At 40.4% G+C, this 136,190-nt stretch overlaps 1 protein-coding gene and 1 pseudogene across 1 annotated transcript; both read left to right on the forward strand.

The window, feature by feature from the left end:
* Positions 1 to 40,360: 40,360 nt before the first annotated feature.
* LOC132826596 (4-hydroxybenzoate polyprenyltransferase, mitochondrial-like) lies at positions 40,361 to 41,466 on the forward strand (annotated as a pseudogene).
* A 32,776-nt stretch (positions 41,467 to 74,242) lies between these two features.
* cd36 (CD36 molecule (thrombospondin receptor)) lies at positions 74,243 to 112,182 on the forward strand. Its single transcript, XM_060842554.1, has 14 exons — positions 74,243 to 74,443; positions 75,367 to 75,720; positions 80,403 to 80,563; positions 84,293 to 84,437; positions 91,216 to 91,389; positions 94,327 to 94,418; positions 97,564 to 97,613; positions 98,091 to 98,160; positions 102,613 to 102,800; positions 104,592 to 104,710; positions 105,811 to 105,884; positions 106,679 to 106,733; positions 110,026 to 110,184; positions 112,138 to 112,182. Exons 1-14 carry the CDS (start codon positions 74,243 to 74,245, stop codon positions 112,150 to 112,152), a joined length of 1,857 nt encoding a protein of 618 aa, XP_060698537.1. The 3' UTR covers positions 112,153 to 112,182.
* The last annotated feature ends 24,008 nt before the right edge of the window (positions 112,183 to 136,190 follow it).

Raw genomic sequence — 136,190 nt, forward strand, 5'->3', positions numbered from 1 at the left:
TGGCTGATGAAACCAATATGCGATAAACTGAAACAACCTGAAGCATAGTTAACATTTTATCAAAAACAGTCAACATGGTCAGATGTAAAGAATTCATTTTGACTTATGATAAGTTTCACATATTAGAGAAAAAAGATCCCCTGTAATTGTCAAATTGAGAAACAATTAAATATATAAAGATTGAAATAAATCAAAACTGAAAATGCTGGGTAAACTCAGCAGGTCTGACAAGATCTGTGGTGAGAGAGACAGAGTTACATTTCAAGTTCAATATGACATCTTTGGAACCAAAGAAGGTTGAAAAATTGATAGTTTTTATGCTTTTAACGAAGTGGGAGGAGGAGTAGGTGGAGCTGCCCAGAGTAAACTGCAAAGAAACTGCTTATGATAGTAGAGAAATGAGTGAGATGAAGAATGGATGATAATAGGAGGTGTTAGTAGTAGAAAATAGGTCAGTCCTACTAAGAGCAAATGCATCCAAACAAGAGCTGGGGATGAAATAACTCCACGTAAGCTGGTATTCTCTCACCAAGTCATCCTTTATTTATACATACATAGTTCATGGCACTGACCCAGCTAGCTCAGAACTGGCTCCTAGAGTGAACAGAACCCCCCGACCCGCCTTGTTACATCTGTCAGCTAGGACTCCCTGATTAGACCAAGCTAACAGGACCAATCATGGAAGTTATATTCTATGAGATCCACCTGGTTGACATTGTTCTAATCACTACAGGCGGAAGGGGATGTAATCAAAATACAGGGTATGGTCTGAGGTCCCTCATGGCAAGTGATAACTTATAAGAACAGATCAATCTTATCTACAAAAGTAACAGTCAATCATGAAAGAAAAAGCTTCCAAATTGCCTGCCTTGTATGTTATCTACCTGGACTTCAAGAAGGCCTTTGACAAGGTGCCGCACAGGAAGCTACTGAGTAAGGTAAGGGCCCATGGTGTCAAATGCAAGGTGCTAGCATGAATAGAAGCGTGGCTGTCTGGCAGAGAATGGGGATAAAAGGGTTCTTCTCAGGATGGTAGCTGGTGGCAAGTGATGATCTGTAAGGTTCAGTGTTGAGTCCACTTTTACTTTATACATTAACTGTCTAGATGAAGAAACTGAGGGAATTCTGGCTAAGTTTGCAGATGATACAAAGATGGGTAGCGGGACAAGTAGTTTTGAGGAGGCAGGGAGGCTGCAGAAGGATTTGGACAGATTAGGAGAGTGGGCAAATAAATGGCAGATGGAGTACAATGTGCATAAGTGTGAGGTCATGCATTTTGGTAGGACTATTTTCTAAATAGGGAGAAAATTGAAGTCTGAAGTGCAAAGAGACTGGGGCGTTCTAGTCCATGATTCTCTCAAGGTAAACTTGCAGGTTGAGTCAATAATAAGAAAGACAAATGCAGTGATGGCATTTATCTTGAGAGGGGAGGACTTGAATATAAATGTATGGATGTATTTCTGAGGCTCAGTAAGACACTGGTCAGACCACATTGGGAGTATTGTGCACTGTTTTTGGGCCCATGTCCCAGGAAGGATGTACTGGCCCTGGAGTGTGTTCAGAGGAGGTTCACAAGAATGATCCCAGGAAAGAAAAGCTTAATATATGAGGAACGTTTGAGGACTCTGGGTTTCTACTCAATGGAGTTTAGAAGGATGAGGGTGATCTAGTTGAAGTATTCAGGATACTGAATGGGCTGGACAGAGTAGATGTTGGGAAGACGTTTCCATTGGTAGGAGAGACTAGGATCCGCAGGCATAGCCTTAGAGTAAAAGGAAGAGTTTTTGGAATGGAGGTAAGGAGAAACTTCTTTAGCTAGAGAGTGGTAAATCCATGGAATTCATTGCCACCGAAGGTAATTGAGTATGTTTAAAACTGACACAGATAGGTTCTTGAGTATCAAGGGTTATGGGGAGAAAGTGGGAGAATGGCATTGAGAAACTTCTCAGCCATGATTAAATGGTGGAGCAGACTCGATGGGCTGGATGGCCTAATTTCTGCTCCTATGTCTTCTGGTCTCATGAATCTAAAATTATTTATATTTTGTTTTAAAAGCTCATATTATAATACGCAATATATATATAAACTTCCAATAATTCACTCTAAAGTTATAAGTACATAGTGTTAAGTATTTGCAATTTCTCCATTTTATGATTATTAATATTAATTAAAGGAAACTTAATGGCAAGCAGAAATAAAAGCAATCAGGCTAGACCAGTCTTTCTGATTTCTTTGATCATTATATCAAATGCATACTTGATATTCTGGGTAGTTGTGGGACAAATCATATGTAAATCAATCTCTATCATCTCTTAATGCAGGTTGAAACCCAGGAATTGAGTCTTAGAGTAACTTGTGACATCTACAAATGTGTTGGAGCCTGGTGAAAAAGATGTACAGACACAAAGGAGACATCCTGTCACAATGAGCAGCGGTAAAGAAGGTTTCTTTATTCCAACATTATTTGACATTTAAGCTTGCTGTAGGCTTGTATCTTGAGTGTAATCTTGCAAAAATAATACCCTTCAGAGATCAGAATAATACCAATATTGGCCCAGTAACTCTGGTCAGAGACCTGAGACAGATGATCCTGACATGCTGATCTCCATTGGCATTTTCCTGGTCAATTTGATTACCAACGGGCAAATCCCCATTCCCTGGGGCATTTTTGCTACATTCTCTAACTCTGAGCTACAGTTGTAGATTTCCAATAGTTCTCTGGTGCTATTCCAGATATTTACCCAGAATAACTGTCTGACAGTTTAGACAGTTTTAAATCTAATCTAATTCCTGGGTAATTACAGTCACTGCCACAGAACCCAATCTCACCTCCCTCACAGACTACATTCCTGACTCCCCAGGTAAACTCCCTGATCTCCTCAAGTACCTCTTTCAACCCCACCCCTAACCAGGACTTTGACTTGACCTGCCCCAATTACTCTTCTCTTGTAGGTTAACCATCTCTAACATTCTCTTGATGTCCTGGATACCCCTTCACCATACTGATACTGTGACCAAACTACCAATCTGACCTGAAGACCCTCCCCAAATGTCCACCTGACACCCAACCAATGCCCCTGACCTGATTACTCTCCTGATTATATTAAACCCTGAAAACACAATTACTCTTCTACAGAGATCTGTCTATTCCACCACCCGACTTCCTCCCTGATCAGTCTTGACTTGCACCCATGATCTGACTATCACTCCAACAAGACCTGACTATGCCTCACTGCCCAATTACCTCTGACCTGACCTAACATGCAATCTGACCTAATTGTACCTTTAACTAACTAACCCACTTATCATTGCAAAATAATGAATTTTCATATATCAGCTAAGGAAGGAGTCCCACACACATAATAAAATATTCTCTGCTCCATTTGCTATCTCTTTTTGCCAGTTTAATTAAGGATAGTCATCTCCTAATTTTCTGTGCACTTTATATTTGTCACAATGATCGCATGGCAGCATCTTGGATTCCAGGTTCAAAATTTCATAATTTAATGTGAACAGAAAGAAAGAAGTACAGTTTAAACATTAAAAACAACTTGCTCGTACAAAGACAATGATCTTCCTGATAAACTTTAAATAGTTAATGTTGTAAATAGGAATGACAAACATTATCTGTGGAGTGAATTTAGAGCAGTGAATTGATCTGAGGGTTTAGGTGACAGTTATAGACTAAGTGTAACTCATGTAGTTTATGATCTTTGAAAGCTTCTCTCTTAGCTAATAGCTTTGTGATCATTCCTGATAGCATAAAATGCAGAGAAAAGTAATAAATTGTCAGTGACTGATTCATCCAGGCCATTGGAGCAAGGATTACACTCTCCCTTTGCAGAAATTGCAAGTGTTGATGTTGAGTCTTTGGAAATTCTGAACTGGGTGATTGAAAGGAAATTGTTTTATTATACATTATTCTTGTGGTTCATAGGATTTCTGTAAATTTATGCAGCAGAACTCTGATATTATTTGCAGATTTCTCAAATGTTCCTCATGTGGAATCTACAGTCTTCTGTAAACTCCCTTCTGTCTGTCATCATGCTTCAACCCAACTCCTCGCCTTGTCATCACAAGAGGAATTAGTTATTTGTTTCTTTTATTTGATCACAGTATTAATTGCCCATCCCTAATTGCCCTGGAGAAGTGTGATGAGGAGCTGCCTTTTGAATTGCTGCAGTTCCTGGGATGGAAGAGCACCTATAGTGATGTTAGGAAGTGAATTCAATTGAGTGAGGCAAATTTAACTGAAGTAAGCAAAAGCCTGGTGAAGGCATTGGCTCCTTTGCTTCTTTGTCACACAGTTGTAATTACAGAGCATTAAAGGGTGACTTATTTTTTTCATTCATGAAGGTATCAAGCATTTTGGGGATAAGGCAGGAAAGTGGAGTTGAGGATTAACTATGAATGGTGGAGCAGATTCAATAAGCTGAATAGTTTAATGCTGCTCCTATATCTTTCGACCTTGATCAGGGATATACAGACAACCTCAGTTATCCGAAAATCAATTATCCGAATTTCAGATTATCTGAACAAGATCTCAAGATCCCGTGAAAACGTTACATCAAAGAGGTGTTACTGCCACTGGTGATATTGACACCTCCTCCAGTCCCCGTTAACAAAGGTTATCAACAGTTTTGCGTCTTTTCATGTAGTAGTATTAAGCAGGCGGTAAGGGCAGGTTGGGGCTTAGAGGAGTGACAGATATATAATAATACTAATAATATTCACTTCGGTTGCTGTTGTTGGTGGCTTGCAGTTGTCAGGACTTTGGCACTTTAGTCACAAGGCAACAGTTGCTATAACTGAAGCCGCCACTCACGCCCACTCGTGCGGGCACACCCTCACTCCCTCACTCCATCTGCGAAGCCCTCCAATTGCCTGATGGCAGGAAGCAGGCCGTCAGCATCATTACACACAGCACTGCGACTGCGCAACACTCTCTGATTACCTTTTGGTCCTTGCACGATTTGAGGAGTCCTCGTGTGTGAATCCTGCCTGGTGTCTGCTTTTGGTTTTGCTTCCTGACATTAATTATCCTGATCTGTGCACAACGTGTACCTCTCTTTTCTTGACCTTTCTATGTCCTCTATCTCTACCTTATCCAAACAATCAGTTATCTGAACAAAATACTCCCTACCCATTTTGTTCAGGTAATGGAGGTTGTTCTGTTGTTGTATCAGAATTTTAGAGGAAAGTTTTTCAGACGCTCTCAAGTCTATCCAAGAACTAATGTTGAATAAAGCAATACAATTGGCAAGCTCTGAAAATACCATTGAGTCTCAATCAAATAACTTTGCAAGCTTCATCGATTCAATTCCATGCTACAGAAAGGATCAAATTGAAGATAAAAAGGGAGTGAACTGCTGAAATACAAAGACAGAGAAATCTTTCAGATGCAATATATTATCAAAATTAAGAATTTGTTTTATTATGCAAAATAACATATGTAGATCTGAAATTAATTTACAAAGTGGACAAAATCAATGACAAGAACTAAACAATAAATTCAGAATTGAATTTCACAAATTATTCAAAGACCTGGGAAAGATAAATCTCTCGATGTTACTGACAAGTCAGTAGAAAATGTTGCTGGGCAGTGTAAGATCATGGCTGACTCTAAACAAAAATTGAATCGTCTGAGGTTAACAAAGTTGGAAGTAAATGTTTGTATCAGACGGTAGAAGTGATGGAAAGCTGTGACTGTGGTGGGAAATGTTTTTAACTGCTTCCAAAACTGAACAGATTCTGTGCTGCATCATAACTCAAGACATCACTTGGGAAGATGTATATTGGTAGACAGACAATGGGAACAGCTGCAAATAAATTAAGTCAGACACTGAAGCAGTTCCATGTTCAAATGCAGGCAGACTAGGACAATATTCAGATTGGGCATAAAAGTGATAGGTGAGATTCACACAAGTGCCAAGCACTGGCCATCTCTGAACCTCGTCATTGCCCTTTGATATTCCATGGTATTATCATAATTGAATTCCCAAGTATCAATGTTTTGGAGTTAGCACTAAACAGAAACTGAACTAGACTAGCCCTATGTAATTATAGGAGCAGGTCAGAGGTTAGGAATTCTGCAGTGATTAACTCACCTCCTGACTCCCCAAAGCCAGTCCATCATCAACATGGCACAAGTCAGACATTTGGTAGAATACTCCTCACTTGCCTGAATGGGTGCAGCTCCAACCACACTCAAGAAGTTTGACACAACCTAAAACAAAACAACCAGATTGATTGGCATTCATAAATATCCACTTCCTCCATCACCGATGCTTAGTAGCAACAATCTACACCACCTAAAATATTCACTGCAGAAATTTACCAAGATTTTTTAGATAGCAACTTCCAAACACATGACTACCACCATTGAGAAAGACAAGGGCATCAAAGAAATGCAAAGACCATCCCTGCAATTTCGCCTCCAATACATACACCATCCTGACTTGGAAATATATAATTGTTTCTTCAGTATCACTAGGTCAAAATCCTGGAGCTCCCTCCCTAACAGCATGTGGATAAACCTACATTAAATGGATATCAACAATTCAAGAAGACAGCTCACTACCACCTTTTCAATTAGGGATGAGCAATAAATGCTCGCCCAGCTAGTGATGCACGCAGTGTATGAATTTTTAGTTGAAAAATAGCGAATAATTACATTCTTAACTCAGGTAAACTATGAACTGTCAACATATAACTATAAAAATTAAAACTACATCCCCTTCTAAACTATCACCCCTCCCTGAACCCTACAGCTTAAAAAAACATTGGTGTTATGGGTGGAGGAAACATAAAATCGGGGAAATGTTTCAGTAGTACCAGTTCCCAAATTTTATGGCGTTTTCTTTTTGTTTCCTGAGCCCTTCAATTGTCTCATCTTTCTCTTCAAGTTCTCTCACTACTTCACAGGAGGCATGGTGCTACTGCTTCTTGAACTTTAATGTCTCTGACTTATTGGTTAAAGAAAGAGCTGATAACAGTGGTGAGAGAAAATAAACTGTCTTTCTTCAGGTTTTAGGTATTTTACTGGAGATAGATACACACCATCAACACTTTTAGCTGTCCAAAGTCTTCTGCCAGCATTGTTCACAAGCTATTTGGCTACCTAGGAACCAAGCAGACAGTTGTTATCAGCCTGATGGTCTTTGACATCCACAACTGGTCATGACTTCACAAACAGCCAGCCGAATCTCACTTCTCAACAGAGCTTGGCTATTTACAAATATCTTCCCTCACTGCTTGAATAAAGCAGAAGTTAAACACCAATGGCAATAACTTGCTTATCAAAAGCTCAACAAGCCTCATCCTTTTTTGTAAAGCAGCCCTTTTCCCAATTTAGTCTACAATCAAAATTAAAGTAAAATGAAAAGATTTTTTTACAGTCTTTATATAAATAATGTTTATCTTTTCAAAATATGGGACAAAGTAAAGAGGATATTATGTTGGAAAGGGCCAATAGTTCCTATTATCCAGAGTTTTCAGTATTATCACAAATGCTGAGTTGTGATTTCCCATAAACCTTAGGGCACAAAGGACACTGCACACATTTAGAGACCGACAGGTCACTTACAGATTTGCATCATACTACTTCTGAAAGAAAAAGTGCAGCTGAGCTGTACCATGCTTATCATTGTTACAACACAATAACATGCTTCCATTTCAGCTCAGGAACTGAACTTTAACAGCCTATGTTAAATTTACAGTTCTCTTTGTAACAGTGCTTTTCATTTGTACAAACTCGCCATGGTAAAATAAACATAGTCCTACCAGACCATAATGCTGCTATCTCATTGGAGAGAAACAATTGGGCGTGATTTAACCTGAGGGTCACCATGCCTCAGGTGAGAGGAAAGGTTGAGAAAAAGAGTCCTTCATGATAACCTCAACAAGTGTGGAAATTGAACCCACGCTGTTAGTATTATGGAATGAAGTAAAATCACTTCTGTCAGCGTGTTTTCTGTAATTTTCTGTCAAGGTAAAAAAAATACCCTCAATTCAGCTGTCACATCTTAAATTCACTGAAAATAATTTGATTCCCATTGAGCTTTTTGAAAATCATCTAATCTTTTGAAATTATTTGAGGTTTCTCATACTCTTTGAATCTCTTACATTTAACATTTTACCTGTATGTCTTTATTCCAGATGGCTCAGCAGTTGGAAATAGTTTCTCAATATTCTATCCTTTCAAACATTGGGAAATGTTTCCTCTAATTCTGTTTGTTGTAAAACATCTCCTTTGCAGGTCCAGCAGTATTTGCAAACCTGTATGATAGACAAACTCAGTAATTGTCTTTATTCTATTTAGTTTTCTTCCTTGACTTCCGAATAACACAATATATTGCAAACAAAATTTCACCACTACCTCTTGATTTATCTTACCTTTCTTGCACATTCAGTTCAAACTTTGGAGAGTCCTAAATTATAATCAAGTCAAAACCTGCCACTCTTATAGTAGGCCTATGTTTTGTGTTGTGTAATTAACATGCACTTCAAACTTGAGGGTTGATGATTAACGTAAATTATTCCATGGACCTCTTCAATATACTGTGAGATAAATGCCAGCATTAGCCTTACCTCCAGAAGCAGCTCACCTGACAGAAGAATGATAGCTCCATAAAATCAGCATCCTGGTGTTTAACATGGGCCAGAATTGAAACTGGATTAACTATATAAATACTGTGAGTAAAAAATGAGGTCTGCAGATGCTGGAGATCACAGCTGCAAATGTGTTGCTGGTCAAAGCACAGCAGGCCAGGCAGCATCTCAGGAATAGAGAATTCGACGTTTCGAGCATAAGCCCTTCATCAGGAATAAGAGAGAGAGAGCCAAGCAGGCTAAGATAAAAGGTAGGGAGGAGGGACTAGGGGGAGGGGCGATGGAGGTGGGTTGGTGGAAGGAGGTCAAGGTGAGGGTGATAGGCCGGAGTGGGGTGGGGGCGGAGAGGTCAGGAAGAGGATTGCAGGTTAGGAGGGCGGTGCTGAGTTGAGGGAACCGACTGAGACAAGGTGGGGGGAGGGGAAATGAGGAAGCTGGAGAAATCTGAATTCATACCTTGTGGTTGGAGGGTTCCCAGGCGGAAGATGAGGCGCTCCTCCTCCAGCCGTCGTGTAGTTGTGTTCTGCCGGTGGAGGAGTCCAAGGACCTGCATGTCCTCGGTGGAGTGGGAGGGAGAGTTAAAGTGTTGAGCCACGGGGTGATTGGGTTGGTTGGTTCGGGCGGCCCGGAGGTGTTCTCTGAAGCGTTCCGCAAGTAAGCGGCCTGTCTCACCAATATAGAGGAGGCCACATCGGGTGCAGCGGATGCAATAGATGATGTGTGTGGAGGTACAGGTGAACTTGTGGCGGATATGGAAGGATCCCTTGGGGCCTTGGAGGGAAGTGAGTGTGGAGGTGTGGGCGCAAGTTTTACATTTCCTGCGGTTGCAGGGGAAGGTGCCGGGGGTGGAGGTTGGGTTGGTGGGGGGTGTGGATCTGACGAGGGAGTCACGAAGGGAGTGGTCCTTGCGGAACGCTGATAGGGGAGGGGAGGGAAATATATCCTTGGTGGTGGGGTCCGTTTGGAGGTGGCGGAAATGGCGGCGGATGATACGTTGTATGCGGAGGTTGGTGGGGTGGTAGGTGAGAACCAGTGGGGTTCTGTCTTGGTGGCGGTTGGAGGAGCGGGGCTCAAGGGCGGAGGAGCGGGAAGTGGAGGAGATGCGGTGGAGGGCATCGTCGATCACGTCTGGGGGGAATCTGCGGTCCTTGAAGAAGGAGGCCATCTGGGCTGTGCGGTGTTGGAATTGGTCCTCCTGGGAGCAGATGCGGCGGAGACAAAGGAATTGGGAATATGGGATGGCGTTTTTACAGGGGGCAGGGTGGGAGGAGGTGTAGTCCAGGTAGCTGTGGGAGTCAGTCGGTTTATAATAGATGTCTGTGTTGAGTCGGTCGCCCGAGATAGAAATGGAAAGGTCTAGGAAGGGGAGGGAGGAGTCTGAGACAGTCCAGGTGAATTTCAGGTCGGGATGGAAGGTGTTAGTAAAGTTGATGAACTGTTCAACCTCCTCGTGGGAGCACGAGGCAGCGCCGATACAGTCATCGATGTAGCGGAGGAAAAGGTGGGGGGTGGTGCCAGTGTAGTTGCGGAAGATGGACTGTTCCACATATCCTACGAAGAGGCAGGCATAGCTGGGGCCCATGCGGGTGCCCATGGCAACTCCTTTAGTTTGGAGGAAGTGGGAGGATTGAAAAGAGAAGTTATTCAGGGTGAGGACCAGTTCAGTCAGTCGAAGGAGGGTGTCAGTGGAAGGGTACTGGTTGGTGCGGCGGGAAAGGAAGAAGCGGAGGGCTTTGAGTCCTTCGTGATGGGGGATGGAGGTGTACAGGGACTGGATGTCCATAGTGAAAATAAGGCGTTGGGGACCGGGGAAGCGAAAATCCTGGAGGAGGTGGAGGGCGTGGGTGGTGTCCCGAACGTAGGTGGGGAGTTCTTGGACTAAAGGGGACAGGACCGTGTCGAGGTATTGGGAGATGAGTTCGGTGGGGCAGGAGCAGGCTAAGACAATGGGTCGGCCGGGGCAGGCAGGTTTGTGGATTTTGGGCAGGAGGTAGAAACGGGCGGTGCGGGGTTGTGGGACTATGAGGTTGGAGGCGGTGGATGGGAGATCCCCTGAGGTGATGAGGTCCTGGATGGTCTGGGAGATGATGGTTTGGTGGTGGGAGGTGGGGTCGTGGTCAAGGGGGCGATAAGAGGAAGCGTCCGCGAGCTGGCGTTTGGCTTCAGCGGTATACAGGTCAGTGCGCCAAACTACCACCGCGCCTCCCTTGTCTGCAGGTTTGATGGTGAGGTTGGGATTGGAGCGGAGGGAGTGGAGGGCTGCACGTTCTGAGGGTGAGAGGTTGGAGTGGGTGAGAGGGGTGGACAGGTTGAGTCGGTTAATGTCACGGCGGCAGTTGGCTATGAAGAGGTCGAGGGCGGGTAGGAGGCCAGCACGGGGTGTCCAGGTGGATGGGGTGTGTTGGAGGCGGGAGAAGGGGTCGTCAGAGGGTGGGCGGGAGTCTTGGTTGTGAAAGTAGGCACGGAGGCGAAGGCGGCGGAAGAATTGTTCAATATCTCGCCGCGTGTTGAACTCATTAATCCGAGGGCGTAGGGGAATGAAGGTGAGGCCCCTGCTGAGGACTGATCTTTCATCCTCAGAGAGGGGGAGATCTGGAGGGATGGTGAAAATCCGGCAAGGCTGGGAGCTAGGACCTGGTGTGGGACTCCAGCTCCAGTCCCACACCAGGTCCTAGCTCCCAGCCTTGCCGGATTTTCACCATCCCATCAGATCTCCCCCTCTCTGAGGATGAAAGATCAGTCCTCAGCAGGGGCCTCACCTTCATTCCCCTACGCCCTCGGATTAATGAGTTCAACACGCGGCGAGATATTGAACAATTCTTCCGCCGCCTTCGCCTCCGTGCCTACTTTCACAACCAAGACTCCCGCCCACCCTCTGACGACCCCTTCTCCCGCCTCCAACACACCCCATCCACCTGGACACCCCGTGCTGGCCTCCTACCCGCCCTCGACCTCTTCATAGCCAACTGCCGCCGTGACATTAACCGACTCAACCTGTCCACCCCTCTCACCCACTCCAACCTCTCACCCTCAGAACGTGCAGCCCTCCACTCCCTCCGCTCCAATCCCAACCTCACCATCAAACCCGCAGACAAGGGAGGCGCGGTGGTAGTTTGGCGCACTGACCTGTATACCGCTGAAGCCAAACGCCAGCTCGCGGACGCCTCCTCTTATCGCCCCCTTGACCACGACCCCACCTCCCACCACCAAACCATCATCTCCCAGACCATTCAGGACCTCATCACCTCAGGGGATCTCCCATCCACCGCCTCCAACCTCATAGTCCCACAACCCCGCACCGCCCGTTTCTACCTCCTGCCCAAAATCCACAAACCTGCCTGCCCCGGCCGACCCATTGTCTCAGCCTGCTCCTGCCCCACCGAACTCATCTCCCAATACCTCGACACGGTCCTGTCCCCTTTAGTCCAAGAACTCCCCACCTACGTTCGGGACACCACCCACGCCCTCCACCTCCTCCAGGATTTTCGCTTCCCCGGTCCCCAACGCCTTATTTTCACTATGGACATCCAGTCCCTGTACACCTCCATCCCCCATCACGAAGGACTCAAAGCCCTCCGCTTCTTCCTTTCCCGCCGCACCAACCAGTACCCTTCCACTGACACCCTCCTTCGACTGACTGAACTGGTCCTCACCCTGAATAACTTCTCTTTTCAATCCTCCCACTTCCTCCAAACTAAAGGAGTTGCCATGGGCACCCGCATGGGCCCCAGCTATGCCTGCCTCTTCGTAGGATATGTGGAACAGTCCATCTTCCGCAACTACACTGGCACCACCCCCCACCTTTTCCTCCGCTACATCGATGACTGTATCGGCGCTGCCTCGTGCTCCCACGAGGAGGTTGAACAGTTCATCAACTTTACTAACACCTTCCATCCCGACCTGAAATTCACCTGGACTGTCTCAGACTCCTCCCTCCCCTTCCTAGACCTTTCCATTTCTATCTCGGGCGACCGACTCAACACAGACATCTATTATAAACCGACTGACTCCCACAGCTACCTGGACTACACCTCCTCCCACCCCGCCCCCTGTAAAAACGCCATCCCATATTCCCAATTCCTTTGTCTCCGCCGCATCTGCTCCCAGGAGGACCAATTCCAACACCGCACAGCCCAGATGGCCTCCTTCTTCAAGGACCGCAGATTCCCCCCAGACGTGATCGACGATGCCCTCCACCGCATCTCCTCCACTTCCCGCTCCTCCGCCCTTGAGCCCCGCTCCTCCAACCGCCACCAAGACAGAACCCCACTGGTTCTCACCTACCACCCCACCAACCTCCGCATACAACGTATCATCCGCCGCCATTTCCGCCACCTCCAAACGGACCCCACCACCAAGGATATATTTCCCTCCCCTCCCCTATCAGCGTTCCGCAAGGACCACTCCCTTCGTGACTCCCTCGTCAGATCCACCCCCCCCACCAACCCAACCTCCACCCCCGGCACCTTCCCCTGCAACCGCAGGAAATGTAAAACTTGCGCCCACACCTCCACACTCACTTCCCTCCAAGGCCCCAAGGGATCCTTCCATATCCACCACAAGTTCACCTGTACCTCCACACACATCATCTATTGCATCCGCTGCACCCGATGTGGCCTCCTCTATATTGGTGAGACAGGCCGCTTACTTGCGGAACGCTTCAGAGAACACCTCCGGGCCGCCCGAACCAACCAACCCAATCACCCCGTGGCTCAACACTTTAACTCTCCCTCCCACTCCACCGAGGACATGCAGGTCCTTGGACTCCTCCACCGGCAGAACACAACTACACGACGGCTGGAGGAGGAGCGCCTCATCTTCCGCCTGGGAACCCTCCAACCACAAGGTATGAATTCAGATTTCTCCAGCTTCCTCATTTCCCCTCCCCCCACCTTGTCTCAGTCGGTTCCCTCAACTCAGCACCGCCCTCCTAACCTGCAATCCTCTTCCTGACCTCTCCGCCCCCACCCCACTCCGGCCTATCACCCTCACCTTGACCTCCTTCCACCTATCCCACCTCCATCGCCCCTCCCCCTAGTCCCTCCTCCCTACCTTTTATCTTAGCCTGCTTGGCTCTCTCTCTCTTATTCCTGATGAAGGGCTTATGCTCGAAACGTCGAATTCTCTATTCCTGAGATGCTGCCTGGCCTGCTGTGCTTTGACCAGCAACACATTTGCAGCGTATATAAATACTGTGGCTACAAGACGGAATCAAAGGCTAAGAATCCTGTAGTAAGTAACTCACCTTCTGTCTTTCCAAAGCTTCACCACCATCTCTGATAGCACCATTCAAATCCACACTGCGTACCATCAGAATGGCTGCGGTACAGATGCATAGGAACACCACGGACTGCAAGTTCCCCTTGGTGAGTTACCCTTATGGATGGTTTACACCACTGTCACTGTGCACTTGTGGTGGAGGGACTGAATGCTGAAGTTGGTAAATGGGATGCGAATCAAGCAAGCTGCTTTGTTTTAGTTGTTGTTATTTTTCTTGAGTATTATTAAAGCTGCACTCATCCAGGCAAGTGCAAGGTAATCTATCACACTCTTGATCTATGCCTCACAGCTGGTAGACAGGCACTGGGGAGACGTGGTGAATTACTCACCACAGACTTCCTAGCGTCTGACATGCTCTTGTAGCCACAATATTTTTATGGCTGGTCCAATTCCATTTCCTAAGTCTTACTGTGATGGATGATCTGCTCGAAATATTATTAAAACAAATCATTGTTTCCATTTGGGCAACCTCGATTAAAATATTAATTTTGACTAATTGAATTTAAATTGTCCAGCTGCCTCTTGACAATTGGACCTGCCCTTTCAATTGCTTGTCCTGTAATTTAACCATTTTATTACCATGTTTCAAAACAGGATGTACTTCCACAGAAAACAATAAATAACTAAAGCCAAGTTCATGATATTATTTAACACAATATATAATATTGTTATACAGAACTCACTTTAAATGAAAATTGCAATGGTGTAAAATGTTTGGAAAGCATTATAGTCAGCGTACTTGCTTCAGAAGATCTGGAAACCAATATCAGGAGTGCACTGGTCGCCCACATATGTTACATTTGTCAATAGTTGCTGACTTAAGGTTCTGTAATGATGACTTTCAACTGCTCTTAATACTGTTTGCTTTGAAATGTGTAGCATCATACTTCATAACATATCGCACAACCTCTGAATAAGTATTCCAGTTTTATGAATGAATTTCATGTTTTAGAAGTTTGCTTCAAGTTATTCTTGAAACATTCCCTCAGACTCCCTAATGTCCTTTTTCCTGTTATTCACAGACTTTGGGAAGTCATTTGTCTGACATGCAAGTCACGCCCACTGCATCTGCAGCCAACTTAAGTGACCTTGAAGTAATAACTTTACAGGTGATTTTTTAGTGGTTCTCACTCAGTCTTGCAACTTCCTTTCAATGAGGGATGATGTATGTTTTGGTAAATATGTTTAGCTGCTTTATGTTCCAGTGACAAGCTATCTAATTTGTGGAGATAAATAGCAAGAGTTAGCAAGTACATGTGTATCACACACTCCTAGCATTGTTTTACATTCAGATTGTGTTGGCCCAAAACTGGCAGTATGAGAGGCTGTATGCAAACAATTAACAGACTGTACAAGGCTCCACAGGGCTTCCTGGAAAGAATGGCTTTCGTCATTCCTGATTCATTTATCACTCTTTCTCCCCAGTTAGGACTGTGCCTTCACATCATTTATGCAACTGAAGCTACGTCATTCTGCCTATTTATAACCACGTTTGGATTTTAATCAGGGTCTCCCCTGCTCACAGGCTGCTTTCTCAATTTTCAACTAGCAGCCTGTGTATAAAACCAGCCATGTTAATCAGCTGCCCTTCCTATGAAGGACATGATGTTGATTTCCAATGATGTGTACCTCTCATTTTATGCAAAGGCAGGAAGTTGGAAGGTTACCACAGTAACATTTGACTATTTTTCTTATATCCATTTAATGGGTGTTCAAGTTACTTTTTTATTCAGTACACTAGACTGCAAGAGGAGGAAATTAGCTCATTGCTAAAAACAAACTACACCACAAAGAATTGCAATCTGTGACTGCTGTTAATCAAGGTTAGCCAAATGGAAACAATTATTTGTTTTAACTATGTAAGGCTTAGGAAACGTTTTTGTAATATCCCAATCCTGATGTCCACTATCCAAGCTCATTGCATAAAACAGTATTCAATCTCTGAAGATAGCGTGGTCAGCTCTGTGTTAAACATTGCCTGGTGTGGCTCAAGAGTATCATTCTGGCATGGCAATTTCTGTGCATTTGCTGTAGAGGAAGACATTGAATTGAGAAGGTCCACCATTCGTTGGCCTCTTGTTCTCTTGGCCCTCTTCTCAGCAGCTGAGCTTTCTGGTTCAACTTGCCTTTTCCAAACCTCTCACCAACAGCCAGCCTCTAGTTGTCATGGCTGGTGACAACCCCATTATAATATTTGTACTCTCTCCACTGGTTACATTTCCCACTCTTGGCCATTGGATCAGGTTCAGTCAGAAAGTTTGCAACCTGTGAATTTTTAATCTTTGAGATGAACGTGTGACTCAATTTTGTCTCTGTCTACTTCTTTAGCATGACCTACTTTGCCTGAGCACTGACATATCTGCTGCATTTGTGTTTATAATTCAGAAGGCCCATCAGTTAATACAATCAAAAAAGTAGTGATTCTTCCTTGGGGACAGGAAAGGATACAATGGAGAAGAAGAGATCTAAGGTGAGTTGGAGATATTTTTGCTGCAGTCAGCCTGAGTATGACAGACATTGGTAGGGGGAGAATCATTTACAAGTAACAAATTGTTTACCAGGAAGAAAGATAGCTATTTTTGGGAAGCGCAAAGGAAATATGTAATTGATGCCCAAGCAGTTAATGTGCTTAGGATAATTAAAGTTCAATTTGTTGGCCAAAGAGGGGACTGGAAATAACTCTACTCTCTGGATTTCAGAGTTATGACTATATTTTAACAGTATTTTCCAACTTCGAACTGAACTCTTTCCATGTTACTGAAGATCAGTGGTAATACAGACACTACAGGACTCCGTGTAGTCGAAGCCATTCTGTTGATTCACTGCAACAGTTGGACGTGTGCAGGTTCACTCCAAACTAGATCTGTCAGTAACTGCACCAAGCCAGAAAGAAGCAGGAAGATACAACCTCTGATGGTCACCATACAAAGTTAACATTTTGTCTCCTCTTTTTTTCTCAGCAACGAAAAGAAATGAAAGATTTGCTTTCACGTAGCCTTGCTACAACAACTCAAATGTAGCTGTAGTAACTGTTGGCTATGTCAAAGCTGCATAGAAGTCTACTTCATGCATTGTCAATTTAATTTAAATGATTAAATAATATACTAAATATACAGTAGATGACAGTCAAATTTGAAGTTAAGTACAGACAGTACCCAGGCTGTGAATGGGTTCATTTTCTAAATTTAATCACAAGTTGATTTCACAAGTCAGAACACAATGCAGGACAATACAAACTAGCCACTTGTAAGCACAGAAAACTTGTGGATCATTAAAATTAAAACCCTGCATGGGATTGCATTTGTAAGTATAAGCATTTGTCTGACAGCCATTCCTAAACTGGGCACCTCCACGTACTTTTTGCTAGCTGACCAAGAAGTACATGGCTTCCGGCCTCAAATTAAAATTGATGAATGACACGGACAAATATTGAAAGTCTATGATGAAAGTTGTTTTCCAGAGATGGATCACATTGTAAATTATAATTGTAGCAAGAAATGATAGGACTCTTCTGATTCAATTCAGTGTGCAAGGACAGTGACATACAAATCCTTACCATTGTATTCTGGGAAGCAAATTCTGAGATGAACCTTTTCCACCTTTTCTTCAGAGGTATATTACTGAGATAAAGATGATAAAATATCTGTGGTTATGTATACTGTTGAAAAGTATTGGGCTTTCATGCATTTGCTTTTATAAAGGCAAAAGTGAGATTGTGGCAATGAAGCTCACAAGAAAGTAAAACATCTATTTCCCTTTGTTGCAGGAGAACATTCAAGTACTCAGTTCCACAACAATGGAACAAGAACAAGTCAGGACAGATTCCTTTATGGTGACAACATCATTTTTCCTTTATACCTCTACAAACCAAAGGTTGTTTACAATTTTGAACATTTTTAATCGATCCTCCCAAGTTTATCAGATTTTCCATGAACGTCAGTTTTGGGAAGTTCCAAGTTTTCTGGTCCTTGATCTTTACTAAATCTTGTTGTGCTCACTTCTGTATTGTCTCCATATTTTGTACCTTCTCAACATCCAGATCACATTTCTTAAAGCAGGGCATTCAAAACTGAACACAAATACACCAAAGTAGATTTTTTTTAGCATAGATTTAACATTACTTGCTGGCTTTTCTATAGTTTATTCCTATTTATAAAAACACAAAGATCCCATGTTCTACTGTTTAAAAATAGTTGTATCATCTTGTCTTCCCATTTTTAAAGACTTGTGTATCAATATCTCTGTTCTTCTGCTCCTTTCAATGTTTAAATACGTTGTGTACATTACCTCATTTACACTCCATTTCAGAATTAATTTAGTATCTATCTAGGGCAATCTTCTCAGGGCAATCTCCATATTTATCTCACATGCCTAATTTTTGTCAGCAACAATATTTTTATTTTTTATCGTGTGTCCTGTAAATTATTTTTTATATACCTAATTTTATACCTAATTATATACCTCACATACCTAATTTTTGTCAGCAACAACATTTTTATTTGTTATCATGTGTCCTGTAAACAAACCCTAACAATACAAAAAGTGGTAAGGCTAAACTCAAGGCATACCAATTTTCCAATCCAAAATATATCCATTGACCACTTTATGTTTTCTGCCCTTTTCTATCCTATTTTGTTGCCACATACCTTAGTTCTATATCTGGCACCCTATTGAAATACCTTTTCAAATTCTGTATCTGCAGTATTCTCTGTTCTTCTTCAATATATCATATTCATCATGAACTCTTTGACACAAGTAAATGGATATAAGCCCTTGACACATAACATTGTGAATAAAACTCTCATAGACTTAGAAATTCCTTCTTTATACACACACACACACACACACACACACAGAAAATAGATTATTAACTGTGGTGGAAAAAACTGGAAGGTTAGTTCAGTGGTTTATGCTCCCAGTTTTGATAATTGGATGATCCAATTCAAACAGCCTAGAACTTGGTGTTCAGTTGTATTTCTATGGAAGCTTCCACTGGCTTGTAATAAAGTATAGAGCATTGATTCACTTAAAAAATGTCTCTGACCTATCAAATCAAAACTTGCAGCCCGCAGCAGTTGTTGCTTAAAAGATAACTGGTTTGCTTCAAGTTTAAATTAAGCTTTTTACTGCAGAATACAGGCAGCTTCTGCCGGGGACCATAACAGGATACCCTTTTGTGTTTTTCTCTTTCTCTGTGTCTATGTCTCTGTAGCTTGTTTCCAACTCCCAATTGCTCAGTTAGCTGTAAATCAAACAGTTTCACTTCAAAACATTACAAGAGCCCTTAGCCACACAAAAAAACAGAATTCATAATGGGTATCAAATTCCTTGTTGTGAAATTATGTAGCCATCCTTATAAATCCTTGCTTTTCAAACAGATTTTTCTCCTTGCAGCTCACCATTTTTAAAGACACAAAAATAAAAAAAAATGCAATTCTTTCAATATCTAAAAGATAATTGAAAAATTCAATATCATAAAAGTTATGATATTTCCTCCCTGATGATCTCTCAACATTTTAGGATGCTTGCAAGCAAGAACCAGAGTTTATTTTCCACTTTCAGTTTCACCAATTTTCCAGATCAGCTCAGTTGTCTTGTCTTTGTCTCTTTCTCTTGCACCTCTCATAGTCTTCTGTGAAAACCAAGGCAAAGTATTCCATGTCTTTGCCATTCCTTCATTTTCCAATAGAGGAACCTTTTCTTTTCATCTCTAAATGAAGTGACTTTCTCTAACTAATCTCTACTGTTTTGTTTACCTCTATCTGTAACTCTAGTTTCATTTATGTCACTATGCCTTACCTAGTTCCTCTTAACTTTTATAAGCAGTTTTTGCTTCCACTGTACATCTTCTATACTTGAATTGATCCTTGTTTGTACTATTTCTCCTATTTTGGCATGACATAAGAAGAGAGTTTTAAAACACACAGCACAATGAATACAGCAGAAACAGAATTGTATATTTTACAGAATGTGCTTCTGTCAACAGTTGTAATCCAAGCACATATTTTTGTAATTTAAATTCATGTAAGCTTTACTCAGCAGTAGATAGTATCTAACATAAATATTTCACAGTGACTCAAATGAAAAGAGTCACTTTATATTTCAAATATTCAGTCACTCATATAATTCTCAGGACAGGTGACTGTTTAAAATGTAACACTATCACTAATAAAATATTCATCTTTGGAAGTACTCTAGTTGTTAAATGTAAGTTTAGTGCATATTATGACCATTCGTAACTTGTGTGGAATCTCTTTCCTTCAGACCCATTCTCCTTTTTTGTATTGTATATCTGTACTCTTTCCTTGTGTGAGCCATTTGGTTGCTGTAATTACTAAATATACAAATATATGATAAATATTATTGATTATTCTGCTTTTTGCTCATGTTACATATTATACTAATTGTATGTAAAAGTAAACATGAATACAACTCCTTATTTCCCTGTTTTGTCATTTGCTTCACAGGCACCAAATTAGTGAATGAAGGTAAACATAACCACATTTTGTATTACTTCAGAAAGATAAAATATTAAGCAGAATGTCTGACCATTATTCTTGTACCCTTTAATGACCATATTACATGACAAGGGCGCTCACATCCTGTACATCCTTAAAAATGGGAAGGCGTCCAAGGGAAACAATTCAGATACAGTGTCTAAACAATGTTAAGCCAATATTCACACCTTCCTTATTGTCAACTAACACTCCATTGGATCCACTCAAAGCAGCACAAAATAGAATATACACACCTTTGAAGCAGCGAATCCATTTTTTATTTCTCTGACCTTTGTCCCTCAACATTGGTTGTTTGGAGAAAATGTAAATAAAGAATAATGTATTAAAGAAATAAGACAATTGCTTCAGCTAATATCAATACTTGCAGAATGCAAATCAGAGCTGGTTATTATAACATAAGAAATAAGAGCAAGAGTCGACCAATCAGCCCCTCAAACCTGTCTCACATTTAAAAGGATCATGGCTGATCTACATCAGTCCTAATTGCACTTTCACACCAGCTCAGCATAACATCAATTTACTAATATTTCAGAAGTCTTCTTCCCTCCACCTTAAATACTTACAGATTACTGCATCACTCTTTGCAGTAGGGAATTCCAGACATTGACTACCCTCTGGGAGAAGGAATTTCTTTGCATTTCAGTTTTAAATTAGTGTCCCCTTATCCTGTAACTGTATGCCCTAGTAAAGATTCCCTCAGACGTGAAAATATCTTCTTAGCATCCACCCTGTCAAGCTCCTGTCAGAATCTTGTATCTGTCAATAAAATCTCCCTTATTCTTCAACATTCGAATGAATAAAGGCCTAACTGGTTTAATCATTTTTTTGATAAGTCAAACCCTACATTACAGGAATCAGCCTATCATTGTAGCATTTTTGAATGCTTTTGAGCCTCCAATGTCAGTATATCTTTTTTTTAAATATGGAGACCAAAACTGTATTCCAGGTATGGTGTCACCATCACATTGTACAGTTGTAACAAGACTTCTTTGCTTTTTTTAACTCTAATTCCCTAGCAATAATGGCCAAACTTCCATTTGCTTTCTTCATTACTACACCTGTAGGGTAACATTTTCTCCGAAATGTCCTACGTTTTCTCCCTTCACAATTGGCTCTTGTATTTTCCCAATGACAGGTGTTAAACTTAACAGGTCTATAGTTTCATGGTTTCTGCCTCTTTCCCTTCTTGAACAGGATATCACATTAGCAATTTTTCCAATCTGCTGGAACCCTACCCATTCAGGGGTGATTCTGGAATATTTTGACCAATGCCTCTACCGTCATTCCTTTAAACCCCTTGTTTGTAGGCCATCAGATTCCGGTGACTTGTCTATGATCAATTCCATTAGTTTGTCAAGTACTTTGCCCCTTGTGATACAGACTGCTACAAGATCTTTCGTCCCATGAGTATCTTGCATCTTAGGGATACTTATAATGTCCTCCACTCTGAAGGCTAATGCAAAAGATTGATTTATTAAATATAAAAATGCTCTTAACATCGAAGACTAACTACCTCAACATTTGAAATAACAGTATTAATATATTCATTTGATATATTTTAACTCACTGCTAACTTGCAATATGTGTCCAATTCCATTTTTTTTGTTGATTGTGATAGTAAAGCTGCTTTCCAACTCCATTTGGGACTATCAAAGTTGAACTCAGGCTTCATCTTATAAGCAGATGTGAGGAAGATAACAGTGCCACTGTATTTAACCAGTGGGTCAATTTGAAAGCCTTAACCCTCTTGCATGAAGGCACTGAGATCAGATATGTGTTTGCTGTGAGAGCAAGGTGAGAGAAAACAAGTAAAATGAGAGGGAATTGAAGATTATCATGAGACTAAGACCATCCTCTGAAAGTAATAAGATATAATTTGCATGTCAGTCTATATCCCTTTTCTTTGTAAAAACTCAACAGATTACAATATCAGTGCAAGGTAAGGACGGAGACTATCAGCAAGACGGAACATAGGGTTTCATGTATAATGATGTTTGAATTTATATGTAATCTTCCACGGTAACATAGTTGAAAGTGCTTTTGTACAAATTAATTTTTAAATTAAAATGATTGCAGTTGTGTGACCACTAGTGCACTATTATGCACCAGTGATGTCCCTCACACAGCCAGGGCTAAATGAGTAAATTAATGTGATTTTTAATATGCATTAACTGAGGACATAACTTTGGCCAAGCTACCAGCAGAAACTTGTGCTCCCCTCCCTCTTGAGTCATCAATGTTTTTGTGTTCAGCGGAAACATAAGAGAGGATGACAATGAAAATATTATTCACTCCAACATTGCAATACTCCCTCAATACTCATTTTGCTCAAATTGAGAACTGATTCATTTGGTTAAGGGCTCAAACACACAGTTTCTGTTCAAGAAGATGAGAGGCAGAATTTTCAGACCTATTGATTTTAGGAAAACACTGGAAGTGCTCAGTGTGTTGGCTTCTGAACGTTGTCTCTGATAGTGAGGGAGGGAAGTTCTAACTGCACCCATGAGGCATTAAGGTTCATTAGGAGCCTTGACAGGAGATTGACTGGGTCTCTGGTTTTACGGCCTGTTGGGTAGCAGCTCAACTTCTACCAGACCTTCCTACATCACTCCAACCACACACCCCCCAACCCGACACACACACACACACACACACACACACACACACACACACACACACACACACACACACACACACACACACACACACACACACACACACTCGCCACAGACAGCTCTAGCTTGGCTTTTTTGGATTTAATGTTTTAAAAGGTCAGTGAGATGGGATCTTTATATGTTGAAGTGCCCTCTCAGTGACATACCTGTTATTGCTAACAGCAACTAATGTCAGGCTAGAAAAGTTCTCTTTGGTCTGTCCGGCGTCAAGAGTCCACTTGCCACCCACAGTTGTACCGATCTGTGAGAAATGAAGTATTCCTCTGTGAAAATCACAATTTAGTGATGCCTAGAATCTGAAAATAGTCTCAGCTTCTGTTTCCCACCCTTTGAACAAACATAAGCCTGAAAGTTTCAATTGACTGTGTAAAACATATCAGCAATAAACTGCTTTTCACATTCAGCCCAAGCACAATCATTTGATAAATCTGAGGGTTGGAAGCAGGCTGGACTACGGTGTATACCTGTTCCTTGCCATGTGATAAAGTGTTTGCATAATGCTATGGCAACCATCTATCTAGATTCTGCAATCATATCTATGGCTATGCATGGATTTCTACAACTTGTAAGATAGGGCATAGTTTAAACAATTTTATAGCCCTAACAAAATAACAAGATAGAAGGGATACCACATGAACACATACCCATTAGTATTGCCAACAGTCAACATTACCTTCATATTAACCTCAAGCTAAAAGAGAAATAATGTGGGAAGTATGTCTCCATTAATATGACACTTTCTATGATTTCATGATATCTCAATGAGTTTTAGGGTAAATTAAATAGCTTATTTTAATCTATTCATGGTTGTGGTCAACGCTGGCTAGGCTAATATTTATTATCCATCCCTAACTGCCCTAGAGATAGTCGTGCTAGGCTGCTTCATTGAATTACAGCAATCCTTAAGGCATTAGTATGCCCACAGAATTGCTAGGAAGAAAGCTCCTGTCTTTTGACCTGACAACAGTGAAAGGAACAGCAATATGGTTCCAAGTCAGGATGGTGTGTAACCCAAAGGGAACTTGCAGGTGGCAGTGTTCATAAGTATCTGCTGCTTTTGTCCTTCTAGTGGTAGAAGTCATGGGTTTGGAAGTTGCTATCACTGGAGCCTTGGTAGATCGCTGCAGTGTGTCTTGTCGATGGTATGTCCTGCTACCACTTTGGTAAGGGGAGTGAATGTTAAATGTGCTGCTTGAGGTGTCAATCAACACTTTGCTTTGTCCTGAATGGTGTTGAGCTTCTTGAGTGTTGTTGATGCTGCATTCATTCATGCAAATAGAGTGTTTTACATCACGTTCTAGACGTATGCTTGTCTGTGTTCGACAGGCACTTGGGAGTGAGGAAATGATTACTCACTGAAGAATTCCCACCCTCTGACATGCTCTTATAATCACAGTATTTATATGGCTAATCCAGTTCAGTTTCTGGTCAATAGTAACCCCTGGGATGTTGATAGTAGGGGTTTCAGTGATGATGGTGATGCTTTAAAGTGTAGTCATTGTTGCAATGTTTGAAAAATTACATGTTACAATATGCTTTTAGCTGACTATTTTTGAATCTCTGAAGTTTACTTCCTAAATCTCTCTGACTAATCTCCCCCTTTAATACCTCTTAAAGCTACCTCTTTGATTAAGCTTTCGGTCTGTATCTCTGTACCTTCTCATGTGGCTTGGTATCAAATTATGTTTGATAATGCTTCTGGGAAGCACTTTGGGGTGTTTTGCTACATTAAAGATGGTACATAAATATGATTTTACATTGATGCTATTTGAAAAATGCTGCCCTTTTAACCTAGCTTTGACTTATCCTTGGAGTAATACTGCCAGCACTCACTATAGACACACTCGATGAAAATAGTTACTGAGGCTGAAACTTTAGCTGCCAGATGTAAATTGGCTGAATAAAAGGAAGGGGCCTTCACACCAGATATTTCTTCATTAACACTTTCTGTGCATTCCTGGGAACAACAGCCATTCAAGTTTCACATGGTAACTCTCAGCTGAGATTTCCTTTTATTAGTTCTTTTGCATATTACTGATTCTGTTGCAGAAATTTGAACTTGTCAACATGTGTCAAAATTTGGAAGTATGTGCAGGAAATGTGTATTCAATTTTTGCTGATGAGAATGTTATGGTCAAAAAACAGACATTAATTGTCAGTGATTAGAAGCTCATTGTTAACTACTAATAAATAAATTAGCAAATTTACTTTTGCAACTGCTTGGGAAGACATGTCTGCCAAGAATTGCTCTTTTGCATTCTCAGGTTGTTTAGGGTTTAAGCACTTCTCAGACAATTGAATGATTGAAACCGTGCAGTGGAGCTGATAACTAGCAACAAATTCCAGGAGCAAAAGTACTTATCATATTCCAATTTACATTCATTGGTACTGAATAGCTTTTAGTAGTGGAGTCAGGGACAGACATATTGGGCAGAATCTTCTGCTTCTGCTGGACGTGTACTAAGAGGCAGGAAGGGCATTTAATTAGGCGCAGTGGTAACAATCATAAACTTGCTGTCTTCTTACCTTCTCCTGAAGTAAGTCCTCAGCAAGAAATTCCATGTCTGGCATTCCTGCCCCACTGTCAACTAAGGGTCATTTAAACACCTGAACCTATTTCTGCTGGGACAATCAGATGGTTCAGACAGGCTGCTGCCCTTGGCAAAGGAGAGCAGACTCTCCAATTGAGGAACTAGATGTTGGATAGGAGATTGTTCCCCAATGGAAGCCATTGTAGTGTTTCACATGGTGAATCCCTGTAAAGTCATATCCTAGTTCATACCACTTCCACAAACCAGTGCGAAAAAAAAAGAATTACATATCAGCACAGTCAGAGACTAAAGCCAGATCCTGACCCTAGGTATCTGGGAATGTCTCTAACTAGGATATTCTTCTTCCAGGAGCATCCGTAGAAATTAGCAGCAAAAATCAAAACTAGACACAGCCTGGGTTTTTCCAATCTTGTTGGATCTGTGAAGGCCACTTCTGTGACAAGATTCTGACCTCAGCATTTACCTGATCATACTCTATAGCCGAATACTGTTTGGCATAGGGCACCACTCACATATGTCTTGTTGACACAAGGTGATTGCAACAATTCCATCATTACTGGAAGCTTCAGCTCAACAACTTGCCTTTGCCTTCCTGTCCTTGCAACAAATACTCCCCCAAAACATATCTGCACCAACTTATGAAAACCTTTGCCCTGGGAGAAACCATTTGGGCTGGACCTCACTCACCATTCCATAATGACCTGTTCAATCCACCCACTGCCCGTCATATACTTTGACGTCCCATATGGAGCAACAGCTATGAGAAAGATCTCCTAGCAACCATCCTCTGACTCAAGGAATGGGAAACAGGGGAAGTCAATAACAAACTCCATCTGTTGAATGGTAGGCTTCAATCCATCACAAAGAGAGTGATGCTTGCTAAATAGGTTTAGGACAAATTAGGATCCTCCACCACTGAGGCCTCAATAAAATCCCTTATGAATTTGTGGAGAGATGTAAACATGCAACAAATTACTGGGGAGTATCTACTCTAAATGGAGAACTCAACTTCAACCCACCAGATGAGGAGGTGATCGCCTGGTTCTGGGGGGTTGCATTTGTTAGACAATAAGAAGAATAAGAAAGTGACAGAAGCATCGGTAACCAGAGGACACAGATTTAAAGCCATTGAAAAATCAGTCAGAAATGGCACAAGGAAAAAATAATTTGCACAATAAACTCATGCCGTCTGATAATGTTGGTGGAACCAAATTCAACAACTTCAACAAAGGAATTGGATAAATAATTCAATGGCACAAAATTACTGTACAGGGGAGTGGAGCTAGTTGGGTAGCCAGTACAATGGGGTGTATGGCCTTTTTCAATGTTGAATCATTCCAATGATAATAATCATAAACAGCCAGAAAACAGGGCTGCAGACTCAGGAGTGCATTGCTCCTGCCCAGCACTGGGGTGGGCATGAAAGAGACGTATGACGCACAATGGCAGCAGTGTATCCTCTCTAAAAGGTACACTGCAACAATTCACCAAACTTCCTTCAATCTCATCCTGTAAACCCATGGACCTTGAACAAGGACAAGAACCGCAGATACATTAGAAGTCATAGAAGCAGATACATGGAAACACCACCTCTATTTCATCTCCGAACCACATACCATCCCTCTTGGAATTATATCACTGCTCCTTCACCATCACTGAATCAAAATACTGGAAATCCAGTATATCCAGAAACACAGCATCCCAAATTCTCTGTAAGGACTGCAATAGTTCATGAAGGCAGCTCATCACATCAGGTTAATGATAAAAGGTCTAATGATCAATACCTTGTCAGGAATTGCTTAGCTCCATGGGTTAGTTTATTTAAAACAAGTAAAACACACAACAATTTATGAAGCAGACACTGGCAACATTGCACACACATGGAACCCTCAAAGGTAACCTCTCTTAAAAGCAAGGTACTCAACCAGAAATAAAATCTTCTCTAGGGCAATTTGAGATGGGCAATGAATGCTGGTCTAACTAGAAGTATCTATGCCTATGAATGATTAAAAATAAACTTGGTTTATGGCTTTTAATGCAGAGCAATAAAATTCTCCTTTTTTCTGCAAAAAGAAATTTGAACTGGTTTTCATTTGCATTCTGTCTCACATATCAACTGCTCCATGAGGTGTAGGAAACAATCCAATCCATGACTATAAATCAAATATTCAAATTATTTTATGCTTTGAGGAACAGGATTCAAAGAATAAATGAATGATAACTTCTACATGAATTTGTTTTGTATGCTTCAGGCATTCTTGTTTTTTCTACAGAGCTGAACACCGCCATCATGTGGAATTAGAGTCCATTAGCAGGTTTTAGGAAGCACAGTCTGACCAGTGGTACTGGGCTGAATCTTACTTTCTTTGACTAAATCCAAGTAACACGGAGTTTTTGGTAGATTTCTCATCACGCATCTTTCTCACCATAATTTACCAAACTCATCTCATTAATTACTTACCCCACTCCTGTGTTGTCTCTCACATCCAAATTCCACCTCAGCTTACCACATGCCGAGTGTGGAACAGTTCGGCATTTAGCAGATATCCCGGAATTCACTGCCTTCCCTTGAGCTGCACCATCTTTAAAAGGTTCTTATGCACTTGGACAAACATGGTTGGACAGAACTGTCCAGGCATTTGCCCCAAACATGGCAGTATAGGAAAAATTGGCACCCCACTTTTCAGGCATAGACCTGGAGATCCAAGTGGATGGGATGGTGCATTCGGGGCTTCCTCTTTCCTGGGATCAGCAGAGAAGGCCATGATACCAGTCCATGGCAACCTGTTCTGAAGTTGCCACCTGGATCAGTTGCAATAACTGTAATGGTCGTTTCTACTCTGTTAGCTTAAATGCCCCAGACAACTCAGATTGTCTCTATCTCTGCTACTGTACTCTCCTCCTCCCAAGGAGTATGCACTACCACACTCACTTCTACCTGCAACATCTTCCCCACTCTTAACACCACCAGTACATACTCTGTGCTATCTGTTCACTCATCTGTGACCTCACCACCTGCACCAACAATTATAACTTTGTCATCCAGTTTTTCTTCCATAATATCTTTGTTTTTCCCACACTAAAACAGCCCACACTAGGGCAGAAACAGTCAAGATGGGTGATGTATGTATGTATGTCCATTATACAGCTTACCACACCTGTTGAGGAGAGTTTCCCGACTGTGATCATCCTTAGCAGGGCTTGGACTGGTATCAAGGACTGCTCTTGACTTACTATGCCAACACACCCAGAGTGAAGGCTATTCCTTGACTTGATTGAGGTTTGCTGACCACCATAATGTGCTTCCTGGTTTTATCCAGGCTTTGGCTCTGGGATACATGACACAATAAGACAGTTGTAATATGAGCCTGGTATCTCTGGCTGAGAGGCACAGCACAAAGAGGTAAGGTAAGGCAATGTGAATGCTATGAAAGTGAGCAAAGATTCCAGCAATACAGCCTGGTCTGGTCAATGAGCTGCATGTGTGTTCCTGAGTGCACAGTGTCCTCACTGCAGCATTACAATGCTAGGTGCCAGTACAGCCCAAGGTACAGCATTAAAGGGCAGAAGCTTGGTATAAATGGAACTGAGATATGCCATGAGAGCTCTTAGAGGCTGGCATATATTGGATGCCAAGATCCTTGTACATGGGCGACTTGTGGCTGGTGTCAATGGAGTATGTCCTGAAATGGTGATGCCTGATTTCCAGCATGGAGGTAGTTTGGAATAAGTGATGAGCTGAATCTGTTAAGTGCTCACTGGTTGAAAATAGATATAAAATAGCCTGCTTCCAGTTCATTCCACACTGTTCTAGAAAACCATCTTGTACACATTCCAGAATTGATACAGTCTGGGAGTTATTGATGTGCAGTCACTCAAATTTTCTTTCCTTATACTCCGAAGCTCATGGTTGTGGGACCAATCCTTATTTTAGGGGCTCTTACTTTTCACTCTCTTTCCTAGCTCTCTAAACTCTGCTTTTAGCTTGTTCAACTTATGTTGAACCTCTGACCGCTTACTCTCTCACATAAGAATGCCCTGCAGCCACTCAATAACACCTTTGACCTTGCCACCAGGGAGGCAATATATTATCCTGGAATCATGTCTACAGACAGAGATAGGCTTGATTGTCCCTTGTTTGTTGGAAAACTAGTTAGTAAGTGAGATAGACTCAGGGGACTCTTGCGTGATATTCCGAGAATGTTTGGTAACCACCATTCCTCTCAGCCTGTATTCTCCTCACCTTTGTGTGACCACCTCCTTAAGTACACTACTAATATAATTCTCAGCTTCACAGATACACTGCAACATTTCCATACATAACTTGATCCTTGAAACCCAGAACTCAGGTTTTTTGCATTTTTATAGAATCCCTACAGTGTGGAAACAGGCCCATCACCCCACCAGGCCCACACCGACCCTCCTAAGAGTATCATACCCAAACCCATTACTGTACATTTACCTAACCTACATTATGGGTAATTTAGCATGGTCAATTCACCTAACCTGCACATCTTTGGATTGTGGGAGCAAACTGGAGCACCTAGAGGAAACCCACGCAGACACAGGCAGAGTGTGCAAACTCTACACAGACTGTCACTCGAGGCTGGATTCAAATCCAGGTCCCTGGCGCTGTGAGGCAGCAGTGCTAACCACTGAGCCACCATGCCGCAGTCGGTGTCATTTCTTGCACAAGTGATTATTTAGGGCATATGAAGTGTCCACAACTCCTTACATGTCATAGGATGAATCTTCCACTCAGCCAAGCTGCCCTGCTATGCACCAAGCTTATTTTTGGGTGATTTGTTAGTAAATTACATATGTTTTTGGCAGATAAACAAGCAAAATACTGAGCTGTTCACTTGACTGTACTCTGTAGAACATCAGAGGCAAAATGCTGATGTCACCCTGATGTTCTACAACCTGGTTTTTGGACCAACCTATTGGGCCTCTTCTCACTATTTTAACCTATAAAACTCCCAGCCATCCTTCCACTGTTCCAAACTGGCAAATATATTTAAATTCACTAATATCATAGTTAATTAATATCTCACCAACATCAAAAGCTCATCACAGAAAATGTACCTCCAGTGACGAATGAGGGTTGACGAGTTATATTGAGGTGATCAAAGATGCTGACAATGTTCTAATACGGCTTTGGAAAGGAGGGGAGCAATGTCATGAGGTAGAGACCTTTAGGCAGACAGTTCTGGAGTTTCGATATTGTTGCACAAGTGGAGGAATAATGGAAGAACAAAGACTGCATGCCCACAAATTAAGTTGAATTGTGGCAGACTTTGTGGATAAGGTCAAGAAATTCTGAAAGGATTTTTGGGGAATTTCTAACCTGTGCATGTCGAGTTGGGATAGGTGACAGGAAAAGAAGTGTTGAGGTGGCCAGAATGTGTTTGGGAGAATTTTGAATCTGTGACAACTTATATAAGGTGCAAGCAAAGAGGCAGGTAAGGAAAGCAACTGACATAAATGACCGGTTGCATTTTGGAGTTGGTTGAAGGAGAAATGTAGAATAGGAAACCAAAAAAAGTAATTGCTTTTCTTCAAAGAACGTGATAAGATCTTTTTGTTATCCACCAGAGAAGGGATAAGTTTCACACTTCATCAAAAAGTTGACACATCTGACATTTCTCTCAATATTACACTGAAATGTTAGACTAATAAGTGGAGAAGAATTTTCTCTGTGATTCATCCAACCATCTGCCATCACTGCCAGATGATATTTAGTCCATACGCTGGACAAACAGTATATTGGATCAGAACCCCCCATTGAAATTCACTCCACACGTGCCCAGGATCCTAAGATGAACTTTCATCACAGTCTTTGGTCTTAGAATCAAGGAGTCGTTTTAACCTAAACTGTACAAAGGGAAAGCAATCAGGATTGATCAAGTACCTGCTTTAATATCACCATCCAATTTTACTTTGTGTTGCTTTTCAAGGGGCAACCAATTTGCTCCTGTCGGATTTATGCCAGAGTGTTTATCTGGAAAGTATCCACAATTACGTCACCATCTGAACCAATCTGCTCAAGTTGAGGATGAAATATTGCTACATCTTTAAAATATAAAATTCCCAGATGGAACTTTTCAAGGGTTCTGTCGCAGTTAAGTTTTTTTTACGCATTGGCAGGATGCAGTGTTGCAGTAATAGTCTGTTCTAACAACTCAGTTTTCCACTATGTCAGACACTCATCCCTCTGCGTCCTCACATTACTTTGCTGCCTGCAGCATGGGTTACAGAATTTTCAGTGGCTAATGGCAGCAGTTCTGTTTTTCTGTTCAGTTAAGCCAAGTTATGTGAAAGAAGGTTGATAAATGAAGTGTTGACTGACTTTACCCCTTTCCCAAGCAAATCTCCAGGGAGTTAGTCAGTTAACAACTCGAAATCTATCCCTTCTCCTCTTCATTATTTGGCTAATCTAAATTTCAGGCACAACTGAGTTTCAAGTCAATAACAATTGCTGTGATGTGATTGACTAGCTATTGTGGTAGTTAGTGCAAAGCTACAATTATTTTAAGATCAAACTGACAATAATGAAGAATCCCTGCTCTTCCTTTATTCAAGACACTTCCAACATCTGCATCAATCAGTCTGACATCTTATGGTAGAAAACGTTTGTGGGTAACATGATTGCAAGCTGCTCAATGCTGAATCAATCCACATCTGTGGTTTCCACAGAAAATGAATACTTTATGTCTGTCAACATTGCAAGTTGCTTCATCTCAAAATGGCTCAGAAATTATTTGTACATAAGTAACAACTTCATAAATCCATGGAACCTGGAGTGCATCTAATTAAACTAGACGCTGTTATGTAAAACTTGGATCAATCTAGCAATGGATCGCCCAAGTAATTCACTTTATCACATTGATGAATGACTTGAACTGTAAATCCTTAAATGTAAACTGAGTCACAATGATTCTTTTTGGTTTTACTCTTGATCATAGGACACCTTGTTCTGATCAAGCATGGATGTAGTGGATCTCTCCAATTAAGATAGGTGTTGTGATACAAAGAGGGACTAATTGTAGTAATGCTGTTTATTCTTAATTAACATATTTCTCACTAAGCCATGCAACTGTTAAAAAAAACTTTAAATTACAGGGCTACAGTATATACGCACTATATAGATTAGATTAGATTCCCTACAGTATGGAAATAGGCCCTTCAGCCCAAGTCCACACCGATCCTCCGAAGAGTAAACCACTCACATCCATTCCCCTACTCAATATTTACCCCTGACTAACGCACCTAACACCATGGGCAATTGAGCATGGCCAATTCACCTGACCTGTATATCTTTGGACTGTGGGAGGAAACCGGAGCACCCAGAGAAAGCCCATGCAGACATGGGGGGAATGTACAAACTCCACGTGGACAGTCACTTGAAGTTGGAATTGAACGTGGGTCCCTAGCACTGTGAGGCTACAGTGCTAACCACTGAGCCACCATGCTGCCACATATACCATATAATGGTATTTTGTTAATTTATGAAAATAAGTAAAAGCAGATTCGTTCTGCAATAATAATCTGCATTTATATTATTTATTTGTTTGAAGTTATTTACTTTAAACTGGCAATCTGAAGATAGAAGATATGCTAATTTCATACAAATGTTCAAAAGTTCTGATTTCAAATGAGTGTCTCATAATTGTTTAGTTCTTTATAGAGATAATAACATGAGTATATTTTCATGTGATGTGTCTTGACTGAAGAAGGTAAGTGTCACTTACTAGGAGGCAGAATCATTGAATCTGGAGAGTCTCTAAAAACAGGCTTAAAGTCTTTGGATTATTCCAAAACTGACCAATTATTTCTAAAAGTTCTGTTGGCATACTCTCTTCATCTATGGAGTCAGTCAAATTAAACAGGTTCTGTGAATCAGTTTTTAAGGAAAAATAAATGTGATAAACATATTAAACACATTCAAACTTCAGCAGTTTGACAAAGCCAGGTGTGGAATATTCAATGTCCTGTAACAATATGAGTGAAAATAAATATTACTTGGCTGCCAACTATTACATTTCGCACAAATAATCTTCACACATCTGTGAATTCCCTTTAAAATGAATATTTTATGAATATGGAAAGCTGATTCACAACAAGATGGCTCAGAAATGGTTTGTTCACATGTAATAACTTCTGGAAATCCATGGAATGTGGACAGTAAATACAGTAAGGTTATGACTCCTATATTTGTCTATCTCTCACTCTTTACATAACTATTACAAAACCTAAAATGATACCCTTTATTAGCCTGACTAGGAATGCTTGAAGATTAACAACACTGCTTTAATATTATGTGATGATTTCTACATCCTAACGTTATCTGAGGTAACCTCCTTCACTGTCCACTACACCTCCTATTTTGCTGTCAACTACAAACTTACTAACTATACCTCTTATGGTCATATCCAAATCATTTATATAAATGACGAAAAATAGTGCACACAGCACTAATCCTTGTGGCATTCCGCTGGTCACAGGACTCCAGTCTAAAAAACAACCCTCCACCATCATCCTCTGTCTTCTACCTTTGAGTCAGTTCTGTATCCAAATGGCTAGTTCTCCTTGTATTCCATGAGATCTAACCTTGCTAATTAGTCTGCCATGGGGAGCCATGTCGAATGCCTTACTGAAGCCCATGTAGGTCACATCTACCGCTCTGCCCTCAATCCTCTTTGTTACTGCTCCAAAAAACTTAATCAAGTTTGTGAGACATGATTTCCCATGCACAAAGCCATGTTGACTATCCCTAATCTGTTCTTGCCTTTCCAAATACATGTACATCCTGTCCCTCAGGATTCCCTCCAATAACTTGCCCACCACCGACATCAGGCTCACTGGTCTATAGTTCCCTGGTTTGTCCTTCCCCCTTTTCTTAAACAGTGGCACCATATTCATCTTCCAGCACCTCACCTGTGACTATTGATGATACAAATATCCCAGCAAGAGGCCCAGCAATCACTTCCCTAACTTCCCACAGTGTTCTAGGGTATATTTGATCAGGTCCTAGAGATTTATCCAATTTTATGCATTTCAAGACATCCAGCACTTCCTTCTCTGTAATCTGGACATTTTTCAAGATGTCACCATCTATTCCATACATTCTATATTCTATATTTTCCACAGTAAATACTGAACCAAAATACTTGTTTGGTATCTCCCCCATATTCCGCGGCTCCACACAAAGGCCACCTTGCTGATTTTTGAGGGGCCCCGTTGTCTCCCTAGTTATCTTTTTGTCCTTAATGTATTTATAAAAACCCATTGGATTCTCCTTAGTTCTATTTGCCAAAGCTATCTCATGTTCCCTTTTTGCCCTCCTGGTTTCCCTCTTAAGTATACTCCTACTGCCTTTATTCTCTTCTAAGGATTTACTTGATCTCTCCTGTCTATACCTGACATATGCTTCCTTCTTGTTCTTAACCAAACTCTCAATTTCTTTAGTCATCCAGCATTCCCTATACCTACCAGCCTTCCCTTTCACCCTAATAGGAATAGACTGTCTCTGGATTCTTGTTATCTCATTTCTGAAGGCTTCCCATTTTCCAGCCGTCTCTTTACCTGTGAACATCTGCCCCCAATCAGCTTTTGAAAGTTCTTGCCTAATACCATCAAAATTGGCCTTCCTCCAATTTCGAATTTCAACTTTTAGATCTGGTCTATCTTTTTCCATCACTATTTTAAATCTAATAGAATTATGGTTGCTGGTCCCAAAGTGCTCCCCCACTGACACCTCAGTCACCTGCCCTGCCTTATTTCCCAAGAGTAGGTCAAGTTTTGCACCTTCTCTAGTAGGTACATCCACATACTGAATCAGAAAATTGTCTTGAACACACTTAACAAATTCCTCTCTATCTAAACCCTTAACACTATGGCAATCCCAGTTTATGTTTAAAAAGTTAAAACCCCCTACCATAACTACCCTATTATTTTTACAGATAACTGAGATCTCCTTACAAATCTGTTTCTCAATTTCCCGCTGACTATTAGGGGGTCTATAATACAATCCCAATAAGGTGATCATCTATTTCTTATTTCTCAGTTCCACCCAAATAACTTCTCTGGATGTATTTCTGGGAATATCCTCCCTCAGCACAGCTGTAATGCTATCCCTTATCAAAAATGCTACTCCCCCTCCTCTCTTGCCTCCTTTTCTAACCTTCCTGTAGCATTTGTATCCTGGAACATGAAGCTGCCAGTCCTGTTTGTCCCTGAGCCATGTTTCTGTAATTGCTATGATATCCCAGTCCCACATTCCTAACCATGCCCCGAGTTCATCTGCCTCCCCTGTTAGGCCCCTTGCATTGAAATAAATGCAGTTTAATTTTTTAGTCCTACCTTGTCCCTGTCTGCTCTGACTGTTTGACTCACTTCTGTTCTCAACTGTACCAGTCTCAGATTGATATCTTTCCTCACTATTTCCCGGCGTCCCACCACCCCGCCGACCCAACCCCCACCCCCCCACCCACCCACCTTACTAGTTTAAATCCTCCCGAGCAGCTCGAGCAAATTTCCCTGCTAATATATTAGTCCCTTTCCAATTTAAGTGCAATTCGTCCTTCTTGTACAGGTCACTTCTCCCCCAGAAGAGATTCCAATGATCCAAAAATATGAATCCTTCTCCCATACACCAGCTCCTCAGCCATGCATTAATCTGCTCTATCCTCCTATTCTTGCCCTCACTTGCTCATAGCACCAGGAGTAATCCAGATAGTACTACTCTCAAGGACCTCCTTTTTAAATTCCTGCCTAACTCTCTGTAATCACCCTTCAGAATCTCAACTTTTTCCCTTCCTATATCGTTGGTTCCAATGTGAACAATGACCTCTTGCTGGCCCCTCTCCCCGTGAGAACATTCTGCACCCTCTCTGAGACATCCTTGATCCTGGCACCAGGGAAGCAGCATACCTTTCTGATGTTTTGCTGCTGGCCACAGAAACATCTGTCAATACCCCGGACTAGAGAGTCCCCTAACACAATTGATCTCTTGGAACGCAACTTACCCCTCATTACATTAGAGCCACTCTCAATACCAGAAACTTGGCTGTTCGTGCCAAGGTCCCCTGTGAATTGATCACACCCTACATTTTCCAAGACAGCTTACTTGTTTGAAATGGGAATAGCCACAGATGACTCCTGCACTTACTACCTACCTCTCTTATGTTCCCTGGAGTTAACCCATCTATGTGACTGTATCTGTGACTTTACCCCCTTCCTATAACTGCCATCCATCACATAGCATTACTGTTGCAAATTCCTCATTGCCTTTAACTGTCTCTCCAACAGATCCATTCGATCTGATAGGATTTGCAAGCAACAGTATTTATTGCAAGTATAATCACGGTAACCCGTAAACTCTCCTTAAACTCCCACATCTGATAAGAAACGCATATCACTCTACTAAAGGCCATTTTTGCTCCTTCATAATCTACAGACTCAGAAAATAACACTGTCTTATTCCTCTACAAAACACTGCTCCAGGTTAAATTAATAGTTATGGCTTATATTTTAAGTTTAATCAAACGGCATATCTCAAAAGAATATAATCAAGAAAGAATCCACTTTAATCACTACTGCAGCTTTCTGTCGGCCACACGTAAAACTATTCACTTATCTGACTCTGTGCTGTGAACTTTGCACAAACAGTTCCTCCAATATCAGCTGTGAATTTCACTGTTTGTTAATTTTCCCAGACACACTCTGATGTCCAGCAATACATGAATTCAACAGCAAAGGCAGTAACTGTGCAGGATCGCTGAGGTGTCAATTTGTTTCTTCTCTCTCTCTCCCCTCCTGCACTGACCTCACCATGTGCTTCCTTTGTCTGTACTTCTCCCTTTTTAAAACTGCTGTTGTTTTGACTTTTTTTTTCCAAAGTTCCAAAACAATGCAACAGCATATAAAACAGTGACTGCTACTCCTGGAATTCGAGGAAATCACCTCCAGTACTTAAAATGCCTCAAAGAAGGAGCAGTTGTCATAGCCAGAAATTTTTCCCGTCCACCATCTTGAATTACCCAGAATCCTCCAAGAGAAAAACAAAAACAGAGTACATTTAGCCTTTATGTTCAACTTCTATTTTATTTTCATATTTCACATATTTTGATTCCAGGATTCTATACATAAAAAGGTATTAGAAATTCTATCTGCTTTTAACACTATGCATAATTGTAAGATTTTCTTTTGAGAAAGGAAGTAACTCTAATGTTACCTGGGAGAAAGTGAAGACCGCAGATACTGGAGATCAGAGTTCAGAGTGTGTTGCTAGGAAAGCAAGCAGGTCAGGCAGCATCCGAGGAGCAGGAGAATCGACATTTTGGGCAGAATCCCTTCATCAGGAATGTCCTGATAAAGGGCTTATGCCTGAAACGCCGATTCTCCTGCTCCTCGGATGTTGCTTGACCTGCTGTGCTTTCCCAGCAACACACTCTCAGCTATATGTAACCTGTTTGTCATTTTGCTACTTCTGACATCTGGCAAGCTGCCAAGGTAATAAGCAGCTTGATTTGATTTCATTTGATTTATTACTGTGACATATACCAAGGTACAATGAAAGGATAAAGTTTTCAAATGCATTAGAACACACCACCCACTATTATTCATTCTTGGGTTGTTAGTATCATTGGCTAGGCCAACATTTATTGGCCACTCTTAATTGTCTTGACACACTGGTGGTGAGACATCTTCTTCCAATGCAGTCCATAGATGTGAAGTTGGTTGGATATACCACAAGGCTGTTAGAAAGAAGTCTCCAGGATTTTGATCCAGTGATGGAGAAGGAATGGCAATACTTTCAAGTCAGGACAGTGTGTGACTTGAATGGGAACACGCAAATGCTGGTGTCCCATAGATCTGCTCCCTTTGTTCTTCTAGGCAATAAAGATCACATGTTTGGGAAGTGCTGTTGAAGAAGGCTTGGTCACTTGTGCTGGCACTGTTTACTAATGGTGGAGGGGGTGAGTGTTTAAGGCTTTAATGCCAGTCAAGTGGGCTCCTTTGTCTGGAAAGTATCAAGTTTATTGAATATCATTTGAGCTGCACACATTCAGGCAAGTGAAGAGTGTTCCATTACACTTCTGTTTTACACCTTATAGATGGTGCAATTTGGGGAGTTCGGAGACACCTTCGTCTCCAACCTGCTCTTGTAGCCACAGCATTCATATTGGCTAGTCCAGTTCAATAGTGACATTCAAATTTCACTGGCAAAATTCCCCCATTGCTTTCATAAATTCATTGCCTTTCAGCTCAGCTAATTATTTACCTGCTATCCTTCTCCATTCTTTGTGGTACCATGGAATATTCCCTTTGTCCCAGTAAGACTGTAGGCAATGACTCCCTAAGTGCAGTCACCCTTTCCTAGGACCAGCTTCAATTACAACAAGTAGTCTGACCATATGAGATACTTTAGCATAATCTAATAATATAAGCACTTTGCCTGATTCATGAACCCTCAAATTATATTTTGCCATTTTCTAAATATAATTCCTGGATGGAACACCAAATATTTTAAAATTTATTAAAAGTTGCCAATTTTTCATAACAGTTAACTGATCCCCTTCTTTGTAAATTTCATCCTTAATTTATAATAGAATGTTAAAAGTTTCATAACCATCCATCACAAAATTTTTCACTCCTGATTTGAGGAGGCTACAACACCAAGGCCATTTATTGTTTCTTCATTAGTAGCGGGTAACCTGTATCTAGAAATCCACTTCATTCTTCCATTGGTAAGATGGTTTCTGCGCCCAGATCATCAGAGTCGAAACATACCCTGAGAATTTAGATCTGATTTTTCCCATTTTAATACGATCCTAATTTTCTTGGATTTTTATTTTCTTCGCTTCTCACCTTTACCTTTAGGCAACCATTCCCTTCTTCCATGCTCTATTCAGACAGCCAGTGGCTGAAGGGAAGAACTCAGGCAGATGTGCATATGTGTGCATATATATGTATAGAGACACACATGTTAAGAATGCACCTTCTAAGCCAAAAGTCAAATGAATTCCCATGTGAAAAAAAAGTAAAATTAAAATTAAATTGTGATATTGATAGGTTGTATATGCAGGAAAATTATTGGCAAATACAGCACATTGAGGGAAAATACAGACTTGCCCAGGTTGGTTGGAAAAATAGAAACTGAGCGTATCATAGGGATTTCAAAACTTTGTGATGTAGAGGGAGAAGCCTGCTATTTGAGTCACAAAATGTTAGTTTGCAGGTACAGCAAGTAATTTGGAAGGAAAATGGAACTTTATAATTTAATATGAAGGGAATAGATATGAAGTTAAGATGTTTTATTGCAGTTATATTAGACATTATCAAGACCACATCTGAAGTCCTGTGTACTGTGCTGCATAATAATTTGGGTAGTTTCCTGCCAACAACCATCCTGAGAAACAGCAGAAAATAAACCACTAGTGAGTCTTAGCTCATGGGTGAAGTAAAAATCAGTGTTTTCCCAATTAACAGAGTAATTCTGTCAAAGACTTGATGTTCTGTGGAAGTCTCTTCCCTAAAGAACAGTGCTGATTCCTTGAATCGTTTTAAGATTGAATTAGATGCACTGTTGATAGACAAGGAAATCAAGGGCATAAAGAAACGTAGAGTTAAAATTAAATCAGATTAGTAGTGATTTTATTAAATATTGGTACAGTTTTGAGGGACCAAATGGTCTACTTCTGCTCCTAATTTGGACGTCCGTATGTTTGCTGTAATAAACTGCTGCTTTTGGAATACAATCTGTTGGTCTCAGAATGAAACTTGGTTGGACATCAGACATAGCAGCAGCCTATCGGCACCTGGCCTGGTCGGATCGACAGCCCTAACGCTGCAGCCTCATGTGAAACTGATGACATTTACAAAGCCTTTGGAACTTGGTTGTGATAATTACCATGTACTGGAGTATCAGTTTAGGAACAGAAACAGGTTGTCTTCCAGATCTGCCCATATTTGCACTTTTTGGAACAGGGGCCTCTCTGATGTTAGGAGCTGGATGTACAATCAGTAATGTGGGATAAAGAACTGGAAATCGGCTTAAAGCTGCTCCAGATGTCAATCATTTATAGGCCCTCATCTTTTTAGGCAGTCAGCTGAGTTTGCACTTGCTGTTCTCCTGTGCTTAAGTGATTTCAGCATTGTGCTTGGAACTGCATAACTGGGACTAGTGGTCACTTACTCACTAACGAAAAGATTAATGTATTGGCCTCAATCAATTCCAGGTCTTGCAATCAACTGGGGAACACTCTGCTGTGAAGGGCTCCTGTCAGTCTGAAGAAGGGCTTATGCCCGAAACGTCGAATCTCCTGTTCCTTGGATGCTGTCTGACCTGCTGCGCTTTTCCAGCAACACATTTTCAGCTCCTGTCAGTCTGCCTATTACTTTATATTTCTGGTATCATGTGGATGTTGATATATGATACTATTTATGCACATCAGGCTAAAACAGATTATGTTCTAGTTGGAGTGAAATCAAGCACGTTAAAGTTTCAAGAACAGAGCAAACAATGGCTAATTGGATTGAGCACGCACGCAGACAGGATTGACAGTGGTAGGACTAAACAGTGAACAGACATTACCCTACTTCGCTGCTGTGGTGACTGTTGGAGCTCACTTGGCTCATCAATCATATTCATTGGATATTAATAATCCTCAAGGCTGTAGGAAGAAATGTTTGAATCACACATTAGGATTTATACTGCCTTCTGGAATTGTACTTCAGAACATGTGGAACAGAAAGAGACAACTCATAAAACTGAAAAGCTGTAGCATGGGCTGTAGTTATCAACAACTTCTAAACCAGAAATCATAATAATGCAGTAATTCTGATAACGATATTATTGTCTATAGATTCTTCCTTCATCGCTACTGAACAATCTTTTGTATTTTCCTCTAAGAGAACTAAATGATTTTAAGCACAATTTTGAATCATTTAGCTATTCATTAAAAAGACAAAATTGATTAAAAAAGAAAACTGTCAGCCTATTCTCATTTCTGATTTCAGCTTTCTGATCAGTCTGCATCATCATCACGTAATCCAAAGCATCCAGCAGGATACACACATGTAAGGAGTGCCATTGAAAATACTGACTGTTGTATCATTTGTTGAGATGTAAAAGAAAGATGACAGAAGTGATCATCCCACCATAGATCTCTAATGAACATTTGAAAAGAGTAAATATAATTCAAAATTAGGTGTGCAACATGTGAATCGACTACTTGTATAATGAGGAAAATATTTAGGATCGTTCAGAACCAGACAGAGACCTTAAAGTATTTCAGTGCAGTTGAAAAATAAATATGCAATTATTTAATTTTTGAAAGGAAGAATGAAATCTGTTTTCATTTTGAGTTTTACCTTCCTTTACCTTTTTCACCTTCTCTTTTGATATATCTTCCAAACGGGACAAGTGATGAAAAACGAAGCAAAGGTCATGTGAGAAAAAAATACATGGAGTGCTCTGCTTGGAAATGTGGTGTGGCCATGTTCAGTTGAGGCATTCAAGACGGCAATGGATCATTATTTGGATAGAAATGGTGTGCAGAGATGTCAGGAAATGGCAGTAGAGAATAGAACTGCTGTAGGCAAGATGGGCTGAAAAGTCGCTTTCTACTTTGTAACAACTCTGTGAATAGTGACAATTGCATAAAAGAAGTAACCAGCTCTATTAATTTTGGGATTTACATTATCACTTTCTACTTTTTTTTTGATTGGGTTGATTGTGTTAACTGGGAAAATTGATCCTTAGACTCAATTGGGTAGCTTTTGTAGTAGAGCTGCCAAGTTGCCTAAAGATCTAGTATTGCAGAATATGGTACTTTATAAAATCCAGGCAACAGTCTGCAATACATAAGCTTTCAACCTTTGAATACTTTAAAGGTTTCTTCTTCACATGCTATTTAATAAATGACAAATCCAACTGCCTGAGGTAAATATTCAATAAGCAGAGTTTCCTAATAGTATCTTGTCACTACCAATAAAACATGGGGGCTCCCCCATGTTAGAAACAGCATTTGGTTCAACGCAACTTAGTTGTTCAATCATCCTCAAGGAACACATACACTCAACATCAGTAGCTGCAATTTCTGTTGCCTAGCAATAAACAGCTTCAAAATGCTGTCTTCACAATCAGTCTCGAGCTGCATTGTTTTGATATGCAACCAATATTAGGAAACATTTCACAATGATATTAAATAACATTCAAAACTGAATATAGTCACTGGACTGAGGAACTCCCCATCAATAAACAAGTCTCTAAGTATATTTTTAAAGATTGATTGAATGAGTTCCATTATTTACAAATTATGTTCCTCATATTTCCATATTTTAAGAAAGACTTAGCTCACGTTTTGTAATTGCAAGGGGTAGGAATGATTTGTGGCTACTTTCAAGCAGTAAATTAGACTGCCAAAACATAATATAATGTTGTACAAACAATCACTTAACAATTAGAAATAATGTTAAAAAAACAGTCTATTACACAAAAAGATTATAGCATTCTAAACACTAACAAATTTATATACAAATAGATACTTATGCAAATACATTTTTATTTCTTTATAGTATAGAGAGCTGTAGGGAGAGGTTGAATAAGCTAAGGCTGTTTTCCCTGCAGGATCGAAGGCTGACCTTATAGAGGTCTATAAAATTATGAGGGGCATGGATAGGATAAAAAGACAAAGTCTCTTCCCTGGGGTGGGGGAATGCAGAACTAGAGGGCATAGGTTTAGGATGAGAGGGGAAAGATAAAAAAGAGACCTATGGGGCATCTTTTTCATGCAGAGGGTGGTGTGTATGGAATGAGCTGTCAGAAGAAGTGGTGGAGGCTAGTACAATTGCAAAATTTAAAATGCATTGGATGATTATATGAATAGGAAGGGTTTGGAGGGATATGGGCTAGGTGTTGGCAGGTGGGACTTGATTGGGTTGGGATATCTAGTCTGCATGGATGAGTTGGATCGAAGGGTCTGTTTCCATGTGGTACATCTCTATGACTCTAAGTTGTTGTGGCTATCCCAGTGTTAGAACCACAGTGTTGAAGTACAGCAGCAATTGTCTGTTGTCCACAGGTTATCATGGTTGTGGGAAAACCACAAATTTTCATCATCTGATTTTAATAACTTGGACATTCATGAGGTAAAATGGTTTTAAAACAAAAACCCTGACTTAAAATGGCCTCAGCAATCAGCTGACCACAGTTAACATGGTTTTCTGAAACCAATGAAAGGTCAGTTAAAACAGTCTAAGATGAAATTGACATTTTCAAAAGATATTGAGACTCATAACAGTGTGTTCTGTTTAATTTACACCTTTGTGGATATGGTCAAATATTAGAGATAGGAGATTTACATATAAGATACCCTCTTATTAAATGCCCAGCTTTAAAACCAGTGAGCCCAGAAATCGAAATGCACAGTTGAGCTGCCTTTCTGGTGGAAGAAAAGAAGTGAACCTGTAACTGGAAAAGGTGAAGGGTTGCTATTTCCTGTTTACTCAAAGCATGCAATCCATTGAAAAGCAGCAAATTGGAGAAACATTCATTCACCAAGAACTCAAAGATTTGAATATGTCAAGCATAAACAGAAATTAACCATTTGACCCCTTGATTTTTTTGTAATTATCTTTCTGCCTTTATTAAGCAGACCTTAGGTCACCCCTTCACTTGCTATTCACTTTACTCACACTGCTTGACAATTTTGATCACCTGCAAAGACTTGTTTATTCAAACCACTGACATTCCACTTCCACCATTTGTACTATTTTTTAACACTTAATTACCTGGAATTGTTTTGCAATGGTCTCTCTGCCTATAAATTCTGTGCCTATGCACTTCCCTCCACTTCACCTGATGAAGGGGCAGTACTCTGAAAGCTTGTGATATCAAATAAACCTGCTGGACCATAACCTAGTATCATGTGATTTCTGACTTTGTCCACCCCATTCCAATACTGGCACCTCCATATCATGACTTATTGTGCATGGGAGGAAATTACAGGCCAGTCAGTGTAACCTCAGTGGGGGGGGGGGGTTGGGGGTGGGGGGAGAGGGGGGGGAAGTTATTGGAAGGAATTCTGAGGGACAGAAAATATCTGAACTTGGAGAGACATAGGTTAATCAGGGACGGTCATAATGGATTTTTTTGAGGGTAGGTCAGGTTTGTTTAGATTAGATTACTTTTAGATTACTTACAGTGTGGAAACAGGCCCTTCGGCCCAACAAGTCCACACCGACCCGCCGAAGCGCAACCCACTCATACCCCTACATTTACCCCTTACCTAACACTACGGGCAATTTAGCATGGCCAATTCACCTGACCCGCACATCTTTGGACTGTGGGAGGAAACCGGAGCACCCGGAGGAAACCCACGCAGACACGGGGAGAACGTGCAAACTCCACACAGTCAGTCGCCTGAGTCGGGAATTGAACCCGGGTCTCAGGCGCTGTGAGGCAGCAGTGCTAACCACTGTGCCACCGTGCCGCCCATAATTTGATTTGATTGAACTTTTTGCAGAAGTAACTAGAAGTGTTGATGAGAATATAATGCATTGAAATGGTGTCCATGGGTAATAGCAAGACTTTTGATAGGTCATCTCATGGCAAACTGGTCACGAAAGTAAGAGCCCATGGGATCCAAGGCAAAGTGACATTTGAATCTAAAATTGGTTGAGAGGAAGGAAGCAGAGGGAGATGGTTGAAAGACATTTCTGTGACTGGACATTTGTTTCCAGTGGGTTTCCATAGCACTCAGTGCTGGAGCTGTTGCTGTTGCTGTTAGTGGTATACATTGAACTTAAATGTATGTTCAAGACATTTTTAGAAGACCTTAAATTTGGTCAGATGGTAAATAAGAAGGAGGATAGACACAAACTGCATGGGGATATGAACAGACTGGTTGGCTGGGCAGAATAGTTGCAAATGGTATGCAACCGGTAAAAGTGTGAGGATAATGCACTTAGAGTGAGCTAACAGGGTAAGAGATTACACTACGAATAGTAGGACCCTGGAAAGTACCAAAACTCATAGTAACCTTGGTGTACATATCCATAGATCCCTGAAGACTGCAAAGCAGGTAGATAAGATAGTTAAGAGGCATATTGGCCAAAGCATAGAATACAAGGTAATGCTGGAATTGGATAAAATTTACTATGTCCATATGAAAGGAGGTTGACCCTGATGCTGCCTGACCTAGAGGGTCTGAGCTATGGAGAATGATTAGATAGGCTAGCAATGAAGGTTGAGAGTGCCCCTGATAGATATGTATAAGATTATGAGGGACCTAATAAGGTGGCTAGGAAGGCATTTTCTTTCATTAGTAGAGGGGTCAATTACTAGGGGGCATAGATTTAAGAAAAGAGATAAAAGGCTAAGAGGACAGTTGGGGAGAATTCTTTTCACACAGAGGGTGGTGGGAGTACAGAATTCATAGCTTGAAAAAAGTCTTGAAACATTTAGGTAGAATTTAAATGTTCACTACCATTACCAAAGCCTCTAGAGGTGTGGGCCAAGAGCTGGACCACGTGATAGTTGTAGGTAGGTCACGACGGACCAAATGGTTTCCATCTTTCGGGTAAATGTCTATGAGGTACAATGGAACATTTGCAACCTGAAGCACCCTTTGAAGAGAACTGCCTTTTTTCAAAAAATAAACTGTGCCCTGTACCAAACTACTCAGGAAGACCTGAGACTGCAACTGCAGCCCACATATACCAAGGCTATGGTGGAAGAGGTTCAAAAAGAAGATCAAGTTCCTGTGCCCCTTTTGCCTTCAAATGGATGTCTGAGGTGCTGGTCTGACACCAGGAAGATTCTGACAGCATCTCCAATTTTCACCCAATTGGGCACAAACATATGTAAAAGAATGTTTATCATTTTTGAACAAATATCACCAACATCAACCACCCTGACTACCAACTCAAGTCCCCTCCCTCCTTCATGGCTGCATTCTTCAGATCAGGAAGATTCCAGTCTGAAAAACAAACAAGTCCATTTATAGATTTAGTAATAAGGCAATCAATGACCAAGCTTCATTTTCTCTTCAGTAAAGTCAGATAGATCTGTCATTTTCTTAACTTAATAAATGGATGCATTTCAAAACATTTTTAGTCTATTATATTTCAAGTGGGAGGGATGTTTTGGCCCTGGTAATCTTGATTCTCCTTCAAAATGTCCTGCCTTTTCTAAAAATAAACTGAACTTTAAAAATGACTCATGAAGTGAACTGATCAAAGAACTACATTACCAAAGGTTAGCTATTTACACGATGAAAAGCTGCCTTGCACTTGCAGTGTAACCTGACAAGTCTTCCATTTAAGAGGTGGTTCAACGGCATTCTGGAGAGAACTACAGGAAGTTTCACCATTATATAGCATTGCACATCACTTCAATTGATAATGTGTTGTTTGACGTCTTCAAGACCCTGGAGCAATCTTTCAATTACATCACGGAGCTGTACATCATTGAGCATTAATTTCACAGTATGGATGGAGTAAAAATACTTTAGAATGAGAGGTAATCTTGAAAGCACATGGACATGAACACATAAATAAGATAGATTATTTTTAAGTCACATAACTATAATCAGAGCCTAATATATCTATGATCACCATGTCAAAAATCACCCAACATCAGGTTATCGTCCAACACGCTTATTTGGAAGTACAAGGAGGCACCTCCACATTATGATTACCATGCATTGCAAAGTTTGTGTTACTATAAGACAATTCTTGACTTTGCCTTCTCCTCGATCAGTCTGTCTTGAGTCCAGACTCATAATGTAGTGACCTTGCAATAAATAAAAATGTAAAATGACTGTGGTGAGGTTTTTCCCATTTAAAGAATGGCAGTGAATGAATTGTATGGCATCACATACTCCATTACCTAACCCAAGTTTCTTGTATGATCACATACGCTTCTCAGCTCATTATTTATATGAGTGAAATGCTGTGCAAGTTACTTGGTAAGTCATTTGGGCAGGGAGGGATGAAATGTTTTACTGCTGTCTGGACCTCACAGCTTCCAAGGCTCTGGTGCCATACTTACAGACCAACGAGACACTGCTTTAAATGCTAAATCCAGGAACTGTCTCCCACACAGTGCTGCTTGCCCGTAAAATCTCACAGAAGTGAATCAAGCTCGCTCCCACTGAACAGAAAAAGCTACTGAGGCACTGGTGAACAGGGTAATGGACAGAAAATCAGTCCTCTTCCCTATGGACAGCGATAGGAGGCTAACCCATGAGACCAATCCAGCCAGGCTAAAGAGAACAGCAGGAATCAGCAGTCTTCACTATTAAAAGGGACAGCCAGTTACACAAAAAGGACAATGACCTCCTGATTTCGGCATGGGTAAGTGACTCAGGTCTTCTTTATGCTGCCTTACAGTCACAGGGTCAATGTTCACTCTAATATGCCACTGCACTCACACCTCACCAAGACCAATTGACTACAACCCTTATCTATGGAATTCGCTACACCAAAGTGCAGTGGATGCTTGGACAGTGAGTAAATTTAAAGAGTTAGACAGATTTTTAATTGGGAATGGGTTGAAGGGATAAGGAGAGTGGGCAGGAAAATGGAGGTGAGGAGCATATCAGCCAAGATCGAATGGCAGAGCTGACTTGATGGGCTGACTGGCCCAATTCTGCTCCTATATCATATGAACTGATAATGTATCATGTTCATCAAAGGCCCACATCCACCTCAACCTGTATAACGAATAACCCTTTTTGTCCCTCTGCTTCTCACTCACTCACTGGAAATGCCTCACTATCTCTCATAGTCATGCACGGTCACTGACTGATGGTGACTCCAAATCATTGTACCCAATTCTGTTTCTCTCATTTCAGTAAAAATCAATTCATAACTGGGCTGAGAGGTCCAAAACAGATTGGGAAGGCATTTGGGAGGAATGGGGTGTTCACGGACTTCAGGCTCCTCATGCTTTTTGAGGAGCAAATCATTCATTTGGTTAGGGAAGACTATGACACTCATAGTGGTCAACCAACCTAGTAAACTCCATTGTGCTGTTCTCCTCTCAGTTATCACCAGTGCTAACACATGCGTATTCTGCATAAGCTTTTATCCATCTTCTCCAACTAATTCACTTTCTTCTCCAATGCAGACAGTGGCACCCAGGAAACCTCCAGAAGGAAAGGGCCACATCCTGAACCCCTCAGTGACTGTTCCATCTCTGAGAACGAAGCCTGTGAAATCTCAAAGGATGAACTGACAAGGCATTGAATTAAACCTTCTACCACCTCAGAGAACTAGGGGGCACTATCTGGTGAGGACATCATTGGCATTTCTCCACAAACAGAGGAGGAAGGCACACGAGAGGTGTCTAGTGCTCAGAGGATTGTCAGCATCAGACCTGCCTCTGTAGTCAGCCATGTCTAACCTGTGAGAGGCTATAAGGTTGTCTCTGGCTTCTTGGTCTTTCTGAAACATTGCTCTCTTCTCCTCTCAGGGATGGCCCTCCTAAACATGTCCTTGACGCTCAGCCTCAGAGGATTGTTCTCAATCCCCAGTTCTCCCACTCCAGACATGACTGCTTTTGTCAGCTTCAGTTATGAAGGGGCACTTCTTGCCACAGTGATGAGGGGCATCCTTTCTGGGCTATATTGCAGAGCTTCACTACATCAATCCAAGAACACCACCACCCTCTAACAAAATAGGTGGAAGCTGAGGTTCAATAGGGTCTAGAAATAAAAACACAAAAGGGAACATGAAGGATGGGAGGATTGGCACAGTTGGAGTATGCAAGTCATTCGTATAAACAGAAAGTTAGAATGTCACTGTAAAGATCAACTGTGTAATAAGTTCAGAAACTGGCTGGGACCACATTCAAATTGGGCTGAGTCCCAATTAAATCTTGGAATATCTGAGAAAAAATTCCTTTTTTTTCTATCAATCCAGCACACATCCAGAGCTGTTGTATGCTTAGGGAAACTTATGTTAGTCTCTTGATTTTGATTCCCTGCTATGAGTTGTGTTTTTTACTCTTCTTGTTGCTGTAATAAACAAAGACATTGAGGATTGTCTTGTGCATTTTAGTGTGAGTTACGTCTGTTAGCATGTGTTTCTCTGCAGAATAACTTGCTTGCTGATTGCCCAAGCATGACAGACCTCATGTTTTCCATAATAGCTCACCATCAAATGACTTTCCATACACATCATCGGCTTGGACTTTAAAACGTGCAAGTTATGAATGTTTTATCTAATCGCAAAATTATTTCCATCCTACATAGTCCTGGCTGCCTTAAAATTTGCCAATTGTGGATAAAGCATTAGAAATCCTGATTCAGGTGCAACACTGCAAAACATAACACAGTGATTTATGTCACTTAGTTATTATTAATGTTATCAATGTTAAATATTCATTTTACAGTCATTTGATTCAAACATATTATTATTTAATGGAACCAACTCAAACAACTGGTGCTACACAGAAAACTGTAGGGTATATAAACCCAAAACACAGTATAGGGAATGCAAATATTGATTTGTATATACAAACAATTAATAATTGGAATATGTTGTTATGCTTATAAATGCATTTAAACTTATTAAAATACTAATATGTGCTGAAATAGATTAAAGTACATACTGTATTTTGTTTCAAAAAGCTTAATGAATCACTTGTTCTCACATATCTTACCACATACCAGGTGGCACAATGGCTCAGTGGTTAGCACTGCTGTCTCATAGCACCAGGGACCTACATTCAATTCTACCCTTGGATGACTGCCCGTCTAGAACTTGCGCATTCTCCCTGTGTTTGTGTTGGTTTCCTCTGGGTGCCCCAGTTTCCTCCCACAGTCCAAAGATGTGTGGGTTAACCATGGGGAATGCAGGGATAGGGTAGGGGTAGGTCTGGGTGGAATACAGTTCAGAGGGTCAGTGTAGACTCAATGGGTCAAATGGCCTGCATCTAACTGTAGGGATTCTATAAAAATCCTTCCCAATGGCTTAAGTGTTGCCCTACTTGTTTCTTCATATCATTCAAACCAAAAAAAAAGTTAATTACCAAAAGAACACTTCTACAGCATTTATACAGTTCCTCTTCAATTGATGCCACCACTCCTCAAGCAGTAGAAGCTTCACCACCAGAGCTGTCGTTTGCCCTTCCTGCTGCAGTAGTTTGTCAATAGTTTTCAATTTTCTGCCGGCTATGATCTTCTGCTACTGCAGTTGCTGCATGCGGTTTAGCAGGCACTGAAGGATAGCAACACATGCAGTACTTAGTGAAAAGCTAAAATAGATTGTGTGGAGGCTTCCTCCAGGATTGACTGAAAACATAATTATAGCAGAGCAGAGGTGCTTATATTGCAAATTAAGGAAAACTATAATCATCACTGAGATAATGGCACTTAATTTTATCATCCATATGCTAGTCAGATGAATTTTAAATTATAAGAAACAAATCACTTTCCACTTAATCTTATTATTTTAACAGCTGATTGTGGAATGTAAACCACTAAAATTTTTTAAAAATCAGTGTGAGGTATCGGTCATATTTGGACAAATTTAATGTAAATGTAGTATTGGAAATTACTTTAGTCAGACATTTTTATAAATATCTGAAAAGAAAATGTCAGGTATGTTGAAACATGTCATCATGCCACTGAAGAATGTCTTCTTAAATATAGAACTCCTTCCACTTTATTAGTAGTTTAAAAATAGCTGTTGCAAATGTAGAAATAGCATATGAATGCATGTGAAATTTAATGGAAAATAGATCATATTGTGTAAACATTGCAGGGCCAAGCTAATGTTGGAATAAAAATTTACTCAGGAAGTTATTTTTGGTATTGAAGTTTCTAGATATCCAAAACAGAGTTTACCCCAAACACTCTATTAAGTGTCTATGGCACACTTAGAAACATAAATAGGAGCACGTCCCAATGCAAAGTCGTGTTCCTAATTTGGTCAACAGCATTCACTTTGCACAAAACAATCAAAGCATAGATAGAAAGTTATGTGACAATAGTACTGAACGCTGTATGAAACCTTGAGGTGTATGTTTTAGTCAGAAAATAAATTACGTATTTTGCCAGCATTATTTCCTGCTCCTTGTGACATGTACTGCCATTGCATTATAGTGAAACTGTAGAAAATGTCACATGTATTCAATTACTTGACTACTCAGTGATTATCCTATAACAAAATGACAATAAGAAATGAAACATATTATCTGTTGACGCTTAATCTTTAAAACTTTGAGTTCAAAACTTTAAATATTGATGTACCATCATTGTTTTGCTCTTTATTGCCTCATATGATGGAGATCTTGTCCAAGAATGTGCCAGAATCATATAGATATTTGATGTCATGTATTAAAGGCACAATGTCAATAATCATGATTTCCTACAGAATAACTATTACTTTTCTAATGTTTCTCTGAAATTGTGCCATTTGAAAAGTGGTTTATAGACTGTACAGTCTGCTAATGACTCTCAACACTAAGTGTGATTACACAGAGGATGGCATCATTAAATAAAATGTTGTATATTTACTTGGGCAAATTAATCAAACACCACGCTATTTGATAATAATTATCCTACCAAACAGAATGAGTGTTTAATTAGATTCAGCATTCAGAGGGAAAATTATGTTCAGCAGTGACCATTATAATTAATAAAACACACAAAAACTTCAAAGGGTTCAAGATGAACTGCAGTTAAGAAATAATTCACTTAATTGTCTCATTACAGTGAAGGACAACAGGTGAATAGAACAGCCTGATTCAAGTTTTCAAAATGATATCATAAATAAAAACAATGTTTATAAGAATACAAGGGAAACAACATTTCAAGCATAGGCATTCACCATTTCCTGTTGTGTATTTCCAGGCCTTTCTTGTTTGCTTATGGTTTACAATATTTACAGCATGTTTCCTTATAATCTCAAAAAAGTCCAACTACATATGAAGAAACTGTTAATTCTGAATTGGAAAGCAAATAAGAATATTGAAAATAGGAGCAAGAACAGGCCATTCAGCCCATTGAACTTGCTTTACCATTCAATCAGATAATTGTCAACCTGATTATGGCCTCAACTCTACTTTCTTGCTTGCCCCCTATAACTTTTGAACCCCTTTGCAAATGCCTGTCTAACTCAGCTTTGACTATATTCAATGACCCAGCTTCCACTGCTCTCTGGTGGAGCAAATTCCAAAGATTAAGGATTTCCTGAAGGAAGAAATACCTGCTCTTCTCCATCTTAAATGGGAGATCCTTTTCTTTGAAACTGTTGCCCTTGTTCTACATCATCCCACTAGGGTAAACATCCTCTAAGCACCTTCTTTTTCAGTCTCTCAGAACTTTATACATTTTAATAAGATCACCCTGCATTCTTCTAGACACTATTGTGTGTTGACCCAAATTGCTCAACCTTAATTCATTAAACAATCTTCTTCCCATGATTGAACCTAGTTAATCTTCACTGACCAGCCTCCAATGCAAGTATAGCTCTCTAATGTCCTATTCTAAACAAGCATGATTATAATCAAAAGTAGCAACTAGTTAAGGAAACTGGCAAAATAGGCTTCTCCATTCCATAATGAATCTGGTTGTGCAGTTTTGAGAATTATAACTAAATAAAGTGAAACTCGTTTCAAATGTAATGGTACTATGGCATTAAGAGGTGTATTTGGTCCTGGGTTTTTATTTTATGAAGAAAGATTGAGGAAGACTGCTTCAGAGCCTATAAGGAAAACTGTTTGGGAGGGCTTGGATTTTTTTTTAAGTTGGAATGAAAGAAGCAACCCGAATAGAAGGGGCTAGCTCCCACAAAACCAGGATTGTTAAAAATTTTACAATTGTAGCAGTTGCTTGGTCTTGAATCTAGGTGGAAGCTGCAATACATCCCTCTCTGCTACTCTCTCTCAGAGATTTTTCTTGATGTTTTTCTTCCCGGACTGGAGAATTGCCTTCAAGACAATCTATTTTACTGAATTTGTCTTTGCCAAAGGTGTGTTTTTTTTTTGGATGTTACTATAATGGAACAGTTACTGCTTAGTAGTTAAAAAAATCAAGTTTTCTGATAAAGTTATTCCAGTTTCTTCTTTCTTTTGTTGCATTTTAACTATAATGTATGAAAAGTGAGTTTTGCTTCAAGCCTGGTAGTTTGACCTATTGAATTGCATTCAGAATGCAACACCTCGCACTTGCCTTTAAAACAAGAAGCTGGGCTATCTGGAGATTTGGTCTAGTCCATAACACAAAGTATCAGGTTTAATAATAATACCACAGGAATATTATGCTGCTTTTAACAACAGAACCCCAGTACATATTTCCAACATGCATTCTCCACAAATTTTGAATAGTTAAGAAAATGGATGGACAACAAAATGCAATTTAATGGAGTAAAAGGTGATTCATCTTTATGTAATCCCAAAAAAGTTGTCCTGTACATTCAACAGAATATCTGACAAATCTAATAATGGAACCATAGAGGGAAATATAAAAACAATTGACCAAAGATTTGTTGAAGAGGTATATTTTAGAAGTGCCTTAATGGAGGAGTGAGTGTCAGAGAGATTTAGGGAAGTAAATTACAGAACTTTAAGATAGTTGAAGGCATAGTTATTAACACTAGAAAAAAATCAAGATGTATAAGAGACCACAACTGGAGGAAAGCAGAATGCTCAAAGAGTTGTAAAGTGAGGTAGATGGCAAAGATAAGGAGGGATCTGCAAAAAATAATCTTGATTTTAAATTTAAGATGTTGCTGGACAAGGAGCCAAACATGTTCAGTGAGTGCAGGCTGGAGAATGATGTCACGTGAATAAATAACAAATGTGAGTTTCTTTCTAAGCCATGAGAAAACTATAACCATCATAAAACATTTTGGATCACCATTTGACAGTAACATGCAATGGTTAAATGTTTGCAGTTTTTCACCTCACTTAGTATTTAATCACTTCCCTGGCATGGAGGACATGTAAAATTAATGGGGCAATACCATTAAGTTGTCTTCATGGAGCTTTCAGAGATGTTCAGACAGGCATTGGTGAAGGTGAAGTAGTAGGTCACCATTTCCCACCTCATCTCAGTGGTGAAACCAGAGGAAGGAAGAGAAAATAACTCAGGAAATTGCACTTAAATAACATTTGTTACTTGCTTGGATTCATCATTTCACATTGCAAACTAACATAATGACAAAGATCAGATAAATAACACCTTGCAGCCTTGATCCTTTCTTTTTTTTAGACTAATTCTGACAAAGCAATGTCCTATTTTTTGAGTAAGATGTAAACCTGAACCCTTTGTTCTGTCCAGAAGCAACTGATTCCATGCACTATTTCATTGAAAAACAAAAGAGTTCTTTACCAGTGTCATGGCCAACATTTATTCCCTTGCCAGCATTACCAGAATAGTTTTGACGACATCTGTAGTTAAAAAAACTGCAAGTGAAAAACCGCAATTGCAACCGCTATTGTATACGACTGCAAAATGGTGCTCCAAAATGTTTTATGATAATTTTAATTTTTCTCATGGCTTAGAACCAAATCCTCATTTATTGTTTATTCAAATGGCATCACTTTTCACCCTGTTCTCGCTGACCTTCATTGGATCCTGGTCCAGCATTATCTCAAATGGAAGCACTGATGGTCTGCTACCAATGCAGCATTCCTGAATGAGATCTATGTGGAAAGCCATGTGATTCATACAGATAATGCTCATGGTTCCATGGATCTGTGTAAAATAATGTAGCTCCGCAGGAAGCATTCCTAGAAGCTAGCAAGACTGCAATGACAAATTTCCTCCCATCGTCTGATTATTACATTGTTAATATTTTTGGCACACTTTCTACATTCCAATAGTGACCACATTCCAAGAACAATTTCATTAGTAGTAAATTACTATGGGACATCTTCCAGTCATGAAAGGCACAAAATAAATACAAATTGTTTTCCTGTAGCACTTTCTATCCACTAACCAACTCCAGTCAACAGTTAAACACCCAGTAAAGCCAAGATCTAAAAGCAAATAATATTAAAAACTATCTGCATTTCTTCAATATGCTCATTGCACATACTTTAAGTAAACTCACAATGATTGTATTATTTATAAACATAAATTATGCACAAGTGTATATTATGCACAAGTGTAATGTTCCCCTGTTCAATTGTCTTTCACTGGGTAGTAAAGAAAATTGAGAGCAGCCAATATACTAAATAATTCAAGAACAATTAAACACCTGAAACTATTGTCCTGTCAGGTTAATTTATGATTTCTTTGTGTAGGAACAAAATGTGCTGTTCACTTTCAAATTCTAATATATTTCTGCCTTGTCTTTTTTCTTTTAATGATTTGCATGCCACTAATTTTAAGAAGTGTAAACCATGGCAACTGCTTTTCCATCATCATCAAACAGGAATTTGATGGACATTAAATGCATGTTGAGGCTTTTACAGTAAAATACTTGATTTGGCTTATGGGCTTGTCCTTTGTGATATGCAGAGTAGATCTATGAAACCTCAAGCTTCTCGAAAGTTAATTTATGTATCCCGTGGCAGGCTATTTAGGATGAACAAGTTGTCTAATCTGTCAAGTATTAGCAGTGTGAAAACTTTGAAGTGAGAAAAAAGACAATGATTCAAGATTTAAATGACCGCAAAATATAACAGATGAAACATGTGATCAGTTTTTAAATCTGCCCACTAATAAACATTCAGAAGGTCAGCAGGAATGGGATTCAGGGGAACATAGCTGTCTGGATACAGAATTGGCTGGCCAACAGAAGACAGCGAGTGATAGTAGAAGGAAAATATTCTGCCTGGAAGTCTGTGGTGAGTGGTGTTCCACAGGGCTCTGTCCTTGGGCCTCTATTGTTTGTAATTTTTATTAATGACTTGGATGAGGGGATTGAAGGATAGGTCAGCAAGTTTGCAGACGACACAAAGGTTGGAGGTGTCGTTGGCAGTATAGAGGGCTGTTGTAGTCTGCAGCGGGACATTGACAGGATGCAGAGATGGGCTGAGAGGTGGCAGATGGAGTTCAACTTGGATAAATGCGAGATGTTGCATTTTGGAAGGTCAAATTTGAAAGCTGAGTACAGGATTAAGGATAGGATTCTTGGCAGTGTGGAGGAACAGAGGGATCTTGGGGTGCAGGTACATAGATCCCTTAAAATGGCCACCCAAGTGGACAAGGTTGTTAAGAAAGCAAATGATGTTTTGGCTTTCATTAACAGGGGTATTGAGTTTAAGAGTAGTGAGATCTTGTTGCAGCTCTATAAAACTTTGGTTAGACCACACTTGGAATACTGCATCCAGTTCTGGTCACCCTATTATAGGAAAGATGTGGATGCTTTGGAGATGGTTCAGAGGAGGTTTACCAGGATGCTGCCTGGACTGGAGGGTTTATCCTATGAGGAGAGGTTGACTGAGTTCGGACTTTTTTCATTGGAGAAAAGGAGGAGGAGAGGGGCCTAGTTGAGGTATACAAGATAATGAGAGGCATAGATAGAGTTTTTGATAGCCAGAGACTATTTCCCAGGGCAGAAATGACTAACACGAGGGGTCATAGTTTTAAGCTAGTTGGAGGAAAGTATAGAGGAGATGTTAGAGGTGGGTTCTTTACACAGAGAGTTGTGAGAGCATGGAATGCATTGCCAGCAGCGGTTGTGGAGGCAGGGTCATTGGGGACATTTAAGAGACTCCTGGACATGCATATGGTCACAGAAATTTGAGGGTGCCTACATGAGGATCAGTGGTCAGCACAACAATGTGGGCTGAAGGGCCTGATCTGTGCTGTAATGTTCTATGTTCTAAAACCAAAATCTCTAACAAGTCAGAGATAATAAATGCTCTCTACTTGGATAAGTGCAGTCCCCACAACACTCAAGAAGTTCAACATCAATTATGACAAAGTAGTTGCCATAATTGGTATTTTACCCATTAAGCTTCCAGGCCATCTTCCCTGTAAGTATTTGATAGCTACAGTCCCAATTATTTACCTGATGCACTGTAGCAGTTACCAAGGCTTCTTTAGCAACCCTTCCCATATCCACAGTCTCCACAACCTCGGAGGAAAAGGGCAGCAGATAAACTGAAATATCATCAAATTTTCTACCGTTTCTATTTAGACAAACATTCCTATTCCTTCATTGCCACCACACCTTGGAATTCCCCACCTGATTGAATTGTAGAAGCATCATCACCAAACCAACTACAGTGGTTCAAGAAGGGGCTCACAACTATATTCTTAAGGACAACTATGGATGGGCAATAAATGTGGTATCGGTTCATGATTCCCACTCCAAGAAGGAATTATTTGAATAGGGGGTATTTGTCTCATGAGAATTAAATTGGTATTCAGAATTAGTAGCACAAACCTGTTTTTGAATAACCTGGGAGTGAATAAGTTAACAGCAAATTAACACAATCAAGGATATGCCATTTTATTTCTCTTATAGAATAGGAAGGTGACTGCAGGAATTGTCTGCTGGCTTGTATTGGCAATACAATTTGAAAGTTTAACAATTAGCTTTCTAAAGCTGTAGCTTTGATAGCCTTGTGGCTGACCTTCAATTCACATGGATGGTAAATTGATTTGGTTAATGCCTTTTGGTGCATAGTAGTATGTGTAATATATGCAGCACATTCCTTTCTGTTATGCTGTAATTAAGTTACAAGGATACACAATTATGAGGAGTTGAATCTGTCTACATCTAAATGGAAACATGTGGAAGAAATCAATACCTGCCCACCCCAGTATCCAGAAGCAATTTTCACTGTTTTGTGAATGAAGCAACTCTTCAGCTATTGTTGTTTATAATTGCACACATTGTTGGTAGAATGGAATATTTTCTTGCCCAGCAAAAAGTAACTTATTTTTTTTAAATTATAAATCATCTATGCTCTGAAATAGAAAATGCTGCAAATGCACAATAGATTCTGGCAGCATCTTTGGAGCAAGTTAACAACTGAATTTTATGATGCAGGCTAGCAGACAGTGGAAATCACAAAATGGGGATGGAGGGACAGGCAGGGGTGCCGGTTGGCCTATTGCCATCATGGTGGGGATCATGGAAATGTCCCTGCCAACCAGAGGTCAACAGGTATATTCATACTTTAAAATATTGCAAAAGTCACTTTGCACAACCATGGTCTCTGCACAATTGATGTTTTTGTATGAACATGATGTTGTTATGATTCCAGCTGATGGTAATACTGAACAAGCTGGAATCCAGAGTGAAACTTGGTTTGATATTTTGTAATTATACAATTTAGCCACATGGCAGTCAGTCACTTAACATTCGTATTAAGTTGCCAATGTATATTTTGCAAAAGAACATAAATTTATCACATAAAAGAATTTTTAAAAAATCAGAAACAGCAAAGAGATTCAACCCTTTTTCTATTAATATTCATTCTAGGTCACTTAACCTCAGTGAGGTATTACTCTTGTTTGAACTGTAATATTTCTTAGTGAACTGACAAGGTGGTCTTTTGGCAATTTTCTGTACATGCAACAGATCATCAAAAGTTATTGTTCTACCATCAAAAGGAAGGGTGCCTGATCCTGCTTAAGATGTTGCAACAGTAACTTCTCCATGGTCCAGTAGCATAATTCCACACATTACAAAAGTGATTGATCTTTAAAAATACTCCATTAGTTGTGAAATGATTTGGAATGATCATAAGTAGTAAAAATAACAGTATAACTGCAGGTTATTTCTCACTTTTAATTTAATACATTCCCCTGGTATTTGATTCGGTCCCCTAATGAATAAGAGCAATTTTGTCAAATCTTAGAACCTGTATCTGCTTGGACTAATTTTGCATGAATTCATTTCAGCAAAGTTCTCTCTAGAATCTTGAAAAAATCAATTAGAGAACACAGTCACTTGATCAAAGAAAACAGGCTGAAAGAAATTCCTCAGTATAGGAATAATCTCCTGGAGATGGCTGTGAGCATTTTATGTATATAGGTTTAAAATGTTATTGTGATTTTCGTTCTCTGTTGTTTATGCCAAGGTGGTAAATGTAGCACAACTCTTTGTGTTAATCCATTCTTGGTAGCACAATGGACTTTACCAGACACATGCCCTTATACATGTGCTGCTTTAATGAAGAGGAGGATAAGCAGAAGTATGCCAGGTCAATACAGGCCTGGATTCAATTGCAATATATCCCGAATACTAGACCAGATCTTTCCTAAAATATCAATAGGATCCTAATTTGATTCATGAAAGTGACAATAAATTTAATTCCTGGGGCAGGACTTTTCAGATCGTGGTGTTATGACCAGGGATAGTAAACAAACCAAGTCGACCTTACTATCATTGGATTTGTGACTTGTGAAAACAAAATATTCAATGACCATTAAAGTTTGCCTAATTGATCCTAACAAAACTCTATGAATAGCAGATTTTGGACTTAAGCAAAAATTAGCACTTTATTAGTCTTACTGTAACTTTAGCTGGACAAAACTAAACAACATGTTAATCTAATTAATATCCATGATTTAAACTCACAACCCATTTGCACACAGGCAGACAGACAGATCCAATTAAGGGATAAATTAAAAAGAACAATAAAAGAATTGCAATTTACTATTTATCAGGGATGCGAAGGCCCAGTGGTATTATTACTGAACTGTTAATCTAGAGACTCAGGTAATGTTCTGGAAGTGCTGAAAATGTGTTGCTGGTTAAAGCACAGCAGGTTAGGCAGCAGGTTATGCCCGAAACATCGAATTTCCTGTTCCTTGGATGCTGCCTAACCTGCTGTGCTTTAACCAGCAACACATTTTCAGCTGTGATCTCCAGCATCTGCAGACCTCATTTTTTACCCTAATGTTCTGGGGGCTCAGTTTTGAACCCTACCATGCCAAATGGTGGAATTTGAATTCAATGTAAACCTGGAATTAAGAGTAGAATAATGACGATGAACCTATTATTGATTGTCAGAAAAGCCCATCTGGTTCACTATTGTTCTTTAAGGAAGAAAACTACCATCCTTATCTGGTCTGGCCTACATGTGACTTCAGACCCATAGCAATTGGTTGACTCTAAACTGCCCTCTGGGCAATTAGGGATGGGTATTAAATGCTAGTCTAAGCAGTGACACTCCTATCCCGTGAATGAATTAAAAAAGGGAACCATTTCAAATAATGGATGCCAAGTCTTCATGCAATCCTTGGCTAATGAATTAATCACAGGCACAATTCAAAGTCCTTTAGATTAGATTCCCTACAGTGTGGAAGCAGGCCCTTTGGCCCAACCAGTCCACACTGACCCTCCAAAGAGTAACCCACCCAGACCCTTTTCCCTCTGATTAATGCACCTAACGCTATGGGAAATTTAGCATGGCCAATTCACCCAACCTGCACATCTTTGGACTGCGGGAGGAAACAGGAGGAACCCAGAGGAAACCCATGCAGACACGAGGAAAGTGTGCAAACTCCACACAGATAGTCACTCAAGGCTGGAATAAAATCTAGGACCCTGGTGCTGTGAGGCAGCAGTGCTAACCACTGAGCTACCGTGCCACCCCAAATGAGGTGACATTATGTAATAATGAGATGCTAAAGAATGAAAATAGGCCATTAACGAGGTTCTCATCCAGATGTTAAAACCTTATGCAGAAAATTGGACATTTTCCTCAAAGCCAAAACACAACTTTCTATTCCCACCATATCTTCCCAGTATCATTCCTTAAGTTTGGTGCCCAGAATGGGTGACTCCAGCGGAGGCCTAATCATTGGCTGTGGAATGTTTTTAAATTCTATGTCTCTTGATCTAACATATTTTTAACATTGTTCTCAATGTGTCCTATCACTCTTGAATATATATATACACATATTCTCTCTGTTCATGTTTACAGCTAAAAAAATTGTAATATAGAGTTCATATTGCCCTGCCTCAAGCTGCCTGCCAAACTATTAAGCTTCACCATTCTGTGTTATATTTTATGCATCTATTGTGCAAGTCTGCAGATGTCCTGCTGATTCTTGTTACAGTTTATCTCTTTGCTTAGTACAGGGATATATTCAAATTTCCCTGATTTGAAAATTCCAAAGATCTCTTCATTATAACAGATTAGACATCCTAGATGTTGGAGCATATTGTCCTTTGGCCATCATTAAATTGGTTATCACCATTCCAGCTTTGCATATCTTTGAAAGTAGGTTAGCTTATTGTTAGATGAATATTTGCATTGCAATTCATTGATTGGTTATGACTTCTGTTTAGGATCCAGAGTTCAGAGACCAGTGCATTTTGCCTTGAAACTAATCACACATGGCTCAATCTTGTTCAGTTAGATATGCGCCTTAAAGTTATGTCGATAAATGATTTTTTAAAAGGTTATATCTGTATCTAAAAACATGGGAAAATAAAGCTCACTGTTACTATCACAATTATTGACAGTCCAGATGATAATCTATGCTTTCCAAATAACTAGCTTGTGCAGCTAAACATTTCCAAGGTGTTAATGTCTGCCATACTTTAATGGTTAATGCTTAAGGTTTAAGTGTTAATGTCTACCATGACATTAGATGTTAATGTCTACTGTACTTTGCAGCAAATAGCATGGAATACTTTGAAATATAGGAGTACATTTTTCTCTCATGAGCCTACCACATAAGCACTTCAGTTAAGACAAGAAAACAATTACCAGAAAGAATTCTGAAAGTAATAACCAACTTTTAGCACAAGCACTGCTGAACAATCAGTTATCCTCATATTACCTGCAAATATTATTCTAGATCTCATGCTGAATGCAATGTGGAAAGCCTTTATTAGCCTATATTAGGCAGTCAGAGCATGTGCATTATTGCTTGCCAACATGATACCAGTTGCTATGAGGTTTGCCACTGAATTTCAATTAAGTACAGCACACTTTCTTCTGGTTAAAAAATCTCACCAAGCAACAAGTCTCCTCCATAATCATTACAGGCAGAATATTCCTCTGGTTTTCCAATAGTTTAGGCCTGACTTTCAACCTATAAATGTGTGGAGAAGAAAAGCCAACAATCATAGGGTGAGCAAGCTAATGTGATCTGAGAGATTAAAAGATGTGAAAGACTAGGACCCAGCTGCGAACTTTAGAAAGGCTAAATGTAACATCTAGATTACCTCGAGAGAGATATTTCAACAACATTTCCACGCAAGATCAGTACACACTCTTTTTAATGTATAGCATAACAAAACTTAAGTGTCTACAAATTTAGAAAAATAAAACAAAAGTAATCCTAAATTTTTAAACAAATACATTAAAATACATTAACAAGGAGAAACACACTCTTAAAAAAGAGAAAAGCAGGAATGGAATGGGGTAATTTTGACAAATAAAACACACTTACATTAAAATAAGTTACTGGAAAAATGAGACTCGTCTACTGCTCTCATCTGTTTCCATTTCCTACTCAAGTACAGGAGATCCTGCTCTCATCTGTTTCCATTTCCTTCCCAAGTACAGGAGATCCTTGGGCCGCAGATTTGAGCTACAAGAGGCAGGAACAGTCTGAAGAATCTCAAATAAACTTTCATAATCAATAGTCCACTTCTGCTAATTATCTAGTAGTTCGAATTCAATAATTTCCACAAAGGACTGTGTTGGTTGTAATCAAAATTTGAATAGTTGTAATGAATTCAGCATGTTTTTAAATTTTGTAATGAAATATTTAACATATTTATGTTCATTTTATTTTCTTTCTTTATGTTGTTCCTGAACTAAAATTTAAAATGCTCAACTTTCTTTGAAAAGATATGCTGTACCCCTACCAGTATAGTCGTAGTATTTTTTTTGTAGCAAAGAATAATTGAGTAAATAATTATATGGCAAAAAATTTTCTGCAATTAGTTGACAGGTTTAATTGGGCATTTCCTAATGTATAGATAATGGAACAGCATTTATGCTATGAATGTAAGCCTTGACTTGAATGGTTGCAGTATGCCTCTGCCTCTGGGTTCGAGTTCAATTCAGAAGCTAGTTACACGAGTGAAATATTGAGTAGTGCTGCAGTGTGGGAGGTATGATCTTTTGGATGAGACATTAAACAAGTCCTGCCTACTGCCTTCAATGAACAATCTCTGTGTTTTTACTCAGACACCAATTATATCTCTACAACATCATTCAAATCGCCCTACCTCAGCTCCACTGCTGCTAAAACCATCATCGGTGCCTTCAGTACTTTTAGACTTGACTATTCTATTACACAGAAGAAAGTGAGGACTGCAGATGCTGGAGATCAGAGCTGAAAATGTGTTGCTGGAAAAAAGCAGCAGGTCAGGCAGCATCCAAGGAGCTGGAGAATCGACATTTTGGGCATGAGCCCTTCTTCAGGAATGAGGAAGGTGTGCCAAGCAGGCTAAGATAAAAGGTAGGGAAGAGGGACTTGGGAGAGGGGCGTTGGAAATGCGATAGGTGGAAGGAGGTAAAGGTGAGGGTGATAGGCCAGAGTGGGGGTGGGGGCGGAGAGGTCAGGAAAAAGATTGCAGGTTAGGAAGATGGTGCTGAGTTCGAGGGTTGGGACTAAGACAAGGTGGGTGGAGGGGAAATGAGGAAACTGGAGAAATCTGAGTTCATCCCTTGTGGTTGGAGGGTTTCTAGGCGGAAGATGAGGTGCTCTTCCTCCAGCCGACGTGTTGCTATGGTCTGATGATGGAGGAGTCCAAAGACCTGCATGTCTTTGATAGAGTGGGAGGGGGAGTTGAAGTGTTGAGCCACGGAGTGGTTGGGTTGATTGGTCCGGGTGTCCCAGAGGTGTTCTCTGAAACGTTCTGCAAGTAGGCGGCCTGTTTCCCCAATATAGAGGAGGCCACATCGGGTGCAGTGGATGCAGTAAATGCAAGTAAACCACAAGAAATGCAAAACTTGCACCCACACCTCCCCCCTTACTTCCCTCCAAGGCCCCAAGGGATCCTTCCATATTCGCCACAAATTTACCTGCACCTCCACACATATCATTGAAGTCACCCAAGAGTCTCTCCCAGTTTCTCACACCAACTCTGATACATTCATCAGCCCTAGCTCCTAGGTAGACAAAGCCTCAACTTTAATATGCTACTTTTATTTTCAAATCTCTCCATTGTTTCACAGCTCCTTATCCTTGTCATCAACTTCAGCCATAAAATCCTCCACGATATCTGCACTTCCCACATTTTGGCCTCTTCAGCATCCCCAATTTTAATCGGTCAATGCCCTTAAGTCCAGACTTCCTTTCATAAACTTCTCCACCTTTAAGTAAACCTACCTCTGACCTGCCTTGATGTCGCATGTGGTTCACTGTCAGATTTGTTTCCTAAAATTCCTGTGAAACACAAAGGGATATTTTGTCAAAGGTGTTATATGATGCAAGCTGTTGTTGATGTGAGGATTCAGGGGAACATAGAAGTCTCTCATTGATCTGGCCAACAATTAACTACCCAAACAATATCACCAAAAATACTTTATTTGGGCACTTAACTTAGTGTTGTACACTGGGACTTTGCCGCACATAAATTGGTTGCCATATTGTAGAAATGCAAGGTTCTTTATTTTTGTCTTGCCGGAGAAGGATGAAAAATTAATATTAAATCTACACACTGACACATTTGTCACCCATACTCTGAAAACAAAGCTGAAACACAAAAAATTGCAGTGTCAAATGCAAAATGACTGTGGTGTACCAACAAACCATTTCAAAACTTAATTTGCTGCTGATGATTTTAAGAACAAAGTGCAAATCTTGTAGCAATCTAAAAAGCAATTTGTGACACTTTGAGAAACTAACCTGTGTGGATAATATCAGACATTTAGAAGGTGAACATGAGAAGGTGGTAGTATATTATGAGATATAATGGTGTCACTGAGGTGTCAGCTGCATGTCATATCACTGCAGCTTAAGTTGTACTGTAGATGCGGAAACCCGGTAAATAATTGACCAAAAATATTTACATTGTAGTGACCGACAATTTATTGTAATGTGTTTTGAAAAATGTAAATATTTGAAACAAAAACAAAGAACGAAAAGAATTACCGCACAGGAAAAGCCCTTCGGCCCTCCAAACCTGCACTGATCCAGATTCTCTATCTGAACGCTCTATTTTGTAAGGATCTGTATCCCTCTGTTCCATGCCCACACATGTAGCTGTCTAGATACATCTCAAATGCTGCTATCATGCCTGACTCTACCACCTCCACTGGCAATGCGTTCCAGGCACCCACCACTCTCTGCATAAAGAACTTACTATGTGTATCTCCCTTGAAGTTTTCCCTCTCACCCGAACTCGTGGCCCCTAGTAATTGAGACCCCCACTATGGGAAAAATATTTTTGCTATCCACCCTGTCTATATTCTCATGATTTTGTAGACTTCAATCAGGTTCACCCTCAAACTTTGTCTTTGTTATCTTAGCTAGGGTGTTTGTTTAACCAGGATGATTAGATTTGCCAAGCTCTGGGTGTCCCGAGTTAATACAGATATATGTGCAAAGCTCCAATTCCTTTGATTGGGAGCTTTATGTCGAGCATAGCTGTTCTGTATTTTGTGTTTTTTTGGGTTTTTTTTGCTTTACTTTCTTTTTTTTTGGTGTTGCTTTGCACAGTGTTAGGGTTTGCTTTGTATTATAGGGTAGGTTAGTAGTTAGTAGATAGTAGTTGTATTGTAATTTGTGTTTTTCTTTCTTTTTATTATACTGATATTTGTTATTGATTGTTTTTTCAATAATTTTATATATTTGTAAAGTTAAAAAAATTTGCTAATAAATATATTTACAAAAAAAAAAGCTTTGTCATTCCACTGAAAATAAACCTAAATACTCAACCTCTCATCATAGCTAGCACCCTCCACATCAGGCAACATGCTGGTGAACCTCCTCTGCACCCTCTCCAAAGCATCCACATCCTTTTGGTAATGTGGCTGAACCAAAGTCCTATACCAATGTAACATGACCTGCCAATTCTTGTGCTCAATACCCCGTCTGATGAAGGAAAGCATGCCGTATGCATTCTTGACCGCTCTATTGACCTGTGTTGCCAATGGACCTGAGCACCCAGACCACTGTTATCTCTGGTTTGTTACCCATGCCATGTGCTAGTGAAGTGAGGAATAGGGAGAGAGAGCAGTTAAACATGTGGCTACAGGGATGGTGCAGGAGAGAGGGATTTAGATACCTGGATAATTGGGGCTGATTTTGGAGCAGGTGGGACTTCTATAAACAAGATGGTCTACATCTGAACCAGAGGGGTACCAATATCGTGTGTGTGTGCGTTGGGGAGGGGAGGGGGTTGGAGAGGTGAATTTGCTAATGCTCTTAGAGAGGGTTTAAACTAATTCAGCAGGGGGATGGGAACCTGAATTGTAGCCCCTGTATACAGGAGGTTGAGACAAGTGAGGCCATAAATAAGGTTTCAAGGTCGCAATAGTGTACCAGCAACCAGGAATGTGGTTGGAAGTGTGTGCTTCGACTTCAGGAGCATCTGGAATAAGATGGGTGAACTTGCAGCATGGGTTGGTACCTGGGACTTTGATGTTGTGGCCATTTCAGAGACATGGATAGGGCAGGGACAGGAATGGTTGTTGCAGTTTCTGGGGTTCAAATGTTTCAGTAAGAACAGGGAAGGTGGTAAAAGAGGGGGAGGTTTGGCATTGTTAGTCAAGGACAGTATTACGGTGGCTGAAAGGACGTTTGATGAGGACTTGCCTGCTGAAGTATAATGGGCTGAGGTTAGAAACAGGAAAGATCACCCTGTTGGGAGTTTTCTATAGGTCTCCGAAAAGTTCCAGGGAGTTGGAGGAAAGAATTGCAAAGATGATTCTGGATAGGAATGAAAGTAACAGGGAAGTTGTTATGAGGGTCTTTAACTTTCCAAATATTGACTGGAAATACTGTAGTTTGAGTACTTTCGATGGGTCAGTTTTTGTCCAATGCGTGCAGGAAGGTTTCTGACACAGTCGGTAGACAGTCCAACAAGAGATGAGGCCCGTTGGATTTGGTACTGGGTAATGAACTAGACCAGGTGTTAGACTTTGGAGGTAAGTGAGCACTTTGGTGATAGTGACCCCAATTTGGTTACGTTTATTTTAGTGTTGGAAAGGGATTGATATATACCACAGGGCAAAAATTATAAGGGGGCGAAAGGCAATTATGATGTAATTAGGCAAGATTTAGGATGCATAGGATGGGGAAAGAAATTGCAGGGATGGGTACACTTGAAGTGTGGAGTTTGTTCAAGGAATACACACTAAGTGTTCTTGGTAGGTATGTACCTGTTAGGCAGGGTGGAAGTGATCGATCGAGGGAGCTGTGGTTAACTAAAAAAGTTGAATGTCTTGTCAAGAGGAAGAAGGAGGCTTATGTAAAGGTGAGACATGAAACTCAGTTAGGGTACTTGAGAGTTATGAGTTAGCCAGGAAGGACCTAAAGAGAGAGCTAAGAAGAGCCAGGAGACATGAGAAGTCTTTAGCCGGTAGGATCAAGGAAAACCCTAATGCTTTTTATAGGTATGTCAGGAATAAAAGAATTACTAGAGTAAGATTAGGGCCATTAAAGGATAGAAGTGGGAAGATGTGTGCAGGTACCAAGGAGATAGGAGAGGTGCTAAATGAATATTTTTCATCAGTATTCACACAGGAAAAAGACAATATTGTCAAGGAGAATACTGAGATACAGGCTATTAGACTAGACGGGATTGAGGCTCATAAGGAGGAGGTGTTAGCAATCCTGGAAAGTGTAAAAATAGCTAAGTCCCCTGGGCCAGATGGGACTTATGCTAGTATTCTCTGGGAAGCTAGGGAGGAGATTGCAGAGGCTTTGGCTTTGATTTTTATGTCGTCATTGTCTACAGAAATAGAGCCAGAAGACTGGAGGATAGTAAATGTCCCCTTGTTCAAGAAGGGGAGTAGAGAGAACCCTGGTAATTATAGACCAGTGAACTTTTCTTCGGTTGTGGGTAAAGTATTGGAAAGGATGATAAGAAAGAGGATTTATAATCATCTAGAAAGGAATAAGTTGATTAGGGACATCAACATGGTTTTGTGAAAGGTAGGTCATGCCTCACAAAACTTATTCAATTCTTTGAGAAAGTGACAAAATAGGTGGATGAGGGCTAAAAGGTTGATGTGGTGCATGTGGATATCAGCAAAGCATTTAATAAGTTTCCCCATGGTAGGCTATTGCAGAAAATACAGAGGCATGGGGTTGAGGGTAATTTAGTGGTTTAGATCAGAAATTGGCTAGTGTTAAGACAGAGGGTGGTGATTGATGGGAAATGTTCATCCTGGTGTTCAGGTACTAGTGGTGTACCGCAAGGATCTGTTTTGGGGCCACTACTGATGAGCGTCAAGAAGGATGGGATAGTAAATTTGCAGATGACGCTAAAGTCGGTGTAGTTTTGGATAATGTGGAAGGATGTTGCAGGTGACAAAGGGACAGCGATAAGCTGCAGAGCTGGGCTGAGAGGTGGCAAATGGAGTTTAAGGTGATTCACTTTGGAAGAAGTAACAGCAATACTGAGTACTGGGCTCATGGTAAGATTCTTGGTAGTATGAATGAGCAGAGAGATCTCAGTAGCCATGTGCATAGATTCCAGAAAGTTGCCACTCAGGTTGATAGGATTGTTAAGAAGGCATACAGTATGTTAGCCTTTATTGGTTGAGGGTTTGAGTTTTGACGCCGAGTCTCCTTTCAGTTGTACAAAACCTTGGTGCGGCCGTACTTGGAGTATTGCGTAGAGTTCTGGTCATCACATTATAGGAAGGATGTGGAAGCATTGAAAAGGGTGCAGAGATTTACTAGGATGTTGCCTGGTATGGAGGGAAGGTCTTATGAGGAAAGGCTGAGGGACTTGATGCTGTTTTCGTTAGAGAGAAGGTTGAGAGGTGACTTAATAGAGACATGCACGACAACCAGAGGATTAGATAAGGTGGACAGTTTATCTATTCCTCTGATCATCTTGTATGTCTCTATTACAAAAGTCATTTTCCTTGGATGGTGATGGCTAGCATGAGGGGACAAAGCTTTAAACTGAGGGGTGATAGATATAGGACAGGTGTCAGAGGTAGGTTCTTTACTCAGTAGTCAGGGCATGGAATGGCCTTCCTGCAACAGCAGCAGACTTAAATTAGATTAAATTACTTACAGTGTGGAAACAGGCCCTTTGGGGCCAAGTCCACACCGACCTGCCGAAGCGTAACCCACCCATACCCCTTACCTAACACTATGGGCAATTTAGCGTGGCCAATTCACCTGACCCGCACATCTTTGGACTGTGGGAGGAAACCGGAGCACACGGAGGAAACCCACGCAGACACGGGGAGAACATGCAAACTCCACACAGTCAGTCGCCTGAGGCGGGAATTAAACCCGGGTCTCTGGTGCTGTGAGGCAGCAGTGCTAACCACTGTGCCACCGTGCTGCCCACAAACTTGCCAACTTTAAGGGCAGTTAAATGGTCATTGGATAAACATATGGATGATAATGGAATAGTATAGGTTAGATGGGCTTCACATTGGTTTCACAGGTCAGCACATTACTGCGCTGTAATGTTCTATGTTCTCTCTGCACATCAATTTTCCCCAGGGCTTTTACATTTACCATACGGGTAACTCTTGAATTGAATCTTCCAAAATGCCTCATCTTGCATTTGTCCCGAATGAACTCCATCTGCCATTTCTTCTCCCATCTAACTATATTCTGCTGTAATCTCTGACAGTCCCCTTCACTATTTGCTACTCCACCAATCTTAGTGTCAACTGCAGAGTTGCTAATCAGACCACCAATACCTTCCTCCAGATCATTTATGTACATCACAAACAACAGTGGTCCCAACATGGAATCCTGTGGAAGATCACTGGTCACAGGTCTCCATTTGGACAAACTCCCTTCTATTACTACTCTCTGACTTCTCTTGCCCAGGCAGTTCTCTATCCACAGTTCTCTAGTTTACCATTTGTACTTATTAGGAAGAACATGATAGATGTAAATGCAGGTGCAGGGCTCAAAAACAGCAACACATTGTCCAGGTTTTATTCATAATTTAAAAGATCATATGAACTTAAGACATATTCCTGTTTTGCAACATAACCTTTGCAGTAAAACAGAACAAAATGGATGGAAGAGTGCAGGACAACTGGATTTTTCTCAGCAAATTTCAGGGCATTGAGTATCATTTAATTTGGCACTTTTATTTAAATACTAGATGTACAATGCTACCTGCACAATATTCCTGTACTGGTCTTGAGATAATGGATTACAAGGAAATACATTCAATGCCACTAAACAAACTGTTTTTGTAAATGGAGAATGTCAATTTTATTAGCAGCCAGTAAGGATTGCAGATGCTGGAAGTCATGTCAATTCTATTGTTGTCTTTTTATTATATTTAAATATTTCCATGTCCATGTTACAGTCTGTAGTGTGGATACCACTGCTAAGTGTTGACCTATGCAACGTGAGAGACTGCTGAAACACACTGAGAATCAGGGAAAACATAAAGCCAAAAGATACTTAGTATAATGAAATAAAAATATTTCACAGGCCAGTCACCTGCCAGCCATGGGTCTGTACTGAAGTTCTCGCTCAAACTGCTCTGCTGTCAAACTACCTTCAATAGCCTTACAGCCAGGATTGAACACAGAGTATGCGCTAACTTCACCTTGCTTCTTCTTGGATGGGTCTCGGGTCCCAACATAAATCCAATAAAACATTGACAGTACGAAATATGCCAGGCCAAACTCCAGCTCAATGAAGAGACCAAGTAGGACCAGCCAGAGCAGGAATTTCAGGATTGTCACGGCTGTGAAGATAGAGTGATCAGATTCAACAGGTTCTGCTAGAGATCTCTCATTGGACCAACTGTGGTCAATTTCTTCCTTTACCTGAAAGTAAAACAAATTCCTGTTTTAAGCTGAGGATCAATAATGCTAGTCCAGTTTCTTATTTGCTGGAGAAAACCTGTGTGTTTTACTTTACATTCACTTCACTGATAACTCACTGCTGTAGTTGCAACGATGGCAATAGCGAAAGCAGTCAAGATCAAACCAAAATGAGTGCTAAATAATGTCAAACAAGTCAAGCCATGATACACGAAATAAGAGCAAGTGCTGGAAGAACTCAGCAGGTTTGACAGCATCAGTAGGGGGTTGGGGGGGGTGGGAAGAGAGAGAGAGAGAGAGAGTGTTAATATTGTGACATAACTCTTCTTCCGAAGAACAGTCATGCTGGAGTTGAAGCATTGGCTCTTTTTCTCTTCACAGATGCTGCTAGCCCTGCTGAGTTTCTCCAAAACTTTGTTTCTATTTCAGGTTTCCACAATCCATAGTAGTTAGTTTATATTTAAGCTGTGATACATCATTGTTCCTGAGAAAAATAGATAAATCAATCTGGCATAAGAATGGTGGGAAGACACACTCTGATAATGGGTAGAAGGGGGTTGAATAAATATTTGAAAAGTAAAAGTTTGTAATATTATGGAGAAAGAGTGGGGAATGGATCTCATTGAATAACTCAATGAACTATTACAATCTCAAGAGGCTGAAAGGCCTCGTTCTGTGCAGTAATATTCTATGCATCACCCATCCTCATTCTAGACTGCCTCTCCGTCAGCCACTTCCAACCATGTGGAATCTCAGTATAAATCTTTTAAATAACTGAATAGATTCTGTCAGAATGCAGCGACTAGATATTTAATCATCAGCAGCATTCACAGCAGGTCACACACTTAAACCAATGTAAGTAATGCATTTTGAACACAAAGTTCACAAATTTCTCAGCTTCCTTATTTTATAATACTACCATTCTGTAGAAATTTTCTTGGGGGAAAAAAAAACCCTCAGTTAAGTTCCCCTGAATAGACTTTCTTTGGCAGGGATTATTGTGCTTTCAACAGCCCACATGCAGGCAAGCAAAGTCATGTGGATACTAGACAAGATACTCATGTTGTGCTACAAGAGGCCAGATAATTTTTCTTGCACAGGAAGGTTGCTTCAGAAGCAAGAATTACTTAGATTGAGAACAAGCCCCTTCAGTTCCTATGTTCTATTGCTGCAACACAAGTACTGCAAAACCTGCAGCAATTCCAAGAGGCCCCTGATCACCCCATTTCTCAAAATACTTAGGGTCAGGCAACAGCATCTTGCCAGTTGCATCTGCACCTCAAAGGCAAAAAACAGCTCAGAAATCAAGAGATCATTTAAAAGGAAAACAAGTGAATAAATGTTGACAGAACATTGAAGTGTTGGTTAGATGTGAATTATTCAGAGCTGACTCATACATGATAAACAGTCTTTTATCATTCTGTTACATCATGGAAGATAAGGGTCTGTTTCCACCTCGCGTTCTGGAAGCTGTTCAGTTCCATCCTGTGAAATTCAATTTTCACTTACACAAACAGTGCTAATAAGATAATCCAGAAATTAGAAGCAAAATGAACTGCCGTCAGTATCACTCAAAAAAAAGCAAAAACCTTATAGGAAAACAGTGAATTCATGTTGTTTGGGAGTTTTGCAATTAACTTTCATTAATTACTTATTATTGTTCTTGGGATATTTCAACCACAGAAACACAAAAGGCATTTTCAAGGTTCTCAACCCACCCTAGAAAGATCTCTCTCTTATATCATTCATCCAATTAAATTCACTGAAACAAAAAAAATCTCAACAGAAACTCTGCAATGTCACCTTTAAACGATAAGGCTGAACTACTACCAATCTTGGGTGATCACAACATCTATCAGGATCAAGTTGATCAGAATGTAACTGTGATTTGGCTGTAAAATGTTAAGCCCCAATCTACACGTGAAATATGGAAGAGATTTCATTGATAACACTTATCTTTTAAATGACATTTCAAGTACTCAAGTAAAGTGAGTGTAGAGCGTGGAGCAAAGAAAGTGAAACAGATCACTTATTATGAAAAGCTTGGTCAGATTTCTAAGCAAAATGTTTATATTTTCCAATTTAAAGTCATAAAATGCAAGATTGAGGAGTCCCACACACAACAATGTGACTGCAGTTGCACAGCAATGAGCAAATTAGACATCAGTAGAAAGTGTAATGTCATTGTACTGTTGGAGCAGGTTCAGTTTGTAGCACTGACAACAGATCGTGCCAAACAATCTTTTGTACGTTGTATAATCTGTTGAGTCTTGTGACTGCAGCTTGGTCCCTCTATTCCAATACTCTCAGGCTAGCAATTCCATCCTGCACCAGCTCATCCAAATGCCAGTGTCAGGGTTCTACCTTGATCAAGTCCTAATCAACAAACACACCTTAATTTCACCAAAACTGGTACCTGCCCAGCCAACATCTCTAATTTAAAGTTCACATCTTTAGAAGAAGAAGGGAAATCCTCACTGCTATCCCCGAGCAGCTAGAGGAGCATGAAAGAAATCTACAAAAGGAGTTGGCATTCCTTCTGCAACAGAGAGAGGCAGCTTAAAATGGAAAGAGCGAATCTGAAAAACAAGTCAAGAAAACCAAAATGGGACATCCCAACACCAAGAGATTGACTGGGTATTATTTACAGCTTGGTATTTACTGGTAGATTAATGGTGGTTGCTTGTGGTTGTTAATAACTGTGGGTACATTTTGTAGTGCATATCACTTTAGTCAGATTACCTGAAGAAATAGATTATTTGGGGGGGAAATAACATGGTCGGGTATCTGGAACTGGGTGCCCTGGAAAACTATAGCTGCAGAAAATACCAACTGCTTACGCTAAGAGCTTCTGTGTTTGAGTATGTACATTCAGATAAGATCTTTGTGGGTGGCATATTTCAGGAAGCTGTCATCCCACAACTCCAGATTCTTCACGGAAGACATTGGGGACCAGCACGAAAAAAATTAGGCAGTGTAGGAGGCATATCATGGCTGTGCAATAGCTGAGGAGAATGGAATCACAACCACAACACTGTGCTGGGTTTGGTTGGGGCAGCATACAAAATATTGCAGAACTGGAATTGCTATAAATTATTTTAACTGTTGGGAATTGCTACAATCAAAAACACCAGTCAGACATGACGTGTTGGTCTGGCTGCTGACATCATAAAAGAAATGGTTACATGATTGTAGGGTATTCCACGAAGGGAAAACCAGAAGTTATAATCCATACTGGAGGCAGTACATTCAATGGGGAAAGTGTTATGTTTCTATAGATAAGTTCCCAAAGCTGGGAAAAGATTAAAGGACAGGGCCTCCATGGTGATAAACTCTGGATTACCAACGACCATAGAAAAAGGAACATAAAATGACAGCAAAGCTGAGGTTCCACATTAGAGCTATCTAGTGGCTAGATCCTGCAATCATTTTAGTGATAGTGACATACCCAAAATGGAATCAGAAATGTTGACTAACGATCAACACTGGTAAATTACAGGTAAATGTTGCAGAAACAGGGAGTAAATCAGAAAATGCACATCCTTCACCAAGCTTTAATTTATAAAGGGCGCTGCTTTTAAATGTGTTTTTTTATAAGCTATAGCCACTTGCAGAATGTTACTGAACAGACTCAGGAGACCAGGGCAGTCAGGCGGAGCAGAGTGAGGACGTGTGAGCAGGAGACCCTCCAGACAAGGCTACATGGAGTGTGAGGGAGCTGGAGATGCTCTCGGCTGTGCTGCTGGGAGTGTGGGGCAGCTGGGAGTGTGGGGCAGCTGGGAGTGTGGGGCAGCTGGGAGTGTGGGGCTGCTGGGAGTGTGGGGCAGCTGGGAGTGTGGGGCTGCTGGGTCAGTGGGAGCTGCTGACCCTCCAGGCGGTGATGCTGACGCGGGCTGGAGGCCGCAGTTTCTGGGGGAAAGAGGGTTGGTGACACAGGGAGAATATTGTCCCTGGCTCCACTCACACTGCTCTCGGGGGACTGCTGCCGGGACTCTGCCTCATCCCTCGGGTACCGGAACCACTCCAACAAGGCGCTGAAAACTCCGCGATCTCCCCAAAACGCCCTGTCCTTCCGCGGCCTCGACAACATCTGCCTGGCACGCCATTCTGCCAACTTCCGCTCCATCCTGCGGGGCGGAAGTGTCTGGCACCAGAGACTGTTCAACACCAAAAACGGTCCGACCCATCCAGCGGGGCGGAAGTGTCCGACACTAGGATTGTGCCCCCATTCTGAGGGGCGGACGGGTCCGACGGTAAAGACTGTCCGAATGGAAGTGAAATAAAATGCTGGGGACGATGACAGTTAAAAATCACACAACACCAGGCTATAGTCCAACAGGTTTAATAGCTTTGGGATATTGTGTGGGTTTGCGAGTCCGTGCGGACAGAGGAATAGAATTAATGGGTCGATCGTTCTTCGGAAAGCGCTGACAAACCTGATCTTCTGTTTCTGACACCTTTATCTGATTAAAGGAACTGTCAGGGAGCCACAGTTTAAAGTTCACATTTATTATGGAACATTTCCTCATGTATTTCTGATGAAGTGCTTTTGCCCGAAATGTCGATTTTACTGCTCCTTGGATGCTGCCTGAACTGCTGTGCTTTTCCAGCACCAATCAAATCTAAACTACCTGATGAAGGAGCAGTGCTCTGAAAGCTAGTGCTTCCAATTAAACCTGTTGGACTATAACCTGGTGTGGTGTGATTTTTAACTCTGTACACCCCAGTCCAACACCGGCATCTCCAAATTAAGGATGACACGCCATTTGCATTCCTATATGTAGGCTACAGCTGTGTTTATATGACAGGATCAAAAGTGCTCAGAGTATTTTTTTACCCAAAATAACAGATCATGTTTGGATTGTATTCTCGCTTGGTGATCTGTGTCAGTTCCACAAGCTTATATCTTTCTCGTGATATGTTGCTTTGTCCCCTATTTTGTTGTGATGTTTCAAGTTACTCTGATTGCATTAACTCCTTGAGGAAAATAGCCACAAATTTCATTTCGTAAATAACAAAGCAAAGCAACTTTTATAAAACTGTTGAGCATGCATCCAATCATCAGCATATATTTCTTATCATGTGAACATTGTGGTTTGGACTTTGTTTCATGTAAGTAGAAAGTTTGGTTGGTAGGACTCAACAGCAATCAAGTTCCTTCTTATCAGTTCTTCCCTCTTGATTTGATCTCAAGTGTTATTTCGTGCTTTGACGAAAAGCTGGGCTTTTAACTGACTCCTTGGTTCTCAGGCTCTCTTTTTGCACTGACTGTTAGCTGCACACTACAGAAGAATTAGTCTGTTCTTAAACTAATTGGCAATAATGTTCTGTAACAAAATTGTTCTCCTTAGTATTGGATTTGCTATTGGTCTGGTTTTGTTGTTAATTGGAGGTATACTGATCCCAATTGGCGATACGATTATCCAAGATACTATAAATAAGGTAAAGTTTTATTTTATTCAAGAATGTTGTTACTTTATCCTTAAAGATCTTATAAATGTGTACTGGATATTTTCTTTACATTTACATTTTTGCAGCATTATAATGTTGATACTGGTGGTAGTCATGTGCTGCATTTATACTGATAGATTCCTGTTATGTTAATAGCTAATGCTGAATGGGTTATGCACTTGGCTAGTACCACTACCTTCATTTTTGGTATTAGGGTTTGAAACTAGATTAAAGTTTGCTTCCTTCCTGCTGACTTAGAGTCATAGAGTCATTGAGATATACAGCACAGAAACATTCCTTTCGGTCCAACTCGTCCATGCTGACCAAAAGAAATTAAGCTTCAGTGAACCTGACATGATTTGCAAATAAGTTCCTGAAAAAAAGAGAGATTTTAGATCTAGCATAGTTCAAATATGCAAATCTCTAAGTCAAACTTTTAAGCATCCCATGATTTTGGTAATCCAATCACAAATATACATAGCCCCTGACAGGAGAGAATGGCGTATACAGAATACAGTAAGAACGGCAGGAACCAGGAAGTATCAGACCTTCATTCCATTTTGAGATGCATACCTTGATATTGTTGTGGAAGGGAGCAGCGCTGAGATAGATATGGAGGAAATGGTATTACTGAATTAAAAATGAAGAACTGTAGATGCTGGAATCTGAAAGAAAAACAGGAAGTACTGAAAAAGTTCAGCAAGTCTGGCAGCATCTGTGGAGAGAGAAAAACAATTAGTATTTTGAGTCCAGTGACCTCCTGGTCAGAACTTAAAAATAACTGGAAAAGGTGGTATTTATGTTGATGATGGAATAGGTTTGGGGGTGATGAATAAAAGCCCTGGAGATTTTGCCCACAGAGCAGGAGAGAGGAAAAACAGGGATGGGCAAACAAAGAGATTAGCAATGAGAAACTGACAAAGAAAAGGAAATGCTGGATAGGGTGCTAATGAGAAATGTAAATGATTGAAAATGTGTTGGTTGTGCCGGGAGCAAAGTTGAGAGTGTGGTGCTGGAAAAGCACAGCAGGTCAGGCAGCATCCGAGGAGCAGGAGAATCGACATTTCGGGCATAAGCCCTTCATCAGGAATTGCTGGGAGCAACCCATACAAAGCAGGAGGGTAAAGAGCATAAGGAGGGTGTTCACATTCTGAAATTGTTAAACTGGGTGTTGAATCCTGATGACTGTAAAGTGCTGAAGTAGAATATTTGGTTGTATTCTTGCTTGCATTGGGCTTCACTGAAACACCACAACAGGCCTGGGAGAACACGGTGGTGTTTTGAAGTACCAAACCACTGGAAGTTCAGGATCATTTTTATGGACATCTCTGCTTCAGGCCACTGAAACAGTACTTTAACGAAACTGATCCTATTTTCAATTCTGCCAAACGCTCACTGAACCTGAAATTTTAGTTCTGTGTTTCTCTCCAGGTGCTGCCAGGCCTGCTGAATTTCTTCAGCACTTTCTATTTTTGTTCAAGTGTTACTGTCAGGTGTTATTCTCAATTCCACCTTAGTGCTTCTAACCTGGAGTATTTTGTAGATGATGGAATTGGACTCACAACCCATGACAGTTTGTCACAAGGCTGGTGTGATGAAAGAAGTCTTTAAGACCTAAAGAAATAGGAACAGGAGCTGGCCATTTGTCCCCTTGAGACTGCTTCACCATTCAATAAGATCATGGCAGATTCAAAATTTCTCACATCCACTTTCATGTCTTTTTTCCATAACCCTTCATTTTGATCAAGAATCTATTTATCCCCAGTGTTAAGTATACACAATGGTTCTGCTCCCACAGTTCTCTCTGGCAGTGTTCCAAAGATTCTTGCCCTCTGAGAGAAGAAATTCCTTCTTGTCTGTTATGGAGTAGACCAGACCCCCTCAAAGTATATTAGGAAGGTAGCCCAGACCTTATCTTTTTCTTATTTAAAAGGTAAATGTGAGATGCTATATTCCAGTTGCAATTCAATTTGTCAAACTACTCAATGTTAAGCAAAATATAATTTATTCAACACTGTAGTTAAAATACACCAAAAGAAAGAGGAACTTGGAATAACTTAACTCTATTGAAAAACTAAACAGAATAACAGATTACTTTACTACTAAACAGTAACTTACACAATATTGTAATATCCCATAAACATACATTTGACAAAAGGCAAATTCAGAACACAGCTTGTCTCACATGCAACTCCTGTAGCAGGCAGAAACTCCCCAACTTTTTGCTGTAACCAATAGAGAGAAGGAATAGTTTTTACTTTTTCAAGACCCCAACAGCAACTGCTGAAAGTTAAACCTAAAATCCTTGTTTCTGTGGAAGCTTGGTAACACCCATTCAAAAGAACACCCAAGGTTTCACAAGTTGTTTATCTCCTCATAGATTGCTCGGCATGTGTCTTCCATCCCCCCCACACCACCCCCCCCCCCAATCTCTTTGTAAAATAAATCAGGATAAAACACACCACTTAAAGCCACAGTATCATTACAGCCTCAATCATAAATTGTAACCTCTTTATTCTGAGATTATACCATTTCAGGATTCTCCTATGAGGGGAAACATTCTGTCCACATTTCCCCTGTCAAGCCCCTTGAAAATATGTTTTAATGAGATCACCCCATATTCTTCTAAACTTCAGTGAATAGAGTCCCAACCTGTTTAGCCTTTGTTCAATAGGCAATGCCTTCATACCAGAGATCATCCTAGTGAACCTTCTCTGAACTGCCTTCAATGAAATGATATCTTTCCTTAAGGGGAACAAAATTGCTCATAGTAGTCCAGAGACTATGGACTCACCAGTACCTTAGTCCATTGTCGTAAGACTTCCCTGCTCTTATACTCCAACCCCCTTGAAATAAGCGCCAGTATTCCATTCACCTTCCTGATTATCTGCCGTGCATATGTCCTAGATTTGTATGTTTCTTGCAATAGTTTTCCCTTCCAATATGAACAACTACACACATTTTCCCACTTTATACTCATTTGCCAACTTCTTGCCCACAATTTAACTTTATATATATTGTAAACAGTTGTAGCCCCTGAACTGATCCCTGTCGAACCCCACTGGTCATGGGTTGCCAACCTGAAAAAGAAACCCTTACCACACTCACTGTTTCCTGCCCATGAGCCAATTTTCTAACCAAGCCAATACTTTACCACCATTGACTCTTAAGACTTAATCTTATGTGAAGTAGTTTGTTGAATGCCTTCTGGAAGTCCAAGTCCAATACATTTATTGGTTGTCCTCTATCCACTCTGCTATGACTTCAGCCAGACTCACCAATACTGCTGCTGACCAGTGCCACAACTTACAGCTTTCTCTGAAGTTTTATGCAAGTCAATGGCACACCTTGGAAAATTGAGAGTGTTGAGTTCTGTTATGATGATGAAGTAGTTTATTATTTCAGAACTAACAGAGTTTATTTCTGGATATTGTGGTATTTTACATTATTATATTAATAAAAGCATTTCTTTTCAATCACGTAGGAAGGTGTTCTTGAAGAAGGCACCCTTGCATACGAAAACTGGATACAAACTGGAAGTCCTGTCTACAGGCAGTTCTGGCTTTTCAATGTGAAGAATCCATCAGAAATTATGAACCATGGAGCTAAACCTGTGGTTGAACAAAAAGGACCCTATACCTACAGGTACAGCTCATCTAAATTAGGCATTGTCAATTTGTTCCAGTAAAGGTAAACCCGCCATTCATTGAGATGCCCAACTGTGCATGCATGCTCTCTCTCTCTCTCTGTCTCTGTCTCTCTCTCTCTCTCTCTCCCTCTTTCTCTGTCTCTCCCTCTCTCTCTCAGTGACTTGAGATGTTTAAATGGTGACACAGAAGGCCCTCACTTTTACCTGTGCCATGTCCTGAATTGTGATTGTAGTACGATAAAAGAATTGATGCCATCATGGCAGTGGACAAATTGGATGGAGTTCCTAATGCTAATTGTTTTCCAAGCATCCCTTGTGATAACATCTGGTTTCACTGTGATGCCCTATATTGACAAACTGTTTAGTCACAAGGTTTCATACATGAACAATGAGACCCTTGACATTCAGGGATTCTGCAAATAGGATTCAGGAGATGAAGGGAGGAAAAATGATGATGATTATATAGATAAACATCTTGTGTTCATTGAAACTAAAAACAATGCAGGATTACATTTTAAGGACATGACAGTATTTTGGGATTCAGATTTCGTAAGTGTTCTTATGGTATCCGGTTACTACCTAACCCTCTAGTTTGGTTACATCAATGTAACACATACATATGTTACATTTGTAAAAGTTCTGTGAATCATTTCATGTACTTCTGATAATTCAATAAGTTATAAAAAATAAACAAGGTCTGATAAATCAGTATTTTACAAGGTGAAACTGGTCAAACATTAAAAGCAGTTAATATCCTGTAATAATGTACATTCATAAGGTTTAATACAGAGTCACAGTAATGTAAATTAAAAGCATGAGATTTACCTGAAGCCAAATTAGGCAAAACCCAATGTCCATAATACTGTAAGAAATAGGAACGTGAGTAGGCTGTTCGATCCCTGGAGCTTGCTCTGCCACTCAATTGGATCAAGGCTGATCAGACATTCTTCGTGTCTACTTTCCCCAACTGAACAAGAATCTATATATCTCAGCCTTAAACATAGCACAGGGATTCTTCCTTCTCAGCTCTGTGTGGCAAAGAGTTCCAAAGATTCAGGATCCTCTGAGAAAAGAAATTCCTCCTCGTATCAGTCTCAAATTCACAACTCTTCCTTCTGAGACCAAACCGTCAGGTCCTCGGCTCTCCCATGAGGGGAAACATCCCCTCAGCCTTTATCCTGACAAGCCTCTTAAGAATCATATATGTTTTGATGCGATCACCTCTCATTCTTCTAAACTCTAGTAATTAGCCAACTGTTTAGCCTTTGCTCATAAGGCAATATCTCCATACCAGCAATCATTCTAGGGAATCTTCTCTGAGCTGCCTCCAATGAAAAATTATCTTTCCTGAAGTAAGGTAACTTAAATTAGTACAGCTCACAGTGGTCTCACTGGTACCTTGTATTGTTGCAGTAAGTCTTCCCGATTGTTAGTTGCTCCTTTTTAAAAAAATATTGACCAATAGTTGTTTTTGTAAATGCCATTAAATGATTATTTATTTTGCAAATGTCAGATCAGTTTATGTGATTGCATTAAGTATGAGCAGTAGACATTCAGCAATGCCAGGGTGAATATCTGTACTTTTCATAAAGCTGCTTTCTTTCATCAGATTTTAGTGATTCATATTCCCATGTCAACATGTACCTTTCAAACTATCTCTTCCTGAACTGTAAAAACACCTGACCACACAATTATATATTTTCTTCTTCCAAACATGTAGTTTGTGTGCAGATTTATACAGTACTATTGTGAAGAACTGGGATAGTTGACAAAAAGTTAAGGCCTAAGTGTCACTCAAAAGGAAGGTTTGCCATTTTAAAATTGTGTATTGGTAGTAATTAAATAAATAACCCCCTGTGACGTCACTGTGAACAGAACAAAAGTTTCTGAGATCAACTGAAAGGATTTTATTGCAATTGAGACTCCACTCTTTAGTTAGATTGTAATGGATTTAGGTCACAACATAGACCTTCTAACATTCAGAAAACTGATAATCCCACTCAGGTTAAAGGTCTTGCAAGCTGTTTAATTTATGGAGTTTAGTAGACATTTTGGCATCTCTGACCTAAAACCTTAAATAACTAGGACAAAATACACTTCTTAAAGCCATCATATCACCACAGTTGGCTAAGGCAAAGCAAGTTCTCTAGCACAGTGGTAATTTTTCAAATCTAGCTGTTTGATTATTCATGTAGGGATGCATATGCAGCTTTTGATGTGGAATAATCTCATCTCATTCTGTATCAGAGAATAGGCTAAGTTTAATATGCTCATTCCAGCAGCAAGCAATTCTATATGGTTATGGAGTTTATTGCTAGGATTTTGTATATTGGTGGGGATGGAAAGCCATTGAATGCATTTCATGCAAATGACCTCTGGCGTGACATCTAACAGACCGGGTCGTCAAACATACTTCATTATTTGGTATTTCGGCCGTTCTCACGATGAGGAAGTAACATTTGGGCTGTAATTTCTTATGCTTCCATTGTGAAATCCATGATCATACCTCCAAAGTAGAATCCTGTGATTGTGAAATCTGGGTCACAAATTAGGTAAATGCAGTCTGCTTTAGCGATGTTAACTTGGGGAGGGAGGGGAAAGAATTTAATCTTTGATGATTAAAATTACAGAACTAATAAGTATAAAAGAATGGACCTCAGCCTCCTACTTAATGGAATAGTGAATCAGCTTTAACATGGAATGGAAGTGGGAATAAAATTAAGTAGGGGTAGGGTTGCGGGGAGATCAAAGATCTTTTTGAGTGTCATATTCTGAGATTGCTGTTATAATTATAGGTGGCCTCTGGACCTAAGTGAAATTCCATATGATCCATCAGAGGTCAACTGAATTACTAAAGAGTAAAACTAACACTTACCCATAATAGTTTAAGATTTAAACCAATAGAAGTTTGTGATTCTTATAACAAACCAATTATTTTATCCGTTTGATGCTGAATTTATGAGAAAGTGGAGTGGATATAACTGAGCTCACTTTTACTTAAAATTGTGAGAGTGCACAAGTCTTTGACATTTAGATATACATGTGCCTCAAGAGGCACAATTTTGTTAGTTAGCTCAAATTTATAAACCCGACAGAAAAACCATTGAACAGTGTGCATCCTCACAAAGGCACATCAAAATCTTATGAAAAACAAATATAGAACCTATAGAACTCCATTTACATCTGACCACCAGATTCTTCACTTGCCTATGTTAATAATAACTCTTTTTCCTTTACAGCTTCACTCCAAAGATAATTCTTGAAGTTTATGGATACTCTTATGATTCCTTTTCATTTTGGGAATTTGCCACTTATCACGTTCAGGCTTCTCCAACTATTTTGTCTCTCTATGCTACCTTTAAAATATTGTTCAACATATATCTTTGCTACTGTACTTCTACTTATTTACTCTAACTTTTCTGTTTTTATCTGGTCCATCTCCCCTCCAAGAAGCACTTTCAAATATTCACTATTAATGCAACTATATAAGCATAAATTGTTTTATTTCCCAAAACAAATATACTTTCCTTATTACGTTTAAGTGCATATTCTGTACTGTCATTACACAAAGTGGAATACAGTTTGATTTTTTTTGTAGTGTTCTGAGATATCTGAGTAATCTTGCATTAAGACGGCTTTATAAATGTAAATTGTTATCATTCTACATCTCATTGTTCAAAGCAAAGTTAACTGTTTTACCTGATCTTTTTAATTTACATTTTCAGGGTACGGCAGCTCCCAAAGGACAACATTACTATAAATGATAATCATACAATATCATACCAACAGCCTTTTTCAGCCGTATTTCAGCCTCACATGTCTGCTGGCTCAGAAGAGGACAGAATCATAGCCCTCAACCTTGTTGCTGCAGTAAGCAACCTATTGAAAATATTTATTCAAGTCAATCAGTCTAAAAGGACAGAATAAATTTGTGTGACAAAGTACAAGCACTGACCTATGCTTAATCTGTGGCCGTTGTGATATTCATGTGTATTAAACAGTTCAGGCATTTTGCCTTTTTGGAAGCCTCCACTGAAAAGAGAGAAAATTTCCGTTAGATGGATAAGTAAGGCAATGGCATAAAGACTTAGAATAGACTGAAAACTTATATCACTAAATTTAAGTGTTGAAAATCTGATCTATTAACTTTTCAAACTTTTTATATCTTGTTTTTGCTGTAATGCCACACATCTGATTAATCATCCAGCAATTTAACCCCAGGATGATGTTCATGTTGTTTTGTCCATGTTAGTCACATGGTATTTCTAGGAGCTGATGGTATCTTGAAATATTGAAAGAAATATATTTGATTTGCATTTTGTAGTACGCATTTATTAGGGTAATACGAAGTTTAAGATCCATATAGAGCTGTCTTTTAAATATGTTTTAAGAGACAATAATTAAACAATAACATTAATTTGTATATATAGTTATATTTTAGCACAATTAATGTGTCCTACGCTTCATAGGAATATTATAAAAGAAAGAACACCACCACATGACATAAGGAAATATTAACTTAGATGAACAAAGGTTTGGTTAGAAGGACAAATTTCAAAGTGTGTCTCAAAGAAGGAAAGCAAGCTAGCGAGATGGAGAGGTGTAGGGCTGGAATTCCAGAGCTTGGAGCCTGGCCCATTGAAGGTGTATCCATCAGTTAATTTGGAAATGCATACAATGCCAGATTTGGAGGAGTATAGGTATCTAGTGGTGGAGCTGAGGGAGATGACAGAGGTAGAACAGGAAAGGCTTTGAAAACAATGATAGACAATTAGAAATCAAAACATTGAATGACCAGAAACTAATTTAAGTCAGTGAGCTCAGGGGTCAACAAATGAACAGATATGCTGAGTACCTCAGATTCATAGCAAAATGATTCTTATCCTTGAATGGATATAAAGGTGATCAACAATGAAGAGTGTAGGTTTCTGGAATATAAATCATTAAGGAGGTTATAAGGGGAATTGTTGAGTTTGGATGATAGTGTAAAATAGATGGATTCAACTCCCCATTAAGCATCTTTCCCTCTTCTTATTTTTATTCATGTCACTGGGAATTGAGAAATCAAAGAACTACAGATGCTGGAAATCAGAACCAAAATCAGAAATTGCAGGAAAATCCCAGCAGACCTGTCAGCATCTGTGGAGAGAATGAGAGTTAATGTTTTGGGTCCAGTGACCCTTCTTCAGAATTGATTGTAGTGAGGAAAAGGTTGGTATATATATGCTTGAGAAGTGATGGGGAGAGGAAAACAGTTTGCCAGAAAAAGAAGTGGGGAAAGATCAGCCTGGGAGAATGAATAGCTTCTAATGGGGACAATTAGTGGCTGACAATGGGTTGTTTGTGGTAGCAGCCCATATGATGACAAGCCCTGGTGTGTGGAGGTTGGGATAAGGAGAGAGAAGCAGGTATTCAGCCCTAAAATTGTTGAACTCTATGTTGAGTCCAGAAGGCTGCAGGATTCCCAAGTAGAAAATGAGGTATTTTCCCAGCTTGCACTGAACTTGGCTGGAGCACTGCAGCAAGCCTGAGACAGAGATGTTGGCCAGGGAACATGGTGGTGTGTTGAAGTGGCAGGCAACTGGAACTGGAAAAATAACTCCGAGCTTCTAATTTTGTCACTAGGAATTGAAGTGATTGAAGAAAATCAGTAAAAATGAATACTGTGAGGAAGGCATAACACGTAGTTGAATCAATATTGTCTGCTTTACACTTAATGCTGAAGTCAAAATTACTCCCTTGCTTTAAAAAGAAAAACTTAAGATGATCTCTTAAAATTTTCAAGACTCGGCTAGTGTATGACCAATTCCCAGGCATGGTTTCACAAGTTATTACAGTTGCAGTCAGAATACCCTAATTTGTCAAGCTCCTGTGTGAGCAAAGATGAACTGAGCCCTGTTTTTTTATTTAGATTAGATTAGATTAGACTTACAGTGTGGAAACAGGCCCTTCGGCCCAACAAGTCCACACCGACCCGCAACCCACCCATACCCCTACATTTACCCCTTACCTAACACTACGGGCAATTTAGCATGGCCAATTCACCTGACCCGCACATCTTTGGACTGTGGGAGGAAACCGGAGCACCCGGAGGAAACCCACGCAGACACGGGGAGAACGTGCAAACTCCACACAGTCTGTCGCCTGAGTCGGGAATTGAACCCGGGTCTCAGGCGCTGTGAGGCAGCAGTGCTAACCACTGTGCCACCGTGCCGCCCACAAATTTACCCCCTCCCCTTCAGCTGGTCGCACCAAGGTTAATTTTCCCTCCTTTGTGAATACTTTTCTCTCACGTCAAATGAGTTTATGTTTCAAAAGGAGTCAATTTAACCAGACCTGTTAGAGTAAATGAAAGAATTAGTTTATTAGTTACAAAATACGAGAAGAAATCAGAACTGAATCCAAAAACTCCCTACGACCTTACCATTAAGTGTATAAGTCCTGCTAAGATTTGCTTTCCCAAAATGCAGCACCTTGCATTTATCTGAATTAAACTCCATCTGAAACTTCTCAGCCCATTGGCCCATCTGGTCCAGATCCTGTTGTAATTTGAGGTAACCCTCTTCGCTGTCCACTGCACGTCCAATTTTGGTGTCATCTGCAAACTTACTAACTGTACCTCTTATGCTTGCTTCCAAATCATTTATGTAAATGACAAGAAGTAGAGGACCCAGCACTGATCCTTGTGGCACTCCACAGGTCACATGCCTCCAGTCTGAAAAACAACCCACCACCACCACCCTCTGTCTTCTACCTTTGAATCAATTCTGTATCCAAATAGCTAGTTTTTCTGTATTCCATGAGATCTAACCTTGCTAATCAATCTCCCATGTTGAACGCCTTACTGAAGTCCATAAAGACCACATCTATTGCTCTGCCCTCATCAATCGTCTTTGTTACTTCTTTAAAATCTTAATCAAGTTTGTGAAACACACCACCCATGCCCTCCACCTCCTCCAAGACTTCCGTTTCCCCGGCCCCCAATGCCTGGTCTTCACCATGGATATCCAATCCCTCTACATCTCCATCCGCCATGACCAGGGCCTCCAAGTCCTCTGTTTTTTCCTCTCCAGACATCCCCAACAGTACCCTTCGATCGACATTCTCATTCGTTTAGCCGAACTGGTCCTCACCCTTAACAATTTCTCCTTTGAATCCTCCCACTTCCTCCAGACCAAAGGGGTAGCCATGGGCACACGTATGGGCCCCAGCTATGCCTGTCTCTTTGTTGGCTACATAGAACAGTTAATCTTCCGTAATTACACTCCCCACCTCTTCCTCCGCTACATTGATGACTGCATTGGCGCCACCTCGTGCTCCCGCGAGGAGGTTGAGCAATTCATCAACTTCACCAACACATTCCACCCTGACCTTAAATTTACCTAGACCATCTCTGACACATCCCTCCCCTCCCTGGACCCCTCCATCTCCATTAATGACGACCGACTTGACACTGACATTTTTTAACAAACCCACCGACTCCCACAGCTACCTGGATTACACCTCTTCCCACCCTATCTCTTGCAAAAATGCCACCTCGTATTCCCAATTCCTCCGCCTCCGCTGTATCTGCTCCCAGGAACACCAGTTCCACCATAGAACACACCAGATGGCCTCCTTCTTTAGAGACTGCAATTTCCCTTCCCACATGGTTAAAGATGCCCTCCAACGCATCTCGTCCACATCCTGCACCTCTGCCCTCAGACCCCACCCCTCCAACCGTAACAAGGACTGAACGCCCCTGGTGCTCACCTTCCACCCTACAAACCTTCGCATAAACCAAATCATCTGCCGACATTTCCGCCACCTCCAAAAAGACCCCACCACCAGGGATATCTTTCCCTCCCCACCCCTTTCTGCCTTCCACAAAGACCTTCCCTCCGTGACTACCTGGTCAGGTCCACGCCCCCCCACCCACTCTCCCATCCTGGCACTTTCCCCTGCCACCACAGGAACTGTAAAACCTGTGCCCACACCCCCTCCCTCACCTCTATCCAAGGCCCTAAAGGAGCCTTACACATCCATTAAGGTTTTACCTGCACTTCCACTAATATCATCTTTTGTATCTGTTGCTCCCAATGTAGTCTCCTCTACATTGGGGAGACTGGACGCCTCCTAGCAGAGCGCTTTAGGGAACATCTCCGAAACACCCACACCAATCAACCACACCGCCCCGTGGCCCAACATTTCAACACCCCCTCCCACTCTGCCGAGGACATGGAGGTCCTGGGCCTCCTTCACCGCCGCTCCCTCACCACCAGACGCCTGGAGGAAGAACGCCTCATCTTCCGCCTCGGAACACTTCAACCTCAGGGCATCAATGAGGACTTCAACAGCTTCCTCATTTCCCCTTCCCCCACCTCATCCTAGTTTCAAACTTCCAGCTCAGCACTGTCCCCATGACTTGTCCGGACTTGTCCGACCTGCCTAGCTCCTTTTCCACCTATCCACTCTACCCTCTCCTCCCTGACCTATCACCTTCATCTCCTCCCCCACTCACCCATTGTACTCTATGCTACTCTCTCCCCACCCCCACCATCCCCAAACTTATCTCTCCACGCTTCAGTCTCTCTGCCTTTATTCCTGATGAAGGGCTTTTGCCCGAAATGTCGATTTCACTGCTCGTTGGATGCTGCCTGAACTGCTGTGCTCTTTCAGCACCACTGATCCAGAACAAAGCCATGTTGACTATCCTGAATCAGTCCTTGCCTTTCCAAATACATGTGCATCCTGTCCCTCAGGATTCCCTCCAACAACTTGTCACCACCGATGTCAGGCTCACTGGTCTATAGTTCCTTGGTTTGTCCTTACCTCCTTTCTTAAACAGTGGCACCACGTTAGCCAACCTCCAGTCTTCCGGCACCTCACCTGTGACTATTGATGATACGGATATCTCAGCAAGAGGCCCAGCAATCACTTCTCTAGCTTCCCACAGAGTTCTCGGGTATACCTAATCAGGTCCTGGGGATTTATCCACCTTTAACCATTTCAAGACATCCAGCACTCCCTCCTCTGTAATCTGGACATTTTGCAAGATGTCACCATCTATTTCCCTACAGTCTATATCTTCCATATCCTTTTCCACACTAAATGCTGATGCAAAATACTAATTTAGTATCCACCCCCATTTTCCGTGGCTCCACACAAAGGCCACCTTGCTGATCTTTGAGGGGCCCTATTCTCTCCCTAGTTACCCTTTTGTCCTTAATGTATTTGTAAAAACTCTTTGGATTCTCCTCAATTCTATTTGCCAAAGCTGTCTCATGTTCCCTTTTTGCCCTCCTGATTTCCCTCTTAAGTATACTCCTACTTTCTTTATACTCTTCTGAGGATTCAGGATTCTTAGATTGTGATGTTTGTTGAAAATCTTTTGTTGCCTTTCCTTTTGACTGGCATAGTGGCTTATTGGCTTCCAGCATGGAGGGTGAAAGTGTGTCTTCCCTTTCTTTGCTTATATTGCAAGGGTATTTAGAAGATATTTTCAAAGCTGTGACCTTCACAGCATGTTTGTTTGCATACTGGAATAATAGATCACAAACACGTACCAAGCAGTTTAAAGCTCAGTTTTAACTCTTGTCCCTGTCGAAAGGAGCAAGTGCAATTAGGGTGGTGTGGTGGCTTAGTGGTTAGCATTGCTGCCTCACAGTGCCAGGGACCCAGGTTTGATTCCTGCCTCAGGCGACTGTGGAGTTTGCAGGATTTCCTCCCACAATTCAAAGATGTGCAAGTGAGGCCATGCTAAATTGCCCATAGTGTTAGGTGCATTAGTCAGGGGTAAATATAGGGTCGGGGAATGGGTCTGGATGGGTTACTCTTTGGAGGGTTGATATGGACTTGTTGGGCTGAAGGGTGCATTTCCATACTATAGTGAATCTAATCTGAAATGTGTGATATTTTAAAAAATATCATTTTCACAGTCTGAGATAATGAAAGGAGTTACAGTTAATTTATCATTATTTTCTTCCATGGAAGCTTCTTTGATACCTGAAGGTATGTTATTCCAGTGTGTGTGTGTATCTCCAGACACTCACTGAATTTATATCAACAGTCATTTGTATGGCATTAGTAATCCTCTTTTATTTAAAAAAAAACCTTTTGGAATTAAAATTTGATTTGGCCTTAATTGTTCTAAGGTTGAGGTCTGCCTCCGTGACATTAGGAATTGGTGTAATTGCTCCGAACAAATTCTAAAAATCAAAGTGATGAAAATAAGAACAAGAAGGATAGACAAGTTTTTTTCTTAATTCAAAGAATAATAGAATAGTACAAATAGTTGACAATTTGTATGTTCAACTACATACAAAGGGTGAGCCACTGGGCTTGTGTGCGAAGATCATGGGCACTGCTAGGCAAGCAGTCTCATCAAGTTTCAAATGGGGACAAAGATCAGAGTCAGACCCCAGAAATAACAGAGGAAAATTGATGAAGAAAAAGAGTTAATTGGTGAAGGAAATGTCCTGTGACATGGAAACTTTTACAGACTAGACCAGAAGACAGAAGAAGTGGGTGACAAATATCAGATAGTTTCCTTCTTTCTTTCTAAAGCACTGTAATTGTATTTGATGGATGAGAGTAAATAGAACTATAAGTATAATATCAATTCCATGGATTGGAGTTCTGAGCACTAAAATATTGCTATTTTTTGCAGGCTGTACAATCCTTTCTTCCTGAGCAAATTCATGGTCTCGTCAATAGCCTCTTGAAAATGGCAAAGGCCTCTTTGTTCCAGAATAGAACAGTGGCTGAATTACTTTGGGGATATGAAGATCCAATACTGAAACTGGCAAGTTACAAAGACACGACTACTGGTATATTTTACCCAGTAAGTATTATCCTTTAGCTTTGATGTTCGCAGTGATCTTGCCTCAGTGCTCAGAAAATCATCATGTCATAAAAAATGACTTTTTTGGCTAATTTAAATACTATTCTGAAAATCACATGGAACAGTGTAGACAGGCAAAGCTCATTGCTGAGAAAAAGGCAGAACATTTATCTAACATTACTTTGAGAATATTAAGTCTTTTTCTACCTCATTTTGATTTTCATCAAACTCAATGGATGGGGCATAAAATGGAAGTGTTGTTGGAAGAGTGGGAAAGGTGGGTAGAAATTACAGTAACATCTATTGCTGTAGTGAAGCCAGCAAAATTAGCTGAATATGAAGTTTATTTTCTTGTAATAAAGTTTATTTATTGCACAGTTTTCTGCTTTGCACAGTGTAGTTGTCACATATTTGTTCTTTCAAGTCCCATGCCATTGATTATGGATCACTGATTTGAACACAAAATATGGCGTCTTGGAGTTGGGGTAATATATTATATATAGAGTTTGTAACCAGAAATAAAATTCACCAAATGATGCATCTTCAAGTTGGCAGGCTGTAATTACTGAAGTGCTGCTAGACTCAGCACCAAGACTTCTGCTATTTAAAATCTGGAGTGAAGACTTAGGCACAGACATGGGGCTGTTGTGGCATAGTGGTAGTGTCCCTACCTCTGAGCCATGAGGATTAGGTTCAAGTCCCACCTGTTCCAGAGGTGAATAATAAAATCTCTGAATGGGTTGGTTAGAAAATATCGAGACACAGAGATGGAGAGGAATGATCCTAAGTTTGCTGCCAATCTGAAACCAGATAGCAGTGCAGGCTTTAAGACATAAAGAGGTATGGGCAGGATAACTATGGCAGGATTACAGATGGAGTTCACTGAGAGGTTATACATTTTAGTAGCAAGAATAGAAATACTTTTTTTTCAAAATGTGTAAAATTTCTACATGTTGATGTTAAGAGAAATTTATTGGACTTGTACAAACAGCACAAAAAGTTAGCTTGCAGCTGCAGTAAGTTATTAGGTAGTCAAATGATTGTTGGCCATTAATGCCATGGTTTGGAATACAGAATGAGGAAGCCTTATTCCAATTGAAAAGGATTTTGGTCAAGTCACAACTGGAATACCGTATTTATTTTGACTTCCATACTCAAGAATGGATAAACCTGTTTCTGAAGTAATACAGCAACGATTCACGGATCAGCTCCTGGGATGAGAACGGTATCCTATGATGAGAGGTTGAGTGAACTAGAACTATGCTTACTCTGAAACAAAACTTAACAAGATAGACACAGAAAGATTGCTTCCCCAATTGTGAAATCTAGAACACAATGGCATAGTTTGAGGTGAAGAGGAAAGTCATTTGGGAATGAGATGTGGAGAATATCTTTTATTCATCCAAAGATGAGGGCATCATTGGCTAGGCCAGCAATTATTGCCCATCCCTAATTGCCTAGAGGGCAACCACATTGTTATCAATCTGGGAGTCACTTAAAGGCCAGACCCGGTAAGGATATAAGTTTCCTTCCCTGAAGAACATTAGCAAACCAGATGGTTTTTTTTTTACTGATAGTCTGCAATGGTTTCATGCTCTTTATTAGACTCCTAATTCCAGATTTTCATTTAATCTAAGAACCACCACCTGCCATGGCAGGATTTGAACCCGAGTCCCCAGAATATTACCTGGACCTCTGGATTAACAGTCCAGTATTAATACCACTAGGCAATCACCTCCTCTTCATTCAAAATTGAGAAAATATGAAATTCTGTATCCTAAAGAGTTGTGATGGTCATGATTATTTCTTTGTAAGTATGCACAAGACCAAGATGGATAGATTTCTTAAGGATCAATTAAAGAAACAATGGGAAGTTGGGCAGGAAATTGGAGGTGAGGCATTGTATTGATTGGTGAAACAGGTTCAAAGGGCCCTGGCATGATGCATTCTTCCTCATATTTGTTATGTTATGTTGCCCTTCCTAGCCCACCCACTACATGAATGCTGTGTATCCTCTTCACTGATGTATTTGCCAGGTACTGTACATCTTATTTAACACATTTATTACAGAGCAATGTCAACATGGATCTGGTTCTAAATACAAACAGTTTATTTAAAGAATTTAAAAACATCTTAGAACTTATGGGATTTTCACACATGCAGCCTTTGAAGGAATCTCTATGACTTTCCAGGGACACTGTGTGTGGAGTCAGTCACTAGCTGCACCCACAGGCATAAGCAATCAAGCACAATTGCATAGATTCATGAACAGATCAACATAATGAAGTACAGATCAATAATCATTAGACACTACAGCAAGCCAATAACAATATGGCAGGAAATATTTTTGATGCCCCAAATTTCTGGGTTATGAATGTAAATAGCATACAAAATTCTTATAGGATTCACCAGGGTCAATGCGGGCAGAACATTTCTCCTGGTTGTGGAGTGTTTGAGAACAAAGGGGCCTAGCCACATAATAAGGGTTAGGCAATTTAGATTTTTTTCACTCATAGGTGGTGAACATTATAAAACTTTTGGATTAAGTTAGGCATGGACTGGTTAAACTGAAAGGTCCGTTTCTGTGCTGTATGATTCTAAGAGGGCTGTACAGACTCAGTCCTTGAGTATAATGGTAGCTTTCTAAAGCTATCAAGCAATATGGCAGTAATATGGAACAAATAACATCAAGACAGAAGATCAGCTATGATTTAGTTGAATGGTGGAGCAGATTTGAGAACCACAGTGACCTGTTCCTGTTCCTATTTCCTACATTTCTGAGGAAAGTTCTGGAACAGCCCAGACATTATCAGAAAATTCAGGCCCGCCGGTCATCTGGTTTTAAATTCTCTGACAGTCGTTTGTATCTCTAGGATTATTGCTGCAATTTATTATTATGCAATAGGATTAATACCTTGGGCTTGTCTGTCCCTCTAGTACAATGGAACATCAGATGGAATTTATAACGTGTACACGGGAAAAGATGACATTAGCAAAGTTGCAATCATTGACCGCTGGATGAACAAGAAGTAAGAGTAAAATGAGTAATCTTTTCATGTATTCTCAGAGCACATTTAAAAATAAAGTAAATTGCTTCTTAATGGCTTCGAGGCATGTATGACAGAATGCAACATTTCCAGAAAGTATTTTACACAAATGGACTGTATGTAACAAGAAGTACTTTATCCTTCTATGATTTTCATTGAAAGTTTAAATGTTAAAACAGTGTATTCACTGAAAACGAGTGCCTGCTCACTAGCTTTCGGAGTGTCACTCCTTCATCAGGTGGTTGTGGAGGACACAATTGTAAGACAGAATTTATAGCAAAAGTTTACAATATGATGTAACTGAAATTATACATTGAAAAATACCATGATTGTTTATTGAGTCTTTCATCTGTTTGAATACCATGATAGTTTCACTTCTTTCATGCGTAAATCACAAAACTATTTTTAAAAGTTGCATTCTCAAGTTAACTGTAACAATTGGTGTTAGCTAGACAACATGTTGAAGGTGTTAGCCCCCTGTGTTCTCTGTCTGTGCCATAATGTTTAGACTGATTGTAATCTAAAAAGTAAGATGACAGTGTCTTACATGAATTCATGCAGTTTTTGAGTCATGTGTCTGTAGGAGTGTGTGTGTGTCTGGGGTGGGGGATTGTGAGTGTTTGTGAGAGAGTATATGTGTGTGCGTGAGTGAGTATAGAGTAGTCTAAGTCTCTGAGAGGATGCATGTGTGATTGTGGGAGTGTGTGTGTCTGTAAGGGTGTGTGTGCGTGTCTGTGTATATGCATGTCCGTGTGTATGTGTGTGTATAGGAGTTCATTTGTGTGTGTGTGTAGGAGTGTCTGTGTGTGTGTGTATAGTGCAATGGTGGTCACCTGTAGTGTGACATGAACCCAAGGTCCCGGTTGAGGCCCTCCCTATGGGTACGGAACTTAGCTATCAGCCTCTGCTTGGCCACATTTCGCTGCTGCCTGTCCCCTAGTCCGCCTTGGAGGATGGTCACCCGATGGTCTGAGGTCGAATGTCCTGGACCACTGAAGTGTTCCCCAACTGGGAGGGAACACTCCTGTCTGTTGATTGTTGTGCGGTGGCCATTCATCTGTTGCTATAGCCTTTGCTTGGTTTCCCAAATGCACCATGCCTCAGGGCATCCTTGCCTGCAACCTATAAGATAGACAACATTGGCTGAGTCACATGAGTACCTGCCATGTACATTGAGGAAAAGAATTAAAACGTGGAGCAGCCATCCAGCCCTCACTCCTTACACCCTACCAAATTTCTCATACATTCTGCATGCCTCCTTATGCCATGTACCCACTGCCCATGTCTGCTCAAACTCTGTGTGTCAACCTTTGCTACTGTACCAACCCTCATTGGTCTTTATATCATACTTGTCAACCTCTTCATAATACCTAACTCCACATGTCTCTTTATAGCTCCCATGCTTATCCATGCCCTTGTACCCAGCATCCATGGTTCTATGTAGCCCATATCCAATTTCTGCTTCCTACCCATTACCCATTTTCTCTACACCTAACATGCCAACTCTCCCAATATCTGTTATGGACCTCAGGACCAATACTGAAATGAAAATAAACAAAATCTTATAAAATAAAGTTCCACAGATAATACATATTGCATATAAACTTTATGTTATTAAATGAAATACTTCAATAGACTTAAAAAAGTTACTACATTTACAATAAACATTTAATGCAAGTGAATAATCCAGATAACAATCAACATAGTCATGCTTCAAAAACTGAATAATGTCTCAGAGCTGGCAGTAAAACCTGAAAAAGTAGACACTCCACTGTGATAATGAATAGTTGTGAAATCAGTCATATAACACGAATGGGTGATGAAAACCCATCGAAGAATCCCTATAGGTTGAAAAAAGGCCATTCAGCTCATCAAGTTCACACCAACCCTCCGAAGAGCATTCCATCCAGACCCATTCCCCAACTCTATCCTTGCCTTTCCCCTGGCCAATCCACCTAACCTGCACATCTTTGAACTTTGGGAGGAAACTGAAGCACCTGAAGGAAATCCACGCGGGCAGGGGTACAATGTGCAAACTCCACATAGATGGTCAGTTGGGGGTGGAATTGAATATGGGTCTTGGTGCTGTGAGACAGCAGTGCTAACCACTGAGCCACCATTCCACCCTGTCAAGTATATGTCAACAGGCAGAGTGAAGTAGGAAGCAATCATTTACTTAAACACTCTAGGCATTTGTTCCAAAGATTTAGGATTTTTAACTGCCTTGACAGCTCCCTTTGACAAGTGATATTGACATTTCCTTTAGATAAGTCATAGAGTCAAGGCAGTGTACAGCATAGACCTCATAAGGCCTCCCTCCATACTAGGCAACGTCCTGGTAAATCTCCTCTGAGTGCTTTCCAGAGGTTCCACGAATGTGGTGACCTGAACTGTGCACAATACTCCAAGTGCGGCCGTACCAGAGTTTTGTACAGCTGCAGCATGACCTCATGGCTCCGAATCCCTCTACCAATAAAAGGTAACACACCGTAAGCTTTCTTAACAACCCTATCAACCTGAGTGGCAAATTTCAGGGATTTATGTACATGAACACTGAGATCTCTCTGCTTATCTACACTGCCAAGAATCTTACCATTAGCCCAGTGCTCTTTATTCCTGTTGCTCCTTCCAAAGTGATTCACCTCACACTTTTCTGCATTAAACTCCATTTGTCACTTCTCAGCCCAGCTCTGCAGCTTAACTATGTCCCTCTGTTACCTGCAACATCCTTCCTCACTGTCCACAACTGTAATGATCATAGTGTCATCTGCAAATTTACTAACCCATACTTCTACGCCCTCATTTATTTATAAAATGACAAACAGGAGTGTGCTTGCAGTACACCACTAGTAACTGAACTCCAGGAGTTAGCTAATACACAAAGCTATTGTTCAGTGCAAGTTGCATGCATGCCTTAATTATGGATTTATTGTGCAGATTAAGTGGTCATAGTGCACATTTAATCAGAGTTGTCGATCACAAAATGGACATATGAAACTCACCACCTTACTATTGATTGGCAGTTTTGTTGTAATCTACTGCCTTTTATTATCTTTTATCTTTTAACTAACCAATTTAGCATTTTGATTTCACTGCAACCTGAATCATAACAATACTTTTTTTTCAGAAAACTGACTTTCTGGAATGATTCATACTGTGATATGATCAATGGCACAGGTAAAGCTACCATTAAAACTACCATTATCCAAACTCTCTCAAAAAGACAACACTGAAAACTTGAAGAAATACAGATCAAGATATCTGTTCTTTGAGCTGCTCAGATCCATCCATCTTATTAATATTTAGGAATCAAAAGCATGTGAAGAGTAGAAAATGCCAATCCAGCAACGTGGATCACTTACATTCTACCACAGTTAGAATAAAAAGGGCCTGTGCTATTAATTTTAGATGAGGTGGCAATTCTGTTTCTCATAACAAACTAACATATAATATCAACATCATCATTTATGTTTGATTTCCAATGACAAATTAAGATCCATTTAATGCCTGTGAGTGCTTGAGTATAGAAAATCACAATTACTATTCATAGTATCTACAAATTGCCCACAAATATTATGATGCTCACAATTGATCTAATATTTTACTGAGCACTCATTGACCACAACTTTTCATAAAAACATTTTTTTTTGACAGATGCAAGCTCTTTTCCACCATTTGTTCATGATAAGAAGAAATTATACTTTTTCTCATCTGACATTTGTAGGTAATGTACCAATGAAAATATACATAAAGCATGTACAGGACGCTTCACTTGCTGTTCATATACATTTAGACCATCGTGCTTACACATTTAATGCTTAGATATGTATTGAACAGACATGTATAGAAAGGGACTTACCTCAAGAGTCAGGCCTCCATTTCTTGAGAGCTGCGAGGAGAAAGGGAGAAAAGCTGCCAAGAAGGTAAGTGACAGCTTTAAAAACTTACCTTGTGAATAGGCGGAGCGCACGCTGAGCAGGAGTGGACATGAGACTGCTGAGTGAGTGAAGTAATATATTTGGGTGGTTGTGTTACCCAAAACACTACTTAGGTAGTATCTCCCACCCATCCTGCTCCTCTAACCAAAACAAAACTTCAGTGTGACGGATTGGTAAGATAACAAGTTTTTGTTTTACTCTTTATTTTTCAATAGTCTTCTTTGGGAATTTAGAATAGTGGGGATGGCAGTTAGGGCAGTTGAATGTTCCTCCTGCAGAATGTGGGAGGTAAGGGTCATCACCAGTGTTCCTGCTGACTATATCTGCGGGAAGTGCACCCAACTCCAGCTCCTCAAAAACTGCGTTAGGGAACTGGAGCTGGAGCTGGGTGTACTTTGGATCATTTAGGAGGTGGAGGGCATTGTTGGGAGGAGTTACAGGGAGGTAGTCACGCCTCAGGTATAAGAAAAAGTAGATGTGTTACAGTCAAGGGATGGAAAGGAAACCATCAGGCAGTGCAGGAATCCCATATGGCTGTTCCCCTCAATAGCAAGAATACCGTTTTGGATGCTGTTGGGGGAGACGACTTGATGGGGTAAACCATGGGGTACAGGTCTCTGGCGCAGTGTCTGTCCCTGTTGCTTAGAAGTGAAGGGGAGAGAGGAGCAGAACATTAGTCATGGGGGACCTCCAGAATTACGGGGATAGATAGGAGGTTCTGTGGGAATGAGAGAGACTCAAGGTTCGTGTGTTACCTCCCAGGTGCCAGGGTTTGTGATATCTCAGATTGTGTTTTCAGGATCCTTGAAGGGGAGGGGGAGCAGCCCCATCTCATAGTCCACATAGGCACCAATGACATTGGTAGGAAAAGGGATGGGGATTTAAGGCAGAAAATTAGGGATCTAGGGTGGAAGTTTGGAGCTAGAGTGAACAGAGTTGTTATCTCTGATTTATTGCCCATACTATGTGCTAGTGAGGCAAGGAAAATGAAGAGAGAGAAGTTGAACACGTGGCTACAAGGATGGTGCAGGAGGGAGGGTTTTGGATACCTGGATAATTGAGACTCATTCTGGGGTAGGTGTGACCTCTACAAACAGTATGGCCTATGCCTGAACCAGAGGGGTACCAATATCCTGGGGGAGAAATTTGCTAATGCTCTTTGGAAGAGTTTAAACTAATTCAGCAGGGGGATAGGAACCAAAATTGTAGTTCCAGTGTCCAGGAGGTTGAGAGTAGCGAGGTCAGCGAGGTTTCAAGGTCGCAAGAGTGCACCGGCAAGCAGGACGTTGGTTTGAAGTGTGTCTACTTCAACACCAGAAGCATCCAGAGTAAGGTGGGTGAACTTACATCATGGATTGGTACCTGGGACTTCGATGTTGTGGCCATTTTGGAGATATGGTTAGAGCAGGGACAGGAATGTTTGTTGCAGGTTCCAGGATTTAAATGTTTCAGTAAGAACAGAGAAGATGGTAAAAGAGGGTCAAGGATGTTTGAGAGGTAGTACGGGGTGAGGTTGGAAACAGGAAAGGAAGGGTCACCCTGCTGAGAGTTTTCTATAGGCCTCCAAATAGATCCACTTTGGAGAGGAAGGGATTGCAAAGATGATTCTGGACAGGAGTCAGAGTAACAGGGTAGTCGTTGTAGGGTCTTTAACTTTGCAAATATTAATGGAAACACTATAGTTCAAGATGGGCCAGTTTTTGTCCAATGTGTGCAGGAGGGTTTCCTGACACAGTATGTAGACTGGGCAACAAGGGGCAGGCCACATTGGATTTGGTACTGGGTAATGAACCTGGCCAGGTCTTAGATTTGGAGGTAGGTGACCATAATTCAGTTATGTATACTTTAGTGATGGAAAGGGATAGGTATATATCACAGGGCAAGAGTTATAGGGAAAAGGCAATTATGATGCGATTAGGCAAGATTTAGGATGCATTGGCTGGGGAAGGAAACTGCAGGGGATGGGCACAATTGAAATGTGGAGCTTATTTAAGGAACGGCTACTGCATGTCCTTGACAAGAATGTACCTATCAGGCAGGCAGGAAGTGGTTGAGTGAGGTGGTTTACTCATGACGTGGTTTACTCATGTCAAAAGGAAGAAGAAGGCTTATGTTAGGATAGACATGAAGGCTCAATTAGGGCATTGGAGAGTTACAAGCTAGTGAAGAAAGACCTAAATAGAGAACTAAGAACAGCCAGGAGAGGACATGATAAGTCATTGGGCGATAGGATCAAGGAAAACCATGAAGCTTTCTATAGGTATATTAGGAATAAAAGAATGACTAGAGTAAGATTAGGGCCAATCAAAGACAGTAGTGCGAAGATGTGCGTGGAGTTCAAAGAGATAGGAGAAGAGCTAAATTAATATTTTTCATTGGTATTCACATTGGAAAAAAACAATACTGTCAAGGTGAATACTAAGATACAGGCTACTAGACTAAACGGGATTGAGGTTCACAAGAAAGAGGTGTTAGCAATTCTGGACAGTGTGAAAATAGGTAAGTCCCCTGGGTCAGACGGGATTTATCCTAGGATTCTCTGGGAAGCCAGGGAGGAGATTGCAGAGCCTTTGGCTTTGATTTGTATGTTGTCATTGTCTACAGGAATAGTGTGAGGAAGTGAGGACTGCAAATGCAGGAGATCTGAGTTGAAGTGTGTGGTGTTGCACAAGCACCTGATGAAGGGCTTATGCCCGAAATGTCGATTCTCCTGCTCCTTGGATGCTGCTTGACCTGCTGTGCTTTTCTAGCACCACGCTCCTCTATAGGAATAGTGCCAGAAGACTGGAGGATAGCAAATGTTGTTCCCTTGTTCAAGCAGGGGAGTAGAGACACCCTCCTAATAATAGACCAGTAAGCCTTATTTGGTTGAAGTAAAGTGTTGGGAAAGGTTATAAGAAATAGGATTTATGATCATCTGAAAAGGAATAAGGGCTAGTGAACATGGTTTTGTGAAGGGTAGATTATAACTCACAACCCTTATTGAGTTCTTTGAGAAGGTGATTAAACAGATGGATGAGGGTAAAGTGGTTGATGTGGTGTATATGGATTTCAGTAAGGTGTTTGATAAGGTTCCATACAGTCGGCTATTGCACAAAATATGGAGGCATGGGATTGAAGGTGATTTAATGGTTTAGATCAGAAATTGGCTAGCTGAAAAAGGGTGGTGGTTGATGGGAAATGTTCATCCTGGAGTTCAGTTAGTGGTACTGTTTTGGGTCCACTGTTGTTTGTCATTTTTATAAATGACCTGGATGAGGGTATAGAAGGATAGGAAAATAAATTTGCAGATGACACTAAGGTTGGTGGAGTTGTGGACAGTACAGAAAGATGTTGCAGATTACAGAGGGACAGAGTTAAGCTGCAGAGCGGGGCTGAGAGATGGCAAATGGAGTTTAAGGTGGAAAAGCGTGAGGTTATTCACTTTGGATGGAGCAACAGGAATAAACAGTAGTGGGCTCATGGTAAGATTTTTGGCAGTGTAGATGAGCAGAGAGATCTTGCTGTCCATGTACATAGATCCCTGAAAGTTGCCACCCTGGTTGATAGGGTTGTTAAGAAGGCATACAGTGTGTTAACTTTTATTGGTTGAGGGATTGAGTTTTGGAGGTCATGTTGCAGCTGTACAAAACTCTGGTGTGGCCATGCTGGGAGTATTGCACACAGTTCTGGTCACCACATTATAAGAAGTATTCAGAGGCAAGTTGCTAGGATGTTGCCTGGTATGGAGGGCAGATCTTATGAGGACAGGCTGAGGAACTTGAGGCTGTTTTCATTAGAGAGAAGAAGGCTGAGAGGTGACATAATTGAGACATATAAGATAATCAGAGGGTTAGGTAGGGTGGACAGTGAGAGCCTTTTTCCTCGAATAGTATTGGTTAGCATGAGAGGACATAGCTTTAAATTGAGGGGTGATGGTTGTAGGATGGATGTCAGAGATAGTTTCTTTACTCAGAGAGTAGTAGGGGCATGGAATGCCCTGCTTGCAACAGTAGTAGATCCGCCAACATTAAGTCCATTTAAATGGTCAATGGATAAGCATATGGATGAAAATGGAATAGTATATGATAGATAGGCTTCAGATTGGTTTAACAGGTCGGTGCAACATCACGGGCTGAAGGGCCTGTACTGAGCTGTAATGTTCTATGTTCTAAAGGAAGGAATCTGCGACCTCCAAGAGCATAATCCCAGCCATTGGTTGTAATGGATAAACAATTTATTGATTCTTCTCCACACAGATCCATCTTTGCAGAATATGAACAGAAGCAAATTCTGAAGAATATTCCTGTTCATCGTTTTGTTGTTCCTCCTCAAGCTCTTGCATCTTCTGTTGAGAATCCTGACAATCACTGCTACTGCAAAGATATGAGCGTTTCAGAAAATTGTACCTTTGGAGGAATTCTTGGTATTAGTGTTTGCAAAGACAGTAAGTGCTACAGGCTGTGAGTAGGTGTAAGCAATACCAGTGAAACATCTACTAGGCTATAGTAATTCTGTTTGAAAATAATTATGAAACATTAACTTAGCTTGTTTTCTTTTTTCATGCAACTTTCCAGTTGGAATTTTGCCATCAGATATCAAGGCGATTTTACAATGAATTTCAGTAGTTGATAAAGTCTTCCCTTCAACTATGGATATAGTGGAATTGGTTAATTTAAAGAAAATGTGCCAGATATAATAGTCTATTTTGTTTTCCCAGATCAAACAATGAAACTACCACACTACCTTTTTGCTACCTGCCACATACCACATATTAACAATGTTTCTCCAGTTCTCCACAAACATTATCAAGTTGTCTACTGAACATGTCTGCTACTGTGCTAAAAAAGGTCCAATTTGAGAAATAAATGGTTCAAAAGCATTTCTTAGAGTTGCATTAGCTTAAGGCTTTTCTGTTTCCTTGGATGCAAATTCATGTGATCAAAATATCAGCAAACTTTGATTATTTGCGATCTGCATTTTCAGTTCAGTGGACAGTTCTGTTTCTGTGAGCAGTAGTAGAACCTGTTGAGTAAACAGAAACAGAAAATCAATCTCATATAATGAGATGGTTCTTGAGCAGTTTGGTCAACAAAAGCAACATTTCATTGAAAGAAGCCAGGTATGGTTGGAAGAATGGACTGTAGTGTTAAAAAGACAAAGTACATTAAATAAGGCAAAAGCAAATGATTGTGGATGCTGGAAAACAAATATATAAATTGTCAAGAATGATCAGGCTGCAGCTATAGAAACAGAAGCAGAGATAATATTTATTGATGACACTTTGTCCTGACTGGAACACATTATAGATCTAATGTATTATTTTAAATAAGGACAAAGACAAGCAAAAGGAAGTGTGTGTGGTGGAGATGGTATGTGCTGTGGGTCATGGTCAAGGGAGGAAAGGACAATGAGGATACTGTATAATAAAGTACACATATCAGAAGCACTGGTGAGGAAGGTGGCATCTTGAAAACAAATGTGACAAAGGTAGAGAAACTGGGAGAATGGAACATAATCAAAATAGGAAGCAGGTTGAGAGGAAATGTAATCATAATAACTGTGGATACTATTAGACTTTGAGTAGTTATTAATTGAGAACCTATCCCCAGAAATCAAAATACAGGTCATTCTGTTAAACGTGTGTTTCGCCAACACGACTTCGCTGTAATGTGATTGATGAATTGGGTATGCTTTTTCTACCACTATGAATTTTTAAAATATGTTGGCTTTAACATGATTACAGTGCCAACGCTTTAAGTGCTGTATCTAAAGCGCAATTTTTCTATAACATGGGGTTGCACAAGAATGCAACTATGATGTACAGAAGAACCGATTGTAGAGATGTTGAGGAAGAGATGGACCAAGTGAGGAAAGTATGACAAAAATTGATACAGTAAATAATGTAACAAAACATGAGATGGGTGAGGGATTTAATTAGGAAAAAATAACAACAAAAGAGATTGGGACTTGGTCTGGAAGAACAATGGTTTGGATAGGCTGAAATGGCCATTCTCATTTTTATGCTTTTTCTGATCTTTGTTGAGTCATTTTAAATGCAAACTGTTTACTTTTCTGTTGGACCACTGCCCAGCTTTCATTGGTTTATTAGTTTCCTTCTTCAAAATTAGCTGATGTGCAAACATGTTATAGTATGACCTAAATTCTATACTCTGAGTTACTCCTTTCACCATTCTGTATCCCATAACTGCATTATAATGGTATGTTTGAATTTCAGGACAACCGATTTATATTTCACTCCCTCACTTCCTATACGCAAGTGATCAAATTGTGAACGCAATTGATGGGATAAATCCCAATAAGGAAGAACATCAAACCTTTCTGGACGTGGAACCTGTAAGTGATTATTTAAGTTTATAAAAACGTTTTACCTCCTTCATCATTGTTTGAATGCATTTTCAATTGCTTCCATTGAAAACAGTGAGCCATTGTGTCCTCTCAAGAAATAATTAATGACTTGGAAAATGACTGTATAAGAATATCAGAGCTCAGCTGTTTTCCTCTCCTGATATCTTCACTGCCAGTAAATTTATCCTACATCCTCCTTCTAGTATTCAGCACTAAATAAAGCTCACACAAAAGCATTGCAAAAATGTCATCTGTTGAGGATTTTACGAAAATTTTTCCAAGTAAAAGTTGCCATAATCTCACCAGAAGAAAGGGCTGCTCTCTCATGAGAGAGATAACTGGTGGTGGTTTAACCTAAGGGTCACCCTGCCTAAGGGGAAGTGAGAGGTTGAGAAGGAGAATCTTTCCTAGTAACCTCTACTGTACAACTTATGGGTTGTGATTGGTGAAATATTTGTTTCAGTCTGTGCAGTTGTAATTTATAATTAGGTGTAGTTTACCTTTACAGAATGAAACTCCTGAGGGATGGTAATTTTTCTACAGCAACCATGGATCTCGAGGACAAACAGAGTTTTAACTCAAGTGATCAAGGATTAACAGCACTTGTGAAGCTTATGAAGTGGAACAGTAAGGGATAGGGGAAATGGGAGTAACTATTAACACCTCATAGAGAACAAAGCGAGGTTAGGGATTGGGAAGTTAACAATTCTAAACTATGAAATCCAACTTTCAATCTACCTCCTTTTGTTTTTAACAAAGATGGTTTGGGAGAAGGGCCCCGACACAGAGATAGAGCCACTTATTGTCTCTCAAACATGACTGTTGTTTTATGTTTAATACTTGTGAGCTTGATTTTCTAGCAATCAGAAAACTTGACTGCTGAAGACTAGAACCTCAGAGAACAACTAATAGGACTTGAAAACTGTAACAGTAAAATACAGATTTCACGCTGAGACATATTGTTCAGGACCATGCAGTCACTGAATGGATTAAATTATTTATTTATCTAATACACATTGTTTACTCTTCAATATTTTATAATTTATTTCTCTCTGAATTATATCTTTACAATTTCTTTCTCTTTGCAGGTCACTGGATTTACTTTGAGAGTTGCTAAACGAATACAAATCAACTTAATGTTTAAACCATCAAAGAAAATTGAGTACGTTTGATTTTTTTGTGTACACTATCAAAACATATACAAGTAATTATCCTAAAAATAGTAGTATTAGAACTGTATTTAGAGGATAAATTAGTGTGGCAAACAAGATATGAAACTTGCAGCCAGAACCTATGGCAAAAATGCATCAGGCAACGTTTAGCAATTTCCAATCATTCAACAGCTGCAATCTCAACTTGTATTCATAAAACATCGTAAGGTGCTACACAGAGGGTGGAATTCAAACAAAAAGCCAATGGATGAATAATAAAAAAATATTGCGCAAAAGCCTTTTTAAAAAATTAGGCTGCTGTTTAGAAGTTAGTTGGCAAGGGCAGAACTCCAATGTGAAGGGCTGACAGAGCTGAAAGTCTTCCTGCCAGTGGTGGGAATAAGGGATGAAGAGTCTATAAAAGGTCAGAGGGAGTGGAAAGACAAGTTTGGGCAGGGTCTTGTAAAGCTGAGGAAGGTTGCAAAGAAAGTAGGTGGAGTTGAGTGATCTAAATACAAGATGATAAATTTGAGACTTTATAGCATTGATAACCACTGTAGGATTGTGAACATGGCATATGGGGCAAAACAACCAAGTAAGGGATAAGATACATAGAACAGAGTTTTCGAGGAACTGAAGGGTAGAGTCAGTAACTCGACCAGCATTGTAATGGGGATATATTAAAATAAAACACCATTTCACAGGCATTGATTTATATTGGAAATTGTTCAATTCAATGACAAGTTCATAGTTACTGAAAAGGGATGTTGCATGTTTTTTTAAACAGAATATTTTTTCTTTGTAGCATATTAAAGAATATCACGAAGCCAACATATTTTCCACTTGCTTGGCTTAATGAGGTAAGGGGACATTTCTACATTGCAGCTTTACAATCATAAACATCAGTTCTACTGAGAAAGCTGTTATTGTATTTTCTGGTCTTAGTGATACGTAGAATCAATACGCTAATATCAAAAAGTTTATTTAAATCATTCCAACGTGCAAACATATGAATCAAGTGCAGCCATTTAACCTATGATGATTCTGCTCCTTTAACAAAGCTGTGTTGCCCCTGGTTATTTTTCAGAGGGGTGGTAAACACAGAGATTCCGGGAGGTCTAGATTTGAAGGATTTTAGGGCCAGTTTGATGATAGCAAACAGAAACTGATTCAGGCAAAAGGCTTTTAAGTTAAAAAAAAACACTTGTACAATGGAAGGGTAATGGCCATCTCTCAGCTCAGCTTTTCACTGTTTTGGTTTGGTTTGGTTTTTAGCTAGCAGTCAGTTGTAAAGCTGCTGGACCCAGAGAAGCAGGTCCATGCTGATCCTCCTCTCTCTCTGACATCTTTCCTGTAAGATCCTGTGTTTGATTTTACCTTTTATTTTGGCAAGGGGAATTGTTGCAAGTATTTGGAACCGCATCGTTAAGTTGGGATAATCTGTTGGGTTTTCAGATAGGTTAAGTTACTCTGTATTCTGTTCTCTTTTGTTTGTGTTTCATTTGGTCATCTTGCAAATAAATTCTATTTTGTTTAAAACTAAATGGTTGGCTAATTGCATCACTCCGGGAATATCCAGTTTACACCTGCTTAAAACAGTCAGCAAAGTTAAGGTGTGGGCTTTTTTCTTGAAATGTTCTGAGGGGGTCTGGCCTGGCCCATTACAAACCACTCTGGTCTGCTCTGTCATTCAGTAAAATCATGGCTGATCTGATTGTGGATTCAACTCCAGAATAGTTAACAATTTCATTTAATGTCAAAAATAAAGTCCTTGGAAACAGCATGTTTTGGTAGTGTGAGAGTATACCACAGAATAGTAAATTATGTAAGCAAGTAGAAGAATTTAAACTCAAGAGTGCAAGACAAACAAAGCACTATAGATGTGGTAATGGGAAGATTAACTAATAAAGATGATGGTAAATTAACAAAACAAAAACACAATTAACTTAGAAGAAGAAAATAATCAATTAAATATTGTGACTAGATACATTTTTTTTTGTCATCTGGTTGCATTTATTGCCATTCCTGTTGTCTTGACGCTATTAGTATTAACCATTCAGCTTGGAATATACGTGCATATATTAAACACACGAAGGATTGTGTGCTTTTAAGCATGGAAACATAGAAGATAGGAGCAGGAGTAGGCCATTTGACCCAGTGAGCCTGCTCCATCCCCATTCATTATGATTCATGGCCCATCATTGAGCTCAATAAGTGAATCCCGCCCTCACGGTTTACCTGTCAAGCACTGGCTGAGGGGCCAAAGTGCATACAGCCAATTCAAGGTCGAGATGCTGTGAGCAGTCAAGTAGGCACAAAGTGAGTGAGTACTAAGACAGCAGACAAGGATCCCTGAGATGCACTCTGTCTGTTCCATGAGTTGTGTGTCTGGACCCGCACACAGTGTTCTGGCAACAGCATTGCAATGAAAAGTGCCAGTGCATTCTGAAATGCAGCATTGAATTGAAATGCTGTATTGTAAGTGGATTGGAGATATTCATGAAATTGAGGCCTGGCTGACATTAGACAACCACCATGGATGGGGGATTCAGTCAGTTGCTGCCAAAGGATTGTGCTCTGTTATGTTGGTGACTGCTGTCCCTGATGGAGTCACTTGCTCTGACTTTCATGTCAGGAATTGTCACCATCTTGTTTCTAGTTTATGGAAGAATGGAAATCTGTATATCAACTTGGTAGTAATGATAAGCAAATGGTAATCCATGGAAATGGATGCAAACATGTCTCTTGTCACTTACTAGTGAGATTCTTGAGTTGACATTCAAACCTTGGTCTGAGAATTGGACCTTTATCTCGGGACATCGAAAATCTAATGTATGCTGATGTCACCCTATTTTCTAAATTGTCTTACTAATGCCTACATCTTTAAGAGGTGGAGAAGATTATGGCCCTAAAGCCTATGAGATGATTAGTTGGGGGTGAAGTGCATTAATTATAGAAAATAGTAAGTGTGGAGTGATATGATGGTTATTAATGATCTTATTATGGAAAAAGGATGATGTAGTACTAAGGGTACATATCAGTAGGTGAAATTGCTATGGATACAGTTGGGGAAGAGGAAAAGATTTAAAATACTGGGGGAGGTGAGGGGTATTTTCCTGGTTTCTGGGCTTCCTGACATTATTCCTCTGTATAGTGACCCAATGTATGTGTATGTAAATGAAAGAGGCTTGAAAGAAAATATCATTTAAACAACATGGAAAAAAGACCACAATGGAAAAGTAAAATGTGCATGTTGAATGCATTAAAGATTTTTCAGTAAAATGAGAGATATTTCTGAATCGACCTGTTCAGAGACATTATGATATACTTCTGGAGTAGGGGGAGCTCGAACCCAGATGTACAGGCTTATGTATCTGGAAACCATCTGTTTTCAGAGGTCTGTCACTCTTCAGTGGCAATCAACTGATCAATCACTCTTCAGTGTCACTCTTCATTTCTATTATTTTGCTTACATAAATCTAATTGAGTTTCAATCTTTGATTCCATATCAGTTTACTTTGGTTATCTAATATGTTGTTCTCTTCTTCTATAGTGAATATTGATGTGAACTAATTATTCAGTTTGTTCTGCCATTACCTTAATTTCATTGACAATATAACTTAACAGCTTACAAAGCAACCGACAATCTCTTTATCTGTTGTAGTTGAACATTTCTTCATGTTGGTTTTGATACCACTTGCAAGTTTCTTTTTCTATTCCTAGCCCATCTTATCATCTTTTACTGTTCTTTTTATTTTGATAATTTTCCAGGATCTCTACCTTTTTTGCTTGTATGCTTTGAGGGAGTTAGGTTGCAGATCAGCCATGATGTAAGAGAATGACTTGTGGTCTAAGTAACTCACATTTCAGTGTTCAAAGAATTGTAGAATTAAATTGGCCATGCTAGGTTGCCCGTAGTATTCAAGGATGTGTAGGTTAGATGCATTAGTCAGAGGTAAATATAGGGGAATGGGTGGGTTACGTTTTGGAGGGTCGGTGTGGACTTGTTGGGCCAAATGGCCTGTTTCCACACTGTAGGGATTCTACAGCTCCACAGAACTTATTTGCAATTTTGCTTGCTGTCTACTGATAGAAGCTGATGCTATAATGTGCAATGCATTAAGAAGATTCTGAATTTATTTTTAATCCTAGACAGGAACTGTTGATGATGAAACTGCAGGGATGTTCAGAAATTCTCTAACAATACCCATGAAAGCACTCGGTATTGTTCAGTTAACTCTGATATGTGTTGGAAGCCTGATTGTCGTCGCATGCACAGTTGCTCTCTGTGTAACTTCAAGCAAAGGAAAGGTAATTAGAAAACATGCTGATACAGCTATTACTAGGATAAGATGAAAATTACAATGTGGGCCTATGTCAAAAGTTCTCAGGAATGCCATAAAAAAGAAACACATATTGAAAAAATGATACGGATAATTATAGGAAGATGTAAAACATAAAATTCGAACGTCCACAATAAAGGATGTTTAGAAATCCAACTTTCAGAAGAGCCAACATTCTTTGAAAATGCAATTTGACCACAAAGACCCCAAACATTGATTGCCATGAAGACTAGTTGAGTTCTCTGTTGTCCTGCTCAAATATGGTTGGAGAATCAGAGGTAAATATCAGATGAAGTGGAGGAGAATGTTCAATTCATGCAGGCATCATATTGTGTTCAGATAGCTTTCTTGATTTTATCACAAGTTGATCAATGAACAGGACTGTTACCACAATCAATATTCAAAGCTTAGGAAAGCAATGACACTGTAATGTACAGAGGAACCTTGATTATTCAAAGAAGATGGGCGGGCACTATTTCGTTCAGATAATTGATTATTCGGTTAATTGATCAATGACTCTCCTCTGGGACTCAAAGTTTTCTGAAGTTTCCTTTTTACTCACTCTGCCTGCCTTGCTTCTTCTCTCTGTCTCAGGGATTGTTTCTGAGCAGACACACACTTGTGTGTAAGGGACCTGCAGCATTGCTGAAGCCTCCCCCCCCCCCCCCATCAGTTCAAGGGGATTGACATCATGAGCACTTGCTAAGTCCACTCCCCATTCAGGAGACTAGGCAACAGCACACTGTGCATGGCCACCCGCCCCCTGTCCGCACCCCCCCCCCCCCCCCCACCCCCATCCACTCCACTCTCTGCCTGCCCCCTCAATCCCATCCAACCCCACTCCCCTGTCAGCCCTCGTGAGCCCCCCCTTCACCCTCCACCCCCTCTCTGGGGGAGCCAGACTGGACACCAACAGATAAGACTGCTGCTGCCTTTTACAGGGTAAGCCACAAAATAGTGCGCGCACACACACACACACACACACACACACACACACACACACACACACACACACCGTTTTACTGCAACTTTTTGACGAGTTCCAACTTTGCCCTGTACAGGACTATGTTGGAGAGATTATCTGGGGAAGAGGGGTTCAGGGTACACGCCTGTGTAGAACTCCAGGGAAAGTGTTCGGAGAAAGAGAGAGGGCGGAAGTTCAGTCATTTGGAGATAGTGCCTGGGGTCCCATCGATGTCCAGGACTGTTCTCGGCAGCATTTCAATAAGCCAAGTTCATTTATTTAATCATTGTAAACAAAAGACGCGATCAGTGTTGATGTAATGTTTCTATTGGGACCTTGAGATCTTCTTTGGATAATCCGAAATTTGGATAATCGAGGTTCCTCTGTAGTTTGCAATGCAGAGAAAAATTGGAAAAAACATAGCTACTATTTATTCCAGAGTGAGAAACAGAGATTACCAGTTACGTTACTGTCTCTTCTGTGGGATTGATGCTGCTGCATCATAGTGGGGACACCGTATATGTTTCCTTCCATCTTGCTTAGCTTGGTATTTTACTGGCTGTAGAATCAATTGCCATTTTGCATAAACGAGCAATTGGTTCATGACGCATTCGAAATTCAAAACAGTGAAATTGGAAATATTATGTTTATTGTGGTAACATGGATGTGGGATAGCTGGGAAGTTCATGATTTTCTTAACTTTGCGGGTCTGGGACACACAAGATCCCACCATCTTCATTAAAGGCCTCAAATCCAAACTACTGAGAAATTTATACATAGTCTGCGATTTGAAAAAAAAATGGAAAAGTTCACTTTCTTCCCCTAGTGCCACACTACATATGTATTCTCAAATTATTTCCAGTTATTTGGCCCTCGAATGATTGATGCAAATCAATGTTACGGTAGAAGTATCAAATATGCATAGAAGTACAAAAAATAATTTTTGGTTTTTTTTAGTATTTGAATAGGTAATAAAGAAGAATAGAAGAGTGGAAACGTTTAATCCTATTTGATGTTCTGAATGTGATGAACAACAGTATCGATAGCTTGAAATACCTACAGAATACATGTTGAGAAGATTGCTGATTTTTGTAAATGTTAGTTTTTAGTGGCAAATGACTAATATTAGGACAGCACGTTGTGCATGTTTTTCAGTAAATTCTGTGAGTCTTAGTTTGGGAGATGGTGCAGTGGGAAGGGAAGGAACTGAATGTATTTGAGGGATATAGTGACGTTATTAAATATCATAGTTCCTAATAGTAATCAGGTTCTTCACATCCTGCCAAAAGCACGGCAGCTTCAAGATCTCTGAAAACAAAAAGGTATAATTCCAATAACAAACATTATGAACTATACAAAAATTGATTTTACTATGTGTCTTCAACATATGTTTCCTGAGCAGAAAACCTACTATGCATTATCTTTTTAAAAAAATCAATCTACTTGCATTTGGAATTCAGTACATTTCACTGATATTCATAGCAGAATACATCTATCAATTTTAATTCTTATTAATGGAAAGATTTCCTCTTTATATGTGCATGGGTGATAGAACATGTAATGAGATTAGTAATTACTTCTTAAAAATGTATCACAATCCAGAGACTTCATGAAATCTCTACCATCTCTAGTAGCATTCCCAGCTACTCCATAATTTTATAAATACCACCTATCTGTTCAGGCTAAAACAAAAATATTATATTTATTTACATGTATAATAATTACACAGAAGTTGAAAACTACCATTTCTTCTACTCAAGGTATTATGGTGCAATTTCTTGCTTCAGACCATAATGAAAAAATAACAACATGGAGCTAGAGTATATATCTTTTAAAGTTTTTTTTCAAAATTAGACTGATTTATTATTACTGAAATTATAACGTTATACAAAGTCAGAATTACCCTGTGTTTGAACTTACACACACTGTCACTTTTGGGCAAATCTGGCTATTTCACTAATTTAAACTAGCCCTTATTCTTTTGTTCAGCTTCAGTCAAGAAAACCACAATATCTCTAATCACTGTATTTTAAAATTAATTTATTCTGTCTTCATAAAATCAGAAATATCAAAATTTGAGTTCCTTGTTACTCTTCTGGATAAGTAGGGTGAAGCCATTCACTCTTGGATAAAAAATAGCAAAGAATTAAATGCTGGTTAGACAGAGTCCAGGCATGTATTGTTCAAGTCAGAGTTTACAATCAACAAAATCAGCAACACTGATTACTTGACTCTCACCTACACTCAGTCTCATGCTCACACAATTGTCTCGAAAGGTAAATATCACCTATCCCTTAGTTCCATTTGGTCTCAGGCATCCCTTCAGATACTACTAGATGATATAAGTAAGGGAAGGCAGTTCATCAATTCACATAAATCCAGAAGCCCATCTTAGGCCTACCAAAACTCATGAGAAAGTTAGAGTTCAAATGCAAATGAATATTAAAAGTCAATCTCTTGTTCTTTGGAAATTCAGCTTCTAGATCACTGATCTGCTATGTGATGTCCTGAAATGTTGCTTTGGTTCTTATACGACTAACTATTGCAGAGGTTAAATGTGGGCTGTCACAATGGAGACTATTTTATAACCAATAATTAGTTTCTAAATCAGTCAAGATCTCTCTTCCATTTTAAATATCAAGTCAATTGTATATTTTACGTCTAATGTGTGGAGTTCAGATTTAGACGTGCATTTATTCTCTGCCTGTTTTCAGAACATATGTAATAATATTCCATGGAGAAAGAGTAAGTGAAAACAATGTAGTGAAGGACAACAGACTATTATTGCCAATGGTGTAAAAATAATTGTATGGGCATCATTACCAAGTGTATGCTTCTTAATACAGTTGGTAGCACTGCCTACTTATAATACCAGTGTAGTATTGCAGAACGAAGCACTTTGAGATGTATTGCATTGAATTAAATAAATCACGTTTGAAAGTTCACCTTGTGAAACTTGGCTTGTAGTTTTTTAAATTTTCTCAAAAGTGAAAGTCCTTCAGTTACTGTCTACATAACTTTCAGAAGTTTCAGTTTTGTGTTCTTACTATTTTATTAACCGTATCCAGAGAAATAATTTTGCCTTCACCTCTCCTAGCAGATATGAGGACATTGGAATAATACTAAGAACAATATTAGTGGCTGTTTTTGGGTATTGGAAGTTATTTGTGTGGGGGTGCTGGTGTTAGATTGGGTTCCATAAGGTCAAAATTCACCCAACAACAGGTTATTGTCCAACAGGTTTATTTGAAAACACTAATTTTCGGAGCATTCTTCCTTCATTAGGTCAAGTGAGAGAGGAGGCAATCAGATACCGAATTTATAAGTAAAAGATCAAAGGGTCATATAACTGATGCAAATGTGTTGAACACACCTAAAATGGCTGACTCTCTCCCATTAAGTTTTTAATCAGTTAGAAAGGAGATGCAGGTTTCAATTGATTAAGATACAAATCCAAGAATTTCTTTCAAGTCACTTGCTGCGAGATAACTTAAGGTTTTATCAGTGTGGACAAGAAGTGATATCTCAGGTTAGACAAGCATTTTAGGTGTGAAGCCTTGTTTAGAATCTGTCTGTTTAAACCTGGAGACAGACTGGTTTTATTGGAAGTCATTTAGTCTACCTATAAAGTTGATTTCAACTCAATATTGGATCACAACTATTGACTTTATAAAGACTGATACAATGAGTTCAATATATGTTTTTTCATGTGTTGACTATTATAATTTTTTGGCAATTCTGACAAATTAGCTGATACAAATAGCATTGGACATTTCCTTCTTAAGATGCTGATTTGGTATATAGTGATACATACTGCTATTGAGTTTTAAAATCCACTTAACTCATCATTTATCATGTAAATGAACTATTGATAACTGTGCACGAACATGTAGATCAAGGTCCAGTCTGAAGTGCATTCCCTTCGAGATCCAGAATAGATAGTGCTGGCAGTGGTGCAATATCTACAAGAACAATTAGAAAATTGTACCTGTGGTCTGCCAAGCCAAACTCATATCTTTACACGTCCAGAGCTCTATTTAGCCATATTCAGCAGAAGGCATAGCAGTTAAGTTTAAAGAGATCATTGGTCACTTGCTGTTTGTGGGACCTTGGTATTTGCAAATTAATTGCTGCATTTCCCCATCTTGTAACAATAATTACATTTCAGATGTACCACATTGATTTTGAATTATTAGGTCTGATGAGAGATTTTACAAGTTGTTATTCATGTCTGTTGCCATGAATATTATCTGCTTAGAAGTTTTAATCTATACTGATGATAACATTTAAACATTTTCTGCCATATATCCGAGATAATGCATATCAGTGCAACAACACATATCAGTGCACAACAACATTAGACTGCACTATCTTATCTAAATTTATGTGAATTCAGCAAGGGGCTTCACAGAATAAAAACCTTAGGAACATAGAGGTGAATTTTACCAGAAATGAGCAAATGATGAAGGGTTTATGCCCAAAACATTGATTCTCCTGCTCCTTGGATGCTGCCTGACCCGCTTTTCCAGCGCCAAACTCTCCGCTCTGATCTCCAACATTTGCAGTCCTGACTTTCTCCAAAGTGTCAATTTTGATGAGTTTCACGGAGGGTTTTGTCTCTGTAACCTTCAGTGAATTTTTTTCACAATATTCTCCAAAATCTGTGCACGTTGGCTCCATGATACCCATCTTCGCTCTTGCTAGAGGTGGGCTGTTCACTGCTGTAACCATGTGTATTTCCTGGTGCCATGTCTAAAAGTCAGCTATGGACCAGGACAAGTCCTGCAAGCAGGACTATCTTGAGTGTATGGAATGGGGTGGTGGTGGTGGTGGGCGGGGGGGGGGGGGGGGGGGGGGGGGGGGGGGTGGGTGCGTGGGGAGGGGTGGGGGCTGGGGAGATGTTGGGAAGGTGAGAACCAAAGAGAAATCTGTTAGTACTGATTGTTTTTGTTGAATTAATTTGGGTATTTGCATCTTTCCACTAAACTAACAGTGATTCATATTCAATGCACAATGGTGCCATTTCTGACACTTAATTCCAAATACAAATACACAATTGTTTCTGTGAACATAGTTAAGATTACCCACCCTGTATCATTACATATTACAAGATTTTGTACAAGGCTCCAGCAACTGCCACCCTCACCTTCCTTAGTATTCTAGGGCACATACCATCAGGTCCTGGAGGCTTGTCTACCTTTATGCTTTTCGAAACACCCAACACCTCTTTCTTTTTTATATCGACGTGTCCTAGGATATGATCAATGTTGTTTTGTAGACAAGCATAGCTATTGATTTTCGAATAGCAAAGTCACACAATTGCAAAACGATCATTTAGTCTACTTTTCATCTTCTCATTGAGGAAGTAATGATTCTCAGGGCATCAGGAAAATTGTCCTGCTCTCCTCATGGGATCTTTTACACTAAAACTGGTTGATTTGTTTCATATCTAGGGCAGTCCCTTTGATAATTTAATACTAAAGGGGAAAATAGTATTAGTATCATCAGACCTTTGTTGACCTGGACAGATATAGTGAACCAAATGGTCTTATTCTGTTCAATAAACATTTAAGAGTCATGTCCATTTCTGCAGTGGGGCATGAATCCACAACCTTATCATGAGGCTGCAACTACCAAGATTTTTATTTGCATAAACCTAGACCTTAAAGTATCTTAAAACAGGTCACAATCTGGCTAATGAAGGATCAACACTATGGAAATTAATGTTACTTTTATTTCACATGAAATGAAATTTCAAACCAAAGTATAAACTTTTTGAAAATCACAATGTTATGGTTAAGCAGTAATAATTATTAGGGCATTAATGTTAAACTTTATTGCAAAATTCAAAGGTATTAAATTTAAATTGGAGCTCTCTTGTGCCCAGTAGATGGTGCTATAACTTACAGAAACCACCAGTATTTCACTTGCAGACTACCACAACTGCCATGTGCATACAACTGTATTTTTTTCCATTACAACCATTCACTCTGCCTATCCATCAAAGACGTAATATAGGTCAAAATGTTACCACAAAAATAGAAGGAAAAGTTAATTTTTAAAATATTATTCATATTGATAGTAACGTTTTAGGATAATAAATGCTTGCATTGCCTTTCTATTTGTGCGTATGATTGAATGTACTGGTGAAATGCACGCTAGTTTGAGATGGCTGAGCTGGAGAAATTGATCTATGATTTAATTCAAATGAGCTAACATCACGTGCAACCTTTAAAAGCAAGTTTCACTGGCTGATAACCTGCAGAAAGTTGCAGTTTTTGCCTGAAATGCAAACAGATGTAGGAGAAACCCAGCTAAGCAAGCCGTGTCTTGTTCGAGTCCAATATAGAGTCATAGAGTTATAGAGGTGTACAGCACAGAAACAGATGCTTCAGTCCAACCTGTCCATGCCAACCAGACATCTCAACTCAATCTAGTCCCACCTGCCAGCACCTGGCCCATATCCTCCAAATCCTTCCTATTCATATACCCATCCAAATGCCTCTTAAATGTTGCAATTGTATCAGCCTCCATCACTTCCTCTGGCAGCTCATTCCATACATGTACCATCCTCTGTGTGAAAACGTTGCCCCTTAGGTCTCTTTTATATCTTTCCCCTCTCACCCTAAACCTATGCCCTTTAGTTCTGGACTCCCCGACCCCAGGGAAAAGACTTTGTCTATTTATCCTATCCATGTCCCTCATGAGTTTATTAACCTCTATAAGGTCATCCTTCAGCCTCCGATGCTTCAGGGAAAAAAGCCCCAGCCTGTTCAGCCTCTCCCTATAGCTCAAATTCTCCAACCCTGGCAGCACCCTTGTAAATCTTTTCTGAACCCTTTCAAGTTTCACAACATCTTTCTGATAGGAAGGAGACCAGAATTGCATGCAGTATTCCAACTGTGGCCTAACTAATGTCCTGTGCAGCCTCAACATGACCTCCCAACTCCTGTACTCAATACTCTGACCAATAAAGGAAAGCATACCAAACATCTTCTTCACTATCCTATCTACCTGCAACTCCACTTTCAAGGAGCTATGAACTTGCACTCCAAGGTCTCTTTGTTCAGCAACACTCCCTAGGACCTTACCACTTGGTGTCTAAGTCATGCTAAGATTTGCTTTCCCAAAATGCAGCACCTCGCATTTATCAGAATGAAACTCCATCTGCCACTTCTCAGCCCATTGGCCCATCTTGTCAAGGTCCTGTTGTAATCTAAGGTAACTTTCTTCACTGTCCATTACACCTCCAATTTTGGTGTCATTTGCAAACTTACTAACTGTACCTCTTATGCTCACATCCAAATAATTTATATAAATGACAAGAAGTAGGGGACCCAGCACCGATCCTTGTGGCATTCCACAGGTCACAGGCCTCCAGTCTGAAACGCAATGCTCCACCACCACCCTCTGTCTTCTACCTTTGAGCCAGTTCTGTATCCAAATGGCTAGTTGTTTCTGTATTCTATGAGATCTAACCTTGTTGACCAGTGTCCCATGTGTGACTCTTTGGGTGACTGCTGGAGAAAGGAAGCCTCTTGGTCCTGACACTTCCCTTTCTGATAACTTCACTGTCTGTCTCAATAATACCTTGGTTATATTTGTGCAAAAGCAAGAAGAGTACATAGAACTTCACTGTTTCAGAACTCTGAGGAAATCTGATGTGGGAAGTATAGACTCTTGATATGGGTGCCACCAAATTACTCAGTGGCCTCTGGAAGAATATGGTAGTGCCACTGAATGCCAATTCCTCCACATCTAGGACTACGGAATGTTTACTGACATTAATAGGGATTGGGAGGTAACACACTAAGCTCTGTCTCATTTACTTTGAACTTCAGTGCATTCCTCATTCACTTAAAGAAGCAATGACGCAACTATACCCTTCACATTGCATGGCTGTAACGCAATATGTATGCCTGTTAAATCTTTCTCTATTTCTTTAAACGGGGCAGTAATGCTCATTCAGTCTTTCATTTTATGCTGCTTTCTGGCTATTTCATTTTAATCTCAGCGGGTGGAGGTGAGAGGGAGGGGAAGATGGGGCAGGCAGATGGGGGAGGGGTGGGTGAAGGACAAACAGGGAGCAGATTTTGTCTTTTGTGAGCACGTTGAGGAAAAGAGCATAATAATTTGTCACTAATTACTACTGCTCATTCTAACTCCTTTCCAGTTTCTTCCTGACTCCCAGAGAGCAGCTCAGACAGTTTCAGTTGCAGGAAAATTGATCTGTTCTGAACATATGGCATCAGGTAATTTCTGAATTAACAAGGGCCTTAAGAAATGAGATGCCTGTGCTTCTTTCTGAGCAGGGGCAACATGCATAAAACCCTGTGCAACTTTTTGTGGATTCTAGCATCAATCTTTAAGCATATGCAACAAATGACAAGGTCTGGCTTTTGAATCAATAGCTGTTCATTTGTGGCAGCATCACTGAAGTTGTTATTCTTTGTAACCTCAAAGGAGTAAATTGCAGCTCCGTTGGTGTCTGATCCCTAGGTAAGGAGGATTCAGGGAGGTGTCAGTATTTTCCCCTCCATAAACAGGTGCACTTGGAGGCAATGGGCACAGAATGGTGTTCGGTAAAAATCAAAACTTCCAGGTAATGCATCTGTCATGGCTCAGGAGTTTCAGCATTCGACAGCTCTCCCATTAACCACTGCTCCAGTGATCACTTAAGTGTCAAATTGAAACTTATATAAACTAATTCCTAACTAACATCCTGCATCCAGAGCATCTGTGGCCAGGGTGAACTGGCCTGGAGAAACCCAGGTAAATCATGCCAAGAATTAGGTCCTGTGTACTCCAAGAAATGGACTGACCAATCGTTTGCTCTCTTCATTATCAGGTCAGGTTACTTGAGGGTGATGGGGATATTGTTCAGAGCAGCCTGAGACTGGGAAGAGCCTATCACCGAGATACAGTGGAAACTGAGTGTGTATTGGTGATGTTCCATTTGTATTGACAGCAAAACCTGGTGCTCTCAGTGTTGCTGTACATGGTACAGGCCTAGCCCATTGCCCCTGTCTCAGTTGCAGCTGTCATCTGAGCCATGTTCTATTTTAACCAGAAATCAAACAATGGTTTGTGTTGGAAGGGCCAACATGCATAAAACCCTTAATGGAGGGGGAGAAAACACATGCAAAGTCACTCTACCTTGATCGTTCCCTTCGTTCGTGGCTGCATCAAGCTGTGCATGGACCCTCAGTACACAAACACCAGCTGTCACTGCATGCTGAGGTTGTACCTGTCCCAAGCATTGCAAATGATGGGTCTAGCTACATTATGGCATAAAGCTCCAAATGGTTGAACCATAACGTATCCCTTGTCCATCATAAAAAAGTCATATGGAAAAACAATTTGACCGTCAAGCAGTAGTCAGCATGTAATGTCCTTGAAACATTGTGGGTAAAGGAGATGGTTGATCCTGTTAGATGGTTTCTGAGCAGAATGTCAAAATTACTTAGCAGAATGCCTCATCACCAGAATTTTCAAACAAACACTAAGATACAGCTTGGCTGGTTGTGAGATGGACACTGCCTGTCAGGATGTTCATTCATGCATGATTGAAATCTCTGCAGCATTGCACACTATCCTTCAGATGGCTGTGGTGGTGAAGAGACCATTGCAAATCTCCTATTGGAACATGCCTTCACAAGGAAGATCTGGAGACGGATAATGCTTTTGCCAGTGTATGTCCTATACAGCTATGTAATGCAGAACTCTATGTTCCACTGGTTGTTCTGAAGAGACACACACTGAGACAAACTTCAGCTGTGCAGGGAGACCATCAATTTGGTGATAGGTACTCTTTCATCTGCCTAAATCCTGCTAGTTTTCCAACGCAAAGAGTTGTCCTCAGCTGAATGTTCTATACTGACATATTCCAAAGTCTAGGACTAAGGGAATGCACTAAAGCTTGGGGTGAAGGTGCATTAGAAAAATGCATTGTCAAAGGCCTTTCAGGCATTGTATACTGAGGATTTGACAATGACTAGAAAACCCTCAAATTGTATGTTTGTCACTGAATGAGTATCATAAATGTCACATGCATAAGTGGATCAAGGCATCTAAGAGTATGAAATGTTCAGTGAAAAATGTTGTATTCTCTTGCATTTTCTGCCATGTCCAACTTGCAATATTTTGGAATACACTATAAATAGCTTCTTTTGGTTAAAAATATACCCTTTTTGTGGGAAGTCACAATTCCTTCATTGCTAGGAAGAGGCAGTTCCACTCATGAAGATAATCCAGTGACCTCTTCTGCAAGGTTTACATTTATAATGATTTAAAACATACTGAATGAAAACAGACCAATTGGCTCCACCAGTCCATGCTGGCATGTTTACATGTCTGGGAATGGGGCGGGTTGTAATTAATTAAAATGCTGTGAAGGTGAAACACCGTCTGAATGTGCCTTGTGCATTTCTGTACATTGAAAATACGTCAAAGTGAGCACATATCGTAGATTCATCAAGGTGATTCCAATCATGGGCAAGTAACTGTAAGGAATAGCTTGAAACATGGGACTATGAAAAAAAATGGTTACACAAGATTTAATAGATTTTTTAAGGTTGTCAATGATTTTCATAACAGACACATAATTTAAATAAAGAATGGTAATGGGCAATGGGATTGATTCTGGATTGTTCTAGTCTAGCACAGAGCTGGCTCAATGCCTATGCTGATGAAGGGCTCTGGCCCGAAATGTCGAACTTCCTGTTCCTTGGATGCTGCCTAACCTGCTGTGCTTTAACCAGCAACACATTTTCAGCTCTGATCTCCAGCATCTGCAGACCTCACTTTTTACTCAATGCCTATGGGCCAGCTTGATCTTCCCTGTGCTGTAAAGTTCCACAGTTCTGTGGAGAAAGTAACAGAATCCAATTTCCACAGGTTTGAAAGGCAAAAAGGAATTTCTCACCATCTATATCCACAAATATGGAATGCCACTCAGGCCAGGGGTTGAATGGATGTCAGCATTTGTGAAACAAATCCCAGGCATGAATCTGCCAAACAAAATACAGGGAGTAAATGGATGAAAAATGATAACTAGGATTCCAAAAACTAAAAAAGAACATCTGTAATTTGCTTTTTGACATTATCCTGTAAACACTTTGAAATCTGATACTTACTGTGGATCTATAGCTTCTTGCAGATTCATCATTGAATGTTCAGATTTTTTTAAAAAAAGATTAGGTAATGGAAAACCAAAGTGCAGATCAAACTACGTCAATTATTGTCTGAACTACCTGCAGAATACAGCCTGAACTTTGACTGACTAATCATTGTGTTTATTTAACAAACTTATTCAGATGCACACCTTCATGACAGGTAAGATTTAACCCCAGACCTTTTGACTCAGAGGTAGGCACATTAGCACTGTGCCACAGGAGACCCAATTGCTTTCTTCTAAAGTTTTTGAGATCAGTGCTTCAGCGTGACATTTTACATTCAATCATGCCATTAATGGAATCACTGTGAGAGGAACACGGGATTAGGCAGGGCTAAAAAGTCTTATTTGTTGGCAACGTTTAATCATTATCAATTTACACTGAAATGCACAGGAACTGTCGTTAACCATTTGATAATTTGACACAGCATTTACTAAAGCAATCATTAATTGGGCAAAAATGCTTTTGCACTTCAACGAAAGCTCCAGATTTTCCAGTGATGCACAATTAACTCAACCACAGGGGTCCAGGATGGAACTTCCTTAATACCCCAAGTACTGAACAGATGATCTTACTTAAACTTGCATATGTAATGTGTGGGAAGTGGAGGAATCTCATTGATTTTCCATTTATTAAAAAAAGTGCAACAATTTTCATGGAAAAGAAACATTTTGATTGATGGATAGTTTTGTTCGAGAGTACAGAAGAAAAAAAAACCCAGAAAATCCACATTTTAGTTTCACCATCAACATCATCTGTTTTGTGACAGAAAAATGTATTCTGACATTCATCTCATGGCTTTGTGTACTTGCAATCAACTTGAATCTTTCTTTCCATAAGGAAGATGTTTTTCAAAATATATGCACAGCTCTGCAAAAAACCCACAAGACCGCACAACTAGGGAGCAGGATGGCTTCAACTCTTTAATGAGAACTGTGCTTTTTCTCGTCATAAGCTGAATGCAGAACTAAAACTGTTGTCAAAAAATGAATATTTCCCTTGTTATTATAATGATAATTAAAGAGTACATCACAGATGAAGAAAATCAAGGCCAGATTTGGCTCATGGATATTTTGTTGTTGTGCAATGTTGGCAAACAGAATAAAATTTTAAAAAATAATAACAAACAGCAGAACAAAACCTTGGAAGACAGACTGACTGCCTGAAGATAAAAATTACTGTAACACATGGAGATTGTAAATGAAAAGCTTTACAGAGATGACTGAGATCCAATACATTTGGTAACTGCCTCATCTTGTCCTCCTGTCTTCTGTGAATTGCGATAAATACATTGTCAGCCTCTACTCAGTTAATTATTGAGAAGTATGACAAGTGAGATTTGCATTAGAAATTATTTGAATGCAACGTTACAATAACAACTGAAAAATAATTGTTAAACTTACAATTATTGAGCTGCTATAACAGATTAGATTACTTACAGTGTGGAAACAGGCCCTTCGGCCCAACAAGTCCACACCGACCCGCAACCCACCCATACCCCTACATTTACCCCTTACCTAACACTATGGCCAATTCACCTGACCCACACATCTTTGGACTGTGGAAGGAAACTGGAGCAAACCCACACAGAGAACGTGCAAACTCCACACAGTCAGTTGCCTGAGTCAGGAATTGAACCCAGGTCTCAGGCGCTGTGAGGCAGCAGTGCCACCTTATAAAAAGTAAATCTGTCCATACACAAATCCTTTTAAGACTGCTTGTTAAGTGGCAGGAGATAACTGTCCAACCAATCCCACCTTGGTAGTCACACTCCTTGCCTGCCTTGCGACTCATACCAAACTTCCTAATGACGGTCATTCATTTGCCTGCTCATACATATATACTTCCTCCAACCCTGAACAATGACACCACTTATAAGATTGACCCTGCCCATGTTGAAATTATGTATTGATATCTCCATAAATTCTCAATAGACCCAGGAGCCAATGGGGCTCAGGTTGAGAATCATTTCTCTAATGTTAGATGAAACTCAAGAAGCTGGTTCTCCGATCTGCTCATTGTGAGTCTTTATGCAATGCAATACCATGGCCTGCTGGTGGCTCTCTGCACCTTTAAGTTTCATGGATTGAAAGCATCACAGTTTTAACATTTAATTTTGACACATGGAAACCCCTGACAAATGTGGCATTTAATGCACATCCATCATTGCACTCAAGAAGCTGGTGGTGGGCTTTTTATTTTAAACAACTGCATTGCAGACGTCTCAGAATGTTGATCTGTAAAGCATTTTCGTACCTTCACAACAATGAAGGAAAAATTTGGGATGAGGATAATTAACGGGAATGAAGATATTAGTCTCCTGCCCAATTCTTTCCTTCCCTCAATCTTTGAAAATGGCCCCATGAAACCTAATTTCATTTCTGAGTGCCTATGATCTATTTTAAACTTATCCTATTGATCTTGAAATTTAGAAGTCTGTCACTTCCCTGGCCCAATTGTTAGGGAGGGGAGCACCACATCCTGAAATTGTTACTGTCACAAGTTTTTATAAACTTGAATCCCCATAGCTTCCCTTTGACCAAGTCTTTTGAATTGCTCTGTACTGACCCATTGCTGACCTTCCTCTCCCTCCCAAGTTGTCTTTCATTTGCTCGTTGTGCCATGAATATCCAATTGTTAGTAATCAGGTTGAGGCTGCTTTGCCATGACCCAGAGACCCAATAGGAGTGAATGCTGTTATATTTTATGAGTCTCAGTGATGGATTTTTGATAGACACCTGGGAGCATATAAGTACATGTTTTAGCCTTGGGGTATCCCCTTAACTGAACCGTCTCCCTCTTGCACTTTGAGTGCAGGCTGGCCTTTATGCATCACTCTATTCTCTTCTCTGCTGCTCCATTAATGGCTGCTGTGTACTGTAACTTGATGCTGAATACACCTTGGCCCTCACAATCCTTTACATGTTTCTCACGTTTTGACATCACATGAAGCTTTTGTGATTCTTTCTCACCAATTTTCTGGACATGGACTTTGCTGGCAGGCTAATATTTTATTGCCCATCCCTAGTTGCCCTTGAAAAGGTGGTGGTGAGCTGCCTTCTTAAATTGCTACTGATCACATGCCAGGATTTTGGCCCAGCGATTGGATTACCATCAGGCCTGATGGTCAGAGGAACCTCCCAACCCACTGAAATGGTGTGCAGCAAGGCTATCACATCATCACTCACTACCACATCTTCCATCCTCCCAGACTGATAGAAGGCTGGAGAGGGTGGCAAAACTCTCAGCAGTTCTATGTTTGTCCTCATTCTGAGGTATAAATTTGACATTATTTGAGGACAGTACCACCACATTGCCAATCCCGTTGTAAATAAAATACGGTGTTGTGGTGAAAAAGAAAGTTTAACACCTACACTTCCTTCCTCATAACTTTGAAAATCTGTGTCTGGAACATATTTCCTTAACAGAGCTAATATTAACTGCTAATATTCAATTGCAACTGCTGAAACCTGTGTACCCCTCTGGGACTTGAGTGGTCTCCTCTCCCTACCCATTTTTCCTTATTCTTTTATATGGGAAAAGGGTTTCATAGTTTTATAGTAATAGAAGCAAGAGTAGGCCATTTGGACCTTTGAGCCTGCTCCACCATTCATTATGATCGTAGCTGATCTATCCATTGTCTCAGCTCCTCCTACCTGCATTATCCTCATAACCCTTACTTCACTTACCATGCAAAAACCCATCCAACTCTGTTTTGAATCTATTTAATGAAGATGCCTCTTTCGCTTCCTCGGGTAGAGAATTCCATTGATTCACTACGCTCTGGGAAAAGCAGTTCCTCCTCATCTCTGTTCTAAATCTACTGCCCCCAGTCTTGAGGCCATGTCGCCTAGTCCTAGTCTTACCCACAAGGAGAAAAGTACCCTCTCATTCTTCTAAATTCTAGCAAGCCCCAGGTGGCTCAACCTCTCCTCATTGGGTAACGCCCTCATCTCTGGAGTCAACCTGGTGAACCCCTTCTGCACTGCTCCAAAGCCAGTATACCCTTCCTCAAGTAAGGAGACCAGAACTGCTCACAATATGACAGGTGCAGCCTCACCAACACCTTGCACAATTGCAGCAGAATCTCCCAGCTCTTAAATTCAATCCCTCTAGCAAGAAAGCCAATATTCCGTTTGCTTTCCTGATTACCTGTTGCACCTGCAAATCAACTTTTCGTGATTCATGCACGAGCATTGCAAAACAGTATGGTGCAGTCTTCACCATTTACATAATACTCTGACCAACTATTTTTATTTCCAAAGTGGTTAACCTCACATTTACGAACATTGCGAGATCCTTGCCCATTCAATTAACCAATGTAAATCTCTCTGCAGACCCTCCACAACCTCTGCACAATTTGCCTTTCCACTCAATTTAGTGTCAACAGCAAATTGGGTACATTACTTCTGTCTCCTCTTCCAAATCATTTATATAGATCATGAACAGTTGCGAACACAACACCGACCCCTGTGGCACTACACTCATTGCTGATCTCCAACCAGAGTAACTCCCATTTATCCCAACTCTCTGTTTTCTTTGGTTAACCAGTCCTCTACCCATGCCAATACATTCCCCACAACTCCATGAATTCTAATCTTGTGGATGAGTCTTTAATGCTGCACCTTATCCAACACTTTCTGGAAATCCAAACGCCTACCTAATTCCCTCCATCAACCGCACTTGTTACATTCTCAAAGAACTCTAGTAAGTTTGTTAAACACAACCTTCCCTTCCTAAATCCATACTGCATCTGCCTGATAGAACCTTTTCCATCCAGATGTTTCACTATTTTTTAAAGTCATAGGATCTGAGAGATGTACAGCATGGAAACAGACCCTTTGGTCCAACCCGTCCATGCCAACTGGATATCCCAACCCAATCTAGTCCCACCTGCTAGCACTCAGACCATATCCCTCCAAACCCTTCCTATTCATATACCCACCCAAATGCCTTTTAAAATGTTGCAATTGTACCAGCTTCCACAACTTCCCCTCGCAGCTTATTCCATACACATACCACTCTCTGTGTGAAAACGTTGCCCCTTAGGTCTCTTTTAAATCTTTCCCCTCTCACCCTAAACCTATGCGGTCTAGTTCCAGACTCCCCGACCCCAGGGAAAAGACTTTGTCTATTTATCCTATCTATGCCCCTCATAATTTTGTAATACCTCTATAAGGTCACCCCTCAGCCTCTGACGCTTCAGGGAAAACAGCCCCAGCCTATATAGCCTCTCCCCATAGCTTAAATCCTCCAACCCTGGCAACATCCTTGTAAAGCTTTTCTGAATCCTTTCAAGTTTCATAACATCTTTCTGATAGGCAGGAGACCAGAATTGCATGCAAAATTCCAACAGTGGCCTAACCAATGTTAGGCCACTGTACAGCCACATCATGACCTCCCAACTCCTGTACTCAATACTCTCGCCAATTAAAGAAAGCATACCAAACGCCTTCCTCACTATCCTGTCTACCTGCATCTCCACTTTCAAGGAGCTATGAATCTGCACCAAAGTCTCTTTGTTCAGCAACACTCCTTAGGATCTTACTATTAAGTGTATAAGTCCTGCTAAGATTTGCTTTCCCAAAATGCAGCACCTCGTATTTATCTGAATTAAACTCCATCTGCTACTTCTCAGCCCATTGGCCCATCTGGTCAAGATCCTGTTATAATCTGAGGTAACCTTCTTCGCTGTCCATGACACCTCCAATTTTGGTGTCATGTGCAAACTTACTAACTGTACCTCTTATGCTCACATCCAAATAATTTATATAAATGACAAAAAGTAGAGGACCCAGCACCGATCCTTGTGGCACTCCACTGGTCACAGGCCTCCAGTCTGAAAAACAACCCTCCACCACTACCCTCTGTCTTCTACCTTTGAGCCAGCTCTGTATCTAAATGGCTAGTTCACCCTGTATTCCATGAGATCTTAACCTTGCTAACCAGTCTTCTATGGGGAACCTTGTTGAACACCTCACTGAAGTCCATACAGATCACATCTATCTCTCTGCCCTCATCAATCCTCTTTGTTACTTCTTCAAAAACTCAATTAAGTTTTTGAGACATGATTTTCCACACACGAAGCCATGTTGACTATCCCTAATCAGTCCATGCCTTTCCCTTATGATTCCCTCCAACAATGTGCCCATCACCAATGTCAGGCTGACTGGTCTATAGTTCCCTGGCTTGTCCTTACCATCCTTCTCAAAAATAGCACCACGTTTGCCAACCTCCAGTCTTCTGGCACCTCACCTGTGACTATCGATGATACAAATATCTCAGCAAGAGGACCAACAATCATTTCCATAGCTTCCCACAGAGTTCTAGTGTACACTTGATCAGATCCTGTGGATTTATCCACCTTTATGCATTTCAAGACATCCAGCACTTCTTCCTCTGTAATATTGACATTTTTAAACGTGCCACCATCTATTTCCGTACATTCTATATCTTCCATATCCTTTTCCACAGTAAATACTGATGCAAAATACTCATTTAGTTACTCCCCCATTTTCTCTGGCTCCACACAAAGGCCATCTTGCTGATATTTGAGGGGCCCTATTCTCTCCCTAGTTACCCTTTTGTCCCTAATGTATTTGTAAAAACCCTTTGTATTCTCCTTAATTCTATTTGCCAAAGGTATCTCATGCCCCCTTTTTGCTCTCCTGATTTCCCTATTAGTATACTCCTACTGCCTTTATACTCTTCTAAGGATTCACTCGATCTATCCTGTCTATACGTTGCATATGCTTCCTTCTTTTTCCTAACAAAACCCTCAATTTCTTCAGTCATCCTGCATTCCCTACACCTACCAGCCTTCCCTTTCACACTAACAGGAATATACTTTCTCTGGATTCTCGTTATCTAATTTCTGAAGGCTTCCCATTTTCCAGTCATCCCTTTACCTGTGAACATCTGCCCCCAGCTGAAAATGTGTTGCTGGTTAAAGCACAGCAGGTCAGGCAGCATCCAAGGAACAGGGAATTCGACGTTTTGGGCAAAAGCCCTTCATCAGGAAACTGTTCCTTGGATGCTGCCTGACCTGCTGTGCTTTAACCAGCAACACATTTTCAGCTCTGATCTCCAGCATCTGCAGACCTCACTTTTTACTCGAACATCTGCCCCCAGTCAGCTTTTGAAAGTTCTTGCCTAATACCGTCAAAATTGGCCTTTCTCCAATTTAGAACTTCAACTTTTAGATCTGGTCTATCCTTTTCCATCATATTTTAAATCTAATAGAATTATGGTCATTGGCCTCAATCTGCTCCCCCACTGACACCTCAGTCACCTACACGGCTTTATTTCTCAAGAGTAGGTCAAGTTTTGCACCTTCTCTAGTAGGTACATCCACATACTGAATCAGAAAACTTTCTTGTACACACTTAACAAATTCCTTTTCATCTAAACCCTTAACACTATGGCAATCCCAGTCTATGTTTGGAAACTTAAAATCCCCTACCATAACCACTCTATTATTCTTACATATAGCTAAGATCTCCTTACAAGTTTGTTTCTCAATTTCCCTCTGACTATTTAGGGGTCTATAAAACAAACTTAATAAGTTAATCAGCCCTTTTTTATTTTTCAGTTCCACTCAAATAACTTCCCTGGATGTAGTTCCAGGAATATCCTCCCTCTGCACAGCTGTAATATTATTTCTTTTCAAAAATGCCACCCCCCCCCTCCTCTCTTGCCTCCCTTTCTATCCTTCCTGTAGCATTTTATCCTGGAACAGGAAGCTGCCAGTCCTGCCCATCCCTGAGCCATGTTTCTGTAATTACTATGATATCCCAGGCCCATGTTCCTAACCATGTCCTGAGTTCATCTGCCTTCCCTGTTAGGCCCTTTGCATTGAAATAAATCCAGTTTAATTTATTAATCCTACCTTGTCCCTGCCTGCCCTGACTATTTGACTCGATTCTGTTCTCAACTGTACTAGTCTCAGATTGATCTTTTTCCTCGCTACCTCCCTGGGTCCCACCACTACCACCACCACTCCCTCCCCTCCACCTTACCAGTTTAAATCCTCCCAAGAAGCTCTAGCAAATCTCCCTGCCAGTATATTAGTCCCCTTCCAATTTAGGTGCAATCCGTCCTTCTTGTATAGGTCACTTCTCCCCCAAAAGAGATTCCAATGGTCCAAAAATGTGACTCCTTCTTCCATACATCAGGTCCTCAGCCATGCATTCATCTGCTCTATCCTCCTATTCCTGTCCTCACTAGCTCGTAGCATTGGGAGTAATCCAGATATTTCTACTCTTGAGGACCTCCTTTTTAAATTTCTGCCTAACTCTCTGTAATCTCCCTTCAGAATCTCAACCTTTTCCCTTCCTATGTTTTTGGTTCCAATGTGGACAATGATCTCCTGCTGGCCCGTCTCCCCTGTGAGAACATTCTGCAACCTCTCTGAGACATCCTTGATCCTGGCAGCAGGGAAGCAACACAGCATTCTGATTTTTCGCTGCTGGCCACAGAAACCTCTGTTTGTACCTCTGACTAGAGAATCCCCATACACAATTGATCTCTTGGAACCCGACGCACTCCTCGTTGCATTAGAGCCAGTCTCAGTACCAGAAACCTGGCGGTTCGTGCAACGTTCCCTGAGAATCCATCACCCCCTACATTTTCCAAAACAGCATACTTGTTTGAAATGGGTACAGAAGATTCCTGCACTAGCTGCCTACCTCTCTTACCTTTCCTGGAGTTACCCTATCCATGTGACTATATCTGAAACTTTCCCCCCTTCCTTTAACTGCCATCCATCACATACTGTTGCTGTTGGAAATTCCTTATTGCTTCTAACCGTCTCTCCAACCGATCCATTTGATCTGATAGGATTCACAACCAACCGTGTGTATTGCAGGTATAATCTGCAGCAGCCCTTAAACTCTCTTTAAACTCCCACATCCGATAAGAAGAGCATCTCACTCTACTAAAGACCATTTTCGCTCCTTCACAATCTACAGAACCAGAAAATAACACTGTCTTATTCCTCTACAAAACACTTCCCTCAGTTAAATTAATAGTTATGGCTTATATTTTAAGTTTAATCAAGAGACATATCTCAAAGAACATATAATCAAGAAAGAACCCATTCCACTCACTACTGCAGACTTTTTGTAGGCCACACTTAAAACTATTCATTTATCTGATTCTGTGTTGTGAACTTCGCCCAAACAGTTCCTCCAAGATTAGTTGTGAATTTCACTGTTTGTTAATTTTCCCAGACACACTTTAATGTCCAATGATACAGAAATTCAAACAGCAAAGGCAGCAACTGTGCAAGTACACTGTGATTTCAGTTTCTCTCTCTCACTGACCTCACCATGTGCTTCTTTCGTCTGTTCTTCTCTCTTTTAAAACTGCTGTTGTTTTGACTTTTTTTTTAATCATGTTCCAATATAATGCAGCAGCATATAAAACAATAATCGCTGCTTCTGGAATTTGAGGATATCACCTCCGACACCTAAAATACCTCAAAAATGGAGCAGCTGTTACAGCCAGAGATTATTCCCATGCTCCATCTCGGATTACTTCTTCTTTAATGATAGCCTGCAGAATTTTCCCGATTACAGATGTTAAACTAACTGGCCTATAGTTACCAGCCTTTAGCTTGCACCCTTTTTTAAAAAGTGGTGTGACATTTGCTGTTTTCCAGACTGCCCGGACCTGCCTGGAATCCAGTGAATTTTTGATAAATTACCATTAACACGTCTACTATCACTTCCACCATTTCTTTCAGCACCCAGGATACATTCCATTAAGACCAGGAGACTTAGAGTCATAGAGTCATAGAGATATACAGCCTGGAAACAGACCCTTCGGTCCAACCCGTCCATGCTGACAAGATATCCCAACCCAATCTAGTCCTACCTGCCAGCGCCCGGCCCATATCACTCCAAACCCTTCCTATTCATATACCCATCCAAATGCCTCTTAAATGTTGCAATTGTATCAGCCTCCACCACATCCTCTGGCAGCTCATTCCATACACGTACCACCGTTTGCCTGAAAAAGTTGCGCCTTAGGTCTCTTTTATATCTTTTCCCTCTCACCCTAAGCCTATGCCCTCTCGTTCTGGACTCCCAGACCCCAGGGAAAAGACTTTGCCTATTTATCCTATCTATGCCCCTCATAATTTTGTAAACTTCTATAAGGTCACCCCTCAGCCTCCGACGTTCCAGGGAAAATAGCCCCAGCCTGTTCAGCCTCTCCCTGTAGCTCACATCCTCCAACCCTGGCAACATCCTTGTAAATCTTTTCTGAACCCTTTCAAGTTTCACAACATCTTTCCAATAGGAAGGAGACCAGAATTGCATGCAATATTCCAACAGTGGCCTAACCAATGTCCTGTATAGCTGCAACATGACCTCCCAACTCCTGTACTCAATACTCTGACCAATAAAGGAAAGCATACCAAACACCTTCTTCACTATCCTATCTACCTGCAAGTCTACTTTCAAGGAGCTATGAACCTGCACTCCAAGGTCTCTTTGTTCAGCAACACTCCCTAGGACCTTACCACATAGTGTATAAGTCCTGCTAAGATTTGCTTTCCCAAAATGCAGCACCTCGCATTTATCTGAATTAAACTCCATCTGCCACTTCTCAGCCCATTGGCCCATCTGGTCCAGATCCTATTGTAATCTGAGGTAACCCTTTTTGCTGTCCACGACACCTCCAATTTTGGTGCCATCTGCAAACTTACTAACTGTACCTCTTATGCTCGCATCCAAATCATTTATGTAAATAACAAAAAGTAGAGGGCCCAGCTCCGATCCTTGTGGCACTCCACTGGTCACAGGCCTGCAGTCTGAAAAACAACCCTCCACCATCACCCTCTCTCTTCTACCTTTGAGCTAGCTCTGTATCCAAATGGCTAGTTCTCACTGTATTCCATGAGATCTAACCTTGGTAATCAGTCTTCTATGGGGATCCTTGTCGAACGTCTTGCTGAAGTCCACATCGATCACATCTACTGCTCATCTACCTTTAGACCCTCAAATTTGCTCAACATTATCCCTTTAGTGATAACAATTGAATTGAGGTCCTCACCTCCCATTATATCCTTAACATCATTCTTTGGCACTGGCTGAGCCAGCACTTATTGTTAATTTCTAATTGCCCTAGGGAAGGTAGTAGTTAGCTGACTCTTGAAAAGCTGCCATCTTGGTTTGTAGGTACAGAGGCAGGGAAGGAGTTACTAGGACCAATAATTCAAATGGACGTGTCTTGCCAAACAGCTGGCCATTTACTAACTACTGCTGGAGGGAAATTAAATGCAGTTGACAATTAAAAATTTGATATAGCTGTTAAAAATGATGAAGAGATTGGCCAAGTATATCCCACCTTACTTTGATTAGCCTCCCAGAATTCAACAACATCACTCCCTGAAACACCTGTTGTTTTTAAATCTCAACCCAATTTGCTGTTATTGAAACCAGTCATAGTAAGGATTAGCATGAACATTATAGTAAATGTTAATTTGAGTCAGGTAAGGGAGAGAACTAGGAACAGGAGTAGGCATTTCAGTCCCTCGAGTCTGCTCTATCATTTAATGAGATCATGGATGATCGCATCGTGACCTTAACTCCACTCTCCTTCTTGTTCCCCATAAGTAAGTAAAGATATATCTATCACCTCTACAACTTTATTCAATGTCCTGGCATCCACCCACACTGTCGAATAATGAATTCCACAGATTGATGACACTTGGAATAAAGTAATTCCTCTACATCTGTGTTTTAAATTTGCCACCCTTGAGCCTAAACTGATTACCTCTCATTTTAGATTGCCCACAATGAGAAACACCCACTCTACCTCTACTTTGTGTATCTCAGACCAACTAGATCTCCTCTCATCTTCCTTAACTTTAGTAAGTAAAGGCATAACTGCTTAATCACTCCTCAAAGGACAAGCCTTTTATCTCTGGATTGAGTATAATGAACCTTCTCTGAATTTCCTCCCATGTATTTACATTCTTCCTTAAGTAAGGGAACCTAAACTGTACACAGTTCTCCATATTGCAGATTCAAAGTCTTGAACAATTGTAACAATTCCCTACACTTATACTCCTTTAGCAAGAAATGCCAAAATTCCATTTGCTTTTGAGATTGCCTGCTGTACCCCACCCCAGTTTTTGCCATTCATGAACGAGGAAATGCAGATTCCTCTGCCCTATGGCATTTTGAAGTTTCTCTTCATTTAGTTATTTTTTATTCTTCTGAACAAAATGGATAGCCTCAGACTTATCTTCATTAAAATCTCTCTGCCAGGCTTTGGCGCATTCATCAAACTTATTCATACCTATTTATAAATTTCTTATTTATTCATTGCAATTAATTTCCCACCTGTTTTAGTGTCATCTGCAAATTTGACTCCAGCACATTCTATGCCTGCATCAAAGTCATTAGTATAGCTTGTACATCTGATGTATGTTGACTCAGGAGCTGAAATTGGCCTGTGGTAAAGATGTTACTACAGTTGTTATGGGGGATTTTAATATGCAGGTAGACTGGGAGAATCAGGATGGTATTGGACCTCAAGAAAGAGACTTCGTGGAATGCCTCAGAGATGGATTCTTAGAGTAGCTGGTGCTGGAGCCGACCAGGGAGAAGGCAATTCTGGATCTAGTCTTGTGTAATGAACCAGAATTGGTCAGAGACCTCGAAGTGAAGGAGCCATTGGGAAGTAGTGACCATAATACAATAAGTTTCAATCTGCAATTTGAGAGGGAGAGGGTACAGTCGTAAGTGACAGTACTTCTGTTGAATAAAGGGAACTATGGAGCTATGAGGGAGGAGCTGGCCAAAGTTCAATGGTGCAATACCTTAGCAGGGATGACCGTGGTGGAACAGTGGCGGATATTTCTGTGTATAATGCAGAAGTTGCAGGATCAGTTCATCCTAAAAGGAAGAAAGATCCCAGGAGGAGACATGGGCGGCCGTGGCTGACGAGGGAAGTTAAGAAACATATAAAGTTAAAAGAGAAAAAGTATAACATGGCAAAGATAAGTGGGAAAACAGAGGACTGGGAAGCTTTTAAAGAACAACAGAGGATTATTAAGAAGGAAATATGCAGACGAAAAATGAGATATGAAGGTAAACTGGCCAATAATATAAAGGAGGATAGTAAAAGCTTTTTCAAGTATGTGTAAGGCAAAAAAATGGTTAGGACTAAAGTTGGGCCCTTGAAGACAGAAACAGGGGAATATATTACAGGGAACAAAGAAATGGCAGAAGAATTAAATGGGTACTTCAGATCTGTGTTCACTGGGGAAGACACAAGCAATCTCCCTGAGGTAACAGTGACTGAAAGACCTGAACTTAAGGGAATCTATATTTGCCAGGATTTGGTGTTGGAGAGACTGTTAGGTCTGAAGGTTGATAAGTCCCCGGGGCCTGATGGTCTACATCCCAGGGTACTGAAGGAGGTGGCTCGGGAAATCGTGGATGCGTTGGTGATTATTTTCCAGAATTTGATAGATTCTGGATCAGTACCTGAGGATTGGAGAGTGGCTAATGTTATACCACTTTTTAAGAAAGGTAGGAGAGAGAAAGCAGGAAATTATAGACCAGTCAGTCTGACCTCAGTGGTGGGAAAGATGCTGGAGCCTATTAAAAAGGGTGAGATTACGGCACATCTGGATAGTAGTAACAGGATAGGACAGAGTCAGCATGGATTTATGAAAGGGAAATCGTGCTTGACTAATCTTCTGGAGTTTTTTGAGGATGTAACTCTGAAGATGGATGAGGGAGATCCAGTAGATGTAGTGTACCTGGACTTTCAGAAAGCTTTTGATAAAATTCCACATAGGAGGTTAGTGAGTAAACT

Source organism: Hemiscyllium ocellatum, chromosome 23 (genome assembly GCF_020745735.1).
Source record: "Hemiscyllium ocellatum isolate sHemOce1 chromosome 23, sHemOce1.pat.X.cur, whole genome shotgun sequence".
Classification (NCBI taxonomy): Eukaryota; Metazoa; Chordata; class Chondrichthyes; order Orectolobiformes; family Hemiscylliidae; genus Hemiscyllium; species Hemiscyllium ocellatum.

Excerpts from the sequence above, each read along its gene's own strand:
- cd36 (XM_060842554.1), top strand. The coding sequence starts at position 74,243 with ATGGTCGGGTATCTGGAACTGGGTGCCCTGGAAAACTATAGCTGCAGA. Across the intron at positions 97,614-98,090 it reads TGATATGATCAATGGCACAG|ATGCAAGCTCTTTTCCACCA; the intron begins GTAAAGCTACCA and ends TTTTTTTGACAG. Across the intron at positions 106,734-110,025 it reads CACTTGCTTGGCTTAATGAG|ACAGGAACTGTTGATGATGA; the intron begins GTAAGGGGACAT and ends TTTTAATCCTAG.